Source organism: Carettochelys insculpta, chromosome 28, assembly GCF_033958435.1.
Source record: "Carettochelys insculpta isolate YL-2023 chromosome 28, ASM3395843v1, whole genome shotgun sequence".
In the NCBI taxonomy this organism is placed as follows: domain Eukaryota; kingdom Metazoa; phylum Chordata; order Testudines; family Carettochelyidae; genus Carettochelys; species Carettochelys insculpta.
This window is the reverse complement of record NC_134164.1, coordinates 2,226,194-2,348,089: the sequence shown is the minus strand read 5'-3', so window position 1 is coordinate 2,348,089 and position 121,896 is coordinate 2,226,194. Positions and strand designations below refer to the sequence as shown.

General features: G+C 55.6%; 1 protein-coding gene across 1 annotated transcript; it reads left to right on the top strand.

The window, feature by feature from the left end:
* The first annotated feature begins 10,551 nt into the window (after positions 1 to 10,551).
* TBKBP1 (TBK1 binding protein 1) lies at positions 10,552 to 71,399 on the top strand. The gene is made up of 10 exons (XM_074978958.1): positions 10,552 to 10,695; positions 18,768 to 19,044; positions 19,694 to 19,816; positions 20,326 to 20,430; positions 23,195 to 23,348; positions 26,328 to 26,524; positions 27,293 to 27,354; positions 68,197 to 68,315; positions 68,681 to 69,339; positions 70,746 to 71,399. The coding sequence occupies exons 2-10, from the start codon at positions 18,823 to 18,825 to the stop codon at positions 70,872 to 70,874; spliced, it is 1,770 nt and encodes a 589-aa protein (XP_074835059.1). The 5' UTR covers positions 10,552 to 10,695; positions 18,768 to 18,822; the 3' UTR covers positions 70,875 to 71,399.
* The last annotated feature ends 50,497 nt before the right edge of the window (positions 71,400 to 121,896 follow it).

Here is a 121,896-nt window from a genome sequence, read left to right as displayed (position 1 = left end):
CTAGTCTGGATTCCTCTCCATGCATCCACAGATCTCATTGGCTCCTGTGGCCACAGTGTCACGCTGGACACTCAGGTTAAGCTGACTTTTCACCCTCAAATTGTCACACTGTAAATACAGCCAGCATTCTTTGTTCCTAGAGGTATACCTTTACACGGAGCAAAATGCTTATTCACTTGTTCCCCCGTTTACTAAGTAATCTGGGTCATGCTCTGTTAGCCTCCTGGCTTTGTCATTATTAACCACTTCCTCAATTTTTGTGTCTACTGCAAACTTTTTTTTATCAGGGATGATTTCTAGCTCATTGATCAAGAAGGGTGAGACCAAGAACAGATTTCTGCAGCAGACAAGAGCTCAGTGATAGTTCCCTACTTACAATTGCCCTTGGAGACCTATCAGCCGGCTTTTAATCAATTAAATATGTGCTAGATTAATTTAATATTTTAATTTTTTAATCAAAGTGTCTTTCAGTACCAAGTCAGATGCCTTACAGAAGTCTGAATGAATTACATCAGCATGGTTATTTTTATCAAGCAAACTTTTAATCTGGTTAAAAAAAATCTAGTTAGTTGGACAGGATCTATTTTCCATGAGCCCGCATTGATTGATTGATAAAGGATGGACAGTAATATAATTAATCAGTTGAGTCCTGTGTTAGCTGCTCCATTGTCTTGCTTGAGAACAAAAATCTTATTACTGGGGGCTTTTTAAATATTGGCACATAGAGCAGTTGTCCAGTCTTCTGCAACCTCTGCAGTGTTCCAAGAATGGTGCTGAATTTACCGTCTGAGAATCTGGATGTAGGTGCTTGACTGCTGTCAAATTTCAATGGTATTTGGCTCCCTGTTGTGTTTTTAAAAACCCCAGCCTTTTGTTTCTAACATCAAATGAATGAGTGACTATAACAGCAGCACGCAAATGTGGTTGCAAATAAGGTTGATTATTTAAAGGGTTGCAATCTTGAAAAGGAAGAAGCAGAAAGCCAGACTTGCCTTAAACAACTGTGTGAAGTTGATATGTGAAGCTGACATGAGAATTTACCAACCAGCGAGGGAATCTTCTCAACCTCACTGCAGTGGTGGTACCAGATGATGATGGGAGGAGGAGCTCAGCTATCCCAGTTGAGAAGACAAGCCTAGCAAGGAGAGGGATGAAAATGACATTTTTATTATGCCTTTGTCTTTTTTTTTTTTTTTTTTTTTTTAAACTCGCCTCACAGAAGGGGCGAGTAAATTATTTTTGCAAGGTAGAAGTGGAATCCAATTCTGCAAACCTTGTAGCATGTGAGTCACTGAGGTGAGTAGTTCTGAAGGGCTGCATGGCTCCCTCCCTCCTGCTGACTTTTTTAAAGCAATATATTGAATAATCCTGGAAGAGGAAAGCAGACCTGTTTTCTAGATGGAAAAGGTGGTCGAAAAATTATCTTCGGGCTCAGCTGATGTTTCCGGTATGACAGGAACCTGAGAGTTTGCAGGGTGGAACAAATGTAAGACTTTGAGTGGCAGCATTGTCTAGTGGGCAGGGCGCTGGGCTGGCGACCAAGAGATCTGGGTGCTGTTCCCATCCCTGACCTGCTATGTCATTTTTGAGTAAGTTGCTCCCCTTCTGTTCCCTTTCCCATCCTCAGTCTTGTCTGCTTGGATTGTAAATTCTTTGTGGCGGGGACTGTCTCTCTCGGTTTTTATTTGTACAGATTCTGGAACAACCTGAACTTCCTTGAGGACTCTGGGCACTAATGTAATTCAGAGAAGCAGTAATGATTCAGCCTCTCAGATGAATGTTCTGGAAGCAGCGTCAGACCCCAAACTGGTACTTTTCCTTCAGTCTGCAATGCGAGTGATACAGTAGCCAACCTTTTGAGCCTGCCTACACTGGGCTACTAGTGAAAACATGCCCAAAGTGGCTACCTAGTGCAGATCCCTAATGTAGACATGCTGCTCCAATACAAAGTGGTACCTACAATAGTAGTGGGGTCTTACCTGGAAGTGGTTTGCACCCATTCAGCTTGGTGGGCTGTGGCCTACCCCAGCACCAGCTGTGCAGGGGTCTTTCTTTAGCTGCTGAATTTTCCTGGCTCTCCACAGAGCCACTGAAAGATCATAACCACTCCGGCTGAGGGTTAAGTGAATGCGCAATTTAAAAAGGGGCTAGTGTCTTGCATTATGGTCACTGCCCCATTGTGCACAGTGTTGTAGGTAAACAGTCTGAAATGCACTATCCTGAAGAACTTGAAGTCTAAATACACAAAGAGGTGGGAGATGAAACCAGCCCAGGGAGAGGAAGTGGCTAAATGTTTTTCACATAGTCTCTGGAGCCTCCCAAAATACACTTATTTTTGTTTTTCAAACTTCAAAACTCTTTCTCTGGTCTTTGAGCAAGGTCCAGGTCCAGATCCTGAGCTTGAGGAAGACCCAGATCTGTGCCACAGCTACTCCGGGAATGTAATTTCTGGGGAATAAATCATTTGTTCCTTGCGCTCTGTCCCTAATAGTTAACCCCCCCCTGCTGCAAGGGCTGTTGTGAGAATGAGCACTCTGTTGCGGGAACTGCTTTACCTGGACTATGGCAGGGGGTTGTTTGTTTTGAAATGCTGTTTTACAGCCCAGGACCATGATTCCACACCCTGTGCTAACTCATGGGTTGCACTAGGTCCAAACTGACCCACGTCCTGGGGCACTTAGTCTCTCTCTGGACCTTAGTGCCCCAGGTGCAGAATGGATCAATCTCTACCCACCACCCCCCACCTCCCCCATGCTGTCTGATTTCCTCTGGGACTTTATAGATCATGGAGGATGTAGTTTTCACAACTTCCCCTACCTCTTTCTGTCACAGGCATGTGTTCCCTAAGGCTGGTACACTTGAACCATCCACCCACGATGGGAAACGGTCTGCCAGAGTAAAGATTTTGCTGGGCAAAGCAGGCACATGTGGCTCTGCTTCTTGCCCACTTCTGCTGCGGGAGTGGCTGGGAAAGGCCACCAGGAGACACACTGCACTGCTGTTCCCCTAGCTGTGGAGGAGTGGGAGTGCCAGCTTGCCGAGCCCCTTCTCTGTGCCATGGATGCTCTCAGAGTAGGGACAGCCGGAGCGTTATTCACATTAAAAGCTCTTACATCGTGCTCAGGATCTAACAGGCCCGGGGTGCCAGACCAAAGGTCCACCTATCCCTGTCTTCTGTCAGTGCCCAATGCTATGTGCTCCAGAGAGAGTGAACAGAACAGGGAATCCTCATCTGATCCCTCTTATGTCCTATGCCCAACTTCTGGGAAACAGAATGCTGTCGCTTCTCCGTGGTCAGCCATGCAGTGCTGTCCTTCATGAGCTGATTTGACATCAGTGGAGGCAGGATTCCACCTAAGGTGGCTTAAAAAAAAATGGCTTTATAACATTAGTGCTGTAAGGTCTTGTCCACATGGGAATTGAACCATATCGCTAGCAACGAGTAGCTACCTGCTCAGTTACTCTCTCAACGGAGTAATTCTTCCAACTAAAATCTCTTTGATTCTAGAATACTTTGTCTGTGGGGGGGTTTTTCCTCCAAACACATGTGGCTTTATAGGACCAGCCTGCCCATTCAGAAGAGCTCACGGGGGTAAAACTACAAGGGAAGATACCCTGGCTCCTCCTCCAGGCACACAATTGCCCTGTTGTGTAGGTAGAGGAGCTCCATGGACAACCGCGATGTTCCTCCTGCTGGGATCAGGATTGGGTTCTGTGGAGGTTGGTGTAGACACAGGAGACAATTCCTTTGCCTGGATTATCCAGGCCAGCTCCTGCCGGCCCCTTACTCCCATGTGTAATCTCCCTCAGGGGAGGCCCCGTGGGAACACAGCTTTGCCAGAGCACTTGTGTGAGGTGAGCAGTAAGGGTTAGATATTTTGTGCTGAGCACTGTCAAGGACAGAGGCAGCTAGACCTGCCGCGCAGATATCTCAGCTACAGCTTAGGCCGCGTCTACACATGCACGCTACTTCGAAGTAGCGGTGCCAACTTCGAAATAGCACCCGTCACGGCTACACGTGTTGGGCACTATTTCGAAGTTGAAATCGACATTAGGCAGCGAGATGTTGAAGTCACTAACCCCATGAGGGGATGGGAATAGCGCCCTACTTCGACGTTGAATGTCGAAGTAGGGCACGTGTAGACGATCCGTGTCCCGCAACATCGAAATAGCGGGGTCCGCCATGGCGGCCATCAGCTGAGGGGTTGAGAGACGCGCTCTCTCCAGTCCCTGCGGGGCTCTATAACTGTGTGCAGCAGCCCTTAGCCCAGGGCTTCTGGCTGCTGCTGCGGCAGCTGGGGATCCATGCTGCATGCACAGGGTCTGCAACCAGTTGTCGGCTCTGTGGATCTTGTGGTGTTTAGTGCAACTGTGTCTGGGAGGGGCTCTTTAAGGAAGCGGCTTGCTGTTGAGTCCGCCCTGTGACCCTGTCTGCAGCTGTTCCTGGCACCCTTATTTCAATGTGTGCTACTTTGGCGTGTAGACGTTCCCTCGCAGCGCCTATTTCGATGTGGTGCTGCCCAACGTCGAAGTTGAACATCGACGTTGCCAGCCCTGGAGGACGTGTAGACGTTATTCATCGAAATAGACTATTTCGATGTAGCGTGCACGTGTAGACGTAGCCTTAGTGTCAGAACGCTTAAGGACCAAAACCCAGGATGTGAAGACACCCAACTCCCATGCATTTCAGTAGTGGAATCCATGTAAATAACAGGGATAAATAAGAGTTCTTTGTGGTTACTGGCCACCCTGGCCTAGACGGAGGCTGGCGAGAGACAGGTGAAATCCCCCATTGCCAATCTTCTGTACTACCCAGCACCTAGTGAGCATTGTTGCCTTTGCAAATCTTGATTGTAACTGGGACTGATGTTTCCATGAAAGGAACTTCCTGGGCCAGTCTGCTCTGTCAATCAACTCACATGTTTTGCTAAAGAAAGCACTAAGGGTCAGATCCTTAAAGGTGTGTGGGACCTTTTGATTTTAGGAGGAACGGGGTACTCCCTACCTATCAGGATCTTTCTCTCTTTCCTTATTAGCACCAAGCTTCACAAGCCAGGAGAGAATCCCTGAAGAGTGATGGAGCCACAAAGGGGGGTGACAAATTGTGCCAGAATTTTTAGGCAGATGGAAAGGGCATGGCTATAGTGGGGACAATGGACCCAACTCATTTTCAAATTGAGGTTGGTAGGTTTATGAGCAGGTATATGATGGAGTTGCCTGTGTTAGAAGGGGACTCCAAGATAACAGCTTTCAAGTACTTAGAAGACTGTTACAAGGAGAAAGGTGAAAAATTATTCCCCTTAACCTCACGGCACAGGACAAGAAGCAATGAGCTTAAATTGCAAGAAGAGAGGTTTAGGTTGGACATTAGGAAGAACTGAACTATCAGGATTGTTGAACACTGGAATAAATTGCCTGGGGAGGTTGTAGAATCTCCATTGCTGGGGATATTTAAGAGCAGGTTGGGTAAATATCTAATGGGGGAGATACAAATGGTGCTGGGTCCTGCTGTGAGCACAGGGGTTGGACTTGATGACCTGTTGAGGTTCCTTCCAGTTCTAGTCTTCTGTGACCCAGGGTGTAGCTTGCAGCCTTACGTTGCTGTAGATGACCACTCAGGTTATCCCCAGTAGTTAAGACAGGAATGCTGGGAGGGATCATCAGCCTTATTTCCAGTTTCAGCCAATCTCCATGAGGTTGTGTCTGTGCTGTATGTGTAAGCTGGGTGTGTGACTTTGGTTTGAGCCCCTGCCCCACCTCCACTCACAAACAGGTCAGCAGCACTCAGGCCATGGGACCTTCCTGTGGGGGCTGGCCAGAGCGTGAAATCTACCAGTGGCTCATGGCCACTGCCTGTTGTTTTGCAGTGTGACTACACTTCACGCTGCAGAGCTGAGTCAGAAGGTCTCAGGGGTGCCCTGTGGATGTGTTAGCACGGCGGTGAGGCCAGAGTCTGGTGACTCTAAGGGCAGCTTTACGCTGCTGTTTGGCCACCGCATGGTGGAGTTGGAAACGCCACATCCCTAGCAGTGGCCTTCTGCTCTCTGTGCTCTTTGACTGAGTCCCCCAGCCTGTTATCCCGTGGCATCGTCTTGGTGGAAGGTTGTAAGATGTTAACCTGCTTACAAAAGCAAGGTTAAGTTTCATCTTTCAGTCCAAGAACTTCCAAAGTTGCAGTCCCTTAATATTCATTCTGGGGCTGGACTTAGGTTTCCAAGCATCTTAATCTTTCCCCCTCCTGTGCTAATTCTTGCAAGGGCACCAATTCCCAGCTGACTCCAGCTGCTGAATTTGGAGGCTGGGACACCTGCCCTGTCTTGCAACCTGCAGGCAGAGGATGGGGAGATTTTTTCCTTTGCATCAGCATGAATTTCAAACCCGAAAGAAGGCCTCGATTTGCACTTCAAAGTGTTTTGCAGTAAGGTGCGAGTGTGAATTATGTCTGCTGTCTTCTCCCCCGCCCCAATGCAAAGTCGTATCTATGTGCCTGGTTTATGCACATGATTTCTGCTTTAGTGAAACCCTGTCTCTAGATATCGGAGCTATTGATCCATCTGCGGAATATCACCCCGTCTGTCATCATCTGTATTCAGTATCTAGCTCTGCAGTGCACATCACTATACTAGCAGAGCCGATTTGACCAGTAGCTAAAGAGTTAAGCACAAACTTAACTGGAAATGGATGCATTTTGCTCCTAAAGTGTATTAACATAAACACTCCTGTCTGTCCCAACCTGAATGTAGGCACATATGCACCCAGAGTACTTCACCCTACCATCCTTTACTCACCTGAGTAGCTATCACTCGGTGAGCAGAGACTTGCAGGATCAGGCCCTCTGCGCATCAGCTAGCTGGGGCAGTTCTTTTGTTGTGATGAGGGTGTTCAGCTGCTAATAAATGAAAATCTGTGAGACTAGTTTCATTTTAACTGGAGGGAGATGAGATATGAAAACCCAGTTTGTGGTATGCAGTACCAGGGCAAATTATGCTGCTTGTAGCAGGTAAGTAGGGGGCATTCTTAGAAAGAAAATGTAATTGACTTGCATGGTTACTATGGCAATGTCAAAGCACTTTCCCCAGAGCTAGACTTTATGAAGTCTATTGACTAGCTGAAATCTGTTAGGCGCTTTCATTCCCATAGCACTTTGTGAACTATGCCCAGGGATTACATTCACAGCTCCTGAAAAGCAGCCACCTCTGGGGCAGCACAGGGAATTTCTTTAATGTCTCCCAGCCATGCTATACAGCTCTTTAGAGCAGGCAGTGAAGAGTAGTGTAACTGAGTGAAACTATGGAAAAGATGGATGGGAATGGAATTAATCAGGGAGGGGTTTGGCCTGAAAACCAGTGTGTGGAAGTATTGCCTAGCAGACAGAGTATTAGATGGTGATGCAGGTGACCTAGATGCCTTTCCCAGTTCTGTCAGTGGCTTGCTGCAGGACTATGGGTAAGCCAGGTCCTTGCCCCTTTTGCCTCAGTTTTCCCATCTGTAAAGTGGGGGTAGTGTTATCGCTCTGCTTTGTACAGGGCATTGGGATGTAGGCATAAAAGCAAGAGGTCGGTATTACTATTATTAGTGAAAAGTGCCATAGGAGGATTTCTTTTAGTGAGTGACAAAACCCACCCTTGCTCTCAACGCTGGTCTGGGACATTGATTTAAACTCTTACGTGACAGAAGGACTGTCACGAGAGACTCAGCTACTAAAGGATTACAGAGGATCTCCTGAGCACATGGTCCAGCTGTACCACAGATTTATCAAGTCATGTCACCCTGACTCAGTTTCCCTTCTGAAGTTTCATGCGTTGTATTCAGCGTTCACCTAGGGCACTTACAAAGAAACTCAATTTTCAAAACAACTCCCCCTCAACTTGTTTTTTTCCACGAGGGCCCTTCTTTCCCTATGGCAGGAAGAAAACCCTGCTGTTTAAGACCCTGAACTTGAAGATGAAGTGCAGATTCTGCCTCGGTCACAAACATCCTGTGGAATCCTGGTTGAGATTTTGAAAAGTCTCTTGGTTGTGGAAGTGGGGCTTGGGCCGCCTTAAATGCCACCTGGTTTTCAGAAAGCCCTGAGCATCCTTTGTCTGGACACCCATTGCTGTGGGCCCCCCAAATCCCCAGCTCAGTTTTAAAACACTTGATGTAATTCTCTCTCTCTCTCTCTCTCTCTCTCTCTGCCCTGTCTGCAAGATGGGGTTTGCAGGAGGCTTCCTTCCTCCTGCTGCTTGGTCAGTTTTGTCCATTTGGAGAGTAAGGCCCATATCTTCAAAGGTACTTACAACACCAGCGCTAGCTCCGTGTGTGCTGCTGCCCTAGTGGAACGCCTCACCTGGGGCTGGTGCCTGTGACCACATAAAAACCGACATCCCCCAACCATCAACTCTCCAGATCTCCTAGCTCTCATAATGATACGTTTGTTCAAAGGCTATGCTCAGTGCCCCTCATATAGCAACACCTGCAACATCCCCAGCGCTATGGAAACTCACGGTGACACACCAGAGAAAGGATCGCAGCTATTAATAAAGCCCCCGTGCAGCTAACTGGAAAAAAGAATGAGGTTCTATAATAGAAGCTAGAGCTATTTAAAGAATGACGTGTTCTCACAGGAGGGGAAAAAGATCCCACGCCCCATTGCATGCATTTAATGGAGTCTGGAGGGTTTTTTTTTTTTTTTCTTTCTCCCACTTTTATTCTATTTAAAAAAAAAAAATCTCTGTTTTATTTTGATCTCGTACACAATGCGGAAGTAATCTACTCCTACTGCTTTCTTGAGAAGCCTTGTTTCTCCTGCAAGGACTAAATGAGTTTGCAAGTGCCGTGGTGCTGGGAGCTCTTAGAACAAAACCTGTCCTGTTGCGTCAGTGAGGCTGGCAAAAGGGGGAATGGGCTCACCGCAACGGTGTGTGGGTGTTTTATGGACTAGACTGAAATACGCCCTTTGGAGAAAGTACAGCTCACAGCTCTAATGGTCCAGCCCTCTAGCCTGCTGTGGACACCTGGGAAAGCAATCCTGCCATGCTAAATGTCATAGACTCAGCAGACATACATGGTGCACCTGGCATGCACAGAACCTGCAGATAATCATGCTGGAAGCCTGGCCTAGTAGCTCCAATGTGTTTCTATTGGTGGTGCGCAGCTGCACATGCCTTGGTGCACAGAAGAAAATTCATTCTACACAGGGTTGGAAAAAAATGAGAGCAGTGGTTCTGCCAGTGTGGACCATCCTATAGGTGGGTGGAGGGCTCAGGACCCCCTTCCTGGCCTTGCAGCAGGAGCCCATCCTGGCTTTCCAGACCTGCTGCCCTGCCTTATGTTACAGCTGTGTATCTATGTACCTGTGGCAGCTGACTCAATAACTTCCTGCCAAAGAAGAAATCAGGAAGAGAAGATGGTGATGGATTGGATGTGCCCTCAGCAAACCAACCACCAACATCACCAGGCAAGCCTTCAGTTGGAACCCACAAGGAAAACGGAAAAGAGAGCTGAAGGCTGATGCCGAAAAGATGGGATGCACCCGGTCAGAACTGGAAAAGATCGCCCAGGGCATGGGCTGCTGGCAGATGGCTGTCGATGGCCCATGCTCCAAGATGTAGGAGTGGCAGAGGCTTACTACTACTACTACTATGTTTCTATGCTCCGGCAGACTAATATGAATAGTCGAGGTATTTAGCAAGAAGTGAGGCATTTTGTCATCCTGGGTGGTCGGCTGGTAGTCCAGAAAGGTTTGCGTTGACCCCGGGCTGTGCTGCAGGCTGCCATGTTTGCTGACTGAGGGCATAGTGGCTGCAGTCTGGGGGAAGGCACCCAGTGGGTGGGTGGGGTGTCAGTTCTCCAGCTCCACTTTGCTCCATGCACCGAGCGCGTGTTTCATCCCTGAGGCTAGAGACTGGCACCTTCATTTCTTTTCCCTGGGGGGTGGCAGAATCACATTTCCAGCTGCCAGCCTGGAAACCGAAAAATCTTCGTCCAGCGGTAGCCTGGAAAGGGTGGGTGCGGAAAACACCTCCAGGGGTCGCCGAATGACCTGGAGGCTTTTCCACATCCCACCCGTTACGGATCGAGGACATGCAGGGTCATCCCCCTGCCAGAGCCCCAGGCGGGGGACAAGCTCCACAGGGAAGGAACTAAATTTGAGGGATGGGTGCGGAGGCCGTGCGGCACAGGCCTGCGCCAGCAGCCAAGAGACTCCGCTGCAACAGGCAGGGCTGGGGGGATGTCACACCCGGGGGGAGCTCACAGGCCTCGGGGGATCTGGAAATGAGGGGGGGGGGGGCCCAAGTGCAGCTGACGCTTTGGGGGACTGGCCCGGAGACGCCTTAGCTCCAGGGGCTCCAGCCGGCCCGGGGCGGGTGCCGGGTGCGTCCAGCGGCCGGGGCGAGGCCGGAGCCGGGCAGCGGGAGGTTTATGCGCCCAGCTCGTCCGGGGGGCGGAGAACGGAGGGGCCGGGCCGGGCCGCGCTCCGGGTCGGGGATGCGCCCGGCTCGGCGGGATCCTGGCCCGGCCCGGCTCGGGCCACGTGGTGCTGCTGGCGGGGGCTGGTCCAGGCGGAAGACGGGCAGCGCGGCGGCGGCGCGGAGCGAGCGGGCGGGGGGCGAAGGAGCCGCCCCCGGCCCCGGCCCCGGCCCCGGCCCGCGGGGGAGCGGCAGCGCCGAGGATGGAGCCCGCCTGGCGGCGGCGGCGGCGGCTGCGGCTCCGGTGAGTCTGCGCTGCGCCGGGGGCCTGCAGCCGGGCCGGGGTCCCGCCGGCCCCGGATCGGGCCCCCTCGAGGGGGGGAGGCCGGGCCCCGCGCCCCCCATCCGGCCCCCCGCCCCCTCGGCTGGGCGCGGCTCTGGCTCTCTCCCCCTCCCGGCCCCCCACTTCCCCGGCCCCCTCCGCCCGCTCTGCTCAGACCCCGCTGCCCCCAGGTCCGGGCTCCCCGCGTTCTCCCGGCCCATCCCTCTCCCCCTGCGCCGACCCCCTCCTGGACCCCCAGCCCGGCCCCTCTCCCCCTGCGCCGACCCCCTCCTGGCTCGGTTCCTGCACCGCCCCCCCACTGCCTCCCTGCACCTCACTGCTCAGACCCCCAGCCCAGTCCCTCTGCCCCTTGCGTCCCACCCAGCCCTCTCCCAAGGTTACTGCAGCCTTCTTCCCGCTCTGCCTCTGCCCCCCATCCTCCCCTCCCCAGGGCCTATGGCACCCCGGTCGCACTTCGCTGCCCTTCTGCGCCCAGCCCTCCCCCTGCCCCATTTCTGTCTCCTTGCACCTGCCCCCTCCTGGCCCCCTACGCCCCCCCCCCCCAAGCCTCCAGCCCTGCTGCCCCCCTGTGCCACTCTTGCCTGGTCAGCTCCACTGCCCCCCTGCGCCCTCCCGGCACAGACCCCCAGCCTGACCCTCCTCAGCTCCACTGCCCCACTGTGCCTGCTCCCCCTGCCTGAACCCCATCCCCCCTTAGCCCTTTCCCAAGGCCATAGCAGCCCTGGCCCTCTCTGCTTGTACTCCCCATCCTCAGACTTCCCCTCCCGTCATTGCACCCCTGGTCTCTTGCCACCCTGGGCCCCTGCATCTGAGCTCCCCCATCCTCAGCCTTCCCCTCCCCTCATTGCACGCCTGGTTCCTACATGCTCTGAGCCCCATCCCCACCTGCCTGCCAATTCCCCCCCAGTCCTTTGTCCCACTGCGCCCCTGCATCTGTATCTCCCATTCCACTGCATCTTGGTCCCTGCGTCCATGAGTCCCCTCTCCCAGCCCCTTGGTCACTTGCACCTCAGATCCGTGCCCTACCCTCATGCCCCACGTCCCTGGACCCTGCTGAATACTGGCACCTCCAAACCCCACACGCCCATGGCCCCACGCATGCACTCGAAGCTCCCCAGACCACACTGTACTGCCCTCCCCCATCTACCCTTTCTCTGTTCCCAGTATATCAGTAACCTGCCTGGTTCCAGGCATCTGTACCCGCTCCCCCAGCCTCACCTCCTTGCTCTTCTGCATCTGTGGTCTCTGCCCTGACCCCCAGCTCTCTGCCCCCGACTCTGGTCCCTCTGGCTGAGCACTAACCCCTGCACTTGTGACATCCCCTCTTTCAGACCTGCTGGTTCCAAGCACCCTGTATGTGTGACCCCTCCCCAGCCTCTGCTGACCCTGACCCCCACCGAGGTGACCCTCTGCAGCCCAACTCCCTGCTCCTATTGTGTCTGTCACCCCATCCAGTTGTGTGACTGCATCCCATTGTGTCTGTGATCTTCCCCCAATATGTTGACCCTGCAGCACCTCGGGGCCTGCCGTGTTCTGACCTCTGTGACCCTGGCACCCCGGGTGTCCCTTGCCTCTGTGACACTCTCTGACCCCGACCTCCCCATGTTGGTTGTCCCCCATCACATTGCAGCCCCTTCCTCTGGGACCGTCCCTCTCCCCACCACTGCCCACGTCCGGACCTCTCTGCATAGGGAGTTGGTTAACCTCGTGCAGCTGCACCCAGCTCCATGATTCAGTCTCATGCCCCGTCCCCACATTATGGCAAGTGTGCACCTCCTCTTCTGCTCCTGTTGGGTGTGCTCACTCTGCCCCCAATGGTGGGTGGAGGCCTGCTAGAAAGACCCTTCCCCGCCTGCCACATCTGCTCTACTTTGGGCTCAGACATCTGGAGGCCGATGCAACATCTGGCTGCTTGGAATGACTGTCGGCGGGGAGAGGAGGGGCAGGGGGTCTGTGCTTGCAGGCTGGTCTCAGAGCAGGGCTTGAGCTGGGAGGGCAGAGGCTTTGCCAACCGGGTAAGAGCGGTTTATTATTTGCTGGTGTCTCCTCAGCTGGCTGGAGTGGATGCAGGAGTGTCTGGCTGGTGCCGTCTGCTTTGGTGTTTGTGTGGTGGTAGGAGAGCAGAGAGGAGGGGCTAAAGGGTTCTCCTGCTGGCTTGTTCTCCCGTCCCTGTTGCTCTCCCTGCACAATCAGACTCCCAACTTGCATGCCCAGCCTGGGGTGTGTCACACACCTGTGTGCAGGTGCTCAGGATCAGTGTTGCACACTCACCGTGTCATGCACCCTGAGGCACACTACTCACACACAGCACACTCACTGTGACTGTGCGACAAGTGTACACTCCAGCTCATGTACACGTGCCACACAGACGTGTTACACGTACCCTCTCTCACTCCATCCACACCAGCTGGCAAGCTTCACACCCACCCCACGCACACTTGCAGGATTTCACTCGCATGCCTGATGCTCACTTGTTGCACACTCACGTGCAGAGGTGCTGGAACGAGGGGTGCTGCTGCATCCCCAGGCTCGTAGGGGTTTCACATCTGCCTTCTATCCGCAGCTCTCAGTGGGAACATTTGCAGCTCTTTTTTGCAGCTACAAACTGTGTCGTGCAGGGCTCTATCCGTCGTGGGAAGCTTTGATGTTTGACTCAGTAACCCTCAGCACCTTCCTAGACTAATTGTTCCAGCAGCCCTGCCCAGGTGTGCCATCTCTCCGGCCTTCCCAGATCCCTGAAGCCAGCTCTGTGAGTTACTGCTGCTCCAGTTGCAAAGTGAAAGAGAAAGCAGCCAAGGGAAATAAAAAGCAATTAAGGGAGGAATCTTCCCCATCTCTGCTGAGTAAGCAGGAAGCTCAGGGCAGGAAAGAGATTCAGATCTGCTGGGGTGGGGAGGAGACAGCCACAGCTGTCTTTTGTAGGGGGCAGGCGAAAGTATGTGATAATACTGGGAGGTGGGGGTGGGAACCTTGACTCTTCTTCCCCACGTTATGGGGGGAAGCTGTCATTATCCGTGACGGTTTCATCGTGAGGTGGCTGCTGACAGTTGTCAACATTGGTGTGAGTTTCAGTGAATTCCTTGGTCAGTTCAATGGTCCCACTCATTTTATCAACCTGCGGGTGGAATAAATTTTGTTCTGTGCACCGAGGTGTGCGTGGATGTGCACCGCCAGAAGAAACACAGGCTGGGGGCGCTCTGCTCATCAGCTGGGCGGTACCTGAATCTCTCCTGGGCGGCAGCCCAAGCATTCAGATCGCTGGTCAGGTTGGTTGCACTTAGTGGGAGGCAGCTGGTTGCGGGCAGCAAAGCCAGGCACAGAGGATGGTCCCTGTTCTTCTGGTCTCCCAGAGCAATCTGCTAACCGCAGCTGTGTTTGGTGCTGCTTGAAATGCACCAGGCAGTTGGCAAGCTGCACAGTGCCCACTTCTTCCCCTTGGGACAGGATGAACCCCCTTTGGTCCCCATGGGCTGTATTATCTCCTGCAGGGGAGAACTGAGAGGGGCGGACAGGGGTGTGGGAAGCTATTCAGAATCCAGTCATCCTTGAGGAATTTTGGTCCAGAGACCAGGGCAAACCGCTCTCTCTTTGGAAAAGCATCCTGGCACCTTTGAGATCCACACGGCGCAGGTCTAATAGGAGAGACCCATGTGCACCCAGGGGCTTACGCTCAGTCGGTGGAAAGCCGGGGCCTTATCTGAGCTTGTGGTTCAAAGCATCTTGGAGTCTGGCCCCACTTGGTGCTTGGGGTTGTGTGTACTGGACCAGGTGCTGATTCTGCCAGTTACCTGCCTGCCTGCTTTCAGGCCTTGCGGTGGCAGGGGAGCGTGTTGCTGCAGCCTGGGGTTTTTGGCCTCCAGTTCATTTGTGTAAAAAAGGAAAAAAAATTAGATTTTTATGATGACAAAGTTCAGTTCCCCTGTCTGATGTTAAGCGAGTCTGACACGCATGTGGCTGCAGTGATGTCTGTGCATAGTGTCAGTGCAGTATTTCTCGGGGTTGGCTGTGAGGACTCGGGTTTCCGCCCTCCTCCTGCAGGCAACCTGAAACCGAAGCACAGGAGGGGTGAATGGCTCTGTCCATAGCGGGTGGTGGTTAACTCTGAAACCCAACGATGACACAATCAGTCAACTATTTCATGGGCGACCCAGGCTAGGGAGTGGCCCTCCTTCCTCTCAGTGGGCTGCAAGGTTGTCATAACCGAGTCAATCTCCCAGGAGAGGGTCTTCTTGCTCATGGCACTGGCATCCCTAGAATTTGCAGGCTGCGCCGACTGAATCGTAGCAGCACTTTGATTGGCTGCAGAGGGAGCGTGCGTCTCTGACAGCCGGTGGTATGTCCAATCAGCTTCACGCGCACTTCCTTTACGGGTGTGCCACTTTAGTAATATCGGTGGGAAGGGAGCAATGTGGCCACGAACCAGCAGAATCTGGCAACCCTGTGTGAGGGCAGCAGAAACAGAGTCTCACGGACCCCATGTCGAACCTCGATGGGCTGCATGTTGCCCACCGCTGTGTTAACTACTGAATTGCCAATGAGTATAGTCCCTGCTGTGTGTAAGTATCAGAGAGGGAGCCGTGCTCGTCTGTAGCTTTGAGAACAAGAAGTTCTGTGGCACTTTAACAGATATTTGGGAGCATGAGCTCTTCGTGAGATGCAAGCGTGTGGCGGGGGTTTCAGAGGAGTGTTTAAAGAGGGGGGGGTCCCAGTAAAAGGGAGGGCCAGAGCTGACAAGGTCTGTTCAGGGAGGGTGGATGTGGCCCATTATCAGTAGTAGAGATCAAGAGAGGAGAAAAAAACCAGTCAGTCCACTTGGGGGATATGGCCCATTGTCAGCTTCTAATGTGGAGGTGTGAGCTTCCAGCACAGAGAAGCTGCTTTTGTAAGGGGCCAGCCACTCCCAGTCTCTGTTTAATCCTTGGTCGATGGAGTCAAATTTGCAAATGAATTGCAGCTCAGAGATTTCTCCCTCCGTTTGATTTTTGAAATTTTTTTGTTGTAGGACGGCTACTTTTAAATGTGTTTAGTGCAGTTTGCCACCCACACCTTGCAGGTCCCAAACCTCCCCTCATCCCCTCCCTGCCCCAGCTCCTGAACCCCCCAGTAACCCCCGTGCCAAGAACTCCCGCAAGGCCGTTTTCCATTTTAAACCCGAAGTTCTGCAGCAGGCTGAAGTGAAAGAAATGAACTGCAATAGCCGGGCAGGCTGTGGCGATTGCATTATGTGCTTCTCTCTGGTTCAGCAAGCAATTTTTCTGACGCTGCTGTAGGCTCTCCGGTCTCTTGTCCGAGGTGGCTGGAGAAGACGGGGCGCTGCTGGAGAGTGCACAAGCCCCGAGGATACTCAGCGCACACACCTGGTGCGCGGCTTTTGTTAGTCATGTTGTCTGAATGGGGAAATTGAGGCACAGAGCAGCCAAGTGATCGTGCAGTGAGTCCGTGGCGGAGCTGGGACGTGCGCCAGTGTTCCCTATAAGCTGAGCTTTTGGTGGATGCCCAAGAGGGATTTAGATGCTGCTCAGTTGAGTAGCAGAGTGCCTGCAAGCCGGCAGCCTGTGTTTCTGCTGGTGGTGCACATTCATGCATGCCTTGGTGCATGTAACAAAATTTATTCCAGGCCATGGGTGGGGAAAAAATTAGCAGGAACTTTGACTAGGATCCAGTGGTCCTGCTCTAACCACTAGACATGAGTCCCTTTCCAGAGGCAGGAATGGAACCCAGGAGTCCTGCCTCTGCTCGTCCCGGTCTATAGCCAGGGTCACTCCGCCTCCTCCAGACTCCAAACCCCTGCAGCATCTCAGCAGCGGAGACACCAGGGATCTGTGGCTGCTCTTGGACAAGCTAGGCTTTACCCTCCCATGGCTCAGTGTCCCCATCTGCGAGACCAGTCTACCAACTCCTTGTCCCCTAGTACCTCTTGACAGTGGTCTGTGGATTCGTGACTCTTTCCGGGGTCTGGCATCAGTGCCCAGGCTTATTACCAGTTCCTTTATTCTCTTGCTCTCCCAGCTGGCCATGCGCTTGTGCTGGCTTTATGCCTTCTCTGTAAATACAGCATCTGACCGCACAAGTGTCTGGGCAGCAAGTAAAGGTCATTGATTGCCCGAGGGGGCCTGGTCTTTAAGCCTCCCTCGTCCCCCTGGATGTCATGTAATGTCTTTTTCAGTAACCCTGGCACTGTGACCTGCTACTCCAACCCTGCCTGTTCTTCTCTGCAGCGATTGGCCATTCCCAGCCGTGCCTTTCGGCCCTCTTCCCGGCACTGGGGACAGGGGAATCAGCTGGGAGAGGTGCGGCGGGGGTGGGGGAGCAGTCGTGTTATTTTAATAGCTGTGCCACTTGAACCAGGACCCGGGATTCTGAAAAGTTGAATTAGCCCTGGTGGAGGGGCTTTGATTGCCAGCCCTTTGGGCTCCATCTAATGAGCTCGTTTCACAGTGCAAGCAGCCCCCGATCCCCATTTTAATGTCATTCGGGGCTGAGATTCTAAGTTGTTCGTGTTCCAGTAGTGCACAAAGGCCTTGACTGAGATCTGGACCCTGCTGGGTCTTGCAGAGACAGCATGATCTAGTGACTAGAGAACAGAACCGGGAAGTGGTGGCTCTGGCTTCTGTTCCCACTTCTGCCGTTCATCTTGGGCCACTCTCGGCCCCTGGCATACTGGGGGTGTTAATGCTTCATGAGACGTCACCTCCCGCACGCTTGGTTCAGGTTGCTGGCAAGCCCGCTGGCCACGTACAGCGCCTGACGCACCAGGGCTGGCTTGGGACCGCTAGGAGCTACAATTAATAATACATTGTAGGAGACAGTCTCTGCCCCACAGAGCAGGCTGCCGGCTGTGGACGCTCTGGTAATCAGCTGAGGCAGGTCCCCAAGTGCTCAGCTTACAGGGAACGCTACCAGGGTGGGGAATATTCTCTACCAGTATAAGGCATCTTTTGACCAGTATAACTGCCTCCAGGCTGGAAATTGTACTGGTGTCACGGTGGCCATAAAAAACCTCCTCCCTCGTTGCCAGTTCTGCCGGCGTGGGACCTACGTGGCGTGCTTTGAGATCCGCTGACAAGTGGAGCTGTGGGTTCATTGGGACCAGGTCGGAGTGGGGGACTCCTGTTGCTTTTGGCCTCGGCAGAAAGGTGTTAAAGCCGGCACAAAGTTTGCCTGTTGGGTTCTGAATGAATCCGCCCCCTTTGCCACGGTGACTCACTGTGCCCCTGGCAGTGCTGCGTCATGCCCTTGTCTCCCCCTTCTTTGTGCCTTCGGGGAGGGAGGGGCTTGGCTACTTCGGGCCCCTTTGCTAGACTGCTCCCGTCCCTGCTGTTAGCCATTCTGTTGGCAAGTGTGTCGCAGCTGGGAGGGCTTTTCATTCCACCATTACCTCGGTTTGTAACTTAGCTGCCTCCTGCACTCTGCAGAATGCAGGCTGAGGCCCCCAGGTTTCTCTTGTGTTCCAGAAGGGGAAACCGCGGCATGGGGGTTAAGTGACTTGCCCGAGGTCATGCAGGGAGGTTGTGGCTGAGTTGGGGATTGAGTATTTATTTATTTTTTCTTTTTAATTACACTGTAGTTTGATAAGCACAGATCTGCCTCCCTGCTGCTGCAAGATGGGGATCCTTCGCTGCCTGTTTCTTGGTCTGCTGCTCAAAATTTTGTCATTGTTCACCAGCAGCTCCCTCTGCTGCTCCTTCAGTGCTAACCTCGGTTAAGTGGCTTGTCCAAGGCCCCGTGGCCGGGTAGTTGGCAAGGGCTGGAATAACACAGACAGCCTCTAACCATGAGGCTGGTTCATTGCCCTTGTGGCTGAGCTGAGGCTTGGGAGATTTGGGTTTGATTCCTGCCTCTGCTGTGGATTCCAGGGGTGATCTTGGGCACAAGTTGCTGTGCCTCAGTCGCCCATCTGTAAGATGGGAATCATGCGTCCTTTGTCTTTGTATGAGGGTGGTAAGCGCTCTGGGGCCAGGGCCAGCTTGCTGGTGATTAACCACTAGACCTTGCTGCCTCTCTTCACCCTGGCCCCTGTCGTTGTGTTGCAGTCAGGATTGGCTGTGCCCTGGCGGTTCCCGCTGACGACCTGCCTTGCGCCGTGCCATGGACTCCATGTTCGAGGATGACATCAGCATCCTCACCCAGGAGGCCCTGGGCCAGGAGGAGGAGTGGCTGGACAGCCCCAACACGGACCTCTCCAGTGAGATGTGCTCGGCCTCCCACTTCGCCCTCATCACGGCCTATGACGACATCAAAAACCGCCTCAGCAGCCTCGAGCGGGAGAACGCCACCCTGAAGAGGAGGCTGAAGATGTACGAGCTCAAGGTGAGGCGGGCGGGCAGGTGGGCGGGCAGGCCCTTGGCCCTGGCCGCAGGCTGGGACAGGCGCCAGGCGTGCGGGGAGAACCACTGGTGGCTGTAAGGGTGCGGTGTAGATGTCCATGCTGCCCAGACACTGGGGGATCTGAGGTGGTGGCCCAGCAGGGTTCTTCTGACAAGGTTGTCCTAACCCTGCTCTGCAGCAGCCACTCTGGGGCTGGGCTGAAGGGCTCCTCGGCTGTGGCCGGCTGGCCATAGGTTGCTCCCCTCTGGGGTGTTTCTGGGCTCTCCTGCGTGCCACGTTTCTGTGGCTGGTCTCCGTGGCCGCGTGTGGCCCTGAGCCCGGCTCTGCGGTTATGCACTGCTGGGTGGGTGGTTTTCCATATCTCTAGCGTGCTGGCGACTGACCAGAGGGCGCATCCATCCTGTGTGGCACTGGATGGAGCAGAGGGACGCTTGCGGGCCCTGCCCCGGGAACAGCCACGTCTTGCTCTGGGAGTCCCTGCAGGCCAAGTGCGGCTCTCCCGGACGGCTGCAGCGTGCTCTGTTGGAGGCCAGCTGGGGGCAGCCGTGGGGGGGTGGGGACTTGGTGGGCCCCTGCGGGTTGCACTGGTGGATTCCTTACTGCCCCATCTCCTCTGGCCCCGGGGCTGCAGTACCCGCTGATCGGCGACTTCGGGCAGGAGCACATCTTCTCAGTCTACGACTCCCAGGAGTTCTCGGCGCTGAAGAGCGAGAAGGCCAGTCTGCAGCAGCAGCTGAACCAGTTCCAGCATGAGGTGGGTGGCAGCTGGCTCGCCCGGGCCCCTCTGCTCCTAGCTGGAAACACCTGGGGCTGGGCAGGGGCTGGGAGAGGGAGCTAGATGGACCCCGCACTGCACAGCTGCTTTCAGGGGCTTGCAGGACCCGAGAGAGGGGGATTCCCAGGGCTGGTAATTGTGGGGCAATTTGCAGAACCTGCTAGAGACAATCTCTCAGCTCCCTTCTCTTCCTGCCCCAGATGTTGCTGGGTGCTGCTGACAGCTGCTGTGTGGCACCTCAGACGGCTGCTGCCTGGTTTAAGCTTGTGCAGGGGAAATGCAAACAGTTTGTTGTGTGGTATCATCATTCACGTGTCCACTTCTCTCTGGCTGGAGCGGGGTCAACAGAGAGCCCTGTGGAAGACAGGCTCAGAGCTCTGCCTTTAGTACTGTTCGCATGTGTTGCTGCAAAGCATCCCCTGCCATTGCCAGGCCTGTGTGCTGGGAGTTTCTGCTCTGTGCAAACAGCCCCGTGTTCTCCTTTCCAGCTGCAGAAGAGCAAAGAGCGGGAAGAGCAGCTGGAGGAGATGATCCAGGCGTATGAGAAGCTGTGCGTGGAGAAGGCTGACCTGGAGTCAGAGCTGGGGGAAATGGTAGGTGGCAGCGAGGGCTGGGGCGCTGGGCTGTGCGCCACCTCTTGGATGCTCTCCCACATGTGTCACACGCTCATGGCCTGGGATGGGTTTCAGCCACTCGGCAATAGGCCAGGGGAATCCGGATTGAATAACGCTTCGGAGGGGGGCAGGCAGTTGGGAAGAGGAAGTCTAATCTGGGTGTTAAGGAGCTGGTTTGGGACTTGAGATCCAGCTGTGATTCTCTGCTCTGCCACAGATGTCCGGTGCAACCTTGGGCAAGACCCTTAATCTCGCCAAAGCTCGGCTCCCCATCGGTATGGAGTAACAGCACTATTGTGAGGACCACTAATGCGTTAAAGGCTGAAGCGCTGAGATGCTGCAGTGCTAGTCTGTTTGCTCTGTCCCTGGATGTTGGCGTCTCAGGTGGTTAGCGTAAGGGACTGAGACAGGACTCCTGGGTTCCGTTCCTGGCTTTCGGAGGGGAGTACGTTTCCGCACCACAGAGGCATTTAGGCTACTGACTTCCGTGAATTTAGGGGCTTAAGTGCCTCTGCAGTTCTGGGCCTGGCTGCAGGGAACCAGTGTCAGGACTCCGGGATTCTATTCCCAGGACTCCTGGGTTCTATTTCCAGTTCTGCCGCTGACTCACTGTTGCCGGGCAAATTACTTCACTGCTCTGTGCATCTGTCAAGCGGGTCTGATGATGCTGACCTGTCGTACTCCCCCTGGCAGGGCTTGGTTCATTTGAGAGCCATGCTAGGGGAATGCAGAGCGCGTCGAGACACAGTTACTCTCATGGTGGCTGAATTCTTGCATTGAGCCGCGTAACTCGATTACTTAGCGCAGTTGATGCCGGTCTCCCAGCCCACTGCAGTGCGGCTTCGCACGTGACTTTTATTAATGTGTCTTATCACTGTTGCTCCGGTTTGCAAGTGCTCTGGGCTCCCTTGGGCAACAGCTCCTCTTTGCTTACAGCTGTGCCCCGGCCTCATGTTGCCCACAGCTCCATGGAGGCAGCAAAGCCGTTCCCTAGCGCCTCACTCGGACCAGAGCTGCTGCGGGGTTTACAGCGCTAACCTCCTTCAGCAACCGGGGAGTCCTCATAGCTAACCTAGCTCTCCCTTGCGGAAAGTTAAGCTCTTTGCTTCGCATCCTGCCTTCAGCGGACGTAGACTGGTCGATTGCAGTCCTCTTCATAGCAGCATGTAGTATAGTGCAATGTTCGTGGGTCTGCCTCCGGTTTCTTGTCTCAAGACTAAACGTGCCCATTTTTCGTTTATTTTTTTCCCCTGTGAGTCAGGTTTTCTAAACGTTTCATCCTTCTCTCAAATCTCTCCAGTTTGTCCACATCTTTCCACCCAGAACCGGCCCCAGCATCCAGCTGAGCCCTCACCAGTGCCAAGGAGAGTGGGACAATTCTCTCCTGTGTCCTAGGGCTTGTCTACAGGGGTGGTGCATAATGGAGGCTGGGGGAGGCAAAGCCTCAATGAATTTCATGCTCAGTGGGCAGATTAATACACGGGCCTCTGGGGCCTGGGCCCAGGGGCCCTGGCCAATTTGGCTCCCCCCAGAAATCTCCCCCTGTCAGGGCACTGGGGCTGGAGGAGTAGAATGGGGGAGAGGCTCCAAGCTTGGAGCTCCAGGCAAGGCCAAGGGGCGGGGCCCCAGCCAGAAGTGGGGTAAAGAGCCAGCTTCACCCATGGGGAAGCTTCACCCACTGCCCATACTTGTCTCCACTTAAAATCAATGTTCCCGCTAATTTTTTTCCCTCTGTGTGTGGAATAAATTTTGTTATGTGCACTGAGGCATGTGCAAATGTGCACCACCAATAGAAATACAGTCTGCTGGCTGCGGGCGCTCTGCTAATGAGCTGGGCAGCACCTGAATCTCTCCTGGGCAGCCGCCCAACCGGTTGCAGGGAACACAGCTCCCCTCCTTTGTTTTCTTTGTTCAATTTCGCCTGGTTCATTTCAGACCAGTACTTCAGCTTGTCAAGGCCTCGTCCTGCTCTCCAAAGTGCTTTTAACCTCCTTGTTAACTGGGCTAGGAAAAAGCCTCTGGTGCTCGTTTGTTTGACATGCGCCCTTCGTTTCGGTCGAGCGTAAGGAACAAAAGCGTCTCCAAGATAGAGGCATGCTCAAGGCCACTGGTGAATTCAAGAGATCAGGCAAAGAGGATCCAGCTGAGTATTGGTTTTGGGGTGTGTGGGTGCGTCTGCATGAACAGGACAGACCGCAGGGGAGAAAGGCATGGACCAGCCTAGGAGGTGCTCTGGTGTGATAAGTGAGTTAGTGGCTGGTGCCTCCGACTGTCCATCGCTGGGAGGCTTTCCATGGTGTCTAAGGGATTTAAGTACCTATCTCCTGTTGGAATGTGCAAATTTACCCATCTGTGCTACATGTATTTGGCTAGTGAGCGTCGTAGGTGTTTGTGTAGCTGCCTAGTGAGTGTGTGCTACAGGTACAGGTCTGTGGGAGATTAATCTAGTACCTTTTGCTCAAGCTGCAGCAGCTCCTGGTGTTAGTTCAGGAGGTCCCTTGCCCTTGCCCATTTCCAGCTGCATCAGCCAAAGGGAGCAGCCATCAGATTCACGCTCGGGCATCTGTGTACAGCCCCAGGCACCGTGTGGGGTTGGGCTTTGTGTGGAATGTGCCCACAAACCACGTGTCCCCGTGCAGAACTCCCTGAGAAGGCCATGGGTGCACAGAGGGGGACAGAGCTATGTGTACAGAGCTCTTCCCTTCACCTTCTTTTCTTGGCACCCTTGTTTTCCTCTCCCCAGAGAGCTTTGGTGGAGACACATCTGAATCGGATCCGGAGCCTGGAGCAGCAACTGAGACCGAGAGACAGCAACTCCTTCCAGAACCTCAGCTCTCAGCTGCAGAACCAGGAGGTCCAATACCTGTCACTCCATGGCAGCCCTGGCCTGACGCATGGTGAGAGGTTTGGCCTTCCCTAGCCAGGGTTCTGCGCAGTGTTGTCCATTGTATAGGGACTTGGGGGCCCATATGGGGACTTACGCCCCCACTGGCTTTTATTCACAGCTCCTTAAGACCCCTTTTCTGCTCAGTGCATTTTCAGGTGGTCATAGGCCTGCCCAGTCGTTGGTGTTTAGAGCAGCCTCGGGGCTGCTCTAACTTACACTCTGCTTTGCATGGGGCTGTATGGGCCCTGGGAAGCAGAGAGGAGCTGGCGTGCGCTGCCCTCTCCCTCCCCATCCCAGCCCCCACAATGGAACCCTTCTACGGGTGTTCCTTAGCCCGGTGAACATTTCAGAGGGTTTTGCGATTCAAGGAGCAGAAGGCACCGTTATGACTGTCCAACCCAGCAGTTCTCAGCCCATGAGCCACAGGCTGCTTGTGTCCCAAAGCTGCGGCCCATGTGATGTCCTAGACGTCATGTATAAGGTGTGTGGATGCAGCCCGCTTACCACACAGCGAGTGGCGCATGCTATCTGGGATGGTCAGTCGGTTGAGAACCCCGGGTGAGATCTGACCTCCCACATGTGCTGGGATGGGTCTGTAGTGGCTCGCTGCGGGCGTGTGCCGTGGGCTGCGGACGTGTGCCAGGCCTTCTCCTGAGGTCCCCCTGCTGAAGAGAACGGCTCCTGGCCAGACGCCTCTCCTGTGCAGTGTGGGGATTGCTGGGCTGCCCAGGGGCCGGGGGATTCACGGGCACAGGGTGCTTTCAGGCCAGCAGAGGGCACTGCAGCCCCTCCGTTTGTCCCCTCCGAGGACAGCCACGTGCCCCATTTCTGACACCGTGCCCGCTGAAGCAGGGGGTTTGTCTCCCTGGCGTTAGTGAGGTTGCAAGAGCCGGGTGTTTGGCACACGACACTGTTTGGGGAGCGGCTCTGCTGTACCGGTCCCTCCCTGTCCCGTTTAAAGCTCCGGTGAAGCGCAGGCGTGCCAGCGGTGTGGTCAGTGCTGGTGTAGGGGAGCAGGAAATGGCCACCGGGGGTGGGAGCAGAGGTGTGTGGCTTTGCTGGGGAGTCCCAGAAGGAGCAGGCACCGTGTGACCGAGGCCATGTTCCTCAGCTGGCAGCACAATGTGAGCTCTGGAGCTGCAGTCTGTGCTGCAGAGCTGGCGTGCACCCTGTTGTCCCGCGTCTCCAGGGGTCCGATGGGTAAATGCATTGGGATCCGATTCAGATGCCTCTCTGAGCTCTCTCCGAGCGGGAGGGTCATAGAATCCTAGACTCCTAGGGCTGGAAGAGACCTCAGGAAGTCTTCGAGTCCAGCCCCCTGCCCGAAGCAGGACCAACCCCAACTAAATCAGCCCAGCCAAGGCTCTGCCAAGCTGGGACTTAACCTCGAGGGATGGAGATTCCACCACCTCCCTAGGTAACACGTTCCAGCACATGGGGAAAGAGTTTTTCCTGTTATCCAACCTACCCCTCCTCCACCACAACCTGAGAGTGTTGCTCCTTGTTCTGCCGTCCGCCACGACTGAGAGCAGCCTCTCTCCATCCGCTTGAGAGCCCTTCTTCAGGCAGCTGAAGGCTGCTATCGAGTCACCCCTCGCTCTTCTCTTCTGTAGACTAAATAAGCCCAAGTCCCTCAGCCTCTTCTCATAGTCATGTGCTCCAGCCCCTTACGCGTTTGTGTTGCCCTCCGCTGGACTTGCTCCACACCCTTCCTGTAATGGGTGACGCCGGTGATGCTGGCGAAGCCGCGCCCTGTGCTAGGAGCGGTTTTCCCGATCCACAGGTGGGGGTGCAAAGAGGCGCATAGAGATGGGGGGAGGGGCGAACCGAGCTCCTGCCTGGACCCCATCCCTCAGTGCCTGGCCATACGAGGGCACCCCAGAGCTGGCTGCTTCTCCTAGTGATGGGAGGGAGAATGACTGTTCTCCCCCACCCTGCCCGCGGCCGCTTGTGGCCTTTCTCGTGTTAAAGGTGCCCCAGACTCTCCTTCTGCCACTGCCGTAGCAAAGAGGCACCTTGGTGAAATCCCCTGGCTGCCCTCTGGCGGTTCTTCACTCAGAGCCACAGCCGCCTGGCGCAGGCGCTGCCGGGAGGGGCTGCAGGGAAACAGAGAGGCTCTAATCACAGCAGCTAATTACCCAGCCGAGCGACTCATTGAAACCTGACTTTAAATATAATTAAAGGAAGGGATAATTGAAAACTGAAGAAGGAGCTGCCAGCTTGGATGTCTGGATGAGAGACAGGCGGGCTGCTAGCCGGCTTCTCGGCACAGTCATTGCTTTGAGTGGGGCTGTACAGATGGATGCCCACTGGGTACCGGCCCCACGGACTCCCATGGAGTGACCCTGGTTTATTTCCAGCAAGGGGTCAGGCTCTGGGTCTGTCGAGCCAAAGCTCTGAGAGGAAGGAGACAGGTTCTTGCTGCTTGGGCCCAGTGTTCCCTGCAAGCTGAGCGCTTGGAGAGATTCAGGCACCACCCAGCTCATTAGCAGAGCACTCACAGCCACCAGCCCTGTGTCTCTGTGCTGGTGCACGTCCACACCTGCCTCGGTGCACATGACAAAATTTATTCTGCCTGTGAATGGAAAAAAATTGGAGGGAGCGTGTGTAACACAGACAGGGTCGGCGTAGGGTACGTCTCACGTCTCCTCCCAGTGGCCAGCCCTAGCGAGGCTCTCAGAGTTACTGGGTGTGCTCTGGAGGCAGTGGGCCATGGCCTTGAGGCAGAGGGCCCTGGTTTGAGCCCCCACTGTGGACTGCAGCACCTGTTCTACTTGGCTGGTTCCTGCTGGGGCCTGTTACGGATGCTTGGCTGGTTGTCAGCCTCTCTTGGCAGGGCTGATTCCAACAGGGCTTCAGTGTTCTGCGTTCCCCCGGGGCAGGGAAGGCGGGAGCCGGCGAGATCTGGCCTGTGGCACCGCGGTGGGTCGGACCCCCAACCCCAGCAGCTCCGTTCACCGATGCTGTCCCATGCCTGCCCCTCCCCCAGTGCGGGACCGCTCGCTGAGCTGGCAGAGCCCCCGGAGCCTGGAGCAGCCCGGTGAGCTGGAGTTGCACCGGCTGGAGGCGGCGCTGGAGGAGACACGGCACGAAGCCCAGAGCGCTCAACGCCGGGAGGAGCAGCTGAAGGCTGAGTGCGAGCGGCTGCAGGCGGAGCTGAAGCAGCTCCAGGAGACGCGGGCGCAGGTGCGTGAGGAGCTGGGCTGCTGTGGGTATTCGTGTGGGCCCAATCCCACCCCAGACGCCTTGCAGCCTTGTGCAATAACAGGGCTCTGCCCAGATTCGGGGCCTTGTTGGCCTCTCGAGTTGGGGCTTCTGTTTGCTGAGAGCCCCTAGAGATGGCTGCACACCTGCGTCCCCCCCCGGCTCTGAGCCAGCAGCCACGTCAGAGCCAGCTGAGAGCTCAGGCAGGCGGGTCCTGCTGCTGTAAGTCCCGAGCATCCCCTGGGCCCTGGCAGAGTCCTGACAGACCGAGAACCGAGCCTGTCACCCGGAACAGAGGCCTCTGAGCACCAGGGGATCAGGGGCTGGACCAGCTCCCTCTGGCAGGGGGATCGTGGGCCAGAGAGAGTTTGGAGCTCGGATGGTCAGACTTGTACAGAGCAGTGATGCTGGAGGAGGGGTCCCTGATTCACAGATGCAGCCTGACGCCGCTCCGTGCTAGGGGCCACGTCCTTGAGCTCGGCTGCCAGCTCTCTGGGGCTAGAGGCCTTCGGTCCCACGCCTGCTGCTGAACTAGCACGTGCTGCTCCTGGGGAAGGGTGTTCACGTGGCAGCCTGAGAGCAGGCTCTGGCTCTGGGCCTGTCTGGAGACAGCAGCAGCAGGGAGGAGAAGAGCTGGCTGGGTTGCCAGCTGGGGAAATCTCCCAGGACCAGGCTGAGGTGCCCCAGAGCGCGTACGTGCAGGGGAGGGTGTCCTGCTGCTCCTGACGGGCGTTGTCTGCTGTTCCCTAGGACCTGGCGAGCAGTCAGTCCGAGCGGGACATGGCCTGGGTGAAGAAAGTCGGTGATGACCAGTAAGTGCCTCTCAGTCCACATGGATGTGCCCCGACGCCGAGTGGGGGTGGGGAAAATCCTGCCCCACCCACTGCAGGAGTGGGCACCCAGACCTGCTGGAAGCTCCTCTTGCCACTGAGGTGGCCCGGCAGCCTTGGGGTGACAGGGCCCCTTCCCCCAGCTGTTTGCCTGACCGGAGCCTCTGGCTCAGTGATGCCTGTGGGCCTGAACCGCCAGCCCTCCCTCCTGTTGGACCCAGCAAGCCAGTGGGGCTCTGGGGACAGGTCCTGTGTCTGTTCCCACCCACCCTGGCTTCGGCTCAGCCGCGGGCCCTGACTTTCGTGTGGGGGGGTACGGGGGGGAGCCCATCTCGCGATCCCTCTGAGGAGCCTGATTCTCCAACGGGATGGATCCCTCGTAGAAGGATCGTGAGGCTCCTTTGCTGTGGAGCTCTGGCCGGGAGGTGCCGCACCCCCCCGTCACACCCGTCCTCTGCCCCACCAGCCTGGCGCCCGCTGGGGCCCCACCTCTGGGATCCCTGGGGCGAGTGTCGCCTCAGGAGCTGTGTGCAGAGCGGATGGGTTTGCCCGGGCTGGCTGCAGCGTGTAGCGTAGGGTTACGTGGTGTGTGTGAGGAGTACGGCATGGGAGAAGCGTTGGCGGGCGGGCTGTGGCGTGGGGCTGTTGGGGAGGAGTGAGTTGTGGCCGTGGGACGCTGCGGGGAAGGGAGAGGGCTAACAGGCTGTGGCGTGTGGACACCGCGAGGGAGGCGGGTTAGTGACGCGGCGCAGGGATCCAGTGGGGGGTAATGGAGCGTGGCGGAGGGATACCTTGGAGGGTGCAGCGTAGGGATACCTCTTGGGTGAGGCTGTACACGTGGCGGAGGGATACCTCGAAGCGGGGGGGGAGCGGCGTGTGACGGCGGGATGTCTGATGGGCAGCGTGTGGACTCTGGCACTTGGCGTGGGGATCCCAGTCCTTCAGTGGCCCTGCCTGGCTGCACAAGGTGGCGGTTCGTGCTTCAGGATCTCCTCGGGCAGGCGTTTGCGCACAGACTCCTGGTGACGCGTGCACACCCCCCCCAACGGCTGGCAGAGCAAACCTGCTCCCCAGTCTCTCCCCTCGTGCCCTCACCCGGCATGCCGCCCTGGTGCCTGGTATCGCGTCACCCGGCTGGCACTTTCTGCCAAGCTGTCAGGGTAAAGGGAGCTGGAGGGCTTGGGTGGGAGGCAGCAGTGAGCGCGTCCTGGTGCCTGGAATGATGAGGGACCGGTGGGCCACGTGTTTAATTCCCCGCCCCCCACCCCCCGGCACCTTGTGCCCCATGCGCCGGGGCTCAGCACAGGAGAGGGGCTCATTCCCCCGGGGAGCAAGGAGGGAGCACAGGTGGAGCTCCTGGCGCTAGGCGCTTGCTGCACCCTGCAAATGAGCTGGCAAAGTTCTGGGAGGCCAGGAGCACAGTGGCCCCGAGGGGGACACACCCGGGTGTGGTCCCCAAATTGGGCCACAGTGGCACAGCCTGGCCCTAAAGGGCCACCACTCGCCATACCCTGCGGGGGAGGTAGGCACTCCTCTCGCCAGCGCCCAGAGGAGTGAGCCGAGGCACAGGGGCAGGGCGACGTACCCAAGATCCCACCGTCTGCCCTGGGAGCTCAGTGCCTGGGTCGCTGGGGCAGGGATGGAACCCAGCAGGGCTCTGCTCTAACCGCTAGCCCAGCAGGTGGGTAATTGGTGGGTGCGGCTCTGGATGGGGCTTAGGAGACCCTGCAGCTCTTTCCACCTCCGCTGCTAATCTAGTGCACAACTTTAGGCAAATCCTTTCCCCTCTCTGTGCTTTTGTGCCCTTTCCCACCCTCTGGCTGCCTTGCCTGGCAGTAGGGTGGTGACTGTTCTTCCTTCCGCATTTGTACAGCACCTAGTGCCACGGGGGTCCCGGTCGCGGTGGAGAGTACTAGGTGCTGCTGTCATGCCGTACCACTCATAAAGAGTGTCCCCCATGAGCGCTAGGTGCCCGCACTCCCTTGCTCTCGAGGTGTTGCTGAGACTCATCTCTGCAGGGTGATGTTTCTGACGCTCGCGAAGGATTACTTCTGTTCAGTGTGGCCACAGCACGGTGCGAGTATGACAGAGCCCTGCTCTTCCAAGGCCTTGGCGTGTTTGTTAAAGGGCTGGCCCCATGCCCCACTTTCGGGGGCACTCGTAACACCTGACTGCATAGGAGGGGCTGAAGAGTTGAAAATAAAGGACTTCCAAGCCATGTGTGGCCTTTTTCCCGGTGCCCCGCCAGCAGACAGAGCTCAGCGTGCGGGTGGAGGAGGGCATTTGGGAGTGAAGAGGGAAATGCTTCGAAAAAACATCATCCTTCCTCACCAACCTCAGAATGGCTCCTTTTCCGTCCTGTGCCTGACCAAGCAGGGGCTGATTCTACTAATGGCACCCTCTGCGTCCATTGCAAAAGGCAAGCTGAGGAAGTTGAGGGCAGAGTGGTGGGGGCTGCGGGGCTTAGAGTGGCTTTGGGTGTCCATCTCCCAGCTGCCTTGCCCCGTGTGGTGGGAATCAGACCAGTGCTGGTGAATGTATTAGCACTCCCAGACCTCTGCAGGTCAGGCAGGGTTGTCGGAAGTTGTCAGAGGATACCAAGGTGGGAGGGGCTGTAACTGGTTTGAAGGACGGGGTCAGCATTCAAAATGATCTGGACAAACAGGAGGAATGGTCTGAGGTAAACAGGATGAAGTTTAATAAGGACAAATGCAAAGTGCTCCACTTAGGAAGGAACAATCCTCTTCATACATACAGACTGGGAAGCGACTGTCTCGGAAGGAGCACTGCAGAAAGGGATTTAGGGGTCATAGTGGACCACAAGCTAAATATGAGTCAACACTGTGATGCTGTTGCAAAAAAAGCAAATGTGATTCTGGGATGTATTAACAGGAGCGTTGTGAGCAAGACGGGAGACTTCATTCTTCTAGTCTACTCAGTGCTGATCGGGCCTCAATTGGAGCGTTATGTCCAGTTTTGGGCACCTCATTTCAGGAGGGATGTGGAGAAGCTGGAGAAGGTCCAGAGAAGAGCAGGAAGAATGATGAAAGGTCGAGAGAACGTGTGCTCTGAGGGAAGAGAGAAAGAACTGGGCTTGTTTAGTTTAGAAAAGAGAAGACTTAGAGGGGACATGACAGCAGTTTTCAAGTACCTCAAAGAGGGTTACAGGGAGGAGGGAGAAAGAAAAATTGTTCTCCTTGGCCTCTGAGGACAGGACAAGGAGCAATGGGCCTAAACTGCAGCAAGGGAGGTTTAGGTTGGACGTTAGGAAAAACTTCCTACCTGCCAGGGTGGTTAAACAATGGAGTAAGTTGTGTAGGGAGGTTGTGGAACCTCCATCACTGGAGATATTTAAGAGCAGGTTAGACAGACATCTATCTAATGGGCTAAACGGTGCTTAGTCTGGCCATGAGGGCAGGGAACTGGACTTAATAACTTCTGGAGGTCCTGCCACTTCTAGCGTTCTGTGATTCTCGCAGCTAGCTGGGAACGCTTGGCTTACACTTTTGCAGCTGCTGCTTTTGTTGCTGGAGTTCCCTGGGTCAGTCCAAGATGGCAGCTGTCCCATCAGGAGAAGACACTAGCAGACAGAGCAGGTGCTGGTGGTGACATTGGTGATTTCCTGCAATATCCTGAATAAATTAGGTTAATGCTTCGGAGGCACATTGTCTTACCATAACCATTCTGTGTGGTTGTGGGATGGTCAGTAGTTCCGCATGAAGGTTGACGAGGACAGCAGGGGATCACTAGGTAAATTCACTTATCTTGTAACCTCTCTGGAGGAAAGTGCACCCCCGGGAAAGGTGCCTGGCATCTCCCAGGGACCCACAGACACACACAAGGCATTTGGATAACGAGCCTGGTTTTAAAAAGCTCTTCTGCCTGTTTCAGCCAAGGGGCAGGACCGCAGAGGGCCCCAAACCTGAGGGGAGGGTTGGAAGGGTTGGTGCTGATTCAGAGCTGGAAATCCATCAGCTACAAAGGATTTAGTTAGTCTTTAAAGTGCTACAGGATTGTTTCTTTGTCTTGGGAACCTCAAGGGGTCACGGACCTCCCTGGGGTGACTTCCCTTGCTTTGAAGGACCTGTTCCCCCGGAATCCCCATTAGGTCAGGGTGACTTGGGGCAGCTCATTAGCTCGTCCATGCGTAGGTTCTTCTGCTGGCTTGAATGTTCTCTCTGTAAAGTGTTTCACCTGACGAACACAGCAGGCTTGTGCAGGGGCTGCCCTGCGGCGGCTTGTAACTGTGGACAGTCACTCTGGCATCCGTCTGCCAGGAGGGAGGCAGTGGGAGTCCTTGGAGATGGGCTGGGGAATACACCAGGAAGGCAGGAAGCTGCACAGCTGGGAATACCCCGGCCCAAAGGGACAGCACCGTGGGTCTCGGTTTGAGAGCTGGAAGCCTGACCACTGATGCCCTGAACTGTGACGCTGCTTGTAACTGGTGATTCCGTCCCACGGAGGCTTGCTCTGGCCAGTCCCTCTGCTGAAAGAGGATTGAAATGGTTGTAAACATCCCTTAAGAATCCCCCTTTCTGCTTCTCCCACCACCCCTTGGACGGGGGCTGGACAGAGATCAGTTAGAGCAGCCCTCTGTCAGCTTCAGCCCACCTGCTTCTTGATCCTACGTGAACCACAGAACACTAGAACTGGAAGGGACCCCGAGAGGTCACTAGGGCCACGCACCATAGGTCGTCCCTGGCAGCTATTTATCCAACCTGTTCTTGAATATCTCCAGTGATGGAGATTCTACCGGAGTAACTGAGAACCAGGCCCCAAAGTGGAGAATTGGGCCGTGGCTGGAGGCCACAGCAGAGACGGACCCAGCAGCAAAGAAGTCCGGTAACACTGGTTCTATCAGGGCATCGGAACCCTTCCATTGAGTCGGGGCAGCGGGTGCTGCAGGGAATAGCAAGGCCTGGGAAAAGGCAGGGCCTGTGAGGCTGCTCAGTGTCCTGGAACTGTGTGCCACAGCTGCAAGGACTGGAGGCTGTCTGGCAGCCTCAGTGAAATGGGCGGTGGCAAGAAAGGAGCCTTGTCTGTTAGCCGTGTGAGCGAGCTGGCCGAGGAAGCTGGGGATCGAAGGGGGAGCTGGTTTGCTCTCCAGTCTTGCCCTTGGCCATGAAGTCGCCAGGCCGGGGCAGGTTGCTGGAGGCTTGGCTTTGTGCTCCCCTGCAGAGCAAGGGCTCCAGATTTCAGCACTTACCGTCAAGGTTCCCTTTAACTTTTTCCATCCATGTGCAGGATAAATTTTATGTGCACCAAGACATGTGCAGATGTGTGTCACCAATAGAAACATAGACTGCTAGTTGTGGGTGGCTGTGGGCGCTCTGCCAATTAGCTGGGCAACACCTGACTCTCCCCTGGGTGGGAGAACCCTGCTTAGCTTCCAGGGAACCCTGCTTCCCACCCTGAGCAGGAAATTACAGCGGCTGAGAGAAGGTTCCAGGGCTCCCATCTGATCCTCGTCACAGGCTGGCGCAGCTCCATGGAGCTCCTCGCTGTTGGCAGCGGGCTTCAAATCAGGCTGAGATGGGAACTGGCCTTTTTAAGCCATGCAAGATGCAGCCGTTCCAGCTGGGAGGACACCTCAGCAGTTAAACTGGAGCGGAGACACCGTGTGGAAATCAGCCCCCGCCTGCCTGCTCCTGCGTCTGGGATTCCCCCGCTCCCCCACCCCGATTATCAGCTGCGTAAACATTTGCTCATGAAAGCTGCTTCTGACTTGAATTCCCTCGTCCATTATCTCTGCTCTGCTGGGATCCCCTCCCCAGGGACCCCGCGGCTCACTTTCTGCGCAGCAGGGCCACGCCAGCGCGGCTGTGCAGCTAATCCCAGGTGGGCTCCCAAGGAGGCGGGAAGGACAGACACACCTTCCCAACAGTGGAGAGGAGGGTAGGAAGGGTTTCTCATGGAGCATCTTCTCCCCTCTACCATCAAGCCAGAGCTGCTCCGGGGGGGCTAGTTGCCCCCTGGTGACAGTAATCGAAAGCAGCAACAGGCGTGGGGGGCAGGTGGCACCACTGGGATTCCTGCTCCCTGCATCTCCCGCTGCCTTGTGGAGCCCATCTGTTGTTCTCACGTGGCACCCGTCTGCAAGAGAGCAGTAGGGGAGACCCCCGACAGGGCCGAGTGTGGGGAGTGCACTGGGGCCAGCCGGGAGAGCTTGTACATGGTGATGCTTTGCACTTCCAAAGTGCTTTTCAGGGCAGGATCCAGAAGTGCTTTAACGAGCACTAATCAATGAAGCCTCTCTACACCGATCCGGGTCAGGGGATGGGCTAGGACTAGGAGTTGCTCTATCTGAGTTCTGTTCCAGCCCTCTGTTTGCGCCGTCCCCATCTGCACAGCGCTCCTGATCCGTGCCTTGGTTTCCCCATTTGTAAAATTGGGGCGGCAGAGATGGTGGCAGTCAGCTTTTCAGGTGGCACATCTTGGCACTGACCCCATTAACGCTTGCTGAGAGCGTTGACACGCAGCACTTTCTCTAAGAGCCTTGGTGACTATTTTTCCTTAGCCCCAGTTTTGCTGACATTTCAGGAAACTGACAAGCGGTGAGTTAGTGGTAGAGCAGGACCTGTAACTCATGACTCCTGGCCAGCGTCCCCGCTAATCTTTTCCATTCATGGGTGGAATAAATTTTATTATGTGCACCAAGGCATGCATGGATGTGCACCATCAATAGAAACACAGGCTGAAGGCTGTGGGTCCTCTGCTAATCAGCTGGGCAGCACCTGAATGTCTCCCGGGTGGCCGCCCAAGCACTCGGCTAACAGAGAACCATGGTCCTAGCTCTTGGTCTAGGTATGTGTTTGAGCCATGAAGTGAGATTCTCAGCTGGTGTCCAGGTACCCGCTCTTGCTCAAAGAGAGCTGGCACGCTGACACTCGTAGTCAGGGCAGGGGTTTGAGCTAATTCCCAGAGTACATACCCCAGGGGTCTGGGCAGTAGCTACTCAGATCGCTTGCCTGTGATGCTTTGGGTACGTGCACATCAGCCCAATGCTTCCTGGCTCATGCGCCCGTGCAAACCTTTTTGCGGGCCTCGAAGTGGAAATCATTAACGCATGAGCCACGGCTGCTCCCCCCCTCCAGTACTGACGCACGGTCCCATGAAATCGGCAGTGAGGAATGCATGTAATCTAAATCCGTCGCATCGAAATCTGAATTCTGAGAATGCCAACGATAACCTCCCCACAGCCCCTGGAGGAAGGAAGGAAAGATCTTTGCACCTTGAATGTGTCATCCAGCTAATGAAATTCAGCTCTCCTGGGTCCTTAATTTAGAAGACATGGTGGCGTGGAAAGTTGCCAAGCTGTGAGAACTGTATTTTACACCCTGCTAGACTTGACGTGTTCGGACCCGCCGGTTGTGTGTCTGATTGCTGCTGCTTTACTGGTATTATCTCTCCCTGGTGCTTAATAACATTTTTAGTCAACTCTTGTCCCTGTGCCTTGCTGCGTTGAAAGAAGAGTGTTTTTTGTTGGTTGATTGGTTGGTTGATCAGCAGTACCACTGGTGGGGCAATGCGGTTGAAGGCCTTTGCAGCGGGGAGGTGTGGGGGGGCACTTTCCCCCCCACCTTTTGCAACACACCATGGGTTGGAGAGTTGTGATGTGAGCCTTTGATCTCTGCGGGAGGCCAGCTGCATTTGCATGATCTCATTCAAAGTGATTGTTTCAGGGTGGGGAGTGAGAATCAAATGTGTGAAAAGCAAAACAGAACTGGCATTCTGGGCTTGTTTGTGCTGTGCAATGAAAGGCCTTAGCTGAGACTCAGGACGCCTCTGCATCTAGACGCAGGGAGAGGAGAATAAAGATATTGAATGAACTGTAAGTACACACTCTCCATTGATCAGCACCTCTGCAAAGACAGAGGGTGCTTGGTTACCAGTCTGGCTGTGCCGGGCCCTTGCTGCCTGTGCTTCTCGTGGCCAGACTAAACCAGCTCCCCTCCCCTTCCTCCGAAGAGTGCGTTTGAGCTTGTGTGGCCTTCCTGCATGCAGCGGGGGGGCACGGATGGTCTCTCGTTGTTTGCCGGGACCCAGGCGCAGCGTCTGCAAGGCCCTTGCTAAGCCTGCGGCTCTTCAGTTTTGCTGGTGGATGCTCTGCATGTCCCAGAGCAGGGCACAAGTTTGTTCAGCGTGAGCCCCTGTGTGTTGGAGAGGACTTTGCTCATAGTTACACTCCGTGGACTCTGGCAAGTGTTCTTTGTGGGAGCTCCTCGAGATTCCAGGGCAGGCTCCCTGGGTTCTTCTGACCACTTTGGGATGAAAGGTGCCCCTGTTCCCCCTGAGAGCCAGCACCAGCAGCCGCCACCAAAGCCTTGAAAGGTTTCAAGTCAGGCAAGCCACTTAACCTGTCTGGGCTTGATTCTGGCCTGGTGTCAATGGGGTCGGTAGGGCACCACTGAGGTCAGTTGAGTTAGACCAGATTTACACTCGCACAAGCAGGTGCCGAAGTCCATTTGTGTGTAATTCCTGGTGTCTGAATCTGGTGTTTCGCTTTAGTCGGGACTTGCATGGTTTGATCTTTCCCGAGCGTGGATCCTGGATTTGCACTGGCGAGTTCGGTGGTTGTCTTCATCTTGGTTTCTTATGGTCTGGTTGGTTGGTTGGTTTTAAAATGTTGCCAATTACTGTAGTGAAAATCAAACTGGATCTGGTGTCCGTAGGGTGTTTCTACCATGCGATGGTTTGAAATGTCGCAGGAAGATGGAGTCTGGCTTTATTTCAGTTCTGGGGCATTAAAGAGTTTAAAAACAACCCCCCCCATGCCACATGTAACTGAAATAGCAGGTCTGGAACACTGCCTGCCCTGGCTCGTATCCCTGCACACCGCAGGATTCCTCTCTTACATCGGCTATTGTGTCGTCTGTGATTTCTCAGAAAGCGGCAAAAGGGTAAGATCTGGATCCCCCCACTGCAGAACCGAAGGAGACCCTTCTTCAGCTACATGGCATTAGAGCTGGGTAGTGGACTATTGTCCCCTCCTGCAAGAAACGTTGAGAGTGAAATAAACGTTCCCGTTCCACACTGGGGACCACATCTACTACTTTTCTCACAGGTGGAGAAACTGGCTGAGCCTCCAGACCTGGAACTCATAGCCCGTGTTTAGGCCGCTCACAGGGTTTTGATGAACTGGCCTTTTTCCATGCCCCTCTTCCCTGTTAGCTGAGAACTTTGCAGGCAGCGCTAGCTGCGGTAGAAGGCCTATGGCCTACGGTCTTGCAGTTCTGATGACATCCAGCAGAGGGCAGTGGTGGCTCAGCTACAGCCACTGGCTCAGGAAAAGTGACGAGGGGTCCTGTGGCACCTTATGGACTAACAGAAATGGATGAGCATGAGCTTTGGTGGGCAGAGACCCACTTCGTCAGATGCAGGAGCTGGTTTATCACCCCGGCTGCTCAGGGAAGGGGTCTTCCGTTGCAAAAATCAGTGAAATGACAAGAGAGCAGAAGTGTGGAGATGAAACACAGGGCGCTTTAGTCCTGGTCTCACTCCCACTGATGTTAAACGGCAGCGTCTCCAGGTGCTATGCCTGCAGCCGATCCTCCGTTGGTATCGGTGGTGTAGCTCCACGAAAGTCGGTGTAACCCACACGCCTGCTGGGTGTGGGTCACCGTCCCACGTAGCCACACGTTGGCCAATTCCAGAGAAGAGGAGTGAGTCTTTGCTACTGCCTTGGCTGTGAGCTGGCTTGTTTCCAGCTCAAGCAGTAGAGGCTCCTGCCCTAAGTTCCAGAGGTCCCAGGTTCGGTTTTGCCGGTCAGCATTACAGCAGCTGTGTGGGGGAGCTTGCCTGAGGGTGACGGGGGCAAAAATGCTGCTGAAGAGAATCAGGAATTGAGCTTGTGAGGCTCTGCTGCCTGATTCCTCTGTGCGATCCTTCCTGCTTGCCCTGGCTTCAGACAGAGCCCTGAATGAGTAAAAGGGAATCAACAAAAGAACATTTGCAAGGAGTAATTGTGCTGAGAAAAATGGCCCTGTTTAAACAAATACACAGACCAGGAGCAGTTCAGGTCAGGTCTGTGCATCACTGCAAGATGCTCACTGAATTCCCCGAGGGCTGAGTCTCTGCTCAGAAAGGCTGCTGCGAAAGGCAGTGGAGTTACACTGCCCTGTCACAGGGCAGAATGGTGGTTCTGTGGTGGGAGGGGATGGAGCAGAGATGCTCCTAGTGGTACCAGTGCGAGCTGGACTTATTTCAGGAGGTTTTGTCATGTGGCATGACCTTTAGTTAAAGATTCCTCTTCCGTTCCTGCAGCTGGCAGCCCTAGATGACCCTAACCCTCTAGGCACTAAGAGATTGGCTTCCAGGAAAGGAAGGCAGTCTGCAGGTTCTGCTGGGCTGTGGGATTGTCTCCTGCCGGGGGCAGGGCATTTTGAAGACTGTAAATGAGGAAGTGGTTTTTACTCCTCCTTGTAACACAAGAAATGAGGATCTCTGAGTGACACTAACAGGCAGCAGGTTAAAAACAAATACAAGGCAGTATGCACATGATGCACAGTCAACCTGTGGGACTCCTCGCCTGAGGATGTTGTGAAGGCCAAGGCAGCAAAAGGGTTAAAAAAGAAATTAGTTATGAGTTCTTGGTGGGTTGGACCATCAGTGGCTATTGGCCAGGGTTGGCAGGGATGGTGTCCCTATTAGGGATGTTATTGGTTAACCGGTGAGTCTTGTCCTACATGGATGAGGTTTATCGATTCAGGTACCTGATAGAGCTGGAGCAGCCCCTGCCTGCAGTGGCCAAGGAGGGGCGGGGGCGGGGGTGTCGGCCAGGCTGGAGTGGCCCTTCTGCCGTGGACTCGGACTGGGACTGCTCCGGCTGGGCCCACAGTGCACTGGGCTCTGGCCCAGCAGGAGCGTCCCAGCTCATAGCATGCCCGAGCCAGGCCACTGTGGACAGAGGCTGCTGCAGCTGCGGTGGAGTGCCCCCCCTCCCCCCAGCCATCCATGGCAGAGTTGCAGGCAGGGAGACTCCAGCCAGGCCGGAGCACCCCAGACCCTGGCGTGCCACAGGCAGGAGAGCTCTGGCCAATGGCAGGGGGCCTCCTCACCCCCCCACACCCCAATTTAGTGGTTAACAGATTAACGCCTTAAACTGGGATTTTGCATCCCCAGTCTCTCGCGTCTGTCCGTTGGAAGCTGGGCCTGGCACACTGGGGAGGGGTCACTTGAGGATTCCCTGTTCGGCTCACTCCCTCTGGGGCACCTGGCACTGGCCACTGTCAGAAGACAGGAGACTGGGCTTAGATAAACCTTTGGTCCAACCCAGAAGGGCCCATCTCATGGGACACTGGTGGCTCCGGCGTGGCCTGATGGTGAGACCACTGTGGAGCCTGAGTCTGATGTTCAGAGGCGCTGTGCACCCACCACGCCACCCTGAACTGGGAGCTGGCGGGGGGCAGTGGGGAGGGGGCATTGCCTGTGAGCCCAAGCCCCGATGTTCTTCGAGCTGGGCAGAGGACGGTCCCACAAGCATTTTTAGCCGGTGGTGGGTATAGCAAGAAGTGTACCCGGGTTCTTTCCAGTGGCACAGGGGAGCATGCCCGCCGAGCAAGCTTGTAAGACTTCCTGCCCCCTGCTGTCCTCTCGGTTTGAGAGGACGGGTCTTTGGTACCGAAACTGACTGAATGTGGGAGCGTAGCAGGGCACAAATCTCAGGCACTGACCCCGTTTTCCAAGAAAAGCTTCGTTTTCTAAAGCCCCTGGGGCTGATGCTGTTTCCCGGGGTTGAAGAAGGAGAAGAACCACTGAAAAGGCTATGGAGTGTAGTGGGTGGTCACTGTAGAGGGAGACAGTGGATGGAAACATCTTAGCTGGGGAGCCCCTCGGTGGTGGAGTATTTCCTGTTGTGTAGTAAGTAATCCCCCAGGAAGAATATTGAGTTACTAGAATTTCTTCAATGTTGCTTCCCCCAACTCTGCCAGAGTGGTGAGTCCAGCCCCAGAAAATCATCAGTTTGACTTAAAACCGAGATTTTAAAAGTCAAAACAAACAAATTTGGGTGAGTTGGTTGGTTTTTGCCTTCTGGTGTCTGAGCCTTTCTGCCAGGCTTCGATCTCATTTTCTGACTTTCATCAGCAGTCAAGAGGGTTAGAGACATGTCTCTCTCCAGGAACTGGGGCATTAAACCCCCCGCCCCCAAATTAATATCACAAGACTTATGGTGAAATTACTAGAGTTGGCAGGGCAGCTTTGGACTGTTGCCACAAGTCAGATCTTTTGCCCTGCTGGGTTTTACACCAAAATTCCCATACTACTAAGAGTTCTGCCTAAAGAGAAATATGTGCTATGGATTCTTGCCATCAAGAGTGGGATCTCTGGCTATTCTGCATGGCTGAAGATACGGGCCCTTCCTCTTTTCCCTCTGCCTGGGGATCAGACGCTGGACTTTGCTTGAAGGATTTTGAGTCAAATTACAATCTTGGTTCCTCCAGGATCACGCCAGCCTTGTGAACACACCAGTGGAAATGGAGCAATTCCGTACTGATGCTGGTCTAACCAAGAGCAGATCTCTTGTTTTGCCCTAGGTGCAAATGAGTGCTTTCTCCTGAGGTTGAGAAAATGAATGCCTTCAGGTGTTTTGAGGGTATGGGTTTCTCTCTCCATGATCACTCATCAATCATCCTCTTCAGCTTTGCAGTGACACCAATTGCTCAGATCATCCGCCTTGTGGTTTCTACGTTCATGCTGATTTCCCACTGCCGGATCTGCATCCGGAGGGGTAAGCTGCACATGGGCTCATGGGGGAGCCTTCTGTAGCTAGGGGAAGTAGTCATCTTCACCCACCGCCTTCCTCCCTTTGTGATATGCATCAGAAAAAGAAAAAGAAAAAGACTGGAGTCCTACAGGGTTAGGGAAGTCAAGTTGTCTTTTCCTGGCATGTCAAAGCTAACCTCGTCCGGAGAAGCACCACAAGGCAGGCGCGGGGCCTTGACAATGATGTATTGTTGAACAGACCAGAGTGAGTTTTCACAAACGAGGTGAAATCTGCACCGCTGACACGCGGCCGCTGATTTGTCGACAGATGAAAGAGGACATGGAGCACGAGGGCTAATTCTAATGTGGTGGAGTGTAGACGGCAAAGGTGCTAGCAAGGCTGGAGGGGCTGTTGAGCTGGGTTGGGATTCACGGCACATAAAAGAATGGGATCTAAAGGTGAGGCTGTCAGCAGAGGCAGAGAAGCGAGCGGCTGAGTTACAAACTAAAGTAAATGTAGGTCAGGGAAGTCAGCGCAAACTTGGTGAAAGTCCCATCGGCTCCGGTAGAGCTAGGCAAGTCTACACCTCCTGAGAATCTGACCCAGCAGTGTAAGGGGGTCTGATTCCAGCTTTTGCTTTTCCCTTGAAAGAGGAGATCTCTAGCTGGCCTAAATCCAATTAGCTGCTGCGGACATAGGTGCTGCCCCAGTGATCCAGTCCTTCCCCCAGTATCACGGGCAATCCCCTCGTGCAGTTCCATGCAGCTACGCTCATGGATGCCAGCTGAGAATAAAACCCATTAGTAGGGGCAGCCCTTAGAGGCTGCAACAGATCAGAGCCCTGCTGTGGCAGTTGCTGTATGCACACATCTAAATACGCAAAGGGAGGTTGTATTCCCATTTTACAGATGGGCCACTGAGACACAGGAAGGTGAAGGGACTTGCCCAAAGGTGACCCAGTGAGTCTGTGGCAGAGGCTGGTCTTCTGGTTGCTGAGGTCCTGCCTGATCTGCAAGACTTTCCTTCCTCCTCTGCCAGCATCTCTCTGCCCAGCAGACTGTGGCCCTCTGGTGTTTCTAGCAATGGGCTGAGACAGCGCAGTTGGCATCCCAGTGTGGAGGAGGATAAAATTTTAGTTCTGTAGTTTAGCATGGGAGGGGCTGAGGGCTGGGTTTGATCGGATCATGCGTGGGCGCTCACAGTCCGTTCTTGGGACAGCAGCTCTTTTCCCTGGGCCGGGGGGCGGGAATGCGTTTTGCTGGATCTCATGTTCGGGTGTAATGTCTGCTGTTCTGAGCCAAAATCTCACGAAACTCACTGGGCTTGTGAGATTTCAGTGGCACCCCAGTGTTCCCCGTAAGCTGAGCACTTGGGCGGCTGCCCAGGGGGACAGTCAGGTGCTGCCCAGCTGATCAGCCCACAGCTGACGGTGCATGTCTGCACATGCCTCGGTGCACAGAGCGAAATTTATTCTGCACATGGATGGAAAAAATTAGCCGGCCCGTTTGCAGCCAAAGGTGTTAATTGGTTATCAGCCAGTTCTGGATCTAATCCGAAACCCCAGTTAAGGTTGTTCCAGCAGAGCTTCAGAGCTGCCAATAGGGTGTGTGTGTGGGGAGGGGGTAGGTGCTAGATAGCAAAGGGGAAGTCGTCCTGGGGCCTGGTGATTCAAAAGAGCATGGAGCTCCGGACTGCTCCTGCACCAGCAGCAGCCAGAGCCTCTGGCCCTTTACATCGCTGCTGGAGTTCTGTACGTCATGGTTGGGTGGCATTGAGGGTTGACTGGGACAGGCTAATCCCTGCCCCTGCCACCTGAGATCCCCTCCCTTCTGGCTGTGGGTGGAGCCTGAAGCTGCCCCGTCCCCAGCCCTCCAGTTACCCAGGGCCTGGTGAAGTCTGTTGCCAACCCTGAGTTAGATCCGTGGAGCACACAAGTCCCTGCGTGATTGATTGTACACAGGTGGCCCAGTGGACTGAGCCCAATCCACAGAGCTTTAAGTCATCATTTCACATGTACCAGCAGCAGCCCAAAGTCCAGTCCCCCGATGGCCTGAGAGAAATATGTCTAAGCTTCCCGAGCCAGGCTCTCAAGTGGTGGAATAAATACTAACAAATTAAGCTGCATAGGCTGTCCCACGTGACGTTTTCTTTACAGCCCCAGCTCCGGGAGTCATGTTATGTGGCAAGTCTCTGGATGTTCATTTCAATAAAAATATGATGCTGGCCATTGGGACTCCAGGGCCAGGCTTGGGATTGTGGCCACAAAGTATCCTAAAGGTTCCAAAGCCTGGAGACAAATCAAAATGAATCCCCCGTTTATTGTTCCTTTTAAAAACCTCCTGGTTTTTATGCTGGTCATCAATTTTGAGGCCTGACTGATGTTTTTCGGAACATATGGGGGTTGGCAATACTAATGAACCCTCATGCCCGCCCCCCAACTCCTTGGGGACGTAGAAGGATGTCCTTTCCGTTCACCAGATGGGGAAACTGAGGCACGGGGAAGTGACCCAAGGTCGTCCAGTGAGACAAAAATAGAGTCTGCATCTCAGGGCTCCCCGAGCGAGATTTTAACCCCTGCAGCTTCCTTCCTCTCCGGCGAGGTTCTTGAGCAACGAGCGAACGTGTCCTACATTTTGCAGGACACCTCCCACCCCGGCCCGTTCGTATTAGATCGCTTGCTAAATTTCCACAAAAATGTTGACTGTACAGAGAGGCCCCCGCCTCCTCCTGTGGGGAGTGCAAGCAGCCACAATTTTCTGCCTTTTTTTCTTTAAGAGAAAGAAATTAACATCATTGGTAAAAGCCACACACTCCCACTCACACACCCCCGCAAAGAAAAATCAGGTTCGGTTTTAATTTTGGAACAAAATTTACCTCCTCAGAGTTCTCTTTTCTTGTAAATAAGGCTCATTTTTGTAACCTGTTCTTTTCCACCCCTTTTGGGTGTGAAACATACAGTATCTGTGTTTTTAATCTTTGGCTGACTTTTTTTTTTTTCTTTTTTTCTTTTTGCCGATTTAGTCATTCTGCCTCTCTAGTGTACCCACAAGGGGCAAGGAGAATTCTATATTTGCATCAGACTCCTTTGTTCCAATTTTTTTTCTTTTATTAGAAGAGTGAGAAGATTTTCAAAGCTCCAAAGGGACTTTAGGAACACAACTTACACTGAATTTCTGAGGTCTTCCCCCAAACGGAATACCTGTGTAAAAGTTCAGTCCTCAGGTATTAAGTTCGGTCCTCAGCAACTATAAATTGTCATAGCTGTAGTGAAGTCCAGGAGTTACATCCACATCTGGTGTTGAACTCAGAGCAACATGATTCTAGTCTGACTAAAATTCTACTTTTTTCTTTGTTAATTTGTTTGCTTAGAGTCTAAGGATCTTAGTAAAACCACAAAATATATAACGGGGGAGTAATACCCACTACTCAAAGAAATTGATAAGATTACTAGTCTACTTTCAGATGAGTGTTATTCTTCCCTGTTCCCCTTCACCTTGTGTTTGTCATTTACACCAGTGCAAAAGTGTAAATCTTTACCCTTCCTTTGCACTTGTGTAAAGACACATGCAATGGATAATCAGACCCTGGTGTTACAAGCTACATCAAATGTAAATGTAAACACATTTTAACATTTCATTTACCACAGACAAAATCCTAGATTTCTGCCTCAGATGCTATCGCGCCCGAAAGCTGCCATGTTTTGTTGTGCTCTGTTACTCCTTTTCTAGCCTTATTTCTGTTCTCGTTTGGACAGGGTGATTTCAAGTTTGGACAGGCAATTTGGTTTTCTTGAAAACGCAGCGGATGTTTTGTTTCGTAACTTGTTCCAAACGTGGAACCCAGTTTGAGGTGCCTTTGAACCACATGATGAAAAGGTAGTTGAGATGGAAAATAGCAGCATGGGGGGGAAATGTGAGGCTGTCATCTGTGTTCCTGTAATCTAAGCACTTGGGTGGCCACCCAGGAGAGATTCAGATGCTGCCCAGCTGATCAGCAGAGCACCCACAGCCAGCAGCAAACCTTTCTGTTGGTGGTGCACATCTGTTCATGCTTTCCTGCGTATAACAAATTTTATTACACGTGTGGATGGAAAAATTAAAGGGAACGTTGGCTGTGATCCAGAAAATACCCTAAGTATCTTGTGAACTCTCGTTTATTTCAGTAGGACTAGTCCTGTAATGGCTAAGTATGTGCTTAATTGGATCTGTTTGTCTGGGCTGGGCAAATTCCACAGACCTGAGTGGCACTGAGGGCCAACCATGGCCCTCTCCCAGAATGCCAGGCATACTGTGAAAATTGAAACGGGATTTTGATGGCTGATACGATAGTTACTGATAGGGGAAAAATCGTGAGCCTTTGGAAGTAAGCTTTACCATTACAGGATCCTGCAGACACCTTGCTGGTGAAAATCACTGACGTCCTTTGACCTGCTCGCACGAGTAAAGCTACTTGCGAGCACAGGTTCTTATAGGCATTTAACTGCATCATCAGTGAACCCAATTCTCTGGTGGTGTGAATCAACTGTGTTTCACTGAAGTCAATGGGGACTAGAGCAGACCTTTTACGGATTGAACCAGTCTAACCCGGAACACTCTCCTCTGGCAACATTTGTGATCCAGCATGATTTTAGTTAGCTTATCCTGGGTGTTTCCAAGTTTCCTGTGGTCCCGTAAAGTTTGTTTCCAGCCACCAGTCCTGGCTGTCTGCGTTCTGTGCTATTTAGCTGTAATTCACCCTGAATGTCTTCTAAGCACCCAGTAAGCAGTGAGAATGTTGGTGGTGTGCTGGACAATACTGGCCTCCCCGGTCCTGCCAACTCTCTCTCGTCCGGCACCAGTCAGGTCCCGAGGGTGCCGGACGAGAGAGGTTCAACCTGTATCATTATGATGTGTGATTGGCATGAGGTCTGCTCTGGAATGCCCTCTTTGATTCTGACTTGCTGTCATTTGGCAGGGTTCCGGGTGATTTCAAGTGCTCTTGCTGGGAAGTGGTGCGTGTTTTCTTCCTTTCTGTACGTTTGCCTTTTGTAGATTGTTTGGTTGCTCTCTACACTCCGCAGAGGAAATCCATTTGCAAAAACAGATACAAGAGAGGGGCGCAAAATAACCCTTCTGGAAATAGATGAACCTGATTCGTTTGCATGGGGAGGGGAGCTGGGGGGTAAGTGAACGGCGTGAGGAAAGCTTGAGTTTGAATTCTCAGACCTTTTGGCTGGATGGGGAGATACAAGAGGATGGGAATGGAAGAGAGACCAAGGATACACGGTGCAGGAGAACCGGCCCATGTTAGGAGTCTGTTAGACCTCCCCAGATAAGCAGGCAAAGACTGAGACGGAAATCAGATAGGAGACCGCGGTGGTGGAGTAGGAAAGAGCACTGCAGTTCGGCAGGCGTATTTTTCATTCTGAATGGCCACGGAGGCAGGGCCATGGTCTGGGGTTAAGGAAGGTGCCTGTCTTGCAGATGAGAGGTTCCACTGAGACTGCTCATAGTTCTTGCAAATCCTCAAATCCCCAAGGTCCTTTGGCAGGAGGTAGGACGTGAAACTTGGATGTCCTGCCTTGTGGAATAACGTTCTGTTTCCTTGAATTCCCATGGAGGATACGGCATTCTGCAACTCCTGTTTTAAACTCTTGGCTGGGTAGTTCTGCCTCGCTCCAGGGCTAGCTGCTGCTCAGCCCCGGGCAAGGAACGGACTGCAAAGAGCTCTGAGATCCATCCCGGTGAACACTGCTGTGCCAGTGAATCCTCAATAGCCGTGGAAACTCTCTCTGCAGGGGGTTCTGTTCCCCGGTGCTGTTTGCGGGACATTCCCGTGGTTGTGGGTTTTTAGGCAGAATGCTACGTTTCATCCCACAGGGATCTCTGTGCATTTCACAACCCTCTTTTTGGCTAATTCACCTTCCCAACACCCTCAGTTGAGTGACTTGCGAGCATTCTCCTCTTTTTTACAGATGGGGAAACCAAGGCAGGGAGAGACGACTTGCTTGGAGTCACTCGATGAGTTCAGAGCTAGGAGGAGAACCCAGTAGTCCCGACTTTGTGACCTTGGGCAAATCATTTAAACTCCTCCGGCCCTCAGTTTCCTCCATCTGTGAAACGGGGAGAACTGATAGCCGTGGCCAGTGGTGCACAGGAGCTCAGAAAAGATGATCAGACGGTCCCTTCTGGCATTGAAACCTCCCCACTTGCCATGCCTGCCTTTGTGAATGCTTTGAGATGCTAGCATGGGTGGTAGCAGAGCCACTATCGTGGCTGTCCTGTGCGTATAGAGCATCTAACACAAGGGGGCCAGTGTTCCCTGTAAGCTGAACACTTGGGTGGCCACCCAGGAGAGATTCAGGTGCTGCCCAGCTGATTAGCAGAGCGCCCGCAGTCACCCCCAGAGGGCAGCAGTGTTTCTCCTGGTGATGCATATCCGCCCATGCCTCAGTGCACATAACAAAACTTATTCTGCATGTGGATGCAAAAGAATTAGAGGGCAGACTGCAGGGGGGCTGTGCGTGTCTTGATCTCTAGGTGGCTACCGTAACAAAACGAGAAGCGGTTGTTGTTATTACTCCAGTTGGCTTGTGCAGACACCTCCGTGGCACGCTCTGTTTCCAGATCCCATTGGGAGGGTTAACTGTTCTCACCTATTTCCCCGCACCCCAGTGGCTCCGGTTTACACGGCTGCTTTTTCCACCTCCCCGCATGGAGACAGTAGATAAGGCTGTGGTTCGTGCTTTTATTTTTGCTCAGGTTTGTGCTGTTTACCAGGCGTGCCGGTCACTCAGCTTTTCGGCATTTCTCGGGTAGGTTGTCTCCCCTCTCCCAGTAACGCTGTGTGCGGTGGGGGCTTGGGGGTGGGCTTTGCTGCAAACCGGCATGCTGGAAAGAGGAGAAACATCTCCCAGACGTGCCAAGCCCAGCAAAAGCAGGGTGAGTTTCGTTGCCGTGTGCTGTCCTGAGGTAACTTCGTCTGGTCAGTGCTGTACGAATTTTGGTCTGATTCCAGTCGCCTCTCTAGCAAGGCAGAAACTCCTCTACCATCTGTGCATTTCTCTCTTCTCCTGTGATGTCAAGCATGCTATTTGGCTGGCTGAATCCAGCTAGTTGGCTGGAACACTAAAAACTCAAAAATCATTACATTCCAAAATTTCCCAAATTTGCAGAAAATTCTTGGTGCTAGTGACTTTAAACATGGTGACTTTGATCGTCAGCATTATGTCAGCTGGCTCCAAAACCTGTCAGTGAAGTTCAACCAGTGTTTGGCAGATTTTAAAAGCCTGATGTTGGCATTTCGATTCACAAAAAAGCCCATTTCCGTTTGACATTGCTCATTCTCAAGAACTTGTCCAGTAGGTTGGCCGGGACACAGGTTTGTTTGAAGAAGATATGTTCACGCTTCGATGCCAGCTTGATAGGTCAAAAAAAGAATCCGTTTTGATAATGTGGGGCTTCACTTTTGCGACAGAACCAGTTTGCTGTTTTGAAAACAGCAGTTGCTAAACTTTTTTCTGTGTTGGGTTGAACATGGCTTGGCTGAAGCCTCGTTTTCTGTCACAACATACGTGGAAAAAATTGTCAGGTGTCCCATTGATTGAATTGCTGCAAGACGTGATGATTTCTGCTGAAGTGTTCTGTTGGCATTGAAAGACAAGAATTGGTGTGTTTGGAGAGTCTCACAAGTTGATTTACGTTTTCAGATGAATGGGGATGGTTTGCTGCAGTTCAGAACTGGTCAGACATCCCTTGCCGTTTCCCCCCGATGACAAGCCAGGAAGCAGAATAAAATAGCAAAGGCTGGGGGAGGAATCTTGGTTCCCCCAGAAAAAGTCAAAACTCACACTGACTTCACGGCAGGACTCCTGCTTTCCACCGGTGGCTCTGTCGCTGGTTTGCTGCCTGGACAAGTCGCGGCCCTCCTCCTCCTTCCGTTTATTGGCCTGATCTGCATACTTACCTGCCTCACTGAAGTGTGTGAGTATTTTGCCACTGTAGCTATGCCAATAAAATAGTAACGCTCAGCTCTTCTTATCACACTTCTCCTCCTAAGAACAATGAGAAGTCCTGAGGCCCCCTTATAGACTAACCTATTTTGGAGCATAAGCTTTCCGGGGCAAAGGCCCCACTTCATCAGCTGCAGTGATACGAATCTCCTTATTAGTGGTGGATCACAAAGTGCTCTGCAAAAGAGGTCAGCATCGTTAACCCCTCCCCTTCCTGGATGGGGAAACTGAGGCAGAGAAGCAAACAGAGCCCAAGGGCTTGTCCGCACGGGGCGGCAGTGGGTTGGGCAAATACACGACAGAACCCCCCACCCCCACCCCCACCCCCACGACAAGTCTGTAGCACTTATGCTTGTGGAAAAATCCGGCAAAGGAGACAAACTGAATCTGAAACCAGCAGACTGAGGAAAAAAACCTCCAGATGTTTGTTGTTTTTTAAACAAAACCTCATGGTTTTTAAGTCAGCCGCCTGATTTTTTTTTTGTGGAGGAGGCGGTGGCTTGGTCACGTGTTTTGACTGTTTGGAGGGGGTGATGCAGCAACAGGAATGAATTCCAGCCCTAATCCCGGACTGATCAGTTGAGTACTCCAGCGGCTTCTCTCCAACGGGGTTCGCCGCATCACTCATTCCCGTATTGAGGGTCTGGTCCCTCTGTGACCCCTCCCTTCCATGGGGCCTGCTTCCCCCCCTCATGGTGTCAGTGTAAATTGCGAGTCACTCTGTCAAAGTCAGTGGGGTTGTGCCTATGTAAGAGGAGAGACCCAGGCTCAAAAATTGTGTGTTTGGGCCCATCTGTCATTAGAGATGTCATGGGACTGGGCAGCATGTTAGAAATAATACCTCCTTCCCTCTTGCCCTAAACAGATCTCGCAGAGTTCTACAAAGGAGGTCCGTAGCACGAGCCCATTTTACAGATGGGGAAACTGAGGCATATTGAGGGAACGTAATGCTCACTGGAAAACTTAATCCCAACAATATATATACAGGAAGGGGACTAAATTAGCTGTTCTTCTTTGATTGCTCGTGTCCATTCCAAGTTGGGTATACGCAGGTGCACCCCCAGTCACCAGAAGTTTTTTGCCATAGCCGGTAGCCATAGGGTCAGTGCAGTGCCCCCTGGAGTGGCGCTGAAATGGGGACCAATATATGCACTACCCGGCCCAGCCCCCCCCCACACACTCAGTTCCTTCTCCCTGTGCTGCTGGTCACTGGGGCTCTTGCTTTCTCTGCTCAGTTCTTTAGCTAGTAGCCTATTGTAGTGTAAAAAATAGTTCTTGAAGAAGTGTAAATAGTTTTAGTACTTGGTAACAGTACTTGGTAGTTCTGTACTGATAAATGTCAACCTGTATTGGAAATGAAATTGATCTGAAGAAGTGGGTCTGTCCCACGAAAGCTCATCACTGTGTAAATCATTTTGCTGCTCTTTAAAGTGCTACATTTCTGATGCTTTGTTTTGTTAATACTTTATGGTTAATCTTGGTGTTTTAACTAATGGCGGGGCAGGGCTTTCTGGCACTGGGAAGTGCCTGGTTCCCCAGGCCTTAAGACTTGTTCAGAATGCAGCAAACGCATGCCCAAAAGTGACCCCCATTCAGCCTGCTTCATTTGCTTGGGGGAAGGACACTTGCGCGATCGCGGTCCAATTTGTAAGGCCTTTAAGCCCAGAAATTTGAAAGATGGGGCCCAATGCCTTAAAGTCCTCTTAATGGAGGTGGCTCTTGCACCTCAAGAGTCTTCATCAGGAGCAGAGAGTGGAGCCTTCTTGGTGCAAAGTCTACCAGCACCGTCAACCGCAGTACCACCTAAGGGCTACCGGCACCCAGAGCAGGTGCAGGGACCGTTGCCTTCTCGGCGACATGGGGGTCAATCTCCGGCGCTGATGAAAAGGAGGAGGCACGGGAGGCATCGCTCGCTGAAGTCAAAGTGGGGCGACCTCAAGTCCAAGGCTCCGGCGCACACTGCCGAAGGGCAGGAGGCGCGTCCGGTGAAGCCGGTGCGGAGCGGGAGCCCCCAGGCGCTGCACTTGCCCTGAACACCGGAGGCGTTTGGAACAGCACGAGGACTTCTGCAGTTGCCGGGGCTGGGTCCTTCTCTGTCTATGGAGGACAGGTGCCGTCGCACTGAAACAGAGCGACTGCAGCCCATGGAGATGACAGTGGTGCCAACCCCTGCACTCACGTCGACGCCAGCACCGACATCATATTCCGTGCCGAGCACGCTGGGGCCGACCCAGCAGGCTGCGGACCAGTTTCAGGTGCCCTGTGCTCTGAGGTTTCTCAGGTTCATGGCAGGTGGGAACCATTGTTAGTTCTCAGTCTTGCCTTTTGGTCTGTCTGCAGCCCGAAGGGTCTTCACCAAATGCATGGCGGTAGTAGCAGCGCTCCTACGCAGGCAAGGGGCGCACGACTGGCTTGGCTAGTCAAGGCTCTTTCCAGGCAGCGGGTGCTTCAGCATGTACAGTTGATCCGTCGAAACTTTGTAAGCCTCGGCCTCTTGATCAATGAGGCAAAGTCAGCGTTGGTCCCGTCTCAGTCAGTAGAGTTTGTAGGGGCATGACTGGACGCCAGATGTGCCAGGGCGTTCCTGCCGGACGACGGGTTCGGGTCCATGGGGGCCATCATCTGAGATATCCCAGCAGCTCCCCACAAGACGGCCAGGTGCTGCCTGCGTTTGCTGGGTCACATGGCAGTGTGCACCTTCGTGGTACAGCACGCCAGGTTAAGGATGTGCCTTCTACAGCTGTGGCTGTCGTCAGTGTCTTGCCCTGGAAGAGACCATTTAGACTTGGTAGTTATGGTGCTGACATGGACTTTGTTGACCCTGCGCTGGTGGTTGGATGAGGGGGTCGTCCTCACAGGAGTCCCCTTTGTCCCTCAGCAGCCCTCACTTTCCCAAGTAATGGACGCTTCGGACTTGGGGTGGGGAGTGCACCTGTGTCAGCTACGAGCCCCGGCTCTTTGGAGTGTGCTGCACCTTCGGATCCACATAAATGTGAGGGAGCCTGAGGCCGTCAGACTAGCATGTGAGACTTTCAAGGCCAGTCTGATGGAACATTGTGCGTCAGTCAGTGCAGACTGCACAACACAACAGCACTGTACTGTATCAACAAATGGGGATGCGTGCTCCTCTTCCCTGTGTCACGAGGCCATGATGCTCTGGGCCTTCTGCATACTGCACAACATCAGCCTGCAGGCCCTTTACCTGCCAGGTGTGCACACTTCACTGGCGGACCCACTCAGCAGGTCCTTTACGGATCACGAGTGGTCTCTCCACCCGGAGGTCGTTCATTCTATTTTCCAGAAGTGGGGGTGTCCCCTGGTAGACCTGTTCACCTCCCACCTCAATACAAAATGCAAGATGTTTTTCTCCTACTGCAAATCAGAGCCCGGGGTCCTGGGCAGACGCCTTCAGTGTCCCCTGGTCGGGCAGGCTGATGTGGTTGTCAGAAGAGATACTTTGCAGTAGGCAGAGGGCAATAGAGGCTTGGAACAGCTGCCCTGGGCAGAGAGGTTGTTAACACTGGGGCTTTCCAGCTTGGAAAAGAGGTGACCAAGGGTGGAAGTGATCGAGATCTATGAAAGCATGACTGATACCAAGAAAGTAGATAAGGAAGTGCTCTTTACTCCTCGTAACACGAGAACTAGGGGTCACCAAGCAACATAAATAGGCAACAGGTTGCGAACAAACTAAAGGAAGTGTTTCTTCACACAGTGCACGGTCGACCTGTGGAACTCCTCGTCAGAGGGTGTTATGAAGGCCAAGCCTGTAACAGAGTCCAAAACAGCACTAGATAGATACCTGGAGACTGGGTCCATCGATGCCTGTTAGCCAGGTTGGCCTGGGATGATGTCCCTAGCCTCTGCAAGACCCAGGAATGGGCGGTGGGGAGGGATCGCTCGATGATTACAGTACTAGTTCTGTTCATTCCCCTGGGGCACCTGGCATTGGCCACTGTTGGAAGACAAGCTACTGGGCTAGATGGGCCTTGGGTCTGACCCAGTACAGCCATTCTTAAGTGACTTGCCCGATCACACCTAGCAGACAGTGGCAGAGCCAGGAGTAAACTCCAGGTCACCTAGCTTCTAGCCCGATCTGCTAGCACTACAGGCAGCTCTGGGGCTCAAAGCATGAACAGTCTTTGGAGGGGCCCTTGCTAGTTCAGTGGCTGTTTATTTTGACATTTGCATTCATAAGACTGGGGGCAGGTCTTCTGCTGGGATAAATCAGTGTAACTCCATAGACCCCCCAACTGTTAATTTACCTGCTCGATGAGGCAAGTTTATTGATGAGGAATGGGGTTAAAACTGGCACCAAAACCTCCCCCTAGCCTTGGTTAGCAACCTCCTCTAATTTCCTCGGAAGGTGATGTGCACTTTGCAGAAGGAAGCATTAGCCCTCGAAATAGCTGGCAGTTTTGTTTTTAATAAGAGAGGTTCTTTTTTTAAATTGGGTTTTTTTTTTCCTTCACAAGCCTTAGAGGCAACCAGCATTTCATTTGGTGGTTTCCTCATTTCAGTCTCATTGGCAGAGAGACCTTCATGAACCTCTGACTCTGCAATATCGCACTGCAGATAGTCATCACAATCACAGCAGTTAAAACACACACACACACACACACACACACACACAATAAGTAACTTCAGTGCATGTATTTCCTATACAAGAAGCACCTTCCATCCCACAGCACTGCAGAGACTATAGTCTTTGTATTGCTGTAATGCCCAACTCATATCCGGGCCCTGGTATGCTAGCCTCTGTACGCTACAGAGCATGAGAGATGGTTGTTGCCTCTAAGTGCTGATGGTCTGGCTAGTCAACACAGGTGGGGACTGGTAGGGGAAGCATAAATGAAGTCACTTGCCCAACAGCAGGTCAGTGGCAGAGATGGGACTGGAACCCAGGCTTCTGGCATCCCTATTCGGTGCGCTACCCGCAAGACAACAGAGCTTCTCTGCTGTGTTGACAGGTGCCACTAAAATGCAGCCTCCACTGGGGATGGGGAGAGGCAGAGTGCCAGCTCAACGCAAGACAAATGAAGCCGGAGGTTCTTGCATATTCACAGGGTTCCGGGAGCTGGGACTATAAAGTAAAACACCCAACTGGGTGAGATTTGGGAGAGGCTCTTGAAAATTGATCCTAGGTGCTGACTTTAATAAATGGCAGGGCCTTCTTAAACAGCTGATCTTGGCAGGCAGGAGGTGCAGGGAGGGAGGGAAGCACTTATCTGTGGGGCCTGCCAGCAGGCAGGAGGCTGTGGGAGGAGAAGAGGTGCTGATAGGGGCTTCCCACCTACTAGTTTTACCCTTCTGTGCTCCAACCCCAGAGCACCTGAAGAGTTGGCGACTATGGAATTGATACCTCTGAGACAGGCACTGCATAATAGGAAGGTGTATCCAGGCCCTCATGTAACCCCTCCAGAAAGAGTCAGAACATAAGAACGGCCATACTGGGTCAGACCAAAGGTCCATCTAGCCCAGAATCCTATCTGCTGACAGTAGCCAGTGCCAGGTGCCCCAGAGAAGGTGAACCAAAGACAATGATCAAGCGATTTGTCTCCTGCCATCCATCTCCCGCCTTCGACAAAAGGGTAGGCACCACACCTTCCCCCTTGCTAATAGCCAGCTATGGACCTAACCTCCAAATATTCGAGCTCTTTTTTAAACTCTGTTAGAGTCCTGGCCTTCTCAGTGTCCTCTGGCAAGGAGTTCCACAGGTTGAGTCTGCGCTGTGTGAAGAAGAACTTTCTTTTATTAGTTTTGAACCTGCTACCCATTAATTTAATTTGGTGTCCTCTAGTTCTTATATTATGGGAACAAGTAAATAACTTTTCTGTTTTCACTTTCTCCACACCATTCATGATTTTATATACCTCTATCATATCTCCCCTCAGTCTCCTCTTTTCTAGACTGAAAAGTCCCAGCCTCTCTAGCCTCTTCTCATGTGGGACTCGTTCCAAACCCTTAATCATTTCAGTTGCCCTTTTCTGAACCTTTTCTAACGCCAGTATATCTTTTTTGAGGTGAGGAGACCACATCTGCACGCAGTACTCAAGATGTGGGCGTACCATAGTTTTATAAAGGGGAAGTAAGATATTCTTCGTCTTATTTTCTATCGCTTTTTTTATTATTCCTAACATCCTTTGCTTTACTGACTGCCGCTGCACACTGCGTGGATGTTTTCAGAGAACTATACACTATAATTCCAAGATCCCTTTCCTGATCTGTTGTAGCTAAATTTGCCCCCATCATATTGTATGTATAGTTGGGGTTATTTTTCCCAATGTGCATTACCTTACACTTAGTCACATTAAATTTAATTTGCTATTTTGCTGCCCAATCACTCAGTTTGCTGAGATCTTTTTAAAGTTCTTCACAGTCTGCTTTGGTTTTGACTATCCTGAACAGTTTGGTGTCATCTACAAACTTTTCCACCTCACTGCTTACCCCTTTCTCTAGATCATTGACGAATAAGTTGAACAAGATTGGTCCCAGGACTGACCCTTGGGGAATGCCACTAGTTACCCCCTTCCATTGTGAAAATTTACCCTTTATTCCTACCCTTTGTTTCCTGTCTTTTAATCAGTTCCCAATCCGTGAAAGGATCTTTCCTCCTAACCCATGACCACCTAATTTACATAAGAGCCTTTGGTGAGGGACCGTGTCAAAGGCTTTCTGGAAATCTAAGTATACTATGTCTACTGAATCCCCCCATCCGCATGCTTGTTAACCCCTTCAAAGAACTCTAATAGATTAGTAAGACACGACTTCCCTTTACAGAAACCATGTTGACTTTTGCTCAATAAATCATGTTCTTCTACGTGTCAGGAGACCTTCAATGATTGCTTAACATTTTCCTTCTCTCCTGAAATCCTTCCAACCCACTCTTCACGTGCTAGCTCCTGTTGTAACTACAGGGGCTGGTTCAGATGACCTCACTTGTTCACCTCTCTGCTCCGGGTGCCCTCCCGCCACTGCCTGTGGATTTGGGGGCCAGCGATCATCCTTGGGCATCTTAAAAGTCCATGCAGCCGAGCTGCAAAGCCTCTGCTCACTTGTGCAGGCTGGGAGCATCTGCAGCTCATTCACACTGCAGTCGCTGTTGCGTCCTCGCCGATCCGTTCTTCGTGAAAGGGTGGTTTGAGTTCTGGACAGGCCTGGTAAATGCTGGGCTCTGAGCATGGGAGGTTCTCCTTGAAGTATCCTGCCTAGAATGGGCCTAAACGTAAAGAGCCTTAAAGCTAAGGGTGGCTCCCCATTCTAGCCCGTAGAGCAATGGTGGGCAAACTGCGGCCCCCTGGGGCTCCGCCTGTGGCCCGTGGGCCCCAATGGACTATGGTCTGCCACACCCCTGGGGTGAAGTGGGGGCTGCTCATGCCACTCACCTGCTGTTTGGGGCTGTCCATCTGTGCCCTAGAGTGAGGGTCGGGAGTGCCCCCCCCAGGAGGCGGGGGACAAGCCACTGTTGGTTTTGAGCACTCTGGAGGGACTGTTTGGTGAGTCTGCCTGTGATGGTGGAGGCTCAACAGCCCTGAGCTTCCTTTCTGGTCGATGGTTAGCCTAACTAACGCTCATGCTTCAGGGTTTCAGCCAACCACCAGCAGGGTCAGGAAGGAATTCCTCCCTGTTCCCAGTGTGTTCTGCTGGGCTGTTCGTTTGTTTGTTTTTAAACACCTTCCTCGGAATAATCAGCAAAGGAGACGGCTGGAGATGGGACGCTGGGCAGGGTGAGCCAGGGCTGTGAGGCTCCCCGGGGCCTGTCTGGCTGGGTCTTGCAGGGTCTCCCTGCTCACCTCTTGTGGGAGGGGGGAAGGAGGTTTCCCCCAGGTCAGATTGGCAGCAACTTTGGGGGTTTCACCTTTTTCTGCAGCATGTGGGTCTCTTGCTGGATTCTCTGGGCATGTTGCACTTAATCATTTCCCTGCCCTTGGCTCCCCCTGTTCTCTGTCCAGGGCACTGAACAGTCTTGTGTCCTGTGGGCTGCGGTGCTTTGGTATCCTGTCGCTAGTTGGGTTTGCTGGGCAGGGGCCAGCTGGGATTGGTAGCCTGGGGTACGCTGGTTCAGGGGGTCCTTTCTGCCTTAAACTCTATGGCTCTGTGGGGTGGGGGCCAGCGCTTGATATGCTGAGAGCACCCCTCCTCTATCAGTCTGGTGCAACTACAGGCCTTCGGGTTGTGGCAGCCATTTGGAGAAATTAAATTCCCTCTCCCTCTTCCAGATGAGGGTGTCTGCAGTGTTGCCTGTAAGCCGCCCACGAGCGGTTCAGGTGCCACCCAGTTGATTAGCAAAGCACCCACAGCTGGCAGCCTGTGCATCTCTTGGTGGTGCACATAACAAAATTTATTCTGCACACGGGTGGGAAAAAAATTACAGGGAACCCTGCTAGCCACGCAGTGGCTGGTCAGTAGCCAGGCCCCGTGGCACCTCCTGCTGGTGAACCTAGCTTGAGCGCAGAGTGGGTCCTCTTCAGCTCAGCTTCCTGGTCATTTCACAGCTGTTCGGCAGAGGAGGGTATAAATGGACAATGCAGGACCCCCACTCCCAGGATCCCAGATGCTTCCATGGAACCAGGCCTCTGGCTGAACATCTCTCCGCCCCACCCCGAGCCCACCTTCTCCACCCACACCCCTGGGCTGCCACCCTCGCTGCTGGAGGGGTGCTGGGCGTGGGGGGAAGGGCGGGGGCGGACCACAGCATTTTATTAGAAGGGTTGAGGCTTGTGGGTCTGGGAGAGGAAGCAGAAGCAGTAACAGTAGAGTGCAAACGAGCGTGTAGGAACCAGCACAGCTGCAGCCGCTGCCTGATTTCCCATCTCAGCCTGGCTGCGTGCAAACCTCAGGAGAGGCTGCCCTAGTGCGTGAAAGATGCGGAGTGGGAGGAGGCAAATCATTGTATTGAGAAACTTACCGCAACTTACAGGCAGGGTGCTGCTCCTGCTGCTTGGTATCTTGTCCTCGTTGGATGTGAACTCCCAGTGACCCGAGCTGTGGGCATCAGGCGGCCTGGGCGGTCAAGGTCGTGGGGGATTGTTCTGGAGAGGACGTGGCCTCTGTGTTATTGATTTGCAGATTTCAGGGGTGGAAAGGGTTATTAGATCACCTGGGCTGAGCGGTATAACACCAAGATCCCCTTCTGTCGAGCCCAAACTTAAACTTCTTTGGGCTTGTCTACACTTCAGACGCTGCCTGAGCGCTGCCAGGAAGATGCACCTATGCCAATAGGAGGACATTCCCCCCCACCCCTAGCTCTGCATAGGGCAGGGGTCTGCAACCTGTGGCTCTGGAGCCGCAGGCGGCTCCTTAAGGACTTTTTTGTGGCTCCTGACGCTATAATTGCAAAGTAAAAAACCAAACAAACTCCTGATTATTTTTGATATTTCGGTGAACATCTAAAAGCCCAATGAACAACTCCTCTCTAAATAGCAAGCGAGAGGTGATCTCGAAGCCGTGGATAACTCCCCCAGCGCTCTCCAGAGAGAGACGCTTGGGGAGTGAAAGTGGGGAAGCCGGTGGTGCAAACGCCCATGCGAAGTGTGAGGAGAGGGAACACGCAGAAAGGTTGTGAGCGGCCTGCAGCGAATGTGTATTGCGTTACAGACCTTCTGAAAAGGGTTACAAAGGGTCCGGTCTGACGTTTGCTATTCAGGACCGTCTGGTATTCCCATGCAGCGCGAAAGAATATGCGGCTCTCGAATTGTTGAGTTTTATACCAAATTGGAAAAAATGGCTCTTCTTCCTCTTTTGGTTGCCGACTTCCATCACAGGGGATCTGCCTCTCCGAGAGGCAGTGGCTAGGTCAGCGGGAAGAGTTCTCCTGTCCACCCGGCGCTGTCTACACTAGAACTGTGATCCCTTCCGCTGTGCCCGCTCAGGGTTCTGGAGTTTACGTACAATTTAATTATTAACCAGCCTCCGTTATTACCCAATCAGGGTGTTATTAACCAATTAGAGTTGATAAAACTAATACCTGGTCAGTCATTTTCGGGGAGGGGGGGTTTGAATCAGATACATGTAAATGGAACAATGAATTCATGGCTCTTTTAGGTAATGGCGATCGCTAATTTGGCTCCTGAATCCCTGAAGGCAGAGTATCAGAGAGGTAGCCGTGTTAGTCTATAAGGTGCCACAAGACTTCTTGTTGTTCTGAAGGCGGAGTGTTACTGGGCTGAAGCACGTGTGTCAGGAAGACAATGGGGAGAGGTAACATCGTTTATCAGATCAAGAGCTGGGGTGACTGTAACAACTTTCCTAGGGTTACTGTTGTATTGCACCCTGGGCAGGGGCGCAGGGCAGAGGGTTGGGGCGTGGGGGGCACAGATGTCGGGGTGGGGGTGTGATGGGCTCAGGGCAGGGCGTGGGGGCTGCAGGAGTGAGGTTGGAGTGTGGGGCAATTGGGCAGAGGATTAGCAGGTAGGTTGGGTGCGGGGGAACCAGGGCAGAGGGTTGCAATGCGTGGGGGGCCCAGGAGTCAGGGCAGGGAGCTGGGGTTGAGGGGAGGCCAGGGCGCCCTGTACAGAACACGGGGGGATTCCTGCTGCTGCTCCTTACTTGCCATTCCCCTTCTGTGGGTCACTCGCTCCTGTGCCTCCCCACATGAGCCGGGAGGGGGAGGAATACAGGGACCCGTGGGCTGTCCTCTGGTTCCGCTCCCTGGCAGTGAGGGAAGGGGAGCAGCCAGCAAGACAGTGTCAGCAGGGACAGTGGAGGCTTCAGCTCCCCACTCCCCAGGTGGCCCTTGGGGGGCTGGGGCAGTCCTGAACGGGTGGGGCGGGACGTGCCCCCAGCCAGCCCCTTTCACACCGAGAGCTCTGAGCACCCAGCTGGGGGCAAGCCGCCACCTTCCCGCCACCTCCACGCAAGAGAGGAGCCGCGCTCTTCTTCCCATCTGGGAGGGGAACTCGGCGTATCCCAGCTCAGTACAGGGCGGAGCGGGTTGTCTAGCACAAGCAGTTAGCACATGTCCTCAGAGACGGTCCAAGGAGAAGTGGCTACGTGAACCTCTCGGCACATGTAGCACAACCCCCAGAGGCGGCGGTTACAGACGGTTTCTCGTACGAAGCCCGGAATGCAGGGTCTCAGTGACAGCCGTCACTTGCAGACTGCAGCCAAGGGATGACTTTAGGTTCCCAGGCTGATCTTGTCGAAGGTGCTGGGCAGGTTTCCTCTGAGGATGCAGCTGGAGAGGTCAGACATGGAGCGATTGCTTTGGAAGAAGTCTTCCCCCATGGGGACGGGGTGTTTTTGGTCTGTGGTCCTTATGCTGGGCTTGTTGATTTGAGAATGTCATGATTGTCCCACCGAGGCATTGGGGCGTTCAGTGCATATCCACAGTTCCATTGCAGAGAACCCATCGTGGGGTGTAATACATCGTCATGCTTCAGGGCATGAGTCAGTCACAGGCTGGCTGGGTCAGGAAGGCCGTCTCTCTTCAGAGAACAACAAGAAGTCTTGTGGCACCTTATAGACTAACAGATATTTTGGAGCATAAGCTTTCGTGCGCAAAGACCTGCTTCCTCAGATGCATGAGTGGGGGCGTGGTTTCAGAGGGGTATTTAAAGAGTGGGGTGCCAGTAAGAGGAAGGGCCAGAGCTGACAAGCTCTATTCAGCAAGGTGGAAATGGCCCAGTATCAACAGCACTTATCAAAAGAGGAAAAAACAAGTCAGATCAGACAGGGGGATGTGAGCCTTTGTCAGAGTCTAATGGGGAGATATTAGCACCCAGAGCAGAGAAACTGCCTTTGTAAGCTGCGAGCCACTCCCAGTCTCTGTTTAATCCACGGTTAATGGAGTCAAATTTTCAAATAAATTGCAGCTCAGAGATTTCTCTCTCCATTTGATTTAAAAAAAAAAATTTTTTTCAGAACTGTCACCCTTAAATCTGCCACTGAGTGTCCAGGGAGGTTGAAGTGGTCCCCCACAGGCTTCTGTACATTACTGTTCCTGATGTCTGATTTATGTCCATTTATTCTTTTACGGAGAGACTGTCCAGTTTGGCCAATGTAAATTGCAGTGGGGCAGTGCTGGCGCATGATGGCATATATTATAGTAGTAGATGTGCAGGTAAAGGAGTCCCTGATGGTACGGTTGTTGTTAGGTCCTGTGAAGATGTCACTGGTGTAGATATGTGAGCAGAGTTGGCAGTGAGGACTGTTGCAGGGGACCCTTACTGGGACCCCACTCTTTAAATACCCCTCTGAATCCCCCCGCACACTCATGCATCTGATGAAGCGGGTCTTTGCCCATGACAGCTCATGCTCCAAAAGATCTGTCAGTCTACAAGGTGCCCCAAGACTTCTTGTTGTTCTCGAACCTCCAGACTAACACGGCCCCCTCTCTGATACTTGTCTCTTACGAGAAAGCACTCAGCGTGGGGGCTTGTAGACTTTCCTCTGAAGCAGTTCTTGCTGAGGGCAGAAGATGGCCCATTAATCTGACTCAGACTGGTAATGGCTGGGAGCTGAGACCCTTTACTACAACTGGTGGAAATTTACATGAGCAGTCAGTCCCCCCCAGCCGGGTGAGATGACTAATGATCGTTTATTTGTTATCGTCTGTCTCTGATGAGATGACAGGAGAGGCAGAGGCAGAGAGCATGTAAACAATGCACCCTGCTGAGGCGACAAAGGGGCAGCACGGCAAGGACTAGAAGGCAGGACCCTGCTCCTACTTCTCAGCTAACAGCTAGAGCCCATTCTGCACTCTCGAGCTGGCCTTCGGGGTGCACCGGGCCGCTGGCTGCTGGCCTTCGGAAACAAGGTGCCACGTTTCAGTCGTTGCGAAGCAACAAGGCCTTTTATAAGCAGCAAACAATGGGAAGAGGATGGTTTTGTGGTTAAGGCAGTTACTTTGTATTCAGAAGACGCAGGTTCAATTCTGAACGCTGCTCCTAGCTGCCTAAGTGATTTGGGGGCAGGTATTCTAAGCGCCTAACAGCTCCCGCTGGGGCTAGAGAGCTGCTGTTGTGATGCAGGTGGGTCACTTGCTCTCTCTCAGTTCCTCCACCTGGAAAATGGGGTGATCGCTTCTTTAGAACGTCAGCTCTTCTCGAGAGGGTCAGTCTCTTCTTCTGTGTCTGTACAGCCCCTGGCGCAGGGGGGCTCCAAGTTCAGGTCAGGCCTCTAGTACAAACGATTGCAGCCCTCTACCTGCCACTGGACTTGAATACACAGAGTGGAGCTGTGTTCTCACACCTCTTGTCTTCAGCTCTGTGTCCAACCCCACACTTTATTTTGAAATGAATATATTGGGGGAGGGGGACTGCTCACTTTCAGAAACTGTCGAGATTTCCCATCTTTCCATGCGAGGTTCCTGTTGAGGAGCAGGTTAATTACAAACGGCTTTTCTGCTGTGTCAGACTTTCTGAAAGGCTGTGAAATATCTGGGGTGGAAAAACAGATCTGGGTGCTGCTTCTTTCCGCCATCGCCATCTGTTGTGGGAGTGAGCGATGGCGTTCACCCCCGTCCCTGTGATTCGTGGGTGCCCCCAGGGTCATGCCAGACACAGACTATGCTTTGTGAAGCTGGAGCAGGCTGGAGAAGTGGTCGCATCTTACGCACGCAGAAGTTCCCTTCTGCTGAGGCCAGCCGGGCAGATCGGAGAGACGGTGCTGAAATTGCAGCAGCCTCCTGCCACTCTGCAGCCTTGGGTGCACAGCTCTCCCTACTGCTTGGCTCTGTGGTTTTGGTAGTTCCTTTGTTAATTTCAGCTCAACCTCTGGTTCACTGCGGAAAAGGGATGGGCCTGCAGGTGGGGGTCGCTCTGGCAAACCCGGCCACAGGCAGCCTTGTGGGAGTTCTCGGTACCTTTGAATAAGTGGACCTGGAGGACAGGGTTCCCTGTAATCGTTCCCATCCATGGGGAGAATAAATTTTGTTCTTTGCACCAAGGCTTATGTGGATGTGCACCACCAGTGGAAGCATAGGCTGCCAGCTGTGGGCGCTCTGCCAATCAGCTGGGCAGCACCTGAATCTTTCCTGGGCAGCCTCCCAAGCGCCCAGCTTCCAGGGAGCACTGCTTAAGGGCAGAATCTGGTCTGCTACAAGTGGCTTAAAACCCAGCGGCTCCAGCCTCGTCCCTCCCCCAGCACAGGCCAGCAATGAACTCCCACCCCCTGGCCCCCGGTATGGAATAGACAAGGAATCAGAAGGCAACAGACACGAATCCAGCAGAGCCTGGTGGTGTTATTTGTGTTACAGTGGTGCCAAGAGACCGTGCAGTGCTAGGGGTTGTGCATCCTGCTAGCAATTGCTTCACGGGCAAGGTATCGGCATTACCTGGAGGGGGAGCTGATGTGGCTGAAGGGCATTCATCACCCTCCAGTTGGGTTGCGCTCTCCTGAATTTTTGGCCACATAACCTGATCTTAAGTTCTGTCTCCCCCTTCCAGATGAGGTTGCCTGCACTGTTCCCCACAAGCAGAGCTCTTGGGCGGCCACCCAGGAGAGAATCAGGTGCCACCCAGCTGTTAGCAGAGTGCCCGCAGCCAGCAGCCTGTGTTTCTATGGGTGGTGAACATCTGTCTATGCCTCAGGGCACAGAACAGAATTTATTCTGAACTTGGATGTAGAAAAAATACAGGAAACACTGGTTGTGCTGGGGGCTTGGCCTCCCTGCCCCGCATTCTTGGGGAAACCTCCCAACTCTCCATGCTCCAGTGATTCGTCAGGGAAGGGTGGCTGAGACGCAAGGCCTTTCTTACCTGCGGGGCTGGAGGAAATAAAACTTGCCTGAGATCATTGTTCTGAGGGCTCTGGAAATTTGCCAGTTCCCCTGCCCGGAGCTGGACGAGGTCTTTGCAGGCAGTGCTGTTCTCAACGATGATTTGCAGAGCATTGTTGAGTGCACCGGACGCTGATCTTGTGACATGCTGAGTCCCTTCCGCCACTTGCAGGGGGTGCTCAGAACTACGCAGGGCTAGGTTCAGGGGTGGCTGGGCTCCTGCCCCTCCCCTGGCTTCAGCCAGAGCTGCAGGCACCTGGCAGCTTTTGGGGTCAGTCCGCATGTAGCCGAGGTCGACCCCTAGGGCCTCAAGGTTGGATGGGCAGAGGTTCGGGTGCAAGAGGAGCTGTGGGCATGAGGGTCACTGCAGGGCAGGCTGTGGGTTGACCGTGGGGCTGGGGGTGTTTTAAAAGATGACAGCGCATGCGGAGGTGCCCAGCTGACAGCAGGAGGGTAAATCCCTCAGGAGAGCACGTGGCGGGTATTGGGAGTGGATGCGGACTCACGGACGATGCAGGCGCGTTGTATTGGCCAGTCAGCAAGACGCTGAGGGCTGAGCGACCCCCGTGCAGATCCCGGACTTGTGTGGAGGGAGCTGCCAGCCAGACTGGCTCCCGGGGACTGGGCGGCAGAAGATGAGAGCCCCTGCAGCCGGGTGCTCTGGGGGGAAAGGCAGTTTGTGCCCCACAGGTGGGCTGGGTGTGGACAGAGGCCCATCAGGGAGCCCAGGGCGCTGGAAGGAAAGGGGTGGGGTGGGATGTTTCTTGGGCCACTGCAATAAGCTGAGTATTTGGGGGCTGGGATGTAGTGGCTTCAGACGTGGGAGCTTTGGGGTCCCTCACTTGGGCGTGGCTCCCCTGTCACTGCCCTCAGCCCACAGTTGAACGCTCCTGCACCAAGCCCGGGTGGGAGCGTGGGGGGCCCTGCTCAGCTTCTGGGCACGGCCCCGCTGCTTGGGGAGGTGTGGTACCCCCTCGCATGCGCTGGTGGAGAACCGCATGCCTTTCCTGAGCCGCCTGCATCGAGTGGAGCCCGGAGCTTGGTCACCCTGGTTAGGCAGTGGGGACTTTTTTTTGCTCTTGCTTCTAAAACAAAGCCTCCGCTTTGTGAACAAGTTTCCTAACCCGCCTGTAGCCGCACACCCAGGGGGGCCTTTTTTCTTAACCAGCCTTTATTTGAAACACTCGCTTTTCCTGTCTTCAGAAGCACAAACCTCCCACAGCTCCGCCCCCCGGCACCTGCTACCCCCCTCTCCCCCCGGCTTTCATCTCCCCTTACTGGAACCCCTTCAGCTCTCCGCTGGCATTTGCGAGAATCCTGCAATCCCGGTGCCGGGCCCGGCACGCGCCAGGCTGTCATGTCATGCCCCAGCGTAGCGTGCCGGGCCGGGGAGAACTGCCCTGGCCCAGCTGCCTTTTGTTTCCTTCGCAGTGCTAGTGATTGAGCTTTGAACTGGAGAGGAAAGTTTCCACGCTTTGATCTCTTGGGGGCAGAAGGTTGACTTTGGAGGAAGGGAGGTTACGCACACGGCAGGGCTTTCTCTGACCAGCTCGCCTGCTGCTGCCAGCACTGCAGAGCCTGGGGTGCTCGTGGGCTGGGGGGTTTTGCTTTGGAAGGCAGCAGAAGAGAGAGGGCACAGCAGGGTCTCAGTGAGTGCTAAAGCACAGGCAGCCGACGGCCGCGGATCATCGGTGATGCCCGGGCCTGTGATGTAGTCGTGGGGCTACATGTCAGGCTGCGGGAGCTGCAGCCGGAGAGGACAAAGTGATGGCACCTGCCTGGACTGTGAGAGAGCAGCAGAGCTGGAAATCTCCCCCCCGACCTCACTTTGCCTTCCAGGCAGCATGGCCCAGTGGTTGGAGCGCTTCGGAGCCATCCCATGCCCAGCGTTCCCTGTCGGCTGAGCCCTTGGGCAGCTGCCCAGCAGAGACTCAGGTGCCGCCCAGCTGCTTGGCAGAGAGGCCCCAGTGCACGTAACAAAACTTATTTCACCCAAGATGGAAAGAATTAGAGGGAGCCCTGCCTGGGGCCTATCCTGGACAGGACATCAGGCTCAATGTTCACACCGGTCCCTGCTGACTGTGGCATTGGTGAAGCTGTGGCAGACACGTGTTCTTCCTGGCTTGTCACTGGGTCGCTTCAGGCCCTTCGTGCCTCAGTTTCCTAGATTTATAACTGGGACAGGGAACCTGATCTCCTCTGTAAAGGGCTTGGAGCCCTAGTGATGAGACTATCTCGGGGTGGTGATTAGCTGTTGGTCGCTCATCTGTCTCCTTTGCATCTTCAGAGAAATCCTGCAAAATCATTTTGCCTTGTCCTGCTGTGGGGAAGGTGTTGCTTCTGCATTTGGCAGAGGGGGGAGGGTAAGGCAAAACGGTTAGGTGATGTGACCAAGGCTGCAGGAAATACTATTGTCTCCTCCTGCTGCGAGCAGGGGGTTAGCTTCTGCTTTTTAAAAAGGGGGAAGGTAAAGCAGGAAGGTTAAATGACATGACCCAGGCCCCAGCAACTGAGATTATTGATGGACTGATCTCAGCACCTGTTGAAGTCAATATGAGGCTTGAGCAGAGGGCAGGGACCTGCCACTGCACTCATGAGTGACCCCTGCCAGGATCAGAGGAGTTGGGGCAGCTGCTGGGCAGGGCCATGCAACCACGCTACTGCCGCCAGCTGTGAACGGATCCCTCCCCCAGACTGAAGGGCTGCAGGCTTTATGGCCCCCAAACGCGTCCACTTCTGGGCAGGAGCGAATGTGACCAGCCTCCTTGAAGAAGTGGCTGGGTGGCTTTTTGTTCCCAGCAGTCCATGGCGGTGGCAGGAGCCGTGTTCAGTCTCTCTCCGTGGGACAGGCTGGGGACTGAGGCTGAAGCCCCCCACGCCCTAGAAGAACGGGAGCACGGGGGTTTCTGGCCACTGGGGAGCTCCAGGCACTGGCAGCAGAGCGCTCCCGCCATCTGCTCTAGACAGGGGAACCCAGCGCTGCGCTGGGCTCTGCTCTGATCTGCTCTGCTGCCTCAGTGGGCTCCCAAGGAGTTGCACTGCCAGCTGTTTGCAAACCCCTTCGCTGTGGGCTCCTCCAGGGCCCTTCCTTTCCTCGTCTATCACTCCCGCCAGAGCAAACAGCCCCCCCGGGGCCGTCCTGCAAACTCCGGCTCGAAAACAAGCCCCGATTCTTCGGGGGTGGAAGTAAGGAGAGAGGAAATGACAACGCGTGACAAATGGGGGAGGGGGGAACCTGTCCACTGCTGTTACAGAAGCCATCTCCCAGGTCCCCACGGCATCACCGTCACTCCGCTCAGCTCGGCCTCTCTCGGTCTCCTGCCTAGCCTGACAGCCCCTCGGTAACCTCATGAGACATGCTCTCCCTTCGCATGAGCAGAGCACGCACGGCTTTTAAGGGCGGCGCAGGAGTCGTGGGGGGGGTGTCCGGGGGCAGATGGCTTTGACAAGGCTGCGGGAGAGGCGTCGAAGGGGCCGCCCCCGCAGGAGTAAGGAGTCGTCTTTGTCGCGGCTGCAGCGCGGTGGGTTTGGAAAGCCAGGATGCCTGGGCTCAGTCCTTGACTTGGACGAGTCCCTCAGGTGCTGTGGAGTCCCCGGCTCGGTTTGCAAAGGGAGATGAGCATGGGATAAGAAGAACACTGCTTTGGTGTGGCCCCTCCTGGGGGCTACGGTTAAGCCTAGCAGTGTCAGGCTTGCCCCAGATGCCACTGGGCTAGCAGCTGTTCAGACCAGGACAACAGCCCCTGCCCCGGAGAGCATACAATTGGATTAGAGAGCTCGAGACACCAGCAACGGTCCCTGGAAGCTGAGCACTTGGACGGCCTCCCAGGGGAGATTCCCAGCTGATTAGCAGAGTGCTTACAGGCGACAGTCTGTGTTTCCGCTGGTGGTGCACATCTTCCCATGCCTCAGTGCACATAAATTTATTCCGCATCGAGATGGAAGATCCTGTCGGGGCTGCAGGGGCGCGCGAAGAAGCCATGCTATTCAGCTCGTTTCATTCTAACGATGGGTGTTCATGCACTTCGCTCAGGCTGACAGACTGCAGGCCTGGGGGGAGATCAGAGCCGCTGGGTTAGGCTGATGGGTGTTAGCCAGACACAGTCCTGCCCCAGGCGTCTGGGGGTCTAACTGTGATGGGGAAGCACCTTGCTGAAGGCAAGCTAGGCATGAGCCCAGAAGAGTCTGCACTTCCTGGGCCCTGGCCATGGACCGAGCTGGCTCCAGGGGGGGTGAGCTGGCTGGCCACCCTCATGGAGCAGGGTGTGGAGCACCAGCTCTTTCTGGGGAACCAGCTGCTGAGCTTCTCCGCCACCTGATGCGGGTGGCTTGCAGAGGGCACCTCCAGCACACGCTGCCTCGTCCCACCGACCCATCAAACCCTCAGCAAACAATGACACAGCAGAGTCAGGACTAGAACCCAGCGCTGCTGGTTCTTGGAAGGGGGCACGTCACCTACCGCCCCCAGGGTGATGGTGTCACCCTGCTTATTGTGTGCTAAGTAATGCAGCAAAACTTATACTGAAGGTTATTTCTGCATTATATATAGCCATGTGCACGTCACTGGTGCCCTCTGCCAGATGGACTCGAAACCATTCCACTGTGTGTCATGGCCCCTCTACTGTTTGCTGTGAGTGGTGATTCTCCTCAGGTCGTCTTAAGCTGGGGCATTGGCGTTTTGCTGCTGTGCCCATGGAACTGAGCAGCCTGGGTTCCCTGGGTGCCATCCTTGCTGGCCAGAGAGTGCCAGCCTGTGTGCGTCGCTGGCTCAGGGAGCGGTGTGACGGGGGGCTGCCAAGCTCATGTGGGCAAGTCATGCAGGAGGCAGCAGATGAACACAGAAAGCAGGGCTGGGAAATTCAGCCTTGGGAGGCAGCTAGAAGCAGGGGGTGGGAGCAGGGTCAGAGCCCTGGGGGGCAGCCAGCGGGGAGGGGAGCAGAGCTGAGCGGGAACTGGGGGGGGGCACTTAGGGGAGTGGGATCCTCAGGGAGCTGAGGGCGAGTGCTGGCGGGGGGCTTGGAGGGTAGGAGCCAGGCTGGCAGCCCCTTGACCAGAGGCACCTGGGAGGGGTTCAGAGCCAGAAGGAGCTGAGAGAGACCCAGGTAGAATGGCCAGTCCAGGCGCCTCCCTCTCCCTAGCCCTGATTTCTGTCCTCCACCCACCCCCGCCCCCGGGAGGGCAAGGGCCCCAGCTGGATCCCCAGAGCTCCAGCAGGGGCCTGCCCCAGTCCCCAGCAGCTGCCCCCTTTCCTCAGGTCGCTTGGCTCTGATCTGCCCTTGCCCCCACCTCTGCTGCCGCCTCTCGCAGCCGAGGGGTCTCAGCAGCTCAGTGGGTGGGGGGCTCTCTCTGTCCCCGTGCTGGGCCTTCCTGCGGGGTTTGCTTCATGCCTTTTCCTGCTGTCTCGCCCTGTGCTAGGGTGAATCTGGCGCTGGCCTACACCGAGCTGACCGAGGAGCTGTGCCGGCTGCAGAATCTCAGCTCCTTGCAGAGCCAGATTCTCCGGACGCTGCTGCAGGAGCAGGCCCTCAACAGCGGTGAGTGCGGCGCAGGGAGCAGGGGGTCGTACGCCGGGGTGGTGGGTGCGGTTCCCGGCAGGGAGGTCTCCAAAGGGAGAAGCCGCGCCAGCCCCCTGGGCTAGAAGGGCCCAGAGTTTGGGATCTGAAGGGAGGGAGACGGAGCCCGGAGGCCAGGCTGTTCCCTGGCACAGCTGGGCAGCGCCCCGGTGCCGCACCCCTCCACGGGCGCCCGTGAGAGGCAGCGAGGGAGACAGCTCGTTTGTGATAGCGATGGTCCCTGTGCCCACACTGGCCCGCCTGGCCCAGCCCAGCCCGCCTGCTGCTCCTGCCCCCGGGCGTGGCCTCTCGCTGATTTCTTCGTCCTTGTTCCCATTGCCTTGCAGGCCAGAGACACTCTCCGTTAGCCCAGCGCCGCTCCCCAGCCCCATCCTGCCCCCCGCCGGTCCCCCAGTGCCAGTCTCCAGCACTGCAGCGGCGGTCACCTGTGCCCCCCAGCCAGTCCCCCGCCCCGCAGCGCCGCTCCCCAGTGCCGCCCCCCTGCCAGTCCCCCGCCCAGCAGCGCCGCTCCCCGGCCCCCTCCTGCCCATCCCCGGCCCCCCAGCACCGGGTGCCTCCCGCCAGCGAGAGGAACCTGCTGGACCTGGGGTACTCGAAACCCTCGAGCCACCACATCAAAGCCAGCTTCCAGGGGCGCCGCAGCTACTCGGAGGTGAGCGACGCCGCTGTGTACCGACAGAGCCACTCGCTGTGGCTGCCGCCGGAGGCCTCCACCCTCCCCAAGCACCGTCCCTACGGGGAGGTTTACGTCGGCGGGGCTGGCGGGCCCGTGAGCCCCAGAGACGCCTTCGAGGAGCACCTGCGCTTCGAGAAGCAGTCCTCGGACGAGGATGAGTGGGCCGTCCCCAGCCCACCCAGCCCTGAGGTGGGAGCCATCCGCTGCGCCTCTTTCTGCGCCGGCTTCCCCATCCCTGACCCCACTGGGCACCGGACAGCTGGCTCCTACTCCAGGGCTGAGCACGCGCAGTCCTGGCCGTCGATCAACGTAAGCAAAAGCCTCCTGACTACCTACCCCTGTGAGCTTCTTCACAGCTGTGCCACCTCCAGCCTGCCCTGGGATGACCTAGCTGACCCCCCATTTCACAGACCTTTGGCCCTTTTTCTCAGGAATGGGTGTGAACCAGAATCTAGACCCCGAGGAGGAAGAGAGGAGAAGTGGTCCTGAGAGCCCCATTGGGTCCCTGGATCTGTCACTGCTGAGTCACGTGGCCTTGGGAAAGTGACTTAATGGCTGTGAGCCTCAGTTTCCCCATCAGTAAAATGGGAGGCTCTGGTACTTTCCTACCTTATGAGGATAAATCCAGTTCATGGCGGAGGTAGTTGGATACTCCCAGAAAAGCCCATGAGCAAACAAGAAATGTGGGGAGCTCTGACTCCCAGTCTTTCTCTGAGCTCTGCCTGGTGGACCCCAGCTGTCATCCACAAGTGCTGGGGGTGCCCTCCCACTAGGTGGTTCCTGCAGCCAGGAGGGTGTTCCTATGGCAGCCCGATGTAGCTAGCTTGGCTGAGCACCGACTGGCAGGAGCCAACGCCGGTATCTCTGCCTCCTTGTGAGCTGAGAGCCGGTGGGGGTGGGGCATAACCTGCAAGGAGCGGGCTGAAATTAATGGGGGGCAAATTCAGGCTGAAGAGCCCAGCAACGACTGCTGAGGGGAAGACTGAGGGGAGGCTGGCAGCCATACAAAGAGAAGCCCTGGAGAGTGCATTGCAGTGGCTGGCGTGTTGGGAAGAGGGAGGTTAAAGAGTAAGTAATCTGGCAGCTGAGTAGCAGCCAACGTTTCTGTCAGTTACGTGGTTAATTACTCTGCCCATGCTCTCTGCACTGAAAAAGCAGAACCAGCACGCAGGCTGGCTCAGCTGCTGTCCCCCTCCCCGCCTCTGCCGCGCTGCATTCAAAGGGCTGAGCCAATTCACAGGTTGGCTCAGCTTCTGTCCCTGCCCTGGAGAGCAGGCTCTTTCCCGCTCCCCTGCCACCTTGCGTTTGAATTTTAAATGGGATATGGCGTGGGAGCAGAGGCTGTGTGCCCGCTCACCTTTTCAATGCAGAGCAGCAGCAGGGAACTGCCTGGTCCAGGCACAGGCAGGCACAGGGGCTGGGCCAGCCACGACCTATTTATTTTTGGAGGAGGGGGCTGCGAGCAACTGGTAGCACTAACTGATAAGCAGATTCTTGTCGGTTAGTCATGTAACCAGATACTAGTTGGGAACGCACTTTAAACCTGGTGATTTGCATCTGTGGCTGATGTGAATTGGGGCTTCTCCATCAACTTGGGTGAAACTCTGGCAAACCTCATCAGCTGAGGTTTTGGAGGGCGTAATGGTGATGCTTCTGTAAGCAGAAAGGTCCTTGCTTGCCCCCTACATGTTCTCCCTCTCTCCTCCTTCCCGCAGCTGCTCATGGAGACAGTAGATTCCGACATCCGAAGCTGCCCCCTCTGCCAGCTGGCCTTCCCCATCGGCTACCCGGACGATGCTTTGATAAAGCACATTGATTCCCACCTGGAGAACAGTAAGATCTGAGGCTTCTCCTCATCCCAACTTCCTCACGCCCTAGCCCCCCTTTGGATGCTGCATGAAAACACGGGGAGCAACCCGGCTCTCGAAATACCTCCAAGTCTTCAGTAGCTGCAGGAAAGACTGAACTGTAAGAGACTCACCTCCTCCTCTTCCTCCGGCCTCAGTTCTAAGTGGGTTTCTCTTTCCCTTCCCTCCCTTCTGTGCTCCCGGGAACGGCAGGATCTGCAATACCTGGGAAGGTTTGTACCGGTCGGGGGAACCCGGCGCCAGGGGGCGGAACAGTCGATAGTGGCTTCTTACAAAGTGTTGCCTGCCTTTTACTGCTGCTTTCTTGACAGCGCTTGCTGTGCCATTGGGGTTCTTGGAATGATCTCAGGGAGGATTGATTGAGGATGGATCCCCCCGCCCCTTTCCCCCCACGCTCGCTCTGAACCCTGCTTCGGTGAGAGGCACAGTGGTTTCCACGCACCTGGGCTCTTTGTGCACTTTGAGTCTCTCTCCTCTCCCCAGGGGGTTAATCATTGCAGGGCGGTTGGTTCCCTTTGGTTTTGGTCACTGTTGGTCCCCCAGAGCTTTCAGACCAACCTTCCTTGGCCTCTGGCTGCAAATTCAAGCATCTTTCCAGTGTTTTACATTAAAAGCTCCCCCCCACACCAGTGACCCTGGTGAGGACCGAAACCCACTTTCTAGAGGCGTAGCATGGACACCCTAACGTATTGCACTGAACTTCACACGGCTAAGGGCCGTACCTGGGGCTCCTCGGTTTTGTCACTGACTTCGGTGGAACCTCCTACGTCCCAGTGTGTTTATATTCTCTTTGATGGACTGTTCACGTCTCCTTCATCCTCACCCGTTGCTTTGAGTAGCTAGTTACCGTGTATCAAGAGTATTATGTGTCCCACCTAGTGCTCACGTCCTCCTCCTGCCCGCAGTCCTGTGATGGCACGTGAAATGCTCACAATGGCATAACAGTAATTCTGCAGTGGTTGCCTGGGGGAGTCCACGATCCACTGTCTCCCCTGGCCTTACCAAGCATCTTTCCATCGTACTGGTCTGCGACAGGCCCATTTGATCTGGCCAGCTGTTCCCTTGTCCGTGGTGCCCGTACTGTGGGAACTGTCTCGGCAGGACTACAAGGCGTCATGCGTTCGTTCGTTCCTTCCTCAGATGTGCCTGTACAGCGAAGAGGCCTTGGAAGTACCCTACGTTTCCTAGCAGGACCCAGAGATGTTTCATCTGCTGGGGGTAAATGCCCACCCTTGAGTCTTTCACCATGAAGCTAGCAGTGGTAACAAGGCTTCTCTGGGTAGGCATGGGGCGAGGAAAGGAGGGAAGAGATTCTGTGGCAGCCTGTGGCTGTGGAATGAATGTGAATTCACAGCGAACGGGCCTTTCTCCCCGAGTGCTCTGCCCACTTAATCTGGAGTGATGAACTCCCTAGCGGCTTCAGGGGTGTTCAGACACAAGGGTTGGGCCCCACTCCCGAATTCTGCCAGGGAGTAAGTGGAGTGAAGTGGGTTTTCTCAGGGTGAGGAGGGAATCCCAAGCGCCTTGTCTGAGGAAATGCTCAAAAGGGGAGCGCCTCGTGCCTGTTTTGTTTCCACCTGGTGCGTTAAGCCGAGTGGGGGTGAGGCCTTGCTAAAGGAATGGGTCAGGAATAGCTCTGCAGCGAGCGGAGTCCTGGGGTTTGTCCGTGGCACTGAGAGCCCCCGGACGTGAGCGGTTTCCAGACTGCCATAAAGAAGGGCTTATGGTTTAACAGGGATTGGAGCAGGGCCATCCTGCAGCACAGGTGACCCTGGGGCTGGCTGGCGTAATGACTAGCCTCTGGCCCACAAACGGGGCGGCCGGGGGTGTGTTACTGACAGATGACGCTGGCGATCCAGCCTGGCTGGAGGCCAGAACGACAGGGCCTGGAATTGCGCTGCTCTGGCCTGCATTCAACGTAACTGGCGAGAGCCACCCAGGGGGTGGGTCCGGGCAGGAGCTGGGATCCTATGGGTCCCTGTTAGCCTTAATGGGTATGTCTACGCTACCGTTCATCTCTGGCGGCTGCCCTGCAACTCAGGCTTGAGCGGCAGTGCTAAAAACTTTAGTATAGATGTCTGCTCTGGGCTAAGCCTGGTGCCTGGGACTCTTCCCCCTTGTGGGGTCCCCGAGCCTGAGCTCCCGCCTAAGCCCAGATCTCTTCTGGCCCAACCGTCTGAGCCCCTCAACCCGGTTGTTTAACCACAGTGGAGATGCACCCACCTCCTGTGACATCAGAGAACCATTCCCGATCCTTCCTAGCAGGCGGACGCCAGGGGCTCAGGGTGAGGCGCCTTAGCGTCATAGGGCTGCCAGCCTTTGGGAAAACATGTTCAAACAGGTTTTGTACGTTCTGGGGAGCTGGGGTAACCCCTCCCCCTTCCACCGTCTATCGCTCTCCCCCACAGATCTCCTGGCGCAGCCTCTGGGGCGAGTAGGCCTGGCGTCGGGCCGAAAGAGCTGCAGCCTGCCAGATAGAGAACACTTCCAAGCAAGCCCAGGGGTCCCGCAGCAGTCAGCAAGGGTTTGGGTCTCATTTGAAGTCCGGCTGCTGGTTGGTGGGTGCTTCACCTCGGTCCCATCTCTGCTAACATGCTTGGCGCAGGGGATTCGAGGGTGTGTTCATTTCCACTGTCCAGTTGCCGGGGATAACTTAATCTGCTCGGCTAACCGGTCTAGGGCTTGGAGTAGGGAATCGGAAGTGAGGGCTGCTGGCTTTGGTCCCTGGCTTTCTGAAGGAGAGTGGTCTACTGGTTCGACCAGGGGAATGGGTGCCAGGACCCCTGGGTTCTATTTCCAGCTCAGGGCAGGTGGATGGCGTACTGGACGGAGCTGGGCACAGGATCACAGGCAGCCTTTTTGTCGGTGGAGGAGTCCAGCCATATTAAAGTCAGGTCACTTTAAGGTTGAGGGAGGGGCCAGCACTGGGGGGGAGGAGTCAAGGGCTAGAGAAATGCCCGCGAGCAATTTAATTTCCCCACTACTGACACCACTTGTCCCACCTCCACGTGAAATCTACCTCAGAGCCAATGAGAAGCAGGAATGCTGGTGAGGGGAGATGGGGCCCATGACCCATCTCCAGGGGTCTGACATGCGGCTCCGTCGGAGGACCCCAGAGCTATGCCCCTTCCCCACGCATGGTCTTCAGAGAGCTCTCGATGTGTCGTGTCTTGTGGGCTGCTCCGGGCCTGTTATTCCAACCCCCCCCCCGCCCCCGTTCTAGTCAAATGATCCAAAGCAGAAAAACATGATGTGATATAATCTCCTCCCCTCTCCCAACCGGCCACCGGATCGAGAGATCCGGCGGCCTGTCAGTCCTTGTTCTGTGCTGCATGCTCTCGACGGACCCCTCTTGAGAGGCCCGCCAGCAAACACGGGCCCCTGAGATGCCCAGCCCAGGAGAACGTGGAGAGACCTTGGTCTGTACGTATCTTCCTTTTGTGTGTGTTCTCTTGAAGAGACCCTGTGCTCTGTGAAACAGAATAAGTCAAATAAAAGTTACCTATTGACTGACGCATCGGTTGGCCACCCACGGTCTTCTCTTTTGGGCAGCGTGGGTCTGTGCTGGCTTCTTCGCTTTCACCAGTCAGTTGCTGAGGATAACTTTGTCGGCTGGGCGTGTTGGTCCAGTGCTTGGAGTAGGGAATTAGAAGTCAGGACTCCTGGCTTCTACTCCTGTCTTTTCAAAAGAGTGTGGTTTACTGGTTAGACTGGGGGAAATGGTGCCAGGATGCCTGGGTTCTATTTCCAGCTTGTGGGGGAGGAGGGGGAAGCAGGGCACATAGGCCTAATGGACCGAGCTGGGCACAGGAGTCCTGGGTTCTCCTTTTGCTCTGGCAAGGAATGAAGGGCTTCCCACACTTTTGACAGAGTGAGCCAGCCCTTAACAGAGAAAGGGTTTGTTTTGGGGCTCCCCACCTCTCCTTCTCATGAGCAAGGCCAACATTCCCTCTCATTTTTTTCCATTCTTGGGGAGAATACATTTTATTCTGTGCACCAAGATGTGCAGATGTGCACCACCCATAGAAACACAGGCTGCCGACTGTGGGCGCTCTGCTAATCAGCTGGGCAGCACCTGAATCTCTCCTGGGTGGACACCCAAGGGCTCAGCTTACAGGGAACACAGCCTGAGGCCATCTTCTACTGGCTGTGAAGTTTGAGCACCAGCTGCGTGTCTCCTAGGGGTTGGAAAGGGGAATGTGCCTAGTTCACACCCCGCTTACATGGGTGTCAAACTGCTAACTCCAGAGAGGTGCTTGGGATTGCAGAAGGGGAGGGGTGGGTCAGGCCTCAGGTGACTGTCTGGGCTATGTTGCCATGGCCAGTGGTCTCTGGGACTGAGAGGAGGTTGGCCAGAAAACGGAAACTGCTTCCTGGCAAAAAGGTCACATCTTTTGGAAAAATTTTCTGTCCCAAATGTGATATTTTTTTTTTTCTTTTGGCCGGATGGGAGAGAGTTCCGGGAGACCATCCCTGTGGGGGGAAGGAGAATCTTTCCCATTCTGAGCCACTGTCAGTTTCACTTTTCCCCTGCAGGCGGCGTGCGAAATTGACAGATTTCCAGGCCATCCCTCTTCGGTTTTCCACCACAGAAAATGAGCCTGATTCTGATGAGGTTCAACAAGGACAAGGGCAGAGTCCTGCATTTGAGTTGGAAGAATCCCAAGCACTGCTCCCGGCTGGGGAAGTGACTGAGGAGCAGTGCAGCAGAAAAGGACCTGGGGATTACGCTGGATGAGAGGCTGGATATGAGACAACCAGTTGCCCTTGTAGCCAAGAAGGCTAGTGGCATATTGGGGTGCATTAGGAGGAGCATTTCCAGCAGATCGAGGGAAGTTTTATTCTCTTTTATTCAGCATTGGGAAGGCCACAGCTGCAGTATTGAAGGGTCCTGTGGCACCTTATAGACCAACAGAAAAGTTTTGAGCGTGAGCTTTCGTGAACAAAGACTCACTTCATCAGATGCTGGTCATGAAGTGAGTCTGTGCTCACGAAAGCTCATGCTCAAAATTTTTCTGTTAGTCTATAAGGTGCCACAGGACCCTTCGTTGCAGTTACAGATCCAGACTAACACAGCTACCCCTCTGATATCTGCAGTATTGTGTCCAGTTTTGGGCCCCCCAGTAGAGAAAGGATGTGGATGCATTGGAGAGGGTCCAGTGAAGAACAGCTATGAAAATGATTAGGGAGCTGCAGCACATGGCCCAAGAGGAGAGGCAAATTATACAAACTATAAGGCACTAAATATTAGCTTGGGCTTTCTGCCTTGCTCAGGGGTTTGGCCTTAACCCCAGAGTGGACAGCGCTAGGTTCTCCCATTGCTGTGGTCACGTGTGATCTACACTGATGCTCTAGGGTTGCCAATAGAGCAGCTTAAGTGTAGACATAACCCTGATAGCCTCCCTCCTTGGAAGCTGCAGTTCATGGGAAAGAACCCTATGACCCAGCCCGGGTGTGAGTGAGATCAGCAGCTAACAGGTCATGTTTAAAGATTGTGGGATGCAAATATGCTGTTCCACGTGATTAAAGGGTATGACCAGCCTTCCCTGTAAGCTGAGCACTTGGGTGGCTGCCCAGGAGAGATGCAGGTGCAGCCCAGCTGATTAGCAGAGCGTCCCCAGCCAGCAGCCTGTCTCTCTGGTGGTGCACATCCACACATGCCTTGGTGAACATAACAAAATTTATTCTGTCCGTGGGTGGGATATATTAGTGGGAACCCTGGTTGTGACTTTGCAGTGTGATGTTTACAAGCAACAGGAGAGCTGAATGGCTCTTACACCACAGCTTCCAGGTAGGAAAGTCGAGGCTTGTGTAAGATGCTGAGGCTGCAGCAAGCTGGGGTGCTGATGTGTGTCACTCTGGGGGCCATGCTCGGTACATTCCCTGGTGCACTTTGATGTACTCCCCTGTGAAACAGGGGTAGATTAAAGCCCATTAAGGAACATCAAGTCACCAGGGTAGGTTTGCAGACACAGCACCTGCCAGGCTAGTGCAAAGTAGCTTCCAACTCCGACGTGTCGTGGACTCAGTGTTGGGTTTGACGAGCCCTCAGTGACACGTTCCCCAGGCAGATGAAGAAGCTGCTTGTCACGTCCTATGCTTGGTGGGATTACACGAGCCCCGAGAGGTCTGGATGGGACAGAAACACCGTGGCAGACAGTCCCTGCTCCGATTCATAGTCTAAATTAGACCCAAATTAGGGTTTAAATGCAGGCAGAAGTGAGGATCTAGGTCACGCGGGGTGAGTGACAGAGCTGATGATAGACTCTACCTGGAGTCTCTTGCACGCAGTGCTGGGGAAGGGACCACCAGAACCTGTGTTTTCTCCATTGTGAAGATCTGATGTTAGTATCGGAGGTGAGGGGTGAATGAGTTCAGGCTGCCCAGCTGAAGTGACCTAGTAACCAGGCCCTGCCAAGCCTGATTCACATCCGTGCTGGATTGTTTCAGATTTACTCGGGTGTTTTCACACCAGTAAGATTAGAACCACGAGGTGAGGGGAGAAATAGGACAACGAAAAGCGAAAGCAAAAGCTTCGTGGTCCCCGGGCACTTGGGTGGGAGCCTGCGTTACCTCCAGCTGCGACCCGGCAGCCCCCGCTCCCCTCCCCACAAACTGCTGAACTAAGGACCTTTCACATCCCGTGTTGAGGGGAAGAGGAACAGTAAATAAATCCCAGGGCAGCGTACTGCCTGCGCAACACACCCGCTCTCACTCACCCTCTTGAGCTCACTTCTATCCCCCTGTGGGTTCCTGATCCAGTGCCCGCTGAACTGAATGACAAGTGGGAGATTCCCCTCCCACAGCCTGGTTTTTCCAACCCCCAGTGATGGAACCCCTCAGTGAGGGGGAAGGACTTGGGGCCAATCCCTGGAGGTCATTAGGGAACTGCAGTGATGCCCCCTGTGGTGGTCAGTGTTCCAGTTCAGGGTGCTGGGGCATTGCTGGGCTTGCAGAAATGCAGCTGGATTGGGCATAACTCTGCTGCTTTTCAGCGCTGGAAGGGGTGTTCAGGGTCCTTTCATAGGAGACGAGGGTGGGAAGGGGCCGCAGGAGGTCACTGAGTCCAGCCCCCAGCCCAAAGCAGGATCATCCCCAAATAAATCATCCCCAGCCAGGGACTATGTCAAGCCAGGACTGAAGAGCCTCTTGGAATGGAGATTCCCCCACCTCTTTCAGCAACACATTCCAGTGCTTCACCACCTGCCTGGGGAAATAGTTTTTCCTAATATCCAACTGAGACCTCTCCCTGTGTGACTTCAGACCATGGCTCCTTGTTCTGCCAGCTGTCACCACTGAGAACAGCCTCTCTCCATCCTCTTTAGAGCCCCCCCTTCAGGAAGTTGAAGGCTCCTATCAAATCGCCCCTCTGCAAACTAAATAAGCCCAAATCTCTCAGCCTCTCCTCACAGGTCATGTGCTCCAGTCCCTTAAGCATTTTTGTTGCCCTCTGCTGAACCCTCTCCAGTGCGTCCCCATCCGTTCTATTCTGGGGGGTCCAGAGCTGGCAATAATACTCCAGAGGTGGCCTTACCAGTGCTGAGTAGAGGGGCATAATAACCTTTCTAGATCCACTGGAAATGCTTCTCCTGATGCACCCCCAATATGCCTACCCGTTTATCCACCTCCTCCCCCCCCAAGGATGATATTATTATTGCTTGTCGCTCACTAGCAGCTACAGGCAGGGCCTTGGGATGCTGGGTTTTGTATCCACATGGACAGAGCAAGAGTCTCTCTGGCTTCCAAATGCTTATAGCAAAAATAGCCAGACCCCTCAACGGAGAGGACGACAGGTTGGGGAAGTGCCTTTGCCTAATGTGCCGGTGCAGGTAGCGCCCCCTTCACAGCCACACGTCTCGGCGGGGGATATGGCCTCCTACGGTGCAAAGCGCAGAAAGTGGCCCACCATAACAAAGAAACGACCTATTTATAGCCCAGCTCGGTGGTCACTGCCACTTGCACACTGCCGCTGGACGCACAACAGTGTGCCCTCAGCGGTTGCATGGGCAGCACTTTGCAGAGTGTGTGGGGCGGGGGGATGAAGCCCACTTTTCACATGCTTCCGACTCCAGCGCCCCCGTTCCGCAGCCAAATAGCTTTGGGGCGTAATACAGGTGCAGCCTTTCAAAATGGCCGGCAGATTTGGTGGTCATGTGTCTGGGAACTTGTCATGAAAAATCTAGACTGAGGGAGATGGGCATCTCGGGAAGGGCCCCAGCCTTCTGAGCCATGATCCTGACTCCATGGGCTGAATTCCTGTCCTCTGCGGGGGAGAATAAAACACTTTGGTCTGCAGCCGAGGAGTAGAGGAGCATAAAAACACAAGCCCCAGGACCAGGAGTGATGTGAGGCTACAAAGCATGTAGTGGTTGAAACCACAGAGGAAGCGTGCAGCAAGCAGGCGTTTGGTAAGCAAACTACCCAGCGAAATGGGTGATGGCGGATAGAGTATGCCCGAAGCAAGAGCGTGGAGCCAGAACTACAGAGCCACAGGTATAATCTTTTTCCATCCGTGGGTGGGATAAATTTTGTTACATGCACCGAGGCATGCGATGCTGCGCACCACCAGCAGACACACACTGCTGGTGGTGTACGCTCTTCTAATCAGCTGAGCAGCACCTGACTCTCTCCTGGGCAGCTGCCCAAGTGCTCAGCTTACAGGGCCCACTGTCCACAGGTGGTGTAAACTCACCATTCAAGTCAGTGCCCCACATCTCGAGCTGACCTATATTGGCATTGCTTCCTTGAAGTCAATGGAGTGACACCGATTTACATTCGCTGGGGGCCTGGGTGAAAGTCTCGGAGTGCTCTGGAAAAAAACTGGCTGAACTCTTGAGGCTTTTGACCCTGGTCCACAATGAAATCCAGCAACAGCCAACATCTCATGTAGGCAACGGAGAGCCCCCATGGGCGGCCGAGGGCTCAGGACTGGACGAGCTGGAAGCAGCCGGGAAATTGGAAGGAGCTCCAAGAAGAGGAAACTGCCTCATGGGGTAACAGAGGTTTCGCATGTGGGAAAGAAACCTGAGCAGTGATATGGGTGGACGTGAACTCCTGGCTGTGCTCTGGGGAAACCATGGGGGCTCGGGAACGTTTAGTAGCTCTGCTTTTCCTTCTGATTCCAGATGAAAGGGGAGCTGGGCATTTCCCACCCAGTGGGAGCACTGGGCCGCGACCTGGGTGCTACTGAAAATTAGCCTCTCGGTTTGGTCAGTGGGAGCGAACGCCCCTGAGTGACAGGGTCTGTCTCCACGGCAGAGGGAGCCGGGGCGGCAGCCCATGCCGATGATGGCACTAGCTTTGGCTACTGCAGAAAGCCAAGAGCAGGGATGCCGTGGGAGCCTGAGCTCTCCACCTGAGTAGGCTGGTCTCTGGCACCCTCCCCCCCCACACCTCCCAGTGCAGCATTGGCAGACTCGGGTGCACTATTAAACACCCCCCTCCCCCCCCGCACGCCAAAATGGGAGCTGAGTTCCTCTCAAATTCTGGCGCCCGACTGACGTGGCGGAGCCATGGCCTGTCTGGCCTTGCGCCCTTTGCAAACTGAGCATCATGTGCCTGACCCTTTCCAGGCTTTTCCCTTCGGGTGGGGCCAACTAGTTTGTCTCCCCCGCCACCCCGCTAGTCTTTGAGGGGAAATTAATTTATTAGGTGGTGAGCGCTCCTGGGGCAGACAGACCCACTTCTGCTCTGGAGACAGGGCTGCACTGGAAATCCAGGGGCTGGGAGGGAGATGGGGAGCAGTGCTGGAGGCCGGCTCTAGCCAGGAGACACTCACCTAAGAAGGTCCCAGCCAGCAGCACTCTCAGGCTGGCTTCCCTGCCTGCCAGTGGCCCCAGCCCCCTGGCTGTTCCATGTGGCCAGCTGGCCTGTATCTTGCACACCACTGCCCTGGCTCAAGCAGTGGCAGCTTCTAGGTCTGGCAATCCCTGGGTCAGCCCCTGATGCCTTGGCTAAGAGAGCAGCTGGCAGAGGTGCAGCCAGCTGCTTGTCTGGTGGCTGTGCTAATTCCCATGCGTGCCGCAGCCCCCGCAGCGTGTCTGCATCGGCCCTGCTGAGAGCACAGGCGGCGCCCGCGGGGTCTAGTGGTTACAGCAGTTGCTTGGGGGTGGGACGGAGGGGCTAGTTCATTGTGCTAAGGCCCCTTTCTGGAGAGCGGAGGCAGATCCAGGGCCCTGGGAATGGGGTGCAGCTCCCAGGTGGGATGGCCTGCACATGAGCCAAGACCTGTGTTCCCGCTGCTTTTTTTGTTTTACATTGGCTAGAATATATTTTACATGCACCAAGGTGGATGTGGACATGCACCACCCACAGACATGTGCTGCTGGCTGCGCGTGCTCTGCTAATCAGCTGGGTGGAACCTGAATCTCTCCTGGGTGGCCATCCATGCTCTCAGCTGACAGAGAGTGCTGGCCAAGCCTCCAGCGGGTGGCATGGCACGGGCAGGCCAGCCACACCCCTAGGCAGCACCAAGCCCAGGAAAGCTCAGGTGGATTAGCAGAACACCCAGAGCTGGCAGCCTGTTCGTCTATTAGCGCAACACATCTGTGGGTCTATGGTGCACATCCGCACATGCCTTCGTGCACACAACAAAATTTATTCGGCCCCTGGAAGGAAAAAAAATTAGAGGGCACATTGTGCGGGCACATCGTGGCTTTTCCACAGCCTCTTGCATCTGCATCTCTCCCCTTACATGACCCCGAGAAGTCCATCGTGCCATCTCTCCAGCTGATGCTGCAACAAGGAGCCCTCCCACCCACTCAGCCCATGGCTGGGGTGTGCTGTCCCTTTGGGACGGATGTCTGCCTGAGCCTCCTCTACCACCTGCGGCTGTGGGAGGGAAAAGGTGCTGCCAGAAAGGAGACAATCACCCCAGCAATGGTCTAAGCACAACGTGAGCCCCGCCTGCCTGCACCTGGGTGTGCAGGTGTCTCCTGGTGCCTGGAGCAGTACGCAGGTTGTTAGCCTGCTCACCAGCCTCCCAGAGTGACTCCTTGCGCTTAAGCAGTAGCTCCTGGCACTTTTGCAGAGCGGGCGCGGGGGCCAGTCGCTGGCTGGGACTCACACGAGAGGGGGACAGAGTTTTGCAGCGGCTGTAGTGTGCGACGGGGGGGGGCGTTGTCGCAGGGTGAGATATGCACAGAGGTGTCAGTACACAGGGGTGGCAGAGTGCGGTAGGGAGCTGGCAGGGCTGCACCAGGACAGCGTTTGGAAGAAATGTTATGTTCACCCTGGCCATGTGGCTGCACCACAGATGCTGCCCCAGCAGGAGAAGCTCTCTGTGGACGAGGCCTCCGTAACCCTGCCTGGAGCCCCCACACCTCAAGAGGCCCCTCGCAACAGCTTGGAGCCCAGAAGCAGCTCCCTGCCCCACATCAGCTGTTCGTGGTACACTTCTTCTCGGCTGCTCCGCGTGGTGGGCCAGGCTGAGGATTTCGCACCTGTGTCCAGCCAGCCACACCCTTGGGATAGCAACAGGTCTCCGCTGACTGGTCACAAGCAGGTTGCAGGGGCACGAGCCCCTCCCCCAACTTCGCATCCTCTCTGGGACTGGTGGCGCGAGAGACTTCTTGCTTTCGTGCCATGGGCTGGCGGTATGGTCAGCCTCGGGAACGTGTGCTGTGGTTGGGCCCTCTTCTCTCCCATGGGGCAGTCAACAGCCCCGCCTTACAAACCGGAGCCCTTGGGTGCATCTGGCCGTGTCCTTTTATTGCAGATAAAACCCCCTGCAAAGCGGGAAAGGCACCACGGCCCTGCTACCAACAACTGCAAGTGGGGGGCTGGGGTGAGAAAGCAGCTAGCTTCTTGGGTCTGTTGGACTTTGAGCTACATGCCAGGGGATCCTCCACCCCCTTGCTCACTTGCAGCCGCTTTGCCAGGACCAGTCTCAATGTGGGATAGGAACAGAGGGAGCCGGGCTAGTCTATACACTAGCAAAACAAAAAGCAGCCAAGCAGCACTGCGAAGACTAGCAAAATAATTTATTAGGTGATGAGCTTTCCTGGGACAGACCCGCTTCTTCTCAGTGTGAGCGTGGGGTGCGTCTGGCCTCCTTAGCCGTGGCCCAGAGAGCCTCAAGAGCTCCCTGGCGCCTGACCCCCAGATGGTCCCCTTGTGTTCCTCCAGTCTGAGCTCCTGCCTCGCACAGAGCTCAAGGAGCGGCCACCCCTGCTCCTCTGGCTGGGCCAGGCCGCGCACACGTGGCAGAGCGGCTGCCCGAGTGCTTCCCTCCCACCAGCCTGCACCTCGCAGCCTCCGGAGGCAGGTGAGAGCAGCGTTAATGAAGTTTCCTGCCTGTGAATCAGAGGCGCTAATGGAAATCACTTGCCTGGCCTAATTAGAACTTCATTTGTGGCTGGTGCAGGCTCACAGCACACAGGGTGGGTGCCTTGTGCGGGAGAGGGGCGCTGTTACTGTGTGTGCTCTGTGGGGTCCTGGTCCTGGTCCTGGTCCTGGTCCTGGTCCTGGTCCTCCAGCAGAGCCAGGGTGAGAGCCAAGAGCTGAGCTGCTCAGTGTGTTTCCCCCTGGGCCAGGCTGCTTGCTGTGACCCTCTCTCCATGGGTGGGATTCTGAGGCACCTGCTGTAAAGAGGGAGGTGGGGCCTTCTGCAGAGCTGCGACTTAGGAGGAACCTGGGACGCTGTGCCTGCTGGGGGGTGGGGCATGGCCTTGTCCTCAGCCCCGGAGGAGAGGGCGGTGGGTGCTGCAGAGCTCTCGGGTGCACCTGGCCTTTAGGAAGGAACTCTGGGTGACCGTGGATGGCTGGCGCGTGTCTTGGGGCAGGTGGCAGCTGTGGTGCGGGTACGTGCTCGGCACCCAGGGGGCTCGGCTGGTGTGCGCGGGCTGGGCAAGGCCACTGGTAAAGTGTTTTGCATTGCGGAGTGGCACAGGGAGCTGCTGGAGAGGCCCAGCTCCCTCTCCCATCTTGTGCGGCTCATACCCTCATGCGTGACAAGCTGCACACGAGCCCTTTAAGGGAGCCTCTGGGCGAGGCAGGGCTCTGCTCCCCCAGGTAGCCCAAAACAAGGGCATCCTGGGAACTGTAGTCTGGAGGGGCTGATGGCAGGTGTAGTCTGCTGAACATGTGACTGGGGCCAGGTGATTGCAGGACTAATGGGCGGGGTGAGGTCAGGGCAAGTCTGGGCTCAGATCCTAGAGGCAGGCTCTGCAAGACCAGGTATGGGCTGAGCTGAGCTGAGCTGAGCTGAGCTGAGGAGGGGGTTGCTGTTGGCTTCTTGGCCAGGGCTCTTGGCCAGCCTGGGGCACAAGGACTCCCTGTCTCAGCCGGCGGTGTGGCAAGGCAGGCCCTGGGGTATTCGATGGTGCTGGTCAGCCTGGGGTGGGGGCAGGCCTGCAGCCCTTGGGGGAGAAAGCTGTGGCTGGCTGTGCCACTGGACTGTTGCCCCCGCCCCGTGCTGGTTAGGCTGAAGGACTGCAGGGAACAGGGACGGCAGAAGACTTGTTCTGTGGTTTGGGTGCTCTTCGTTTCCCTGGAAGGGGAGGGGGCCGGGCTCGGCTATGCCCCACCCCGGCGATGGCAGATGCCTAGGAAAACGTGGCACAACCCTTGAGAAGCAGCGGCCGAGCTTGGAAAGGTAAGAACCTCCTGCGCCACTAGAGGGGACCCAGTGAAATGGGACGATGTAGAACCCTAGAACTGCAAGGGCCCTCTACAGGCTATCGAGTCCAGTCCCTTGCCCTTGTGTCAGGGCCAAGCACCTTCAAGAGCAGTGCCTCCTGAGACCACAGCGCACCAAACAATGACATTGTTAATGTGGAGCACCTCTGAACATGTTCTTAAAAAAAATTGTCAGACCAAAAGACCCCAAACAGCAGCACACACGGCAAAACCAAACTAAAGTCCTTGAACAGCTCATCATAGCAATGCAGAAGTAACTTTGTGCCTGGCTGTAAGAACAGAAAATATCTCCCCCCGGTGCATTTTTCCACCTTTCCTGGCACACCTGCGAGTGGGTCATGAAATGCCCCTGTTCTGTGGAACACAGGTTCAGAAATGTTGGTCTGGAGCATCCCTGACAGGTGTCTGTGTAACCTGCTCTTACAGATCTCCAGGGATGCAGGTTCTATAACCTCCCTAGGCAAGTTACTCCAGTGTTTAACCAGCCGGACAGCGAGGAAGCTTTTCCTAATGTCCAACCTCAACCTCCCTGGCTGCAGTTTAAGCCATTGCTCCTTGTCCTGTCCTCCGAGGTTGAGAATAATTTTTCTCCCTCCTCCTTGTAACAACCTCTTTGATATTAGTACTTGGCGCTGGCTGCCTTGGGGTCTTAGAGCAGTGGCAGCTGGTGGGGGGGGGGGGCGTTCCCAGGCTCTGCGCCCCTCGTCCACAGTCAGAGGAGCCTCTCATCCTGCAGGGAGAACAGGAGGGTCATGAGGTGACAGGGACACAGCGTAGAACAGACTTGTCAGCACAGGAACCAGAAGCCATCCATACCCTTCACCATGGAGAGGGAAGGCCCCGAGCTAGGGCCAGGCACCCAGCCTGACCCACCTCCATCTGCCTGGTTCCTCCCTGTTCCCCAGGCTCCTCCTAGTCTTTGTTCTGCTTCCCAGGCAAAAGGTATCACCTGGTCACCCTCCTCCTGGGTTCAGGTTACAAAGGTCAACAGCCATCCTGCACATGGGGGAGGCTGTCACCCCCGGAACGCCCGTCACTGGCTAGGTACTGGTGCAGTGCCTGGGGAAACTGCGGCACGACACAGGATTACTATGGGACAGTAGAACTCACGTGCAATATAACAAGGTGAATAAATTGCCCACTGGGTCCCAGTCTGACTTAGGAGTGGGGGAGGCAATAATGGAGTTTAAGGAAGAGCTCAGCTTAACGGCCTGAGTGGCAGAGAAACCTTCTGGCTCCTCCCCTTCGCCCTGTGGCACGCCCCTAGCCTCTAGCAGCCAATGAAATGCCAGCGGGCACGTGACCCACGCCCACTCAGTGCTCCCTCTAGCGGTAGCAGGTCCACAGCTGCCTGAGCTCGTGTTTAAGGCGCAGCGGTCTGGAGCTGGCCTGCTCCAGGGAGCCGTCATACAGAAGTGGGGGCGTCTCCTACCCAACCCCCTCCTGGCCGGAGGACTCAGTGTGGTGGCAGCCGGTCAGGAGCGCAACCGCGTGCGCTGGGACCACCCGGCTTCCCGTGAGGTAGACGAGAGGACCCTGTGGCAGATGTTGTTCCCGAATGGAACAAAGAACAAAATGAAAGTGACTTTTCACTAGACCGTCTCCACTTCCTCAAGAATTCTTACTTCCTCCGGCAGCAGGAGGCTGCAGGGCAGCCCACAGATGTTCCATTACAGGCCTTCTTCCGCCCCTGCTCCTCCTCTTTCGTTATGCACCTGGGTCTGTCCAGGCTCCATCGTCTCACGCTGGAGGGCTCTCCCAAGGGAGAGAACGGGAGTCTGCTGGGACCTCCTGCCACAGATTGAACCTCTCTAGTCCGGCTCTGTCTTCTGGCAACAGCCGTAAGATGGCATGATTTTTAATTAGCCAAAAGACCACGTCTCAAGGCTGTGGCCAAGTTTCCCGCGGTCCCATAAAGTTTGTGTCCAGCCACCAGCCCTGGCTCTGTGTTCTGGGCTGTTCTTTAGCTGTAGCTTACCCCTAAATGTCTTCTCAGAGCCTGGTGAGCAGCCAAAGTGTTGGTAATCTGCTAAACAACATTGACTTCTGTGGTCCAGAACGTTCTCTGGTTCAGCACTGGTCAGGTCCCGAGGGAGCCGGGCTACAGACGTTCAACCTGCATTTGCCTAGAGCAGCCCTGAACAAATGCAAACAGAGGGCATAAGGTGCGAAGAAAGAGCGTACCAGACCAGAGGTAGGCCACCTGGCTGGTGATGCTACTGAAGTAAAGATGGGTGTGGGGTTACATCTCAGGATCAGCCCCGTTGTCTGCATAATCCAAGTACAGGATGCCGTGAGTGATGGACAATGCCCTAGTGACTGGAGGACGGGGGTGGACGCTGCGTCTGCCCATCTACTAAAGTGGGTTTTGCCCACGAATGCTCATGCCCTAATAAATCCGTTAGTCTCCGAGGTGCCTACAGAGCTCCGCCTTCTTTTTGAAGAAAGAGACGAACATGGTGACTTCTCTGAGACTTTTCCCAGGGAAAACAGAACTGTATTGACTCCTTAGTCTGTCGCCCTAAATGGGGTAGCAGTAGAGCTCCCTGTAAGGCTGGCTGGGAATTATGTTTGTTGAAATCCTGCTTTTCGTCCAACACCGCTGAGCATTTGAACTCAAAGCTTGCTGGCTTGCTCAGTTGCTCGCTCGCTCTCTCAAAGGGTCATTTAGTCGAGCTCCTCAACAGGAGACACTTTCTTGGTTTTTGCAATGGGGCTGAGGGCGCAGCGCTGCTGGACGATCCCCTTTTTTTTGAAACAGCAGCAATTCTGTGTTCTGGTTTCAAATGACATTTCCCGGTGATACACGAGAGAGGCAGGGACTGCCCGGCTGATTAGCCAAGCTCCCACGGCTGGCAGTGTGTGGTGCGATGGGTGGTGTACACCCACACCTTCCTTGGTGACCAGAACAAAACTTATCCCACACCCAGGCAACATGTTACCATGGGGTGGCTGATACCAGTGACTTCAGAGGAAGGTGCACCAACTCCAGCAGGGAGTCAGCTGCATCTTGGGCCTGTCTCAGCCCCTCTCGCAGCTGGACTACCCTCCCCTGTCCCCGCCCCAGGAAATCCCTCAGATGCCTCATGAGGTGGTAGAGGCGCGCTCGAATCCCAGCCAAGGAGATCAAAGCCATTGTGGGGACTCAGGGCCATAAGAAATGAAGGCCATGAGAGAGAAGCACTGGGCTCAGCACCCCCTCCCTCCCCCCCGGGGCCCACGGAGGTGGTGGCCTAGCTAGGAAATGTCCCCTCCTTGCCCAGCTGTTTGAGCCACTTCCCTGCCCGGTTGCACAACACCTTGCGGTGAGGTTCTGCGGGGAGGCTGCCCCGCACGGGGTGGGAGCGAAGGGCCAGGGAGATGGTGTGAAGGATAAAGAAACAACAGCGGCAGCTGCGCAGCAGCCTGGAGCTGATCTTTCCAGCGTAAGAGAGCCAAAAACCCCTTTGGAAACCACAGGGCTGAGCCCGGCTTGTGAAGATCAGCTGAGGGCGGGGGAGGGCCCCGGGGGCGCCTGGTGCCTGTCTCCAGTGATAAGGGAGGCGGGGAAGGACACCAGGGTTTGCCCGGGGCTGGGCCTGGGGAGGTTTCAGGGAAAGCTGCAAGCAGAGGGCACTGCCAGGCTGCCATACTGGCAGGGGGACCGAGTCCGTGACCTCGGGGGTGAAAGCCACAAGCCTCTGTCCTGCGAGCTCAGAAGCAGTCGCCTCTCCCCAGAGGCCGTAGAGCAGAGCTCACTCCCAGCAGCCCTCTCCCAGCCTCTGTGTTCCATGCAGGAGCAGCCGGTGTGCTGCGTGCAAGCGGGCTGGAGGTGTGCCACACAAGCACGTGTGAATGGGCTGGAGGTGTGCCACACAAGCGCGTGCAAGCTGTGCCCATACTTCCTGGACTATTATGGGCACCACTTGCCCCAGGGCTGCGTGGCCATGCAAAGGCCGAGTGGGAATTGCTCAAGTCACTGCTGATGCCAGAGCCTGACTTTGGGCTCTGGATTTCCCCCCCGCCACCCCGAAGGGTGCATGCTCAGCTTGCCCCAAAGGCCAAGTCCCTTCCCACATGGCCCGGGCTGGGTGTGGGGAGGCTCCAGTGACAAGTCACTCCTGCAGAGCTGGGCCTGGCCTGGCCTGCCTGGAACGGGCACCTCGCTGGGTTGCTGTGGGTTGTTTCCTTCCCTGCCAAGCCTTGGGCCAAACCCCGCTGAAGTCAAGGGAAGTGGAGGGGAGATCTGCCCAGCAGGGGTAACAAACTCACTATTGCCCAGGGGCAGTGCGAGCTTGTGCATCAACCTCATTAGCTACGGCGACAGGAAAGGGGCTTGCCGCCTGGCGGCTTCGCTCTGGTTAAGAGGCTCGCGCATGGCGCGCTCTAAGGGCGAGGACACTGGCCTGCCTGAGAGGCCCTGGCTCTGTTCCTGCCTCTGTGAGATTTCCCTCTTGTCACAGGAGCTGGCAAGGTCTGCTGGGCAGGGACCTTCCCTTGCAATGTCCAGCAAGCTGAGCCCTGACAACTGATTTTCCCCCCTGCCAGGGTGCAGTTACCCGAGGGATGAATTAGCACTCACGTGGCTTCACTTTTTACACGATTACTTGCACCACTTCCAATGTGCACGCCCCAGCGCCTTCTCTCCCGCCCCCTGATTCACAAGAAGGCTCCTCTCTTTTTCTAAATCATGTGATAAATGTCAAACACCCCGGGCTGTTGCTGTTTGAGCGGCTGTTACTCATCCCTCGCCTGCGGGGCCGAGTCAGAGGGTTTCCACTGGGGGTGAGGCTGATGAGTCAGGGTGAGCCCTGCCTGGCTGGAAGTGGGCTGGTGCCAAGTTGGCAAACTTGTGTTGTGTTCCTGGCTCATCCTCTAAACTGCTGCCTGGCCACTGATCTCTGTGTGCAAAACGCTCCAGAGGCTTGGCCGTAGGGTGACCCAGCAGTGCCCAGGGACCAAGCGAGAACTTTGTGTGCAGTATGCCTGCTCCTTCCCCCACTGCTCCGCCCAGCTCTGGACTCTGTCCAAGCCATACTGGACAGAAGGGACCGTCAGGATCCTAGTGAGACCTCATTGCAGGCTACCGACCCCACCCCGCAACACCTGTAACAGACCCGCCTCTCTGCTTGGGTTGGTGACGTCTTCAGCTCACCATTTACAAATGTCTCTTGACAGCGAATCTGCCATTTACACGACAGGTTGCACCTCTCCAGTCCGGCGCGCTCTCCTCTGGGAACAGCCATAATCCGGTGGGATTTTAGTGGGGCAGAGGACCACTTCTCATGGGTGTGGCCAAGTATCCAGCCGTCCCATAAATTTTCTTTCCAGCCACCAGTCCTGGCTCTCCATGTGCTGTGCTGTTCTCCAGCTGTAATTCACCCTTCAATGTCTTCTGAGAGTCTTCTAAGCAGTGGGAGTGTTGGTGATGTGCTAGACAATATTGACCTCCTGTGGTCCAGCAAATTCTCTCATCCAGCACTGGTCAGATCCTGATGGGAGAAGTTCAACCTGTAGTTTCACACCTCCCCCAAGGATGCCCCCCCCCAATTTACGCAACCCTGGCCAAGTCCATTCCAGGTTGAACCTCTCTAGCCTACAAATAATAAGCAGTCCTGTAGCACCTTAAAGACTAACCTGCTTGTTTATTAAGTAATGAGCTTTCCTGGGTAAGACCCACAGCCTCAGACCTCAGTGGGGCTTACCCACAAAAGCTCATTATTTAAATGAATTGTTTAGTCTTTAGGGCACTACAGGACTGATTGTCTTTTGTGAAGCTGAAGCCTAACCCAGCAAGCCCTCTGAGACTGCTCTCTCATTTTACTCGACCTGACAGGCCCAGCTGGAGAATTTGCTGGCCCACAGGAGGTCACTCACAGCTAAAGGACAGCACAGAACACTGAGAGCCAGGACTGGTGGCTGGAAACAAACTTCATGGGACCGTGGGAAACTTGGCCCCACCCAGGAGAAGTGGTGGCTGTTGTGTATTGGTTTGTCATAGGGATAGATCTGGCTGTTGTCACAGGAATGGAGTCGCATCCTCAGGGTGCTAATCTAGCCAGTTTTGCTTGGCTCTAGCTTATAGTGAGATAAGGAAAAATGGAAAACTTGCAACTGCTGCAGCTCTCTGTGTTCAAGTGATTTCTTCTTAAACGCGGTGGCTCCAAACAAAGAGACATCAGATAAAATCGTGCATGATCACAGGTGTTGCCAGACTAGGGAGGTTCAACCTGTAGTCAGCAGGAGCGGGACAGGGTGTACTTTGTGCATGTATTGGATGCCTAGTTCTAAACAAAGCACTATGAAGTAGCAATGAGCTTGCAAGAGAACCTGGGGTTCCTAATGTTCGACCCGAGTTTGGAGGTTCTGTATGTGGTGGGATATTTAATCCAGACCTGAATTTTGTGGTTGAGCCAACTCCAGGCACTTTTCTGGGCTGTCAGAATTGCAGGGAACCAGCTGGCCCAGAAGGGAGCGTGTGTTTCTGCCCTTCATTACCGGAGCCTCTACACGCATACCTACCACTGACTAGCTAATATGCTGTAATCAAAGGGTGACTGCATGAGGGTTTACTTTCTAGATCTGTCAGCTGCTTGATGTCTCTGCTGTAGCCTTTCAAGCATGGCGCGGCCCTGGTAAACAACCCGGATAAGTATCAGAGGTTAGTCTGCATCTGCAGAAGCAATAAGAAGTCCTGTGGCACTTTAGAGCCTAACAGATTTTTTGGAGCATAAGCTTTTGTGGGCAAAGGTGAATCTGATGAAGTGGGTCTTTGCCCATGAAAACTTTATGGGTCTTTGCCCACAAAAGTTTATGCTCCAACAAATCTGTTAGCCTATAAGGTGCCCCCTTGTTTTGAACCTTGATAAAGCAGGCACTCAAGCTGTGTGGAAGCCTGTACATTTGTTGACCGTTTTAGCTGTTTGTTAAATGCCTCCAGTTGAAGAGGCACTGGGATTCCACATAGCATAACACCACCACCATGGACACATGAGACAAAAATGGTTGGAAGGAGAGCAGTGAGGATGGCCTTTGCGGACTGTTTCAAGTAGCAAGGGTCTTGCGGCAAGGCCGCTTCAGCCCACTCTGTGCTCAGGATGCTGAAGTCAGAAAACAACTTGCTTGCTCCAAGTGGAGCGAGACATGCAGCGCTGGCCAGCGGATAAGGCACTGGCCTCAGCCTGAGGTTCTATTCCTGGGGCTGTTCCTGTCTTGGGCTAGTCAGTTTGCTGCCTCAGTTTCCCACCTGTAAAATGGGGCCATTGACACACCCTTGTAAAGTGCTTTATTGGTGGGGGCAAAGCAGGTGCTGTGAGTCCTTTTATGATCTTACTGGAAGGGGGCTGGGGAAGGTAGGAAAAGGAGAGATTAGCTGCACCACCCCTCTAATTGCAGCTAAGTCCTGAGCTTTTAGCGAGTGCAACTTCAACCTTCCAGCCTGCTGACGCTTTACCCCAGATCTTTCACGGGTTGGTTGTTTCATTTCTTTAACCTCCAGAAAAGTTCTGCTTTGTGTGGGAGAAACCAGGAGCTCTCACAGGGGTTTTCGGGGTTTGCATGTTCCGAACCACTTTTGTGAATCCCAAACCCAATGCAAACCTCTCTGATCTCAGCCTTCCGTCCCCAGCGCTCTTGGGCGGGCCCATCCCGCCTACCCTGCTACCGGGCTGGGGTATGTGCGAGGGGAGGTAGCAGCGGCTCTGCGGCCTGCTTCCTCTGACCCCACTCCAAACTCCTTCTTCTCGGCTGCTCGCACAAAAGCAGTGAAACCACACCACTGGCTTGTGGTTTGGTCTCTCTCTCTCTCGTACTGTAGCAGCGCGGCTTCCACTCTGAGTCAGTGGAGAGGGCCGAGGGCCGGGTTCGGGGCTAGGTAAACCGGGCGCTCTCCGCAGCTCGCTTTCATTTTGCAGAGCAGGGGTGGCATGGCAGGGGCGGGGCAGGTGCTGCAGGAGAGGGTCAGAGCCAAAGGGATGTACATTACTATGGCCTCCCTACAGCAGCTTCTGCTAAGTCGTGCTGTAGGTTCACTGAGCGCTCGGCACGGCCGTGTCTTGGGACAGGAGGTGCGTGGGCTGAGACCAGAGGCTGCTGCAGCAGGGAGGGGAATGTGGATCTTAGTGCTGGGACATTGGAGGCAGCCGCCATTCATTTCACTCTTTCGGCCTCTGCCACAGGCTCGCTGCATGACCTTACCCAAGTCCCTTTACCCTCATGCCAGAGCTGTGGAATAAATTTTGTTATGGGTGCTAAGGCATGTGCGGATGGGCACCGCCAATAGAAACACAGGCTGCCGGCTGTGAACGCTCTGCTCATCAGCTGGGCAGCACTGGAATCTCTCTGGGGCGGCTGCCCACGTGCTCGGCGTACAGGGAAAGCTGGTTGTGCGCTGCACTTAAAATGCTTATTTCTTCTGCAGAATCAGCCTGTTCAGTGCCTGGAGCCTTGTCTGTGGGACTCCAGCCCTGATTGGCTCTGCTGGGATGCAGCCTGCTGAGACGTCGCTTCCCAGTGGCAGGGCTGTGGGGTGGGGGGGCAGTTGCGCTTGTAATAATTAGTAATAGGGCATGTAAAGACCTCAGCTGAGCTGGTCGCCCCCTTGTGGTAGGTGCTGGACAGACACACAAGGCCGTCCATGCCCCACTCGCTTACAATCTGCATGAGCCAGACAGGTGACTTTTTTTTTTTTCACACTACGTTCTCCCCAGGAGTTGGCCTCACTGCCTCATCCCATGGTCCTGATGTGGGTGAAAGCTCTGAATGAGCTCCGGGCAGTATCCCACGCTGGCTTCGCCGCTCTTTATGGGCGCTCTTCTGCCAGGTGCAAGGAGAGGCTGGCAAAGGAGGTTGCTGGGGAGAAGCAAATGGAAGGGGCGTGAAATGGAAAGCGGGGAGCTAGGATGGTGTGGAGGGAAGAGCTGGCGGGGGAAGGCAGCAAGGGGTGGAGGGGGTGGAGATGAGGAAGGAGGACAAGAACGGCGGCATGGGGGGGAGAGCCATGGGAGAGATCAGACTCGCAGAATGCTGGAAGTGGAAGGGGCCTCGAGAGGTCATCGGTGCAGTCCTCTGCCTCTGTGGCAGGTGTCCGTCTAACCTGCCCTTAAATACCTCCAGTGATGGAGGTTCCACAACCTCCCCAGGCCATTTACTCCAGCGTTTAACCACCCTGGCAGGTAGGAAGTTTTTCCTAATCTCCAGCCAAACCTCCCTGGCTGCAGCACGAGCATTTAAGCCAGTGCTCCTTGTCCTGCCCTCAGAGGCCAAGGAGAACAATTTTGATCCCTCATCCTTGCAACGCCCCTTTTGGTGCATGAAAGCCGCTCTCCTGTCCCCCCGCCTGCTGGTCGAAAGGGCAGTGAAGGGCAGCAAGCAAACGAAGATGCAAATCGGTCGCTGCAGCCAGTGGGCCGTGGCGGGCCCCAGCACGGCGCTTGACCGAACGCCGACCCCTGGCTGGGGTGGGCAGGCGAGCTCCGCCAGCAGCAATGGCGCGAGGCGAAGGGCTTAGTGGGAACGGGCAGCAGAGCTTGGGCCTGGGGCTGGTGGGCAGAGTCACACTCTGGCAATAGCCATTCAGGGCTTCCCGCCTGTCCCAGCTGGACCCATGAAGCCAGGGACGGGGCAGGTGCTTGTGCTGCTGAGACGGTGTCAGGATTCGGGGGGGGGCGGTGAAAGGTGAGGGCTGCGCACTATGGAAATGCACGGTCCCCAAACGGCTCTCCTGGGAATGCCTCATGCAGGGCCTGGCTGCAGGAGCCCTGAGGGCAGGTGCCAGATCTTCCACCCGGCCAGACTTTTGCACCTCCAGCCTGTCCCCCTACGCCTCGGCAGGGCCCTGGTGCCACTGTCAGCCCCCTGTTATCCCAGCCCTCAGCTCCATGCTCAGCCCTGACCAGCTCCGTCCCTGCCCTGCCAGTCCTGGGGCCGGCTGTGGATTGGCCCCTCCCGCCGGCAGCCTGGGCGGCACTGTTCTCTCTAAGCTGGGCGCTTGGGTGGCGGCTCAGGGAAGAGGCAAATGCCACCCTGCAGATGGGCAGAGCGCCCACAGCCGGCAGTGTGTGTTTCTATGGGTGGTGCACATCCGCACATGCCTCGGGGCACTGAACAATTTATTCCACACATGGTTGGAAAAAGCTAGAAGGAACACAGCCCCTGACCTTAAAGCAAAAGGGACCTGCTAGCCAGGGCCAATGGTTCCCCCTTCCCAGGCTGTGCGGCTCTCCTGCCTCCGCCCCAGAGGCTGCTGCATCACAGGTGCCCCCCCCCGGGCTGCGGGAGGCTGGCAAGCACGGCCTTCCCTTCCCCGCCCCGGGAAGCCTGGCTTCAGAGAAGCAGCTCCCTTTATAGGAAACGAGATTCGAAGTGCTGCGAGGAAATCGCCAGCTCGAACTCACTGCGTGAGCGCTTCTTTCCAGCCCCGCAAAGGCGAGTGACTCAAAGCCAAAGCCCTGGTGCTTAACCACAGGCCCAGCCTGCCGTGTCAGACGGGATGCCAGGTGAGGAGCATTTATAAGAAACGGCTGGCACGGCTGGGGCTGGGCAAACCCACAGTGGGGCTGGGGGGTGGGGGTGATCGTGAGCTGGGCTTCCCTTGTCCTGCTGGTCTAACCAAGCTCAGTGCAGCTGCTTCAGAGACAGGAATTCCCCAGGAGGGTTCAGAGGGGACCCATGGAAAACTGCCTTCTGATCCCCTCTAGCGAGAGGCTGGCAGGTGCCGTAAAGCCAGAGGGGAGGCGTGGGCAGCTCGGGGCTTGGCTGTCGGTGATGTTCGAAGCTCAGTCGCTGCACCGCTGGGGGGGTGTCGCTCGGTGCCTCAGGTTCCCCGTCTGTGATGTGTGGCTAATGACCCTGAAGCACTTTGAGACTGACGGATGAACAGGGCAATGGACTCGGGATACCTTGCTCTGGCCGTGGCTTCGAAACAAGCCAAAGGAAGTATTCACACGACACACAGTCGCCATCGCCAGAGGATGTTGTGAAGACCAGGACTTTAGCGGGGTCCATAAAAGAACTAGGAAAATGCCTGGCAGATGGGCCCCTGCGTGGCTGTTAGCCAGGGTGGGCAGGACCAGGGTCCCTAGTGTGTTTGTCAGAATGGTTGACAGGAGGGGTCACTCGAGGATTCCCTGTTCTGCCCATTCCCTCTGGGGCACCCGGCCTTGGCCTTGGCCACTGTCAGCAGGCAGAACCCTGGGCTGGAAGGATCTTTGGCCTGGTCCAGGCTGGCCGTTCTTTTGGCTATTTCCCTTTACCCCAACATCTGAGCCTCTTGGTTGATTGTGAAGGCCACTCTTGGGGTGCAACGCTTGGTGGTATCCTGTGGCAGTAAGTTCTCACATCGGGCCGGGGGGACAATCCCCCTTTTCAGTCTGCTGCCTTCTCCCCCTTGCTGAAGGGTCGGCTGCTTCTTGCATGGCTAACTCCCTTGGTGTAACAGAGAGGAGCCTCCGTCCCACCCATGCGAGCTCTGAGGAGGTCTCGTCCTCCCACTGCCAACCTCTGAACCCCTCCTGTCCTTCCCCTTCTCCTCCAGCTCAGGGCAACTTCAGAACCCCCCCTGCCACCCAATGGTCTGTCTCTCCGGCTGCTCTACCTTTTGCAGGCGTTTCTATCAGTCAGCCTCAGCAGCCCCCGCCCTATGGGGTGTCGTTCACAGTTCTGCATGTGCTGCACCGGCCTCTCCTCGGCCAGCCCCAGGCCCACTGGATCCCCTGAGAGCTCGCTGGCCCCTCTTTCTGCTCCAGCATCTTCTGCATAGGCCAGGCCTGTGCCTAGGGAAGAAAGCAGGCAGGCGGTGCGGCAGCGGGGATGGGGCTGATGCAGGAGGAGGGGGAGCAGCCGTGGGCCCGTCTCCTCGGTCTGCGGCATCGCCGCCTGGATCCATCACCCTTCCGCTGACTAATGTGAGAAAGTGGAACGTGTTGCTCCTATTAGCACGTTCTCCGGGATGTGAGGTGCTGATGAGCCTGCGGGGACAGGCGGAGGAGGGGGTGAGAGAGGCACAGCCTGTGAGCTCACCCTGGGACCTCCGGCTGTGTCAGGTCCGATCAGTGCTCCCCGGAGCAGTGGTAGCCCTATGGCAGAAGAGAGCAGTGAAGCGGCTCCTTTGCCCACGTGGACGGGAGGAAGGTGCTGGAGGCGCCGAGTTCTGGTCTCCTCTGAGCCAGGAATGGGGGTGCAGAGCATTGGCCCTGGCCACGAGCGCCCAGACTCCTCTCCATCTCCGGCGCGCTCTTGGCGGTGGCCTAGTGGTCTCGGCCAGGGTGAGCAAACCCTTTACGTCAGGCCTGGCTTTCGGCCCTGCAGTCAGGAGACACTCCCCCTCCCTGCACCTGTCCAACGTCACCCACCCCAGCAGAGCTTTCGCCGCTGTTCATATGCAAAGAAAACCCTTCGGCGGTGTAAGAAAACAAGGCTGCTGGTGTAACAGCGCTGGGCATCAGTCGTGAAGCCACCCACCTAAAACCAGCCACAGATTTCCACGGTCACCCTTTTCAATGAGCTGGATGAGCCAGCAGCCGATTGATCACTGCGCCCCCCCCACCCCGCCCCTTTGAGCACCCCGCTCTCTGCAGCTTACCAGGCAGAGGCCCTGGATCCAGATTTCCCACAGGGCACCCTGTCCCTGTGAGGCCATCTTGCCTTGCAGAGAAAGCCGTCAGCCTTGGGCCAGGGAGACCTGGACTCAAAGCCTCAGCTTACGTCCTCGCCCTGTTTCTTTGGGCCCCTTGCTGGAGGATCTTCTGCTCCCAGGTTTCCATCCCTCCCTAGCTGCCTGGCACCCCCACCCTTGTGTCGGCCCCGGAGCTGGGCCTTCTCTCCAGCAGGGCCCGGCACATCTGCCCGTCCCAGCCATCAGCCAGTCCCACTTAGATCTGCTGGCTCTGCCCCTTCTACACTCTGCAGAGGCAGCCCAGTGCTCCCGTTGCTGTCAGGACAGCCAGGGCCCGTGGGAAAGGCAAAGCCGTGCTCTGAGATCTGCCCAGAACCCCGAATCGCTGCAGCGAGGAAGTCCGGTCTGGGGCTCGGGGGCTTGGGGGTTGAACTCCGCCCCAGCAGCTCGTTCAGTGCCCAACTGCGGCATTGCCCAGCTCCCGCTCGGCGGTGGGGATGTTCACGTTCCTGTCGTAAACGTGTCCCTGGTAACGCCGCCCAGGCTGGTGACCTGTGTCTGGCGGCTTGGAGAAGTCAGCCAAGAAACTTCACCTTGGTGCGTGAGGGAGCCAGGGGTGAGCGAAAGCTTCACTGCTTTAGCCTGGAATCAGATTTCCAAGGGCGCCTGCCCCGATTGCCTGTGACTCTGCTGGTGGGTCTGGAAGAACCAGCTGAGAAGCCCTGGACGAGAGTCCTGTGGCTGAGGAGTAGGGAGAGAGCAGCGTTCCCTCGAATTTCTTCCACCCATGGGCACAACGAATTTTGTTACATGCACTGGCATCTGTGGATGTGCACCACCCATAGAAACACAGGTTGCTGGCTGTGGGTGCTCTGCAACTCAGCTGTGTGGTACCTGAATCTCTCCTGGGCAACCGCCCACGCGCTCCGCTTACAGGGAACGGTGGGGTGGGAGAGTACTGCCTTCTGCTGGACGAGCACGGTGAAATCTTTGCTGGAAAGGTGCTTGTGCTCCTCAAACTCAGTGTGATGGAGTGGGGGATACCTGTGTGTGTGTGAGTGGCTCACAGAGGGTGTGGGGCTCCTGCTGAGGGTAACCTTGATGACCAGGTAACACCTTTGTACTGCAGACAAAGGAGGAGGTGGAGCCTGAGGGGTTTGAATTGGAACTGGGAGTTGGAAGCAGTTAGTCTGGGCTGAGGGAGAGAGAGACCAAGGAGGGGGCCAGGCCCCGGCTCTGGGGGCCCCTCGGGGCCTCCTCTCCCCAACATGGATTGGACTGGCTGTCTCTGCCTGCTGTACTGACTCCTCTGTACAATGCTGTGTCCTGTCGGCTAATAAACCTGCTGTTTTCCTGCTGAGTGAGAGACTCTCCTGCCTGCGGACAGGGTGCAGAGCTTGGGGGACCCCAGAACCCCATCACACTCAGACTCGGTCCCAGTCGCCTCTTTCCTCTCTTGTGTCTGGAACGCCGGTAACCAGCAGAGACAGTTACGCCTCTGCCCTCCTCACCCCCTTGCAGACCCAGCTGGATGAAGTCAAGATCTGTTGTTGCAAGGAATGATTGTGGGGCAGCATTCCCTGTACGCTGAGCACATGGGTGGGCGGCCGCCCAGGAGGGATTCAGGTGCCACCCAGGTGACTAGCAGAGCGTCCAGAGCCGGCAGCCTGTGCTTCTGCTGGTGGTGCACATCCACACAGTCTTTGCTGCATAGAACAACATTTATTCCACCCATGTGTGGAAGAAATTTGAGGGAACCCTGCTGGGGACGGGTGTCAGGGGGTGATGCTACCCCAGCGTGCTGTGTGGAGCGGTGGGCACAGAGACATTTCTTGGGTGGGGAAGCATATGCACATGCCTAAATACCCCTGGGGTATGAAACCATTTGCCCAGTGTCCAAGGTAGGGTGCATTGCCCTGCCCTGACTCCTAGGTGAGAGCAGATTCGTTTCCTAGCGGCTGCCCGGTCCCTGCCCACGATGCCAAACCAGCGCAAGGCAGGAGGTGCACGAGACCCATCAAACTCACTTCACCCATGTTACCAAGCTGTCCCGATGGCATCCCTATCGACCCGCTCCAGTGACCCCTGCCTCTCTCCCGCGATCGATTTCCCCCCGAGGCCGTCACCCCCACCGCTGCCCCTGGTTGTGCTTGTCGCTAGCTGGGCTGGGCGCACTCTGACTGAGGACACGAGCTGGGTCATGAACGGCTGCGATTTTACTGCAGCTTCTGAGGCCTGGAGGAAACATAGGGCGAGGAGGTAGAAAGCAGGCGAAACCCATGATGACCATGAGGCCACGCTCCCCTGCAGAGCTCAGAACAGCACCCGGGAGGCCCCGACCTCCAGCTCATGAGAAGCTGCTGCTGGTCGCTGCTGGCTGCGGCTGGCTGTGCTGAGAGGCCGCAGCTGCCACCCGGCACAGCCTACACAGGCGCTCTCTGAAGCCACCTCTCTCCAGCTGTTGGCATTAGAGGTGCTCGAGTTTCTAGAGCCAGCGCAAGCCAGCATCACCGCAGATGTCACCAGGCCCCAAAGTCCAGGGGGGCCCAGCGCAAGATGGTCCTTCAACTCACCCGTAGAGCCAGGCCGGTCTTGGCTGCCATGTGCAAACTGCAGCAGCCGCGGTGCAGCCGGGAGGAGGGAGAGCTCGGGGGCCTCTCCGATCCTGCCAAAGAGCCTGGCGAGAGCAGGCTGGGGCCGCGGGGTGAGGGATCTTGCAGTAGGGGGGTGACAGGCCTGACCTCCCGGTGACATGAGCACACACGACCCACCTCTTGTGCTCTCCTCTGCCGCAGCGGACAATGCCGGGCGCTCAGCTCCAGCCGGGGGGGCCATTCTCGGCTGTCAGAGCTGATCTGTGTTGGGGGTAACGTTTTCCCGAGCAGTAAGTGGGGTTAAATTCGGGGTCACCCACATCAAACATCAGAGGGTGTTTTATCTCTCAGAGAGCGATTTCGCACCAGCCAGACACACACCCACACCCACACCCACACACACACACACACGCACCCTCTCTCTCTCTCTGCTTGGCCAGATCAGTGGTGTCGGCCTCCCTGGATGTCAGTAGGCTTTGGCCGTGTGCCTCCTTGTGTGACTGCAGCCCCTTGCTGTGGGAGGTGGGGGAGCTTGTGAAAAATGGGAAATGAACCAGACAGAAAGAGGAGGCAGCTGCTCTGCCTGGGGGCTGCCCAGCCCGGTGCTGTGTGGCACCTGAGCGGCAGCAGCTGGTTTGGGGGCCGGGGAGGGGGGCGGTTCTTTGCAGAGGTTCCCGGACCTGCTGAGTAGTTGGGAACTGTTTGCTGGGGATGAGATTTCTGGTTTCGTTCTCTTGCCTTGATGGGTGGCTGGATGTACAGTGCCCCTGCGGCTTGGTTTGGGGAGGCTTCAGCACTGTGGGGGCCTGCGTCTCTCCCATGGCCGGGATGTCCCCCCCATTCAGCTGTGGAAGAAATTGGGAAGGTGTTGGATTTTTTCCCGATGCCCAGCAATGTGCTGCCCCACCTCCTAGTCAGTGCAGCAGGGTTACAACTCAGTCCCACTGCTCATAGGAGGCGGCTGCCCTTGGAGCTGGGGGTGGGAGTCCCAGGCATGCCCAAGGCTGGTCCCTGCAGAGGACCCATGTGTGGCTGTGCTCCTGGGTTTAGCAGGCTGCATGGATCCACTGGCTCCCGCTGGGAATCCCCGCTCCATGTGTGTGCTGGGGGCACAATGGAACTCAAAGTGCTCTAAGCCAGCTCTCCACTGCAGACTTCGGCTGGCACCTGTGTGGCCTTTTCAGTGGGGGAAGGAGCAGGAACTGCAGTACGTAATACGGGTGCAACATGCGGCTTTGCTGGTGTGACCTATGTCCGCCTTGGGGCACTGGGAGATAGTGTCGCCTGTGGCATAACCTGGGCGTGGGACCCTAAGGGTGGCCAAGTTGCCTTTGTCTCTGTTGCGGTCTGTGAAATGGAGACAATCTCGCCCCAGGTGTGTAGCACGCCCTGCGATCGTCCCATGCAGCAAACACAAAGTAGTCTTGTGAAAAGTGCCCTTCGTTCATTGCGGTCTGGCAGATGCTTTGCTGGGTTGTCTTCTGCAGCTTCTCTGCTCAGCTACCTTTAGGGTGGGGCCAGAGCCAGCTTCCCAGCCCCACCGGCTCCTTCCTGAGCTCCTGGGGACTTCACAGCCAGTTCCCCGCTTGGCATGGGGGTCTGTTCCCACATGATCTACTTTCTGGCCCCTGCACATACCTCAGCCAATCACCTTTCTCCTCTGTTTCCTGCTCTTTCTCCCTCCCAGCCATCGCTGGGGGCAAACCGTTTTTGGGATAGAGAAGCGCTGTCAGCCAGCCATGTCACTTGTGGGTCTCATGCAGGGGGCAGGATTTCTTACCTCCCAAGCAGCATTAGGAGATTGGCTTGGAAACTGCTGGCAGGCTGTCTAACAGGGGCATTGCTTCTCTTTACATGCCGCCACTTCTAGGGTGGCAATCCGCAGCTCAGCATGATGGGGCAGGAAGAGCAGGATAGGAACTGCCCAGGGGAGGTAGGTAGACGAGCTGCAGTTACCCACAGCACAGCCAGGGCCTTACTCAGGGGAGCAGTTTTTTGCCAGGAGTTTTTATTTGCTGTCTCTAGTCTAGGAAGACACAGTGCCAGATTCCGCTCTCTGAGACTGGCATAAATCTGGAGCCTTTCTCTTCCATCAGCTGGATTTGCAGAGCTCTGGACTTTACTAGCAGCATCACACCTTGTCCCACCACCAGGGAAGAGACCAGAGTTATTACAAATTCCAAGCTCCTCCTACTGGGCTACCCTCAGTTGTCTCTGATCAGTCACCCATCCAAGCATTAACCTGGCCCAATGCTGCTCAGTTATGCAACAGCAGATGTTGTCCCAGCTTCAGGCCCACCACTGCATTGCAACAGCAGCTCATCAACTTAGTGGCAAAAGGGCCAGTCCTCTACCAGCTTGCGGATGGGCAACCGGAGGAGAGGGGAAAGAGACCATCCAGCCACGCAGAATCCTCCCGCCCTCGCGAGACATGCGAAGTCTGAGGCTAGTGGCGTAGGCCCGAGGGGTCGGGTAAAACTGAGTCTGCCATCCGAAGCAGGGGTGTGAAATGCATCAAGTGCTGGGCCATTTACTGTCTCTTCCGCTCAGCTGCTCCTGGCCGCTGCTCAGCTGAGCAGCCAGGATGGCGTGTGATGTGTTGCGACACTTGGGCGTGGCTCCTGACGGGTTATTGAGGCAGAGAGGAGTCGGACTTGGGCCTCTCGCCGCGTGCACCCCTCTCCAACTGGCTGTCTTTGGATCTGAGCCTCTCACAAGCTCCTTGGGAAGCAGAGCTGCGTTTCTGTGCCCGTTGGGCAGGCAGGGAGCTGCGGCATGGTGATTAAGTGACATGCCCAAGGTCATGCAGGATGCCGGTGGCAGAGCCAGATAGTCCCAAGTTGTGAGCTAATGCCTTAAACACAGGCCCCTCCTTCCTCTCTGGCCCAGGCTGACCCTAGTAGTTGCCTGGCCCATACAGCTGCCCTCCAGAGTGTCTGGTGCTCCATCCAGCATCTACTCTCCCCACTCAGATGCAGGTTGTATCCCCCACCCCCGGACTGCTTGGGCAGGTGCACACCTGGGCCATGGCGGGCATGGGGCAATACGTGTGCCCCACAGGGCGTTTTGTTCACCATTGCCCACGCGCAGGGTCGCTGGATTCCAGTGGTTTCCGCCCAGGTCGTTTTTTTCCTGCGAGTATCACTGAGGTGACACGCACATAAAGCCAGCGTCCGGGAAGTGGGGTGTGTGACAGTGAGTGTGAGAGCCATGCTCTCCGTCTGCAGCCAATCGCAGCCCTGCTCTGGTTCAGTGGGCACCCCACAAACCCTCGGCCTGCCGGCGCGGAGAGGAACCGACCCTGTCCCCAGAGACCGTCTTGGTTCCGACAATCTCGTGGCCCACTGAGACAAAGAAGGGCCCCTCAGGGGGCCTCTCGCTAGCCCGAGCTGCCCCTCATGCCCCAGGGTGTGGCTCACCGCTGCCCGCTTGGTGTAGCACCATTTACACCAGTGCCAAGCTGGGCTGTGTAGGGCAACGCAAGGGGGGGTGAGGGAGACACACCGTTGGTAACATGCACATGGCCTGGCCCATATGCTTGCGTGGCACCAATCTGGCAAAATCCTGGTTGTCTCCCCACCGTGACAGGGTCCTGGAGAACAGAGAATGGCGACTCTCTGCTCCCTGGAGGCTCCCTGAGCAGACGTGTGCCATTGTGTGCATGTCCATCGGGCCCAGAGCCCATGGCTAAGTGCCAGGCCCCGGTGCTGTACGAAATCTCTGCCCCCAAGACCTGTCCCTCGCACCTTTGTGTTTCATTATTGTTCCCATTTTACAGACGGGGACCCGAGGCACAGAGACAGAGTGACTGGCCCGAAGTCATTAGATCTAATGGTTGTGTCTCTGAGCCTGGGACCCGACAGGCGGTGGCAGAACTCGGAGTGGAATTCAGCACTCCTGAGTTACTGGCTAGTTCCTTTAGCCACTGACAGCGGGAGCTCACACTGAGCTCCGGCGCAGCCTTCTCTCCTAGGCTGGCCAGATGGGCCGGCTGGCTCCCTCAGGGAGCCCTGTCCCTCACTCAGCTTTCCTCAGCTGCCGGGTCTTCCTCTCGGGGTGCTGCAGCTGTGTCTGTCTGCATGGAGCCCCCGGCACCGTGCTCCCAACAGACGGGGCTGGCTGTGTCTCTGCCAGGCGAACTCCCCGTGACCCTTTCTGACAGCGGAGCCAGCAAGGCTCCCCAGGGAGAGCTACCCGGTCACACACCGGCTGGGTGCTCACCCCACAGCCGCGATGGACGGTCCAGGCTCCTCTCCCTGCAGCCTGGCTCTGGACAGTCTCTCTGGGGAACGTTTTCTGGAGCCTCAGTGCTGGGAAATTGGCCGGGCACATGGTGGGGGATGCTCAGGGCTCAGTTCTATCTGCCTTTCTGCAGCAGGTGGGTTCTCACCCACCTCCTGCCGCTCTTTACGGTGCTTCCCTGATAACGTTAACAGGCACCTGGCAGGGTTTCCGCTTGGGCTTTTCTATTTGTGTGTGGAATAAATTTTATTATGTGCACCAAGGCACATGCGGATGTGCAGCACCAATAGAAACACAGGCTGCCGGATGTGGGCGCTCGGCTAATCGGCTGGGTGGCACCTGAATCTCTTCTGGGCGACCACCCACACGCTCAGCTTATGGGAAACACTGGCACTGGGTCCAGTCAGGCCAGCATCGACTTAAAGCTATGCTAAGTGGGAGGCCATAGACTACCCTCGCTGGAGCAGGTGGTGTCCACCAGCCCCCCTCCTAGCAATCATGGGCACAAGTTAGGCAGGCTTAGCTGGGAAGGTTAAAAGAGTGGGGTGGGCTAAATGCCCCATGTGACCTTGGTCAAATCACTTAGCCTCTTTCTGCTGCAGGTCCCCAGCTGCCAAGTGGGGATCCCAGCCCTGCCCTGCTCCCTGGGGGTGGTGGGCAGTGCTCCTGGCAATCTGAGCACTTGGGTGGCCACCCAGGAGGGGGGTTAGATACCTCCCGGCTCATTAGCAGAGCGCCCCCAACCCAGCAGCCTGTGTTTCTATGGGTGGTGCACATCCGCACAGGCCTCATTGCAGAGAACAAAGTTTATTCCACACATGGACGGAAAAATTAGAGGGCAGCCTGGTAGCGGGAGGTTAAATCCATTACAGACTGTGGGCTGCCCAGCAAATGTGGTCACAGGGGCCATGAAAGTCTCTTTGCTGGTATGCAGGGTGGAGGTGGGACCCTAACTCCACCGCGATCTGCGGGCTTAATCGGGTCCCCTGCCAGCTTCCCCAGCTGAAGCCCAGCCCGCGTGTGCCGCAGCCTGCTTGGCTTGCTGTGTGTTCACCCCCCGCCGCTTGCGCTGGCCGTGGGATCCGATGTCACCGCCCGGGCGTGCATTAAGCATTCTCTAGCTGGGGGCCAGAGTCTTTTAACTAGCTGCCGAAATTAACCCGGCTTCCTCTCCCCACCCCCCCCCGACCTATTTTTAACATGTGATTGGATTCTCTGGCCGAGCGCCGGCCCCTCCCGCGGTGGCGGTGTCAGCCCCGCGTCACATCAATTAACGCGCGCGAGGCATCATTTGTCACGTTGGATTTCCGAAAGTCCCCCTCATGCGCTGTCATGGAGCGAGCGGAGCCCAGGCTGCGGGGGTCGGGGGGGGGGGGAGTTACGTTAAGGGGGGTGGACTGAGTGTATTGGGGTGGATATCTGGGAGTCTGGGGCGTGGCGTTTGGGTTTTGAGCCGATCTCTCCACTGGGCGCAGGTTAGAAGCACGTGTTTCCCATGGCGCTGCGGTTGCTTTCGCCAGCAGTGAGGAACGGACTGGTTTGCAGCTTGGCGGGAGCAGGGATATTTATTTTGTTTTGTAAAACTTCCCTTGTGAATTTTGTACATCCGGGTGCAGAGATGCACCCGCAGACGACCCCTGGCTCCATCTCCTCTCTGTGTGTGTCCGTCACCACGCCCCCGGCACACACACCTCCTGCCCCCTTACGCCGATGAGACTGACACATATGGCTTTAAGGGGCTTGCATGCCATGCCCAGCCTCAGGGAGCATTCTGGGATGGAGCGAGCGCAGGGGGTGTGTCTGGCTAGATCTTCGCCTTGGCCATTCTGTGACTCCATCAGGAGTCATTGGAGGGGGCGGAGATATTAGGGCAGCTCCCAAGAGCTGTGCCGGGGGGTTAGAAGGTCCCCAAATAGGCATAAGTGATGGAACCAGCGTTCTGTCTAGTTTTTCCCTTCATGGGTGGAATAAGTTTTGTTACATGCACTGAGGTGTTTGCAGGTGTGCACCCATCTTAGAAACACAGGCTGCCGGCTGCGGGCTCTCTGCTAATCAGCCAAACAGCACCTGAATCTCTCCTGGGCAGCTGCGCAAGCACTCCGCTTACAGGGAACACTGGCTGGAAAGAGGTGTACTGGCTGGAAGTGGTTTCTGTTACGCATTGGGTTTGCAGTTTGGTTCAGTGGCTCTCAGCGTCCCCACCGTACAAACTGCTCCAGCGCCTCTGCAAATAAGGAAGAGGCAAACTGCCTCTCTGCTGTCCTGGTGCCAGCGCTGGGTGGGTCTGGCTTAGGGGCCTCCCTGTTCTCCCTGCATGGTTACAGCCCAGGCAGGTTCCTGGCCACCGTGCATGGTTCCCTTGTGGGGGTGCAACGCAAGAACCAGGCAGACAGCCGTGTTAGTCGGTAGCTTCGAGAGCAAGGAGTCTTGTGGCACCTTATAGACTAACCGGTATTTTGGAGCACACGATGCGTCTGGTGAAGTGGGTCTTTGCCCACGAAAGCTCATGCTCCAATGTATCTGTTAGTCTGTGAGGTGCCACAAGCCTTCTTGTTGTTCTCAATGCAAGAACGTTTGCTTCGGCTCCGCCAGCGCCGATGAGATTAGACGTACGTCTTCAAGCCCCACCCGCTGGAGTCCTGGGGTTGCAGGAGCATCTCACAACTGCTTTTTGAAACGAAAACCAAGTTTGTAGTCATGTTTGTGGTTGCAGAAGGCAGCATGAGAGTGGGGCACAGTGTGCCCTGAAAGCTCTGACCTCAGCAGCAAAGAACATGGGGTTTAGCGTCTGTTAAATACCACCCTGCTTGAAGGGGTCGGTGGCCTTGTGAGCTTTGGCTTCTTAGCCCTGGTTGCATGGCACCACTAATATTGCATCGAAGCCCAGGACTGGCTCAGACCATGTTCATCCTTCAGTGCAGGGGTCTGCAACTTGTGGCTCCGTGGCTGCAGGCGGCTCTTTACGTACGTCTTTGTGGCTCCCAACACTATAGCTGCAAAGTGGAAAAAAACCCTCCTGATTATTTTCGCTAAACGGTGAACATCTAACAGCAACTGCAACCGGTGAGAGGTCGATTTCACGCATCCCTACCAGGCGCACAAAACCAAACCCCGGAAGATCGACCATGAGCAGGCCAAATGTCCAGGCTAGCGTAGAAGTAGCCCGAGTACCATAACTGTGGTTAGTTTTGTGGCAACTCAAGAGGCCGTGAGGCAAGGAAAGCCGTTTATGGATGAGTAATGTAGAACCGGGTTATGTATGCAGAGCAGCTGGACAGCGATTTCAAAAACTAAACCAGAGTAGTCCAGAGTCTAGCGTCCCCCTGAGAGAGATGCTTGGGGAGTGAAAGTGGGGAAGCCAGTGGTACAAACACCCACGCGAAGTGTGAGGAGAGGGAACACGCAGAAAGGTTGTGAGCGGCCTGCAGTGAACACGTATCGCATTACAGACCCTCGTGTGGGCGCTGTTCCCTGAAACGGGTTACAAAGGGTCCGGTCTGACGTTTGCTATTCAGGACTGTCTGGTATTCCCATGCAGCGCGGCTCTCGAGTTGTTGAGTTTTTTACCGAATTTGGAAAAAAATGGCTCTTCTGCTTGCCGAGCCCTACTTCAGCGAGTGCTGGGGCTCGTCCGCATGCCGGGTATCAGCCCCCTGCTGCTCTTGGCCAAAGGGGCTGTTCTTTCAGCTCATGTGACAATGGCCTAAGCATTGCGTCCAGGGAGAAGATTCAGACCTGGCCGACGACAGGTGCTGGGTGTAGTGGGGAGGGGCAATACATCAGTTTCATGTCACTCTGCAGCTTTCCTGGCCCCAGTGCACAGGTTGGGCCGTATCAGGCTGTCGCCCACCAGAACATCTCTGATGTGTGAGCTCCAGAATCTCAGCTTTTATCCTTATAAGTGAAATATCCTCCAGCTGTCACGTCCGGGAGACCTTCAGAAATGTGCTGGGTGTGTAACTGCAGTGGAGGATGCTGCAGAGAACCTGGGACGCTCGGGCTGAGGGGGACTGACTGCCCTTTCCACCCAACACCACTGCCCTGTGATTATAATGTGACTGTCAATGGGGATAATGGTATCAGGCGGGAGGGAGGGATGGAGGGGCCCAGCTCTGTACAAAGTTAGGAGGGGCAGTCACTTGGCGGCCCCCAGTGGCTGGGGACCGTGGCTGGGACAGACCACTGCCTGGTTTCTCCCCACTCGAGGAGCAGAGCGCATGGTCCCGTGCAGTCCCTGAGGCCAGCGGCTCTGCGATCACGTATCAATCCTCGGTGGGTGCTGATGGCAGCAGGGCTGTGGGGGAGGGTTCTTGTGTGCCTGACTTGAGGACAAGACGAATATGGTTCCCACCTCTGCCTGGCCCAGGTCACAGGATGTCCCTCACGTTGTTCCCACAAAGCAAAGGGACTTGGTTAAAGCACGCTGGGGAGCTGGGAGACCAGGATGCCAGAGCCAGCTGTGGCCAGGGGACACTGGGACCTTTGCAGCTGGTTTGGTGAAAGGGGAGATTAAGAAAAGTGGGTCTAGTTTTCAGCTAGGGAAGAATGAATTGACTGGGCCAGATTCTGCCCTCAGTTACCCGCTGCTGAGGTACTCTAGTGGCCAGCTCGCAGGACTAGAGACAGTTGGATTCTAGGTCCAGCTCTGCGGCTAACCTTGAGCAAATCCCTTTACAGTGCCGTGCCTCAGTTTCCCTATTTCTAAATCAGGGTTTAATGACCCTTGGCAGAAGGAGGTAAGTGTTCTGAGGTTGTGGGAGCCAAAGGTCTGAGACCTTCCCTTGACCGAAGTCTGAGAGACCAACCTGTCTGTAAGGGGCTTGGCTCAGCCCCTGGCTCCTGGGAGCTGGGCTCCGTTTGGGAAGTGGTGCCCAGCAGGGAGTTCTTCAGCGCCCTGGAATAATGGCATAATTTAAATTATTCACCTTGTAAAACGTCCAGTTGCTGAGATGAATCTGGCTGAAACTGTTTCTTCTTATGACAGTAGCAGCTGGAGCCTGTAGGTGCTAGGTGCTGTACAACTTCTGCAATGTATCACTGTCCCTAGCCCCTACCAATTTACAACTGACTTAGCTTGGACAGCAGCAAATAGTTGAAGCAGGCTCCCCCAGTAGAGCCAGGTGTCCTGGCCAATGTCCACGCTCAGCTTTTCCATGCATATGCGGCTTTTTCCATCCTGGGGCAGGATAATAGTTACGTGCGATGTACGTTACCTGTAGAAGCACAACACCAAGCATTGGGATCTGCTGATTAGCCGGGCAGCATTGGAATCTCTCCTGAGCCAAACTCCCCCACTGGTTTTTAACTACCCCTCCCTAAGGGGGACACGCTTGGCATTCTGAGACGGGCGCCCCCGCTCATCTCTGGCCAGGGTGGCTTCGGCCCCCTTTCCATTGAGCAATTTTGGCTGGCGTTCTTGATTCACAAGCTTAGGAGCTGACCCGTCCCTCTCCCTGCTCCCCCGTCGCCGGAGTGTTCGTTCCGGGATCACAGTCCGTCAGCTCAGCCAGCAACGCTTCCGCAGAGCACAATGCAAAACCCCTTTCGGCACGAGCGCCGGCCCCGATGCAGCCAACTCTGCGGGAGAAAAGCCCGCGCTTCTGCGGTGGCACTCTGAGACGGCAGCCTGCGGGTGGGCAGGGAGCCGGGGGGCTGGACTTGTCTTGCGTTTCCAATCCTGGAGAAAAAGAAACTTCGATTGGTCATTTATCAGACTTCACGAGGGGCCCCTTTGTGCTTCCTGCTCTGCTGGCCCTGGTGTGGGGGGGATGCACCCTGTACCTAATCCAGCATGGCTCCCTGGTCCTCCAGCCTCAGCTGCAACTGCTGCAGAAACCCCAACTGAGGCTGTGCAGCCAGTGTGCTGGGCCGGCTGCTCTGCCCGCTGCTCAGAATTCTCTCCTCTGTTCGCATTCCTCTGCTGCCTAGGTGCTGCACTGGCCCAGAACAAAAGGACAACCCTGGCTCTCGTGTTGGGGCCACCCGTGAGCTCTTGTTTCCTGTGTGGGTAACGTCAGGCTGTGGTGGAATTTGTGGATGACACAGGCAGTGTGCCCTGTAGGCTGAGAGTGTGGGCGGCCACCCTGGGGAGATTCAGGTGCCACTCAGCTGATTAGCAGAGCGCTCACAGCCGGCAGCCTGTGTTTCTATGGGTGGTGCACATCTGAACATGCCTCAGTGCACAGAACAAAATTTGTTCTGCCGGTGGATGGAAAAAATTAGAGGGAATGCTGGACACAGGCACTTGCAAAGCAAGATGAGACCGAAGTGGGGACGTGGCCCAGGCAGGGGACAGCAGGAGGAGTTGGAGCAGTGGTAATAGATTTGAAATCCTGCAGTGTCTGGCAGGGCCCAGTGATGTGGCTGCAGGATGGGGCCCTGAGAAAGCAGGAGATCACCCCAGGATCTCGTCATTCATGGCCCTAGAATAAGGTGCGAGGCAGTAGCCACAGTGAGCCTGCCTTGGGGGTGTCTGGCGAACCGTTTGCAGCCTAGCCAGAGTCTGAAACAACCCTGCCTTCCTGTTCACAAGGGCCCACACCTCAGAGCCGCAGGTGTGATCCGCAGCCGCTGACCTGCAAGGGGGTGGGGATCACAGGGCAGAGTCCCGCATTTCGGGCTCTACAGATTTCTGTGCTGCTGCCTCTTCCTTGCTGAGCCGTGTGTTTCCAGGAGGGCAGGGGGTGCTGTTTTCCATGGTCCCTGCCCTTGGCGAGCCTGGAGCCTCCCAGTAGCCTTTGCGCAGTCAGGCCAGGAATGCCCCAGAGAGGCCAAAGCCGAGATCCCCTCTTGTCCCTCCCGCAGGGCTGGGCCAGGCCAGGAGCAGCCCCTGCAGTCCTTCCGCCAGGGCTGCATAAACCTGGCAGATGCTCTGCCCTTCAGTGGACAGGGAGAGTCGTGCGCCCTGGGAGCTCACCCTTGGGAGGATTTGCCTATTCCACAGCCTGCGTTTTTCCTTCTCCGTGTTATAACCCCTGGGCGGTTTGTCTAGGAGGCCTCTTTCTCCATGCTTGCTCTGCTGGAGAGGTAGTATGGCTCAGCGGTCAGGGCACTGTCTGGTGTCCCAGGACACCAGTATTCTAATCCCAGCTCTGTGCACATCACTCCACCCCCCGGCCCTTGTGCATTGTACTTGTGTCCAGTGTTCCCTGTACGCTGAGCGCTTGGGCGGCCACCCAGGAGAGAGTTGGGTGCTGCTCAGGATATTAGCAGAGCGCCCACAGCCGGCAGTCTGTGTTGCTACTGGTGGTGAACATCCGCACAGGCCTCGGTGCACCGAACAAAATTTATTCTGCCCACGGATGGGAAAAATTCAGGGGAGCCCTGATTGTGCCTCACTTCTGCGTACAACCCTGCCCCCCCTTTGTCTAAGCCAGGGTGAGCAAACTTTCACATCAGGCCCCACTTTTCGTCCCTCCTTGGAGCTGCCGGCCCAGCCTGTCTAACGGAATCCAAACCGACGGGAAGTTGGGTGATGGTCGTGCGGGAAGACGCCCCGTTTGGCACGTGTAAGGGAATAAGTCGGTAGGATGGAAGAACTTCCTGAATGGGTCTGTGCATGTGAATCCACCGCCGTAAAACCCGGGACAGATTTCAGCTCTTTTAATGGGATGGATGAGCCGGAGCCCCAGCAGCCGATGGTGGTGGGCCCCCTTATGAAACTCACGCCCCCCCCCAGGGGGACACCCCCCGCTTTGCACACCCCTGGTCTAAGCATCCCTGCACCGCTCCTCCGCTCCTCCGCTGTGCTCCTTTCTCCCCCTCCTCCCACTGTCACTCCGTCTTTCTCTCCCTCTCCCGCCCCCACTCCCCAGGCCCCTGGCGCATCAGCCGATGACAGGAGCTCTGACCCTTGCGTTTTGTCAGAAGATGTAACACATGTTGTGTTTACCAGCTTGCCTTGGCGGTCGGCACCCATCACTTCCGTGCCTTTTAATCCTTCTGATGAAGAGGAGCCCCCCTGGCCATCCGCCCAGAGAGTTGGCTTTGCAGAGTTACGCTAAGCCGGGCAGACAGGGACTGGAGACACCCCAGGAGCACTTGCGAGGGGAGCGCGGCTTTTCAGAGAAAATCTCCTTCCCACTGAAGCAAATTGCGTCGTACAGGGCTCAGACGGGAGGTCAGGGAGAGGCGGGTGGGGAGGGGGTGAAATGGACGCCCAGCGCCTCTCTTCCCGCCCCGCCGCTGGCCGCCTGCTCCTGCGTTGGCGCAGCGCACAGCCGGAGCTGCGCCACATGGGGTCAAAGAGGGAGGGCGCTTGTGTGACACGGCCGTGCGAGGGGACGGTAGTGCAGCTGTGTAACCCAGCCAGGGCATAGCGGCCCTGACCCGGCCCTGTGTAGCTAAGGCCGTGTCTGTGCTTCGAGGCCGGTGCTGTCTGGGCTCTGGAGCAGCAGCAGTTTTCCCTGGAAGCTGAGCGCTGGGGCAGCCGCCCAGGAGAGAGTCAGGTACTGCCCAGCTGATCAGCAGAGCGCCTGCAGCTGGCAGCCTATGGTACCAAGGGTGGTGCACATCCACACAGCCCTCGTTGCATGTGACAAACTTTATTCCGCCCATGGAAGGTAAAAAAGAGAGGGTGCCCTGTTGGCTGCCCTGGCTAGCTGGCCCTGGGGGCGGTGTGGGGTGCGTGGCAGGGCGGGGGCGCTGGAATGAGGAGTCAGCGGGTTTTCCCAGGAGCGTAATAGCTTCTGGACAGCGGCACCTGAAATCTGACTGGCCTTTAGTGCAGGACAGACTCTCCCCGACCCCCTCCTTCCAGGGAAGTGGGGTCATGTGGCGCCCGTCCCCCTACGCCCCCAGCCAAGCTGTCACACATGCTTCTCCTGCCATTGCTCAGGCCTGGATCCCTTCCAAGCACGTCATCCCCTTGACCCCATGCTTGGAAGGTGGGGGGCGAAGCTGGACCCGATCTCGTGTTCATCCCTCCCCCGCAACATCCAAACATACGGCCCCCGCATTCTAACCCGGCCGCAGTCTGACCGCAGCACAATGGGCTGGAAACCCGGAAAGTCCGTGAGTATCTTCTGCGTCCTCACTGACCGCCGTGCAGGTTCCCCGTGCCACCGTGTTTCACCTGGAGGGTCCATCTGCCCTGACTGCCCCACCATTTCCCCTGGGTCTGCCTTACACGCACACCAGCATTCCCTGTAAGCCGTGAAGAGCCTAGCAATGACTAGACCAGGGTATAGGACATTTCACCTGTGCCTCTGACTGTCGTGGGGAATGGGGCATTGTGGGACAGCTGCTGGAGGACTGCTCGGGTTGACAATAGATCTGCAGTGTTTACGCTGGCTCTGCCTTGACCTCAGCAGGTTGGTTGCGGCTGAACACCGCCGGCCAGGGAGGCGGTTTTCCAGGATCGCCACAACAGGGCACCTGCCTACATTCCCTGTCATCTTTTCCTTCCATTTGTGAAATAAATTTTTGATGTGCACTGAGGCACGTGCACCACCAATAGAAACAGATGCTGCTGTCTGTGGGCTCTCTGCTAGTCTGCTGGGCAGCATCAGAATTCCTCCTGGGCGCCCGCCCCTGTGGTCAGCTGACAGGGAACCCTGGTCTCTGCCTCTTTCAGTTTCCTGAGAGCTGCGCACCACCAACCTCCCTAAACCTCCCTGGTGGTGAGACCACTCACTCTCTCGTGCGCGCGATTGTTCTCGTCCCTGCTTTCTAATGTCGGCCCCAGCTTTACATTTTGGTGGGTGCATAAGTGGGCTGTGAACGCACAGCTCCTGGGTGTGAGAGGCCAGGTGTACACCCAAAGGAAACACGCAGCCTGGGAAAGGGGCAGCCAGCAGCCAGTGAGGGGCAAGCGTGGGCCCTCCTGCTTGGCGGGGAGGAGATGGTGGAGGCGTCTGGGCCCTCAGGAAAAAGGCTTAATGAAACCAAATGGTTGGAAAGTGAAGCTAGACAGATTCTGACTTGCAAGAAGGCGCAAGTGGTGAACGAGGGAAATTAACCACGGGAACAGCTCGCCTCGGAGGGGGTGAATTCTTCATCGCTTGCATCAAGCCAGGATGTTGTGCTAGCAGCTCTGCTTCAGCACCAACCAAAGTGAGGAGCCTCCAGCCTGTGTGAGGCAGGTGGTCGGCGTGAATGGACCCCTTAGAGCTATGGAGCGTGGCTGAACCCACAGCCCGGGAAACAACCGACACTGGAGGATGAAAAGCAGGGAGAGGGGGCAGGAGGGTCCTGAGTTTGGAGGATGGTGGTCAGCATTCCCTGTAAGCTGAGTGCGTGGGCGGCCGCACAAGAGAGCTTATGGGGTCACCCAGCTGATTAGCAGAGCACCCACAGCCAGCAGCCTGTGTTTCTATGGCTGGTGCACATCCGCTCCTGCCTTGGTGCATGTAACAAAATTTATTCTGCGCTGGAGGGGCGGGGAATCCATCCCAGATGTAAAAGATTAGAGGGAACATGGGCGGCTGTGCAGGAGAGATTCTGGTGCCGCCCAGCTGATTAGCAGAGCGGCCAGAGCCGGCAGCCTGTGTTTCTATGGGTGGTGCATGTCCGCACATGCCTCAGTGTGTGTAACAAAATTTATTCCACCCATGGATGGAAAAATGTAGTGGAACCCCTGGTAACGATTCCATAAGGCTCCTGATCCCCCATGAAAGAGACAGAGGCTGACAGGCTGGCTTGTAAGCTTCCCAGCAAGAGACTCATACCTCTGAGGCTGAGCCAAAGCCCCCTGAAGACCATGGAAAGACGTTGGTTAACATCATCAAGGGCCTGATCCTCCTCTTTCTGGTGCAAATCAGGCATAACCCCTTTGGAGGCCCATGGGATTACATCACTGTCAGTGACCCACTGGGGACTAACTGGCCCAGACTTCAATGCATGGCTTACGTGGGATGCAAACTGCAGGGTAAGATCATTAAGAGCAGCTTTGCTAGGTCAGCCAGTGGCCTTTCGCTAGGCAGAGCCAGTGCCAGAGCGTCGAGGGAGTGTATGGAATGGGGCAGGTGGATCGATCCACCCTTGTCTGCTCCTTGAGGTTTCAAGAATCAGGGCTTTGGGGCCACCCTGAGCATGGGGCCATGACCCTGTGCCTATTGGCTGATGGTTCCTGGGAGAAGGGGCCATCATGGAGCCATTCCTTCCTTTAGCCCCATTGGGATCTAGGCTACGAACCAACATTGCCCAGCCCAAGTCTGTAAACACACTATGTCTGGCCCCTGGTGAAGCTGGAATTCGGTTTAAAATCCAGGGCATCTCAAAAATTAGGGGTTCTGTGTATTTGCCCTCTGGATTTTGAGCTTTTAGGGGTGGGAGTCTCATTTCCAAGCTTGTCTCGCCAGCCATCCAGGTGAAGAACTTCCTTTATCTAAAAAAGCAAGGGGAGTCATATTCACAGGACTCCAGTAGCTGGGGCTTTAAGAAAATACCCAATGATGCAAGAATCATGGGAACCGTCACGAGCGCGGCTTTTCCCACTGTCAAATGGCACAGCCTTGCAGCCGCAGAGGCAGTACGGCTCCTCGTCTGGTTTCCATAGGAGATAACAGCCCCAGACAGCTGGGCCTAGAAGTCTTGTTCCCACTTCATGGCTCCCAATTGCACTGCCAAGGAGCTGTGGGGAATGGCATTGACTATTCAGTAGGGGGCGCTCTGCCAGCTAAGAGCTGTGTGAACCAGGGTTCCCTCTGACTTTTTTCATCCGCGTGTAGAATAAATTTATCTGAGGCAGGTGCGGATGTGCACCACCAGTAGAAACATGCTGCTGGCGGCGGGCAGGCTGCTTACAGGGAGCACTGCCACGAGCCCAGTGTAACATGGCTTTTCCACTGTGCTGTGGGAGAGGTGATTCTCTCCAGGTGCGAGATTGGCCATATGGGGTCTTTCACGAGGCCCGTCCTCACAATTTGCAAGAGATTTCTTCTGCGGGGTGCCCCAACTGCGTTCCAAATGGCAGAGCTGCCTCCCAGAAATCCTCCCTGTCTGTCTCAAGCGGGGCAGAGGGATTCTTCTTCCCCTCCTGTCCTAACCTGCTGGAGAAGGCAGCTGAGCTGGTCCTAACAGCTGCAGCCTTCCGCGCTGGGAGGCATAAGGGGCCTGAGGAATGCCTGAGCTAGGGGAAGAGCTGGAGCCAGTTGGCACAGATCTCAGAGATCCTCTGGTATGAACGGTGCTGTGTGATGGGCAAGATCTGTGTGATGGGCAAGATTAGGAGCTTCTGGCTGTCACCAGGCTGGCAGCTGCAGGGCAGCATCAGATTTGCCAGCTCCAAGAAGCCAAATTGCGGCTGCTTCCATGAAAGTGTTCCAAGGAGGAGGGGGACAAATGAGCTTAGGGCAGAAGCACTGGGCTGGAATCACAGGGAGGGAGGTTCAGGTTGGACATTAGGGAAAATCTCCTATCAAGGTGGTTGAGCACTAAGGGGGACAGGGCTGGAAACTCCATCATTGGAGACATTTGAGGACAAGGTGGATACGTATCTGAAGGGAGGATATAGATCAGAGTGCACAAAATGGGGGTGGGGGGCCAGGGGTGCAGGGGGAATGAAATTTCCCAACGCAGCACGATCAGCGGCTGGGTCTCTGGCTCGTCCATCTCCTTACAAATGTTGAACTATGTGACGGTTTGGGTTGGCGTATTCGCGTTGATAGCCCGATTCGTGGCCTTTTCACATGCAACTGCCTTATTCTCTCTCACCTGCCAAAAGGGTTTTGGGTTTTTTTTCATCTGAACAACCGACTTTACGTCAGTTTGGAAGCCATTAGCCAGGTTGCGGGGGGCACATAAAAAGTTTGCTCATCCCGCTTAGATGGTGCCTGGCCCTGCTGTGAGGGCAGGGTCTAGACTTCATGACCTCTGGAGGTCCCTTCCTGCTCTAGCGCTGTACGATTCAATGAAAGGTGAATCACCGCTAGCTGTCAGCTGTAGAGGGCCCGACACACAGGGGCGGCTGTGATTTCTTCCGGCAGAGGGCAGCAGTGTGCACAGCCTTTAGCCGGGTGCTGGGGTGCTGTGCTGGATTACTTAGGAAGACGGGCTGCCCTGCAGGACCAGAGAGCAGGTCTCAGCAAAGGGCTGGAGTCCTGTGGCAGCTTATCCCCACTGGGAGGGGGATGGGTACAGTAGTGGGAGGGGGGCACAGGCTGAGAAATTCTGCCCCCCCCCGGGGCATTTGAGGGGCGACCCAGTAAGTGCCTGGATGCGGGAGTTGGCGGACTGGAGCCAGGAAGGGGTTAACCCCCTGAAATGGTGCCCCTGTCTAGGCCATTTCTGGATGGCACCAGCTGAAATATGTTAATAGCTTTTCTTCCGGGTGCTCTCCATTTACACTGCAAGCTGTCCTCCTGCCCGGTAACCAGACCCGCTTCCTTCCCTCTGCTCATTCCCCGCTCGGGCCGGGACACCCCCCCAGGAGCTGGAGCCAGGGACCCAGTCTCAGGGTATCACCTGGCCCAGGGTCCCCTCTGCTGCTGCAGAGGTGAAGCAGGCCCAGGGCAAGTGCTGCCAGGACAGGGCTGGGTGATCGTTTTTGGTGGAGGTGGGGGGGGGGCATGCCAAGATGTTGGTAAGCAGTCAAGGGGGCTCGGGGTCTGGGATGGAAGTTGGGTGCAGAAGGGAGCTTGGGACAGGGGATTGGGGCGCAGGGGTCTGGGAACAGGAGAGGGGAGAAGGGTGTGAGAAGGGGTGCAGAGGGTTGGACCTTATGGGACCAGTTTCCAGCCAATGGGAGCAGTGAGGACTGTGCTGGGCGCAGGAGTAGCCTGCGAATTCTCCCCCCTGCATCCTGCAAGCAGCACACGGTGCCCGGAGACATGTGGCCCCAGCAGCCGGCTGCTTGGAGCAGCCTGCGGCTGCAGCAAGCAGGGAGCCTGCCTGAGGGTCCCAATGGGCCAGGGGCCGGATCCAAAGGCTTGGCAAGCCAAATCCGGCCCACGGGCTGTATTTTGCCCACCCCTGTGCTAGAAGCTGACTTGGAAGAGAGGGCAGAGCTTCTGTGGGATTCACAGGTTAATTTCACAGGCGTTAGCCCCAAGTTCCTGGCAGTGCTGTGGCTGCAGGGAGCTGCCGGGAGCAGGGGCTGGGGGAGGGAACATTGGGGAGAGAAGTCGGCTGCAGTAATATCTTTTATGGACCCAGCGTTTGTGGGGTGAGGGTCCAGCATTCTCGGGGGTGGGAAAGGTGGGTCCCTGTTGGGCCCCACTAGCCCACAAGCCCTCTGCACTTGTCCCTGGCAAGGGAGCGTAGCATTTCTCTCCCCGCTCCGCTCCCCCTGCAGCGGGCACGTTGCTTCCCAGAAGACAGCGTATGATCCTCTCGGTTTGGTCATCTTCCTGCGACGGGCTGGCATTCGTTTCTCAGTCAGAGCCTTGCTTTGGAATGAGCTAAAGGGGCTCACCCCTCCATTGAGGTGAATGACCCCCCACCCCCAGTCTCTCAGCCTTTGGGGGGTGGTTTCAGTTATGTTTCCCTGTGATTTTTTTCATCCGGGCAGAATAGATTTTGTTATGTGCACCCAGGCATGTGCACCACCACTGGAAACACGCTGCGGCTGTGGGTGCTCTGCTGATCAGCTGGGCAGCCCCTGGATCTCTCCTAGGCAGAGGAAAGCCAGAGGCAGGCAGGGCTCACCCCAGGCATTGGGTCCTCAGGAGACGAGGGTGTCCAGTCGCAATTCCAAACCAGCCGGCTCTCGTGCTGCTGCCCAAAATGTCTCATTGCAGCATATGGGCTCAGTGGGGAGGGGGAGAAATGGCTTATTTGTCTGAAAAAAGTATTTTCCACGGGAGTGTTTTTTTTGTGCTGTTGAAGTTTTGGGTGGGGCAGCCGGCGGGAAGGGGAAATTACTCATCACGTTTCCACTTTTCGTGCATTTCTGGTCCCCCCGCTCCATATGTCCTATTCTGCGCAGCTACTGCTAATAACAAGCAGGCCTGTGACACCTTAGCAACTGACAAAGGCATTAGGTCAGGAGCTTTCGTGGGTTCACCCTACCACACTTGGTGGATGCTAAGGCGCTACAGGCTTGCTTGTTATTTATAAAGCTACAGACCAACACGGGTCCCCGTCGGAGTCTTTGCGCCACCAGTGGAAATGAAAAGAGGAGGAAGAGAGGATGAAGTAAAACCGAAAATCAAGCAGCTTTCACTGGTTGCCTTTTCTGTGCTTTTAAAGAACCGGCTCTGGTTTTGAAGTGGAATGAAGATGTTTGCTCTCTTTGTGAGCCCAGGCGGGCGAGGCAGTGTCTGGTTTTTGACCGGCACCTGTTGGCGAGAGAGATGAGATTCCGAACTTGCTTCTTTTGCAGGTTTTTCTATGGACAATGCTGATTTTTTAATTCCCGCTAGTCCAGGGGTGGGCAATCATTTTTGACGGGGGATCCGCGCTATGGTTTTGGTATCTAGTCAGAGGCTGTACTTTGCTATGGAGGAGGCAGGGCTGGGATGCCGGGTGGGTGCAGAAGGGTGCTCTGTGTGAAGGTCTGAGTGAAGGAGGGGTGGTGACCAGGGCAGGGAACTGGGGTGCAGGGTTGGGAAGGCAGGAGGGGTGTAGGAGAGGATGCTGACCTGGGGGAGAGGTGATGGGTCTGGGAGGGAGCTTTGATTTGAGGCAGAAGGTACAGAGGGTTTGGGTGATGACCTCGGGCAGGAAGCTGGGGTGCTGCAGGAGGTGGGGAATTCTGGGCCCTGTTGGGATGGGCCGTGTGCCAGGTCAAAAGTCTTGTTGGGCTGCTTGCGGCCCACGGGCCGTTTTATGCCTGACCCCAGCTTTAGTCCAAGCCCCTTGGACTGTGCAATCTTCCCAGTTGTCATCTCCTTAGATCTCCCAAGGTCAGGAGAGCCGAGCTTGGAGCGCAGACCTCTAGGGGAAGCCCCCATGGCGCCAGACACTCTACAGGTGGTATTTTAACCGTGGCACGGGAGGTAACATCTTTTGGATTTGAGCATCAGAGGTTCTTAGCTGGTCACGCTACTGCACGATCTCTCGGGTTATTTACGCAGGTGGTGCGGCTGGATTTCCCATGCGGAATTCTGCCCCCGTGCGCCTGTGCTCACCTCGCTGCAGAAAAAGGCGTGAGACCCAATGTATTAATAGTCCAACTGATCACCAGGCCAGGGGCTGAAATGAGGAGGACAAGGAGCTGCACAGGGCCTGCCAGCACTGTTTTCTGTAAGCTGAGCCCTTGGGTGGACGTCCAGGAGAGATTCAGGGGCTGCCCAGCTGATTAGCAGAGCACCCACAGCCAGCTGCATGTTTCTCCCAGTGGTGCACATCACACGGGCCTTGTTGCAGGTAACAAAATTTATTCTGCCCTTGAATGGGGAAAAAAAATAGAGGGAGCCCTGCCAGTTACCTCTCAACTCCAGCAGAAGGGAGGGTTGGCAGGTAGAGGCTGCCCAGACCGAGGCCGAAGGTCTGATCAGACAGTGTTAAGCTCCGAACTGCCAGGGCTAGCTCTGGCCAGAGACCCCAAAATCCGATGAAGGTTCATAGATTTCAGAGCCTTATTTCCCCAGCCCTTCCTGATCCAATGTGAAGGCTCCTGTCTCTGAGAGAGGCCAGGGCCTGGCTTGGTGCTCCCAGGCGGGAGGGGCCAGGCAGGAGGTGGCATTCACACAGACTCCGGGTGAGTCAACCTGTAAGCCCCAGACCTGAATAATTTGCCATTTCCTAATGTTATAATTAGCTGGCAGCCCTTCCCCAGCATGATGTGGGGGGGGGCGTTGGCAAGCGGAACAGCTGCCTGCTTTCAGGGTATCCGCGCTGAATCCACAATGCCTCTTCACAGGCAGAGCTGTGAGTCGGCGGGGGACCTGACTCCAGTACATGCTGCTGGCGGAGCAGAGGTGGGGGCTGGGGCCGGGGGTTACAGCTAATGTCTGATGGCCTCCCCCAGGGGCCGCCACCACCAGCCACACACACACACTCTCCATCTGTAGGCTAGTCTGTAAGGTGCCACAGGACTGCTTGGTCTTTGTGTAGACACAGAGGAACACGGTTGCCCTCCGAGACTCTCCCTTGGCTTTGCTTGCCAGCTCTCTGCGTCCTGGGGGAGCCGTGGTCTTAGGAACAGGGCGTGTGCTGCTGGAAACAGGCCTCTCCCCAGGGTGTTTTCCATCCCTAGTGCAGAGGGGTTACCGGGAGTGCATACCACACAAAGGGTCCTTCCCCCCCGGTGTGCCATGTGGGGGATCACCCCATCACCCATCGCTGCCCTCCGCCAGCCTCACTCCTGCCACATGCAGCGCTAAGGGAGAGGGAGATGGTAATGCGTCTGCATTGGGAGCAATAGCACCAGAGCTGGTCGTGACTGTTGTTTTATTTTCTCGATGATTGTGCAGATCGCAGTACCACGGGGGGCCCCAAATGGGAATCAGGGCCCCATTGTGCCAAGCATTGTACATATGCCTAGTAAAAGGCAGTCCTCTGTCGCAACGAGTGACGCGGACAAGCCCGACAAAGGATGGGAAGGAAACTGTGGCATGGGGGGTGTGACTCACCCACAATCCCACAGCAGGTCAGTGGAGGAGGAGGAGGATGGTCAAGTAGTTAGAGCACTACACTAGGTCTTGGGAGACCTTCCTCCAGCTCCCTGCTCTGCCACAGGCTTCCTGCGTAACCTTGGGCAAGTCACTTAGCTGTTCTGCACCTCAGTGTCTCTTGTCTGTAAAATGGGGGAATGGCACTGACTCGGCAGATGCATGAAGCTGCTGCCTTCTTCTGTCTGGCAGGGACTGGGATTAGTGAAGGTCAGCATGGTACCTAGCACAAAGGAGATCCCTGACTGGGGTTCCTGGGGGCTAAGGTTGTTCCTCTCCAGTAGATGAGATGCACATGGTGACAGCCCAAAGGCAAGAGCGTGCAGGGAGATTCAGTGCAGTTCCAGTCACTTCAGTGGTTCCATGCTGATTTATACGAGCTCGGGACCTGGCCTGGTGACAGCCCCACTTCCCAAGATATGCCAGGCACAACCAAA

Coding starts and splice junctions, on each gene's coding strand:
- TBKBP1 (XM_074978958.1), top strand. CDS start 18,823: ATGGACTCCATGTTCGAGGATGACATCAGCATCCTCACCCAGGAGGCC. Junction 20,431..23,194: donor AGTCAGAGCTGGGGGAAATG/GTAGGTGGCAGC, acceptor TCCTCTCCCCAG/AGAGCTTTGGTGGAGACACA. Junction 23,349..26,327: donor CAGCCCTGGCCTGACGCATG/GTGAGAGGTTTG, acceptor CCCCTCCCCCAG/TGCGGGACCGCTCGCTGAGC.